The sequence below is a fragment of the Cibotium barometz genome, chromosome 13 (genome assembly GCF_041138505.1).
Source record: "Cibotium barometz isolate CiBa-2024 chromosome 13, ASM4113850v1, whole genome shotgun sequence".
In the NCBI taxonomy this organism is placed as follows: Eukaryota; Viridiplantae; Streptophyta; class Polypodiopsida; order Cyatheales; family Cibotiaceae; genus Cibotium; species Cibotium barometz.
The window spans coordinates 16250600-16390414 of NC_141058.1; the positions used below are offsets into that span (position 1 = coordinate 16250600).

At 41.5% G+C, this 139815-nt stretch overlaps 1 protein-coding gene across 9 annotated transcripts; it reads right to left on the reverse strand.

Moving 5' to 3' along the window:
• Positions 1-43671: 43671 nt before the first annotated feature.
• LOC147632417 (kinase family with ARM repeat domain-containing protein) lies at positions 43672-111225 on the reverse strand. Of its 9 annotated transcripts, XM_086807227.1 has the most exons (10): positions 110890-111225; positions 110705-110794; positions 105332-105384; positions 105002-105077; positions 70480-70541; positions 70311-70389; positions 70115-70174; positions 46130-47893; positions 45171-46046; positions 43672-45064 (listed from the first exon to the last, which is right to left on the reverse strand). In XM_086807227.1, the coding sequence occupies exons 1-10, from the start codon at positions 110935-110937 to the stop codon at positions 43940-43942; spliced, it is 4233 nt and encodes a 1410-aa protein (XP_086663353.1). In that variant the 5' UTR covers positions 110938-111225; the 3' UTR covers positions 43672-43939. The 9 variants fall into 9 exon arrangements, with proteins under 9 accessions (XP_086663353.1, XP_086663357.1, XP_086663354.1 ...); XM_086807231.1 differs by lacking the exons at positions 105332-105384; positions 110705-110794; positions 110890-111225 and having other exon boundaries at positions 70471-70541; positions 105002-105050; XM_086807228.1 differs by lacking the exons at positions 105002-105077; positions 105332-105384; positions 110705-110794; positions 110890-111225 and adding an exon at positions 104017-104885.
• Positions 111226-139815: the final 28590 nt, after the last annotated feature.

The following is a 139815-nucleotide window of genomic DNA, read 5'->3' on the forward strand; positions in this document are numbered from 1 at the left end:
ACTTACTAAAAAGATCCCTAGAATTATGGTTGGATTGGAACTTTCAAATAAAATCACCACAGCTCAAGCACAGCTTTATCCCCAACACGAGAACACAATCTTATGACCCTTGAGTTATGGCATTTGTTAGGTCAACCAACACTCACGGCCCATCTGAAAGAATTCCCTTTACACAAAACTTGAACAAGCCATGTTTGGGGTACTTTGAACATACAATGTATATTGAAACTAATCCCCTTACTTGCAAGCTTTTTGTGGTTGAGTATGTGTTGGAAGCATATTTGATCTTGGGGCATAAATGGACTATTACTGCCCAAGCACCACTGTGATGTGCTAGGGATAGAGTCATCATGATGGTCAATGATAAAAAGTTGACAATACCATACTGCAGGGATGAGGATCCAACTTTAATGGATTTCTATAATGCTGAATGTAAAAGGTTACAAGACTCTTCCATGAAAGCCTCTCTACACAATAACTTACCATCTGCAGGCAACGACCGACTCCGATAAAGCATCTACTCCTTCAAACTCATCCTCACCCCAACAAAGTTCAATGCCAAAACCTTACAATCAACAGCCATTCCTAAAGAAGTCCCCCCGTGCAACCATCTATCTCTAACAAGGAATTCAAAGAAAAATCCTCAAAGCCTATGCCTCTTCATCAACAAACCTCACCAAAGGAGACAACCGTATGCTCGAAAGCCTCATCATCGACAGCCACTCCACAAGAGACTCTAGCCTTATCATCGTCAACAATACCCATGAGTCTCAAACCTACAGCCTTAGCACCAACCAATGTGAAGGAGGTCCCAAAACCTTCCACTTCCACCAAAAAGAAATCTCCACACCAAGACAACCAAAATCAAGGTATTTTAATGGTATCAAAATGTGGGTGAAAAAGGAGCTACTTGTTGCTCAAGGCTACTCTAAAGGTGCCAATCAAATTTAGGTGCCTCGACAGTCAAAGCCTCTTCCTCAACACATCACTCAGAGGCCAAGGAAAAAGAAAAAGTACTCCACAACACTGTCCATAAAAAACCTATGCAAGTTCCTCAAAGAACTTCACCAAGTCAGCAAGTGTGGGTACCAAAAAGATTATTGCAAGCACAAGGGTACTACCAAAGTAATACCAAAACTTGGATTTTCAAGCGCATCAGAAACTCCCTAAGCTTCCACAAAGAAGGAAACCTCAGCACTAAGCGCATCAGCCAACCAATTTATAATGTTCATCAAAGATGGGTGCATGTCCATGTGCTTCAACAAGGATACTATGATGGTAATCCCATCATATGGTTGCCAAAATTGAACAACGTGAAGAACACCTCACCACCGACTTCAACCCCAATAGCTTCCCCTAAAGTTTGACAACAATGGGGGCCCAAGAAACACCAAGCAAGTCACTCAACCACTCTCGTGCATTCATCACCTACACAAAAGCTTGTGTGTTCAAGCAACCCCAATGGTAACCAACCAGCAGTCTTACCTACCGCATTTGAGCAACAAATTCAAGAATTAATACCCATGTCTGCAATGGAGACTTATGAGTGCATCAAAGACAAAATAACAATGCTCTTGTCACCCCTCTAGATGTGAAGCATAAGTGCACAAGAACCTGTTTCTCCCACGTCATGCCCTAGCTGATCCATACAATCATTTGAAATCAAAAACCATCGGGGTCAAACCCTACAATTTCACGGGGTCAAAACTTGCAATTTCACGGGGTCATAAACCTACAATTTCATGGGGTCAAAAACCTGCAATCTCATGGGTCAAAAACGTGCAATTTCATGGGGTCAAAACTTGCAATTTCATGGGGTCAAAACCTGCAATTTCACAGGGTCAAAAACCTGCAACTACATGGGGTCAAAACCTACAATCTGATGAGTTCAGGTTTCTCACTGGTTAAGAGGATCGCAACTTAAGACCCTGTACTTTCACAAGTTAAGCTTCTTACGGGTTAACCCCTCTCACGAATTTACAATCTCACAGCTTAAGAACCTGCACTTTCACGAGTTAAGCCATATCACAGATTAAGTCATCTCATGCATTAACACTTTCCCAGCAATCTTCAATAGACATTATATAATTGTTCAGCTTATAGCTTACTATTCTTTTTGCTAAATTAATGTAGCCAACCAACAATCTTACCTACCACCTCAACAACATTTGAGCAACAAATTCAAGAATCAACACCAACATCTACAATGGAGACTTATAAATGTATCAAAGACAAAATAACAATGCTCTTGTCACCCCTCTAGATGTGAAGCATAAGTGCACAAGAACCTGTTGCTCGCACGTCATGCCCTAGCTGACCCATAGAATCATTTCAAATCAAAAACCATCGGGATCAAACCCTGCAATTTCACCGGGTCAAAACCTACAATTTCACCAAGTCAAAACTTGCAATTTCACGAGATCAAAAACCTGCAACTACACTTGGCCAAAACCTGCAATCTTATAAGTTCAGGTTTCTCATTGCGGCGGGTTAAGAGTCTCACAGCTTAAGACCCTGCACTTTCACAAGTTAAGCTTCTCACAAGTTAAGCTTCTCACGGGTTAACCCCTCTCACAAATTTACAATCTCACGACTTAAGAACCTGCACTTTCACGAGTTAAGCCATATCACGGATTAAGCCATCTCACGCATTAACACTTTCCCAACAATCTTCAATAGCTATTATATAATTGTTAAGCTTATAGCTTACTATTTTTTTGGCTAAATTAATGTAGCAGCTGCTCCATGAGTACATATCCATACTCGGGTTGTTGCAAGATCAGGGTGTGCTTGGAGAGCAAATTTTGGGGGGTAAGGTACTTAAAATGAGATCTAGCAAATAAAAATTAATATAAATTAGTCTAATTAATCAAAATTAATAAAAAAATATGATAAAATGATAAAAAAATGATCTTTCCATACTTAGAGTGATCCAATTTATTTTTTCATAGATGCACCATTACAAGTACACTAGTCCCTATAGGTTTTAGATGATTCACATCAAAAATGTAATTTTACTAATTAGATTATTAATATTTACAGGCCTTCTGATAGTCTGGAAGAATTTTGAAAAAGAGATCATTAAAAATCCAACCATTGGATTTGCAATTTTTACTAACCACCACATTCTACTAATGTCTCAGTATCTACCCACTCTTTTGATCTACAAGATTGAGGATTTTAAGCGGTAGCTATTGTGGGTACAAAAAGTGGCGTATATTGTAACACTTTAAAGACCTTGAAATATTTAAAGAAAATAGACAAATATCTTAAAATTTTCTCAAAAAATCAAGTTAAGCTCCATATTTTGTGAAGATCTAAGGTACAAAGTGGGAATCTCATATGAGTCTACATGTAAAAGATATTAGCATTTTATGGAATCAGTTCAATTTTGGGACAGGGGTGTATATATTGACTTTGTACCTAAGAAAATGAGGACTTTTGACTATCTAATGCTTAATCAAATTATGCAACTATATTTCCAACTTTGAATATGATGTTTCAACAAAAGAACTTGAAACGAAATTCCTTCATTTACTAGGAGAGATTAGCCACTAAAGGTAAACAAATGCCTGTTTTTTTACTGTTTACAGGGTGCCTGAGTGGACAAAACTGGGCACCCTGATCTTGCAACCACCCACTCATGCACTGGAGGACATTTGCACCAAAGCCCATCGACAAATTTCTAGGTACATCTCTGGATGGGGGGAGCATGGTGGGTGAAATATTGGTCAATGGTACAACCCATCACCTGGAACTTCCTTTCAAATTATAAACCTCTCCAAACGACGCTAACATCTTCACAAATCAATGATCATCAATCCTTAGTGAAGATATCTATATTAGCCTCGCAAGTCAACATAATTCTTTCAATCCTCGCCAAAGTGGCTACTTCCACACAGAGTAGTTCAATAAGAGTCTATTTGACTCAATTCTTGTTCTTCATGTATATTTGCTTCATAAGAGCACTTAAATATACATAAAAACATAAAAATCACATGGCAAGAAGCATGTAGAAACAATTCCTACTCAACAACATTTGACAAGAATCCTACCACACAAAGGGACATCATCGAAGACCAATTTCTTCAAATGATGAATAATGCGTCAATGAATCAAATGAGGAACTAAGAATCACCATCTCGTTCTAATAATTATGTCTACGTTTCTCTCCGGATCCTTCCCTCCCTTCTCTCCCATTATTAACATCTCTTAGCATCCCCATGGAAGGCCAATTTCTTCAAATGATGAATAATGCGTCAATGAATCAAATGAGGGACTAAGAATCACCATCTCGTTCTAATGATTATATCTACGTTTCTCTTCGGATCCTTCCCTCCCTTCTCTCCCATTATTAACATCTCTTAGCATCCCCACTACCACAAATCACATGTAACCTTGCTTATGATTGCCAAAAAAGAACATTTTCACATAAATTTAAAAATGCAATCACACAAACCCCACACCCCGTTAGGAATTCCCAATAAACCACTAACCTTTTCATTCACTAACTAGCTTTTCTTATTCCTTCGGGAGGAACAAAGACCATTGAACATCACTCAACATCAACGCCATCGACAAAGCTTGTCCGTTCTCCACACACAACACGATCACGCAGAGGACGTGATCACCATCAAGAAGGGGGGGTGGGGGGGATGTTAACCCATTCCTAAGGGTTAAGAAGAGCTACCACCATTATCGTACATCAAGGAGTCAACATAGATACACCAAAGGATCATACATTCAAGATATGGAGCAATGGTGTCTAAAGCTACTACTTAGATGGGCCCTCGTAATGGTGTGATAGAGTAATTATGGCGATTCCCACTTCAAGAGTGTGTGGAGCAAGTTAGTATGAAGTCCTAAGTGATGTACTTCATAGATATATTATGAGAGTAGTCATTATAATAGCATTAGGCCTCATAAAGTGCCCAGTCGGTCACAGTTTAAGTGAGTGTGAACATTTATGGCCATGTATATAAGTGAATATCTCTCATAATACAGCATACTCTCCCATTGTGTAATTGAGTCTTGCTCTTGCTAACCCTCTTGCTAGTCTCTCTCCCTAATGCATTCTAGTAGTGAGTGTGTGTGAGTGAAGGGACGTGAGAGGAGGGACAAGTACCCGTAGTGTAACACAACAGTGTGATAACACTCACGAGAGGCGCGGTGGAATTGCTTCTCAAGGAGTTGTAGAGCTTGGAGACCTCAAGGGTGACAATCTCAGACATTGGAAAGATCCTCACGATAATTGCAATTCACCAGGTAATCTCTTATTGGATGTGTTTCAAGGAGGGTTAGGGTGAGCCATAACAATGAAAAACTATGTATTATTGCACGTCATGTAAAACTTAAGTTTAGAACCATATTTGGATTGTGGGAGTATAGTGCATACTTCTTGCACTAGGAAACATACTTATTTTGATTATGGGAGTATAGTGCATACTTCTTACACTAAAAAACACAATTTGTAAGGTTGAGTTTGTACCACGAAAAACTTAAGTTTTTCACGTCCGTGAAAAACTAGGTACTTTTTCACGGGTGTGAAAAACTCAAAGAGTTGATAAAGCATTAACATAGTGTGGTCAGTGGACTTTGGCCTGTCAAGTTATCTCATGGGCTTAAAATCTAGGAGTGATTATTTCACTCCCACGAGGGTGCACTACTAAGAAACCCTATGTATCACTTGCGTTCAACGGGTATTTAAAAAACCCTTACTTGTGAATTTTACATGAATAAAATGACCCCTTTTTCTTTATGGACTTACGGGTTTTTTTTTAAATCGATTAAAAACCCCTTCTATAAATGTATTTCTGTAAATTTACCTTAGAATTTTGAATTAAAAAACCCCTTCATTATTTGAACACACGTGCTATACTTACATATTTTTAGGTGAACCCCCAGAGTTCACTCCGGAGGCTCACTTCAAAAAATAGTGATTGGTGATGATCTCACCACAAAGGCTCACTCCAGAAGGTAGTGATTTGTGATGATCTCACTTCGAAATATAATGCATCAAATTACCCAAGATCCTCATGTTAGTTAACTCCTGGATCTGGTCACACTGCAAGCACCCAATTGAGTGTGTTTACTTGGAGAGGACTAGAAGCTGTTGAAACTAGTAGCAAGGAATCGATGGAGAATGCTCTAAGAAATGAGAAGCGAGTAGAGAAGCGGATTATATCTTCTTCACAAGATCCAATAGTTATTCTAGTTACAAGTTGAAGCTAAACAAGAGGCTCAATAATTTAACTATGATCAAGAAATGAGCCAAAGATTAATAGGGGTTGAGGGAATAATGGTTACACAAACCATTCCTCCCCTAGGAATATTGGTGCAAGAACAGACTCTTGCAAGTACCTTTGGATAAACACGTTTCACGCCTATAATAAGAAGGGATAATGCTAGTGCTCTTAGGACTAGAGAAGCATTCTTCCCTACCATGGAGGAAATGGAGTTAGAAGATGAAATCAGAGAGTCACATCTACAAATGCAAATGCTTGATTTGCATAAAGTAAGGCCTAAATGTTTGACGAGCCAATGCTGAATGGAGAAATAATGAAGATTATGATCTCTAGAGCCAATGGAGTTCTAGCTTAAACTTTGAAAAGGTGTGGCTACACAAGCCCAAAAACTTGATCAAGCCTTAGAAGAAGGAATTATGCCCTTAGAGCCAATTTTAGAAGGCTCTAGGGAGGGCTTGGCGTGGAGACAACTACACAGTTTGATGTTAAGGAGCCAAATCTTGACATAACAAGAGGACTAACCAAACATTTTTACACAAAAGAAGACATCAAAAACCTATTATTTGAATTAGAATTTCTCACATACATACATATATCATTGCCTCAAAATTAAGCGGCGAGAGCTCATGGTAAGGAAGTCTATGAACCTATAGACCACACTCCTATATGCCCACATCAGTGGCCCTACACCTCCATATGTTCCTGACCTAGGAAGGTGTAGAGGACAAGCAAGAGGAGTGATAAATCGTAAGTCCTGGTCAAAGACCCAACATATCTCTGACCCCACCAATAACCATAGCTATGCTACTTGATCCGTTAAGAATGGCTAATGAAATGGAAAAGGGGGTGGCTAGGGAATTGATCACAACTCTTACACCAAGGCCAACACAGATAAAGTCATATCACATTGAAAAGCTAATACAAAGATTGATGATGGATATCCAATTTATCTTATTAAAATCTTTGAGGCTACCAGTGAGACATACGAAGATATATTCATTTTTCCTATTGTTAGATAGGAAGGTTCACTAATGGTATAGAACCTTGAAGCCTGAGGATGAAGTTCACTTGGTTTTAAAATGTGTTTATGCTAAGTTTTGCATAAAGTGGTGATAAATGTAGTCTAGTGGCACAGATCCATAATATCAAGAAACACGATCATGAGCCAATGAAGGATTATATCTCTTGACTTAAATGTCTAAAATCTCAGTGTAAACTTTGGGAGAGGTTGACCGATGACCAATTATTGTTCTATTCTTGTAGCAATTTCTTTTAAAGAAACACCACTGCTTGTAAGAAATGATCAAGATTAAGAAAGATTTGATCAAGAATCACTCATTTGCTAAAATTAGGGCGATGTGATGAGCTATGGTGGATCAAATACTAGAATCAACATCATTAACAAGTGATTAGCAAATAATTAAGATGTGATTAGTGAATAATTAAGATGTGATTAGTGAATAATTAACAAATAGCTTAATGTAGGCATGGATAATCAATAACCAGCAAATTCTCATTAGGCCAATGCCTGCCTCAATTTATAGAGTTTACATCCAAGCATCTAATCCCACTGATTTCTCCTTGATTCACTCCACCTCTTCACTTTTCCTATCTAATCCCACTGATTTCTCCTTGATTTACATCCAAGCATCTAATCCCACTGATTTCTCCTTGATTCACTCCACCTCTTTTGCTTGATTCTCTCCACCTCTTCACTTTTCCTAGAATATCTCCACACTTCCTAAATCTTCTCATGCTACCCTTTATTCTCTCCCAGTAGATTCTTCTCACCTTTTCACAGGTTCTCTCACATTTACAGATTCTCTTTTATAGCCTCTAACCAAGGGCTTGTTCCCGCACACACCCTATTCACTTGTATATTTCAACACCTCCCCTCAAGTGAATACTCCTAGAACACCTAGACCCTATACCAAGTTTCCCTCCTTACTTGATAGTCCACGACCAGTGTCTACACCTCCTCTCAAGTTATCTTAGCACACATGGATCCTATACCAAGTTTCTCTCTTACTTAATAGCCTACGACCAGTGCCTCGAGTCCCTAAACTCATAGTCCTTGACACTCTCTCTCTCTCTCTATGTGTCCAAGGCTTACTATAGTTGCCCGCGCGACCTTGACTAAAGTTCTCACACATACATCTATCTACCACGTGGCCTACATCATCGGTGGCTCGGAGGTGGTTTTACTTTGCTGGGGTAGGTAACATTGGGTTGTGGGGTCTCTCTCTCTCTCTCTCTCTCTCTCTCTCTCTCTCTCTCTCTCTCTCTCTCTCTCTCTCTAAAAGATTTTCACACGGCTCCTCACTCTTTGGAGCCTCACATCTTCTCTTGTCTTCAGTCTTCTTGTCATGGCAGCTTCTCTTCACGCGTCCGTGTCTTTCTCTTCTTTCAGTCTTCTTGGGGCAGCTTCTCTTCTCGTGTCCATGTCTTCCTTCAATGCTTCCTTTAGATCTTCTTGGTGTGGATCTTCTTCTTGGAAAGAGATGTTCTTCTTCTCTCATGGCTGGGGCCATGAGCTTGTCCATCAGGTCTTCTTGCTCCATGTGAGCAGCATGTTTAAATGTTTTGCTAACAGTTCCTTTGGGTTTTTTATGTTTATCTTGTGTCATTATGCAATGCAAACCCAAATCTATGCGGGAGGTCTTACCTCTTGCCTTATTCTGGATAAGGACAGTGTCTGATCCCATTTTTACACTGATGCAATGTGCCCAATACATAATGCGTATAGCATTCATTCTTATGCACATTCCCAAATGCAACTCTAGCTATGAATAATCTTGATTTTGAGTGATATGTATAGGCATTAACCAAGGGTTAAATACAAAATGATGATTATCACAAATTTATCAGCACAATTTTACCAAAAATTACATTAAATCAAGGGTAACCAATTTGTACGGAATGGTTAGAGTATCAAACCGACTCTGAATTACAATATGAAGTTATAGGGATCTGTATTATCAGATACCTAATGGTTAATTTGAACCCTCAATTACACCAAAATATGTTGATTAGTACTAATTAATCATTGATTAGCAAATTAATCCACTGTTTTGTGTGCAAAAAACAGAGTATGTGGGGAGTCCAGATCTGATGCCTTAGACTTCAAATGAGCTCAAATGCTTTCAAGGCCATCAATAGCAATGAGTCTAGTAGAGGATTAAGCCAAGAAACATAAGATTTGACCAAATATTGAAAGCTTAATCTCTGTTTTACCAAAGTCACCTACAGATTTGATGAAGAGCTTGGATCTCACTGTGTAGACTTGATGAAATTGAATTCTGTCTTCACCAGCTTGTAGAGCATGCTTGAAAACACCTTGGGCTAAGAGGATTTAGAGCCATTGTAACTAAGCTGGAAGAAATCTCAAATCTCCTTTTGAAAAATGGCGCCTGCAAAACGTGCTGCCACCGGCATTGTACGCTGATTTGCTTCAATTCCTTTGAGATGCTTGTAGCCCCTTGAGTCTAGTTTAAGTACCTAAAAGGGCTTGGCCTAATTTTAAGTGTGCAAGGAGAATGAACTCCTCCATTGGCTGGGGGTACATAGGTGAGTTGAAAAAAAGAGAAACATTTATAATTAGCTCCTAATCCTAATTATAGTAAAATGATTAGCAAGATAATGGGCTCACAAAATGATGGATTCTAGGCATGGCTCTGATACCATGTTGAAATTAGGGCAATGTGATGGTGGATCAAATACTAGAATCAATATCATTAACAAGTGATTAGTAAATAATTAAGACATGATTAGTGAATAATTGACAAATAGCTTAATGTAGGCATGGATAATCAATAACCATCATTAGGCCAATGCCTCAATTTATAGAGTTTACATCCAAGCATCTAATCCCACTGATTTCTCCTTGCTTCACTCCACCTCTTTTGCTTGATTCTCTCCACCTCTTCACTTTTCCTAGAATATCTCCACGCTTCCTAAATCTTCACATGCTACCCTTTATTCTCTCCCAGTAGATTCTTCTCACCTTTTCACATGTTCTCTCATATTTACAGATTCTCTTTTACAGCCTCTAACCAAGGACTTGTTCCCGCACACACCCTATTCACTTGTATATTTCAACATCATTGATATTAAGTCTTCTCGAGATTTGATTTTTGCACTTAAATCTTTGCAAAATTTATAATTCTACACCAAGATTCCTCTAAATTATACTCTGCATAGCAAACTCTACGAAATCTACAACAGAACTATAAACTGCTCATAAATCTACTCAAATCTGTAATAAAATTGTAATCTTCACATAAATCTACTTAAATCTACCAATAGAAATATAATCTATACACTTTCTTGATAGACTATGCACCAAGATTTTACACAGCCAACCATTAGTACCTCCTAAATTGCCAAATTGCCAAGAATATAAAGAAACAGGCAAATGTTGAAGAAAACTAGGGTTTGTGAAAATATTTGATGAAAGAAGTCAATAATCAAGGAAACTGTGCTCTAAATTAAGAGACTAGGGTTTGTGAAAATATTTGATGAAAGAAGTCAATAATCAAGGAAACTGTGCTCTAAATTAAGAGAATAGGATTTTTCAATAGTAACTAACATATATCTAAAAGTGATTAACATTAATCTCATTTGTTAATCCACACATGATATGAACCTTAAGATGTGGAGAAAGAAGCAACTTATAAGCCTGATCCCCCAATCTTCCTTGAAATAACATATGGTTCACAGTATCTTGGCAATAACCTATTGTACTTCCCTAAGGATAAAGAACTCCTTTTAGGTCATACATGAAGCAACTTATAAGCCTGATCCCCCAATCTTCCTTGAAATAACATAAGGTTCACAGTATCTTGGCAATAACTTATTGTACTTCCCTAAGGATAAAGAACTCCTTTTAGGTCATACCATGAAGAAAAACAATGTCACCTTTTAGCGATACCTCCTTGTACTTCCCTAAGGATAAAGAACTCCATTTAGGTCATACATGAAGAAAAACCATTTGCCTTCTTCAAAATCACGGCTCAATCTTTTTGGATGTGCATAATGTTTCTATTTGTCTTTAGCAACTTTGATCTCTCTTCTTATGGACTACATCTGGTTATCTATTTCATCAAGCATTTGCCTCAAAATTTCTACCTGAATTAGAGGATCTGACCAAGTCAAGGGTGCAAGGTAGTCTTGACCATACAGAGCTTTGAAAGGACTCATACCAATTCTTTGATGATAAGAGGCATTATAGGCGAATTCTACCACATATAGGTAGTTCAACCATCTTTTTGGCTCATGTCCACAAAAAGCTCTAAGGGTGTCTTCGATAACTAGATTAACCCCAACAGTGAGGTCATATAAAGAGTTCTTGGTAAGGCTATTCGAAGTAATTTCTATAAACTCGAGATAATATGTAGCCATTCTTGTTTTATCGTTTATCATATACTGGAAAGCAATGCTAATGGCTTCATATTCACTGGGCCATTACTGCATCACACATCTATATGTTTAATATTTTGAATTCTTAAAGATAATTCTCAGTAAAAGAGAAATCTTTATTTATATATCCATTCTTATTTTTGTATAACATGTCTTTTTGTTTCCTTAGATATGTCTAGGGTGCAATGCTCTATTTCTCACGTGATAAGTCCTATGCTGTTGTTTGTGATTATTGAAATTAGGAGAGATAAGGATATACATTCCAAGAATGAAGTAACTAATAGCCCTAAAAACTTATCTATGAGTTACAATGTATTTAGGTAACGATGCGTATATCTGGAGCCTATTGATTATCCCAAATTTTTAGCGAATCATAGCTATAAATGTTTTCTCTGACCATGCATACATCATGAACCAGGTAAACCATTGTGCAAGCTCCAATGAGACACTCTTGGTCCTCCATCCAATCTCTAAACACATTTTTTTGATCCAATAACTTTCCATCCAAGCCTTTGAATAACATTTTTGAGTCTCTTCAGATCTATTTTCCTTTAAGTCCCAAGGTCTCTAAGGGCCACTTGTTCAAATTTGATCCTTTGTTGCTAAGAAGAGCCTTATTCTATCCTTTTACTAGACTAAGGACACAGTGTCTCTTGATTCCAATCTGCACACTTTTGCTTAAAGTCTCCAGTCATTTTTCTAACATTTTTGTTTCTCTTGTTTCTTGAGGGTTTCAAATAAGTTTTAGGTTATTTTTCTAATCTTTATACTAAGGTCTTAATTCCAAGATCCCTAGTATATCTTTGATAAATCAACACCTATCTTTTTAGACAAACTTGATGCTTTTGAGATAAATATTTAAGGTTCTTATTATTTCTTTAAGAACTTTCTCTTGCACTATTTATTTCTTAAATCTAGGAGAGAATCTATAAGATAAGCTCTCCTCATCCTTTCTCATATATGACTTTGTAAAAATACTCTAATATTCTCTCTAAGGCCTTAAACGAGCATTTGGGTTAGTTCGTATCATTCCTTCAAGGTCTTAAATCCTTTTATTTCTCCTAAGTTTGAACCTCTTCTACAAATGCTTAATTGTTACAATTTAACTTTCTATTTCTAGAGTTTTCACTACCTCTCTCTAGAATCTTGTAGAATTTTGGGTTTCTCCCCTACTCTTAAGCTTCTCTAAATTTATGTTCCTTCCCATATAATTCCATCTTTATCATTAAGCTCACCTTAATCCTAGTTTATATGGAGAAAATTTCCATCAGTAGAGGCACAATATCTCTAAACATGATTGGACCTTAGAATTAGATTTTACGATCTATGGCTTCTTTATTGTAATTTATTAGAGATACCTTATGGCTTCTAATCCCTTTTTCCAAAAATTCTAGAAGTTATGGCTTCTAATCCCACTTCTAGTTCTAGAGGAGGAAAATCATATTCTAAGGTCAATGGTAAGGTTATAATCCAATAATCTTATTCCTTTCTAAAGTGAGAATCTCATATGCTAAAGTCTATTTGGAAAAACAAACCCATCATACAAGTAAGCCAGTTTTCACCTTGTGTGCACAATTAGGGTTCGCGTCGGTATGACTTAGGGTGCACATAGCAATTTTATTCGTCGATAGGGTAAAATTATGTATTAATCCTAAACTTCCTAGATAATTTAATTTTAAATACTCTTGGCTTAATTTATTCATTCCAAGGTTAAAGTACACGTGGGATTCCTTACCTCTCTCACTAAACTTTTACTAAAATGATGTCACGGATCTAATTTTCTAGGAAGATAGAATTTAAAGAAATTTGCAAGAATTGATTTAATTCAAATAACTCATCAATTATCTCATGCTCAACACTTACAAATTGAATAAAGTAATTAAAAATTAAGTTTGCAAAACAAGAGTTAGAGATAGAAGATACCGCACAAGACAAGATTGGGTGCAACCTCCCCCCCCTCAAGTGTGTAGCTCTACTTCCACAACTTGAGTATTTAGAGAATTTTATTCATGAAAATAGCCCAAGGAGCTAATAATAGATGTGTGTACAATTTGGGCTTGCTTTTCCCACTTTTGGGTATTGCTTTACATATTATTAACCATATGAAAGTTTCTAAGATTTGTACATATAAAAGCCTTTGCCCAAATATAAATGCTATTGGGCCTTTACACATGAAACATTAACCAAGATTTTAATCACATGTTGTCACCCATCTGATTGTATTTTTTGGTTTTTGAGATTGAGGTGAAACTTGGCATGCCTATGGGACTTAATGAGAAACACTTGTGTACTAGATCATGTGAGCTTTTGAGATGTGGGAAAACTATCAGCTTCTTGTGCTAGTGTATGAGGCCCGATTTGATTGACTTGGAAGATGACGTGTTGATGTCAAAGTGTGATGAGATCCTACTGACATGCAATAGCGGTTATTTTTCATCTTCATACCAAGTATTGTTATTTACAGGACCTTTCCTCCAAGTAAAAGCTTTCAATAAAATTTACAATTGCTTTAAATAAATGAACTAGAAGTTAATACATCAACCTTAGAAGAAGAATTGAACGAAAAACTTAAATGGAAAAATATTTATTAACACAAGACAAAAGCATTGGGTCCAAGGTACCTCATGATTATGAATGCAAGAACACATGTCCATTATATTGCCTCAAAGGCTAAAAGTGGAATTTGATTAGTTTAGAATGCTTTAAACCATTTGGGATAATTTCTAAGTAACTTGAGAATCAGAGGAGAAAAGAGAAGATCATGGAAGAAAAGAGAGCTTCATCCAAGGAACCTGCAATTCTTATAAACCATGTTTAATATATATATATATATCTCTCTCTCACACACTCATGAAATAATTAAACTATATAAAGAAAACAATAAGAGAAACCGATACTCCCTGTAGACGTTTGCCTGTCTCAGCTTCTCCCTGTATGCCTGTAACTTGCAGTCGTGTAACTCTTTGGTTTTTGACTAGAATATAGTTAATTTGGTACTTAAAATTACGAGAATAGACATGTTCTACAACTTAACACAAGCCGTTTTGCTAAATTCAGCCGTATGCAAAAGCTGACCTACTTTTGGGGATCTCTATCATAAAGATGCTATTTTTATCATAAATTTATTTTCTTTATATTTATCTAATTGTTTAGAGATATTCATATACTCTCATCTCTAACTCTAATTTTATCAAGAAAGTTCACTCACAATAGTCCTCCTAGTTAAGAAGGTAGCTGTCCCCTCAGTTGTGTAGCTTGCAAACTTGGTCTTAAAATCTGACAAAAGAAAAGTCCAAAAAACCAGTAGGGTTGTGCACAAGGTACATTAGAAGATCATACATTACCAATAAAATGTGGTTGGCAAGTCCTACCAAAACCATCAACAAGATATGCATGTTGTTAAATTATGCCCGTTTGAGTGGAGGTTCGGTATGAAGCAAGCTCAAGGACTTTTAGGTGCACTATGTAAAGCTGCCGTAAAAACTGAGCAAGGGAGGACCCCCTTGTACCAAGCATGCAAACCGTAGGCTAGGTTTGTCTTTAACCACCGTGATGATGTTTCGACATCTTACATTTTTTCAGTTTTGGTCAAAACTTGATACAAAGGTGAACAATAACTGTCTTTACAAACACACATAGGAAAATGATCACCATAAGGCCTTTCTCGAAGAATAAGTGGTGAAATCTTTGGATTTTTTAAGCCAGGAGAACTGTAATCTGTATCGGGATGTCTTTATCAGGATGACACAGCTAGATCTCAATGAAGATGTAGGATTCATATATTGCTTGAGATTTTTAGGTTTAGGGAAATCGTAAGGAAGAGACTCTGGAGGATGTGCTTCCTTGGACTTATCAAAAAAGTTCTCAATCAATACATCATTTCCCACAAAGTCCCTAGTTTAAACTTCTTCCTTACCAATGAGTCCCATCTCAGAGTTTGGTACAATTAAGACTTTATTATTAGATTCTAGTACAATACAGAGAGAGGCCCCCTTGAGTGAATTTTCCTTCAATATTACAAGAAAAATGTGAGTTCCCCTTGTTTGATCTTACAATCACTATCATAAATATTTCAATACTCCCCCCTTGAGTGAATTTTCCTTGAGTTCCTCTTGTTTGATCTTGTGAAGGGGTTTTGTTAGGATATATGCTATTTGTTTATTAATTGGATAATATATAAGTTCTATATCATTCATCTCATGATTTTTATAGATGAAATGATGTTGTATCTCTATGTGCTTTGCTTATGTTCAAGCATGAAATTTTGTGTCTTTAGCTAGTTTGATTGAACTTCTCTTGTCTCTCCATAAGGGTGATAGATTGCCTCCAATGTCCCTGAAAGTTCTTCTAAGATACAAATAGCCTTATAGGCTACATCAGTATTTTGACTCAATGAATGATAAGGTTACTATGCTTTTCTTCTTGCTACTCAAGGAGATCATCCCAAATTTGAGTGAAGTAATATCTTGACATGGATCTTTTGCCATATTTTTTAATATGCCCAGTTACTATGCGTCTAGCCAACTTCCTTCAAATCTCTAAATTATGTATTTATCGATGACATGATTTAAAGTTTTATACAAATTATTCATCAATGACATGATTTAAAGTTTCTAAATTATGTGTATTTATCAATGGCATGATTTAAAGTTTCTATACTAAAGTATTTAGTATAGTAGATTACAAAATGGCACTTCCTAGGCTTGTCCAAGGACTGGGATACAAAAAAAGTAATTATTTTTTAAGTACAAAGACTTTTTGATGATTTCTCATTCCCTTGAAATTCCATAATATCCTTAAAAACTATACTTAATTTTTAGAAATAAAGAAAAATAATTTATTATTTTTTACAAACATTTATTCAATTCTCAGCTCATAAAAATACCCACAATAAAACAAATCCAAACATGATCAAAAATTCATGTAAGTAAAACATAACTAAATACTTCTTTGATAGTCACCACCATTAAGACAAATTATTTATTTAACTCCCTCATAATTAATTATACTATTTCTGTCTTGATTTTAAAAATTAATTAATGTATATACGCCCATTATCTTCTAGGGCTTGTTATCTTTCATTTTTGGCACTCATAATACACTACTATGTTGTGCTCAAGCTTCCTCATCTTCTTGAAGTTGTGTGTGCATTCCTGCAACCCTAATTCCAACAATTGGTATCAGAGCAGGCTTCCTCCTCCCGGGCAGCATCACCGGCACCTGCCGCTTCATCTCCTCCGATTGCGACGAGGTTTCACGAGCGTCTGCAGGTTAGTATATGCCGTGGGAAAGCCCATAGGGCTTGTTCGTTTCAGAATTTTGATCTGAAGTCATTTCGCCCTCCGTTTTTGCATTCCAAGTACTGCGCAGGCAAAATCGTCCTACTGTGCAGATTTTCTGTCAAGATTAAAATCTGCAGGACAGGTGCCCATTCGTCTGTTTTGGGCTGTGCTACATAGCACAGGTCGATTTTATACAGGTTTACCTCTTACAGACAGCATTTACATCTAGTAGTACAGTCATTGGCCATGGCTGACAACAATGATGTATTCCGCATGTTGGCTGCTGAGGATAAGTTGGATGGCACCAACTATCCATTGTGGGCATATATGATGCGACATGTATTGGTAGCAAAGGGGTTATGGAACATTGTGTAGGGTATTGATGCACGTCCTATTGTGGCTGGGAATGCTGCAAACACATCAGAAACAGGTACTGTTGATGATGGTGCAGGCACAAGTGCTGTAGCAGCTGTTCGAGAACCACCACTTTCAGCAGAGCAGATTCGTTGGGATGGTAGAGATGCGCAGGCTCATGCCTTGATTGCGCTGTCTGTCAAACGTACCATTATCCCACATATTCGCTCCTGCAGGACTTCTAAGGATGCTTGGGATGTACTTGCCACATTGTATCAGGCAAGAAATGAGGCTCGTGTTGCTTACCTCCGAAAACAGTTGGAGAGTGAGCATATGAACGAAGGTGATTCTATGGATAGCTTTTTGACAAAGATCAAGGATTTCAAAGAGCAGCTCATTTCTGCAGATGAAATCCTGTCAGACAGTTCACTTGTGCAGACTGTTTTGAATGGTCTACCAGATTCTTATCAGGGTTTTGCTTCCACTCTTCGCTTGATGATGAAAGGCAATCCCAATGCCTTATCATTTGAGGAGTTAGTTTCTGTTTTGCTGCAAGAAGACCAGTCAAGGCAAAACAGGAATATTATGCGTGTCGCAGATCAAGCTTTCGTTGCTAGTCAGAGAAGCGGGAAAGGTAAAGCTGGCTTTTCTTCTAGTAAGCAGAAATCTGCAAATGCTGCGCAACCAAAGAAGGAAGACAAAGATGAGAAGAAGGGTGACAAACAGAAGACATTTTGCAAGTACTGTAAGGGAAATGATCATGTCATCAAAGCGTGTCCTAAGCTGGCTGCGAAAGAGGCTAAGAAGAAAGAGGCTGGTATGGCTGTTGCAGATGCCTCTCCTTCTAACAATGAATCTGCTAATGTTGTTCAAGATACAGAATGGGCATTCAATGCGCAGTGCAGTTATGACCCATCTTTGCATGACACATGTATGTCTGCAGTAGATTCAGATGTATGGTACTTTGACAGTGGTGCCACTAAGCATATCACCTCGCAGTGCAGTTTATTCACTTTCCTTGAGTCTGCTCCCACAGGGAATACTGTCACTTGTGCCAATAACTCCTCTTATCCCGTTAAAGGAGTTGGACGGATTGTGCTGAATGTTGCAAATTGCAACACCTTTACACTTCTTGATGCATTGTATGTGCCAGGGATCAAAAAGAATCTGCTGTCAGTCTCCGCATTTGCCAAAACAGGTTTGGTTGTAAAATTTGTGGATGACAGATGTACTGTTCATGATCTCTCTTGTGGTGACATCATTGTAGCATCTGGTTCACTATGTCGAGGGCTGTATAAGCTCAATATGGATGGCAAATGTGTAGAGGATTCAGCATGTGCTATTATGGATACGCAGGCTATTTCAAATGCAAAACTGTGGCATGCACGTTTTGGTCATCTGAATTTTGCAAGTTTGCTGCGCCTGCAGAAATCTGAAATGGTGTCTTCTTTGCCTAAGCTTGAGGCACCTGTCAAGCATGTTTGTGAGGGCTGCATATTGGGTAAAATGCAGCGTGCTTCCTTTCCCAAAGATGGATCAGTGAGAGCTGAACGCAGATTGCAGCTTGTTCACAGTGATGTTTGTGGTCCCATGCAAACTCCATCATTTGGAAACTACCTTTACTTCGTGACTTTCATTGATGATTTTACCAGGCATGCATGGGTATATCCTTTGAAGGCAAAGTCCGAAGTGTTTTTGTGCTTCAAACAGTTTTTGGTTATGGCTGAAAATGTGTCAGAAAGTAAGATGGGCACCCTCCGTTCAGATCGAGGGGGGGAGTATATGTCTTCAGAATTTAATGCATTTCTGGCTGAGCGTGGGATAAAACACCAATGTACAGTGCCGTATACACCACAGCAAAATGGTGTGGCTGAGAGAAAAAACAGGTCTCTCATGGAAATGGCAAGATGTATGGTTAAGAGTCAAAGTCTACCACATGGTTTTTGGCTTGAGGCTGTCATGTGTGCCACTTATGTACTAAACAGGTGTCCCACCAAAGCATTACAGGTTGTCACTCCATATGAGGCTTGGCATAGCCGCAAGCCATCTGTTGGCCATTTACGTGTTTTTGGTTGCCTGGCATATGCATTAGTGCCTGTGCAACATCGCAGAAAATTGGATGACAAAGCTGTCAAATGTATTTTTGTTGGATATAGTGCTGAGAGCAAAGGCTATCGTTTGTATCATCCACAGACAAAGCGCATTTTGGTTAGCCGTGATGTTGTATTTGTGGAAGATGCAGTTCAGCCCTTGGTTTCATGTACTAAGGAGACAGATATCAGCTCACGTGATGTCTATGATACATTGTTGCCTCTTTTCAGTGGTGCACAGTCAAGTGCAATACCTCATGAGGCAGTTTTTCAGCCTATGCAGGTTTTAAATGATGGCACAGATCAGCCTATATCTGATGTAGATGTGCATGATGCACTTGAGGATGAGAGACAAGAGATTGAGGGCTCTAGGAACATGCCCAGATGGCTGGTGCAGACTTTGCGTGACAGCAAGTTGGATGCCCCTTTGTCTAGTCGCACTCGTTCTGGCTCTCATGGTGCCTCTTATGCGTCAGATTGTTATGCATTGGCTGTTTCTAGTATGTGCGATGAAAGTGAGCCTGTTTCATTTGATGAGGCACAAAGTTCAGAAAATTGGATGGCTGCTATGCAAGCAGAATACGATGCTATTATGAAGAATAGTACATGGTCTTTATGTGACTTGCCCCCTGGCAAGAAGGCCATTGGCACTAAGTGGGTATACAAATTGAAGCGTAAGCCTGATGGCACAGTGGATCGCCATAAGGCTAGGCTTGTTGCAAAAGGTTATGCTCAAGAGAAGGGCATTGATTTTGATGAGACTTTTGCTCCCACATGTCGTATGACCACTGTTCGTAGCATCTGTGCATTAGCAGCTCATAATGGTTGGAATGTACATCAGCTGGACATAAAGACTGCGTTCTTAAATGGAGATTTGCATGAGGAGGTGTATGTATCGCAGCCTCGTGGTTTTGTTCAAAGAGGGCAGGAAAACAAAGTGTGCAGGTTAAAAAAGGCTTTATATGGTTTAAAGCAAGCTCCACGAGCTTGGTATGAAAAAATACATGCATATTTGACTGCACATGGGTTTCAGAATAGTCCAACAGAAAGCACTTTGTATGTTAAACGTGTGGATGGTGTACATCTAATCATTGCTCTCTATGTCGATGACATGCTGCTCACAGGACCAAATGAGAGTCATATTGCTGATTTTAAGGCTGATTTGAATGCCTCTTTTGAGATGTCAGATTTGGGGCATTTGCATCATTATTTGGGGATACAATTTAAGCAGTGTGATGGAGGTATTGCTTTGTGTCAGACAAAGTATATTGAAACATTGTTGCGGAGATTTGGCCTTGAAGACTGCAAGCCTATTGCTACTCCAATGGAGACAGGTTTGAAGTTGAGTCTTCATGATGCTGGAGATCACTTTGATGTCACACTCTATCAGACAGCTGTTGGTTGCCTCATTTATGTATGCATTACGAGGCCAGACATTCAGTTTGCAGTCTCACAGGTGAGCAGATTTATGCATAGCCCAGGCATTAAGCATTGGCAGGCAGTGAAGCGTATCTTTCGCTATTTGAGTGGTACTCGGCATCTTGGGTTGTTTTATCCCAAGGGGGGATCATTGCCGCCAGATTTACATGTTTTTTCAGATTCTGACTGGGCTGGTTGTTATGACACACGCGTGTCCACGAGTGGTTTTTGCTTCATGCTTGGAAGCTCATGCATATCATGGTTGAGCAAGAAGCAGCCTACTGTGGCCACTTCTAGTTGTGAAGCTAAGTACAGGGCAGCTTTCACAGCTACGGTTGAGTGTGTGTGGCTCAGACGCCTTATGGCTGATTTGGGTGTTGGGCAGCCATCTGCCACCACCATCTTCACTGACAGTCAGAGCGCATTGGCAGTTGCGCGGAACCCAGTGTTCCATGCTCGTACGAAGCACATTGAGGTGCACTACCATTATGTCAGGGAGAGACTCTCTGCAGGAGAGATCAGTTTGGCTTATGTGCCAACACAGGATAACCTTGCAGACCTTTTCACAAAGGCTCTGCCTCGTGAGAAGTTCGAAGCTTTTCGCAAAGCTTTGGGCTTACTCCCTTTTGTGGATTCGTCCACATAGCTAGACACTTCCCTATACATGAGTGCTAGCTCTTGTTCACCGCATCACTCCAGGGGGGATTTGTTACCATATTATAGTAGTGATGTGTGTGAACACACTTAGGACCGCCGGGGCACTTTTTCCCTCACTAGGAGGTTTTTTCCCCCGTGCATTGTATATACGCCCATTATCTTCTAGGGCTTGTTATCTTTCATTTTTGGCACTCATAATACACTACTGTGTTGTGCTCAAGCTTACCTCGCGGTGCCTTATTAACATTTTCAATGACCGGTGAAAAATACATCAAAATAGCCCAAAAATGAGCTCAATGTCCTAAAAATAGAGATAAATAGCCAAAATGATAAAAATGAGAAATTTACTTAAAAATTATAATTTTCTTACTAAAAAAGGCTGATTTTGCTTTTTTTTACTCCAAAATTTTATTAACATTATCCAATTCTACTAAAAAAGGCAAATTAAGCCCCAAAATTAGGAGTTATCATTCTCCCCACACTTAATTGCAAAGCGTCCTCGTGAGTACTATATCATGTCTTCATTCTAGTTTTGCTACTCTCACTCTTCATAACATCTACATATAAAGAATGCCACCAATAAGACTCACACTCATACTAATACTAATACTAATACTAATTCGATTATATAATCAGTCTCTTGAAATCCTCCTCACTCATTACTCAACTCCTAATTAATCTTTATCGCCATATAGAAATACTATAAATATGGTTGCTAAAGTCTACCTCACTCAGGAAACTTGCTATGTCTATGGTTATAACCTTAGTCTCACTACACAATATCTCTTCATAAAACCTATCCAAACTACATATTCTAACTCTATAAATAAATATGCTAAGCAATTGGGCTTCTCTTCAGCATTAATTTAGCACTCTAGCACTTATTATTTATTAAGAAAAACTCCCCTCTTCCACCATTGCTTTTTAAAAAAACAAGCTCCCATCCCATAAAGACCAAGTCATCGACTCCAGGCCTCAACGTTTCCGCTAAGGGTGTTCCTAGAAACCTACCAAGAATCTCACATGGCGAGAGTTATCTTCTTGTGTTTTTGTTTCATTTTGTTTTTTGTTTTTAATTATTTTTTAAATGGTCTCCAACTCTTTATTATTTTTTCATCTGTTTCATTTAAAACTTTGTGAGCTCACCCTCTTAAGCACTTTTTACCTATAAAGCTAAAACGATAGTCTCAAATGGTGTACTAGAAACACGGCACGAGTATCTTGGCATATTTTATCAACACACCTCAAAGAATGCCTAAGCATAAAGGGACTAACACTAACCTCTAAGAAAAGGTTAAAACTTTAGGTCATCTCTAACTAGCAAGACTACATGGGTCATACCAATAATGCTCACTCTCACATTCTCACACACTCTTACTCCTTTACTCTTTAACACTTCAATTACACTCTTTCATTTTGATTAAATTGTAATAAATAAATTTAGTAATAAAAGAAATTATCATAAACAATAGAGGGTTTGAATACACTTGATAGTAAGTTGAAACTTTGGTTCCTCAAATCTGCATTGTTCTTTCGTACTTTTACTCACTTTAAATATCCTTTTGATAGACTCTTCTCACTCTTGCAAAATACCTATAACTCATAAACACAACAACAACACCTCTATCTGTAGTGTTGCCCTAATCTAAGTTTTTGATAGTCTCTTCTCACTCTTGCAAAATACCTATAACTCATAAACACAACAACACCTCTATCTGTAGTGTTGTCCTAATCTAAGTTTTTAGAGTTTTTTTTTTAAATTAAGTTTTTAAATAATACGTCAATGGTGTTGCAAAACTTTTAGATGGTCTGCCAAATTGTTGACATCTCACAGTTATGATAGTAAAAATGATAATCTTTATATAACATTAGTCACCAATAAACTAGCAAGGAGAACCTTGCGAGCCGTTAGCTCTTCGAAAAAATGTCCACCACGCGGTTCATCCTGTAAAGCTTTCAAAATAGGAGGAATTTCATCTTCATGCACACAAGGATGATAGATTCCTTCTCAAGAGAAATACTTGTAAAGATATCCACCAAACAAACTATAAAACCTTGATGCAACTAAATCTTTTTCTTCTCCCTCTTATCTGCATAGGCAGATATTGATATGTGCTAAAAAAATAGCAATATGAGCATACCATGACACTTGTGTTTTTATTAAAAATAGCTTAGCATCTAGCAGATCATCATCTACCCCAATTTCTTGATCATCCGTCATCAATAACCTAGATAAATGATTGGCCAATACATGTGACTTTCCTGCTTTAGTCACCACTTGAAAATCAAACTCTTGAAATAAAAGCATCCATCTAATAACACCCCCTCTAAATTTTGGCTTATTCAAGAGGTAATTTAAAGCCTCGTGATCGACATAGAATATGAAATTGTTTCCCAAAAGATAATGACAAAACTTCTCTCGACGGAAAATACCATCAACAGACATTCCTTTTTCGTTGTCGTATAGTTTCATTTAGCATCGCTTAAGTTCCTACTCGCATCATATATAAGATGATCCACTTTATTATTACATGCTTGCATAATACCAAACTGATTTGCCATCATCAAAGCATCTATGTGAATAGGAAATTCTTTAGTCCAATCCGGAGGTAACAAAATTGGAGCTTCCACTAATCTATGTTTAAGAAGCTCAAAAGCTCCTTGACATTCCTTCATCTCCAGATAAATGGATTATCTTTCCTTAGCAATACAACTAAAGGTAAAGCGATAATGATAAGTTTTATGATAAAACGTCGATAGTAGTTCACATGACCTAAAAACCCTCCTATTTGTTAAAGATTAGTAGGAGGATGTAACTCACTAATCTTTTATATATGTATGTATGTGTATGTAGATACATATAAATATTCATATAGATATGTATGTATGTATGTGTATGTATGTGTATGTATGTGTATGTAGATACATATATATGTATCTTATATATATGTATGTATGTATGTGTATGTAGATACATATAAATATTCATATAGATACATGCATACATACGAATAGTGCAAAGGAGAGGCATAGCATGGAGTCATACCTAGGCACACTTAGAATTCACCCATGCACTAGGTAGGCACGTTAGGCCTCCCAAAGTGGCGTCAAGGTTAAGTGGTGCTACATGCCTCTAGGGTAAGTCCTCCCCACCTTGACGGCAACAAGAGTGCCAATACGAAAACGGGACCGATGAAAGGAAAAATGGTGGAAAAGGCAGAGCCACAGCATGGTGATGAGCCATTCCGAGCCGACAAGCCAACGAGGTTAAGTCGACAGGATCATGGACCCGAGACAGAAGGAATGACCCTACTAGCCTACCAAGGCCATTGAGTTGGGCCGAGGAGACATGAGATGGGTGGTGACCCGACACGCGATGATGTGCTTGTTTGCAAACGGTGGGCCAATGTAGCTAGTAAGATGATACATGTTGAGATGGAAGGATGGGTCGCCTTTGGCCCAATATTTGGGACTCTAATTTTGGGGCCCGTGTGACTGTTATATACTTGTGTGTATGTGTGTGTGTGTGTGTGTGTGTGTGCATGTATCTATGAATATATGTATGTACATACATGCATACATACATACATGAATATATATATATATATATACACACACACACACACACACACACACACACATACATATACATATATACATACATACATACATACCTATATATATATATATATATATATATATATATATATATATATATATTACACACACAGACACACACACATATATATATGTATATGTGTACACAAATATATATGTACATGTATAAATATATATGTATATGTGTACACAAATATATATGTAGGTATGTATGTATGTGTATGTATATGTATATGTATATGTATATGTATATGTATATGTGTGTGTGTGTGTGTGTGTGTATGTATGTATGTATGTATATACATGTATATATATGTATATATATATATATATATACGTATATATTACACACACACATATATATGTGCACATATAAATATATGTGTATATGTGTACACAAATATATATATATATATATGTATGTATGTATGTATGTATGTATGTATGTATGTACACACACACGCACGCACACACACACACACACACATATGTGTGTATATATGTATGCATATATACACACACACATATGTATGTATACAAACACACACATATGTATGTACACACACACGCACACACACACACACACATGTATGTACACACACACGCACACACACACACGTGTGTGTGCGTGTGCGTGTGTGTGTGTGTATACATATATACATATATTTATACATATATATGTGTGTGTGTGTGTGTGTGTGTGTGTGTGTGTGTATGCATGTACATGTACATGTACACACACTATTGAAATGAGTGATGCTAGAGTGCCAAGTCACCTAACTAATTTATCCAACATGAGCTATCATAGCTTTGTTGTACTTTCCTCATATAAAAGGAGGACATTTGAAGCTTTGGAATACAAGCACAACATCTCAAGTCTTTCTATGAGTACAAGTTTCCATCTTGTAACCTAACTGAACTTGAGTCTAAACTTAATTAGCACACACTCATCACCATGAGTATTGTTCATTTTCATCCACCTTAGATTAGTGTTGTCATTAGTGTAGGACTGGATCAGGATTAGGATCTAATTAGATAGTTGATTGTCATTAAGGAGCTTGATCCATGAATTTCATCATGGTATCAGAACCTAGGTCTAGCTCTCCATTAGCTTAGTTTTAGCCTTCTCAGCTTGATTTCAATCTCATTAACCCTAATTATTCTCATTAAGCCACTAACAAATAGCTTATCTCTTCTTCACTATTTGTGGCCAAGCTTTGAGCTGATCATTATCCTCACTCAAGGCACCATTGGGAGAGATATTTTAGGCATACATTGGCCTCATATTGCACTCCAATCTCACCATTGCAATTAGGTAGAAATGCACGCTACTGCCCACAAATCGCAAATAGCTACTACTGATTGGTCTTTTCACGGTTTCTCCGCCTACACAAAACATTGGGCCAAGCCCTTCTAGCCCAAGATAGGCAATGGTATAAGCTTGAAACTGACCAAAGGAATTCTCCAATGGTGATGTGTACTGGCCGAGGCAAGCAGAAAACTAGGCGGTAAAAACAGGTGAAAATCAACCTTTTTGGGCATCTTTGAACTGACTTTTTTACATGAGCCTTTGACCCTCATCAAGGGCAAGAAGTGCATCAAGAAAGCACCATCCAAAAGCCTTCTCATTTTCTCAATTTTTCTTTGCTCCTCCAAAGTCTACTCTTGTTAATCAGTGTGATTAACACTTAATCACTAGTATTAGAGTAAGCAATTAGCAAAAATTGAGCTGAACCACAATCAAAATTAATAAATTAGAGTACTATTCCACAGTGGGAAACATCCTCTTGCATCAAACTTCACTGCATCCTCTTGCATTACTCAATTGAAGAGAATTTGTTTCATTATCATCATTGTACTGGGACTAGACACAGGTCGTGAATCATTATCATGGTGCAAAGACCTTCCCGACCTTCACATTACAAATTTGTATGAGATTAGACACTGCTAACAAAGCAAAATAAAAGCTTATTAGTAAAGCCTTCTCAGTATGGAGCGTGTTGAAGTTGTTTCAAGATTTAATGATGATGGTTTTTTAACATGGCAAAGCAAGACCATGTATACTTGCTTATGCGTAAGGGGCTTTCGCACCTTATTGAGGATGAAGAAGTGGAGATTGAGCCACTTCAAAACAACAAAGCATTGGGCCTCATCGCTCAAAATCTTGATGAGTGATGATGTGATTAGTCACATTGCTGGCATCAAGGATGCCAAGTTGGCATGGCAGGAACTCAACAAGATTTTCGGCACCGACTCAAAGAGCTCAAAGATCAATCTTCTCATGCAGTTTTATAAGCTCGACAAGAAGGAGACCAAGACCATGGCACAATTTGTCAGTAAATTCAAAGGTATCAAACAACAACTTAGTGCATTAAAAAAAGTCATTGAGGAAGATGAATCTATTGCTGTATTGCTAAAAAGTGTTGACAAAGAACCTTATAAATCAATTGTTGTTACACTTAAAAATGTGCCCAACACTAAACTTCAAGATGTAGAATCATCTCTACTTGAACAAGAATCTAAATTCAAAAATAAAGAATTATTCAAATCACATTCAAGTGAGAAAGCACTGTATACAAAGGGTGGGAGATTTCAAAGGACAAATCAATCAACATCTCAACTTCCAAGATGCTATCACTGTGGAAAACTTGGTCATACCAAGAATGAATGTCGCAATAAAGATAAATCAAAGCTTGTTTTTGTGACTATTGTGGAAAAATTGGTCACCTAGAAGAAGATTGCTATAAAAAAAGAAGCAGGCAAACTACATCGAGGCCAAAGTTATCCCAGCTGAAGACGTGCTCTTCTAGAGAAAGAACCATCATACTTTTCACCCCTCTTGTCTCTACAAAAAGTGTGATGTAATCAGCCTGTGAGGCCATATGATGCACTCAAGCTAAAATTTGTAGCCAAAGTAGCTATAATGCCAAAGTAGCATAAAGGCCAAAGCAGCCTAGCACAAGGGGAGAGAGAGGAAGAATGAACGCCTAAAAATTGTTCTCTATCTAGCATCAAGGGGGGGTGTTGAAATGGGTGATGCTAGAGTGCCAAGTCACCTAGCTAATTTATCCCACATGAGCTATCATAGCTTTGTTAAACTTTTCTCATAGAAAAGGAGGACATTTAAAGCATTGGAATACAAGCACAACATCTCAAGTCTTTCTATGAGTACAAGTTTCCATCTTATAACCTACCTGAACTTGATTCTAAACTTAATTAACACACACTCATCACCATGAGTATTATTAATTTTCATCCGCCTTAGATTAGTGTTGTCCATTAGTGTAGATTAGATCAAGATTAGGATCTAATTAGATAGTTAATTATCATTAGGGAGCTTGATCCATGAATTTCATCACACACACACACACACATGTACATATACAGAACCTAGATCCTAGATGAATTTAAAACATTAAGTTTATAAATTAAATGCAAAATGTGGAGTTTAGCCTAGTACCAAGATCTTGGGTGAAGGTGTTGGTGGCATCTTGAGAAAATAAATTAAATGGGCTTAGATTAAGTGTGTGTATACACTTGGGAATTTTTTTAAAAAAATAAATGGGCTTAGATTAATTGTGTGTGCACCCTTGGGATTTTTATTAAAAAAAAGATTAAGGTTCAAAGATTTGTGAGAAACCATGGTTTAAAATAAAACAAGGTGTGAAAGTAGAAAGTAGTTTAGGTGCTTAAGGTTTTGCCAAGATGGTTTGTGGAAAGTGGCAAAAGTTAATGGTTTTGACTTTAGCTAGTGGTTTGGTGGGGACATGCTCCATTAGCTTTAGTTAACTTCATAAACTTGAGTTCCCATATTAGATAGCCCATAATAATCTAAGGTGTGCATTGGTCTAGCCGCCATAAACTCAAGTATGTAGGAGTTAACAAGATCTCATGGAGGCTATGCCATGTACAAGAGAAAGGGGCTTCCACTATAAAAGGGGGCGCCAATTTCTTGAAAATCCCATGCTTGGAAGAAAGGAAAAAATACTATCTCTCAATATCTCTTTTTATAGAAGTAATTGGGTTATTCAAACTATATATCATAGAGTAGACTAAGTATTAATGTAGGAACAACATTACTTAAGGTACAAATTGGGCCCAAACCACAAGAAGGAAGTTTGTGGATTTCTTGAAGGAAATCAGGCTTCTTCATCCACTATAACACACCCATATCATTTATTTGCAACTTTATTAGTAGGTCTATTACATTTGCTTTTTAAATCTTTGAATTTGTTTAAGTACATGTGCCCTTTTTGGTTGTTTTCAAATTACTTTCAATTACTTTCAAATATCTTGAATTCTTGCCTCTATAAATAATTATAGAGGATAAAAAAATGTATTTGAGAGATTTCATAAAAGCCTTAGCTAAAAACCCAAAGCCAGTGTAAATTAGAGGATGTAGATTTGCTTGAACCTTTTATTTTTGAATTAGGTTAATCTATGTACTGTTCTAGAGACTTAAAGGTGATGTAGGACCAAGTATTAAAGTTTCATATTAAAATTACCTTATGACCATAGACTTTAGATTTTATACAGAATTGAATCTAAGGTCTAGAATCATTAAGTAAAATTGAATTAGCTTATGTTATAAGCATTTAACTATAGTCTAGGGAGTTGATTTTTAATTTACTACTTAGATTAAGGTTGGTTGCATTTTAAAATTTGAAGTCAACTGTAAATCCCCCCTATAGTGGAAGTGTGAACCTGTATAAGGTAGCAGATCACTCTTTGTATGAGAGTAAGCCCAAAGCTTTGCAGAAAGATTCAAACTTTTCTCAAAGGTAAAGCCTTTGTGAATAGATCTATCATGTGTATTATTGTGGCAAACTAGGGCACATGGCAAAGGACTGCTATAAAAACTAGAATGACATTAAAAGTGAAAAGTTACAGCAAGGCAACTATGCATCATCTAGTAAATAGGGTGGTGATTACAAAAGTGAGCAGTTGTTTGTGATGCAGCACTTGCATCTGTAGCTTGAGGCAAAGGCAAGACTCAACGACACTTGATTCATCAAGGCTAAGGTAAGCTCTTGACTTAATCAAATGTAGGCATAATGTTTCTTTTAGCCTACATATAAATTTTAACTATAGTCTAGGAAGTTGATTTTTAATTTATTTCTTAGACTAGGGTTGGTTGTATATTAAATTATGAAGTTAATCTAAGCTATAATGATGTTTCTTTTAGCCTACATATAAATTTTAACTATAGTCTAGGAAGTTGATTTTTAATTTATTTCTTAGACTAGGGTTGGTTGTATATTAAATTATGAAGTTAATCTAAGCTATAGTATTAGATTTAAATGAAATCCAAGCATAATTTTACTTTTAGCCTACAGAGGGTATAATAAATCAATAGTAGGATTTAATAAGTCCTTAATCATGTTTTAAAAAACCCATAAACTAAGATTAGGGTCTAAAATTATACAGTAAATAAATAAAATAATGGATGTATACATATGAGCATCTTACACATGCTCATTTGTTACAAGTATATATTTTATCATATTTTTTATCAATTAATAATCATAAAAAAATATGCTAGATTTAAATGTGTACAGGAATTGGCTTAATGGAATGTGTGGATGTGCACAAGGTTATTGTATATATGCGAATGTGCACAAAGGTATTTCATGTGTAAAGGCCCAATAGCATTTATATTTTGGCAAAGGCTTTTATATATACAAACCTTAGGAACTTTCATATGGTTAATGATATATAAAGCAATACCCAAAAGTGGGAAAAGCAAGCCCAAATTGTGTGCACATCTATTATTAGCTCCTTGGGCTATTTTTATGAATAAAATTCTCTAAATACTAAAGTCGTGGAAGTGGAGCTATATACTTGAGGGAGGGAGATTGCACCCAATCTTGTCTTGTGTGTGGTATTTTCTATCCCTAAATCTTGTTGCAAATTTATTTTTTGTTTACTTTATTCAATTGGTATTCAATTTTTAAAAGTGTTGAGCATGAGATAATTGATGAGTTATTTGAATTAAATCAATTCTTGCAAGTTCCTTTAAATTCTATCTTCCTAGAAAATTAGATCTATGACAGTAGTATCAAGTGGTATGAGAGCTAGATCTAGGAAGATGGGGACAAGAATTGAAAGCTTAAAAGCTTAATATTCAAAGGTTTTGTTTTGAAGGATTGACTCTATTATCCAAGGGGAAAAAGACCAAAGGATAAAAGAAGGGTGGCAGGCTAACCACTCTGCCCAGAAAACCACGAAACCACCTTCTCTATAAAAAGTGGTTTTCCCAAATTCTTAGCCTCTTCTTGATCCATCATCCATATGGACGAAGTCTACGATTGAAGGGGAATGAATCCGGCTTAGCTTTTGGATTGCTAAACCACTGAGCAAGACCGGTTTCTATAATGGATGAGAAGTGAATTACAAGAATGAAATTTAATCCTTTTTTTCTTCTCTCACAATAAGTAGAGAATATTCAATAAGGTGGATGAGAACGCTGCACACCCCAACAGGCCCCCGAGAGCTTACAACTGTTCTGTATACCCATGTGTGCATGCCCTTGTAATCATGTAACCCCTAGATCAGTATGGTTCTTTTTGAAAGGGCACAGCCCGTATCTGCTATGTAATCGTCAGTCCCTTTTCTTTTTCTAATTCAAAATCCCTGCTTTTTTTATTAAAAAAAGAATTAAATGAATTAAATTGGCTGTAATTTTCCCCTCCTTTTCCACCAAATCGGCAGAAATTCCTCTCATCTTCTTCTCCACCAAATTGGTGGTCTGCGCATATTGAAGCTTCTCTTACGTAGAACCGTGGGAGTTTGATAGCGCAATTATTATTATTATTATTATTATTATTATTTTAGCCGAATTGCTATGAAAGAGAAAAAAGGCATCGTTTTACTCTATTAAGCTTTTGGCTTTATAAGCTTTACTCAAGCTTAATAAAAATAAAGCCTTTTTTTTTAACTTCAGAAATTTATTTTATAAAAGCTTATCCTTAAAAACCCTTCAGGGACATGCAAAAAAGATTTGCACAAACAGAAAATTTTGAATTTTTTTTATGAGATAGTAGAATATATATATATATATATATATAATTTTGGGCTCCTCTTATTATACCCTTAAGCTTTAAAAGCTTTATATTAAAGCTTTGGGAATATGAAGCTTTACGTAAAACCTTAATCTCGCGCTTTAGGCCAAATCGGCCATCTCAACTGGTTGGATTTTACAAAGCTCTATTATAAGCTTTAATAAATATTTAGGTTATAAAACCTTTATGTGCGATGACTGTGTGAAGAGAAAAAAAATTTTTTTTTTTAAGAGAAGAGATAAGAAAAAGAAAAGAGAAAAAAAAAGCTTTGTTATGAAGCTTTAAACTTTAGAAAAGATTTAGCTATCCTTATTTAAAAAGCTAAAACCCTTTAATAAAACTTGTGTGAAAGCTTATATTATGCTTTATTACAAAGCCTTGACCACAAGTAGTTTAAAATTTTTGAGCAAAGGTCTAAACCCATGTTGTTGGGCAAATTATTACTGTGGTGAGACTCACTATACTTGCTACTATAAAAGCACTTTTGATATAAGCTTTAGCTAAAATTTCTCTCAAAAGCTTTAAATTTGGAAGTAAAGCTCTAACCCAAAGCTTTAGTAAGTCTTAGACAAGCTCTATAAAGCTTATAAATTATCCATTCTATAAGTTTTTTAAAAATCTTATATTTACACAATCTTCAAATCATTTTCACCCTCACAAAGAAAAGTTCTATCTAAAAATTCTAAAAGCCTTAATTTAAATTTCAATTAAACTTTAGTTTCTTTATCTTCAAGACCCCTCAAACACCTTGTCTATAGTTTAATTAAACCGACCACCTTCTTCTTTTATTCTTTCCTTATTTAATCAACTTTCAGTATTTAAAAAAAACCATGTTTAATATTGAAGCATAGCATAAACAAATTATAATTTATATTTATATTTCTTGTTCAATTGTTTTAAAAATTTTCTTGTTGTATGTTATGAAAACATTTAAGAGAACTTTACCTAGAATTATAGATAAGGTACTTTTATTCACAAGCTTATTCGTTAGGAATTTGAAGAAAGTTTTACTATCTTGGCTTGGAGTCAACCCCAACAAATGGCTCATCAACCTGACCACTCTTATTGGCCCTTAGAGAAACTTCTGGGCCTCATATCTGTCTTTTGGTCGAGAAACTCATCGACCACGAGCCTCCCCCTTGGCCCTTCCTTGAGGGATGGACATTTATTACCCTATGGGCATGTGGAATATCAAGGTGGAATCGTTTGGGATTCAAGTACGAAAGTTGTGGACTTTGACATCACGGCGATGACCAATAATGCCTTTCCTGACGCTTTATCTAAATTGCACATTCTATATTTTCTTAACATGGTATCCGAAATTTATATCCACGTACCCAGCTTTTTGGTAGCATTTCCAATAATAGCTATCACTAATCTTATGAACGCTTTTCCCCATCGTCTTTTTAGATTGTATGAGCAAGGCATTTGGCACCCTTGGCCCTAGAAAAAAGATGTACTTAAATTTATTTTGTTTTGAATTATAGACTCTAGAAATTATGTTTTTCTTTTCATTCTTTTACAATTAAGATTGTTAAAATTGTTATTAGTTTCTCATTGTATTTATGTCTATATTTAAATTTTAAAAGTACTCAACCCTCAAAACTCTCCAAAAGCGACCAAACTCAAGAAGTTCTTACGCCAATTTTTTTATTTTTGTAGCATTATGACTCCACCATCACCTCACGATCCTGTAAGAATATGGTAGAGCAAAAACAAATACAACAAGAGAAAGTACACTAGACAATGCAATAGAGAGAATGGAAAGAATTTTAGAATTCTGATTATACCAAACAAGAGATAGGTATAATATGATCGTGCTGTCCACCTGTGCACTCTAGTGAAGAGATTAGATGGCGATCTAAACAAACTTTGGATGGAGAGCGTACTGAGAGTATAGGGAATATATGCTCACAAGCATTGGATGCCTTAGCTTGTGCCAACTATGTCCATTTATAGTGCTGCTTGCAAGTAGTGCGGTTGGACACGTCCAAGACATGGGCGGCTACGTTGCATTGGCACGGCTCACTGCTCGTGTGTTCATAATGTTTTCCGACCACAGCCCACTAGTGATGAACTTAGTATCCAAGAGAATATTCCTCAGACCCTAGCTAACGCTTATACCCCTCATCATCTCCTTACCCCATCAACAGTCACAACTACGACCCCTTCCAGTATCTAAGCTAGGGTTTCTACTAAAGATATGTGCACCAATGGCTTCTCCTCATAATGGGGCCCGTACAAATGTGCACCACACATCAATGTGATATACATACTGAGAGGCGCGAGCATTGAACATATACAAACAGATCCTTACCCACCTTCGAAGCTCTTATGACTCATGGCACAATGTACCCACTTAGTGTATTTTTTAAAACAGAATCATGCTATATTTCAATATTTACTACGAATATTCAACAACCAACAACACAACGAATGGTCAAAGATTTGGACGTATGATCATGAAGAGTGTTTTGTTTTCATACCCATTGGCAACACTACAGTTTTTACTCCAAATATACGTTTTTTTTAACCTTCTAGAGTAGATCAACATCATTCATGGATATAGTATAGAAGATGATTTGTCGATATCTAATGAAGAGTTTACTATTCGACCTCATTACCTTGGAACCAAATTACCCCCTGAGAAAATAATTGTATCCGACCACACCCGCATCATTAGAGGAATGTAAGTATTGTTCAACTTCATGTATTCCTTTTCTTGTTATGTATGCCAAATTTCATTTTTGATGTCAAATAACTTTTCATCTCAGGGTTGGTATCCCTTTATCTTTATACCCATAGTCAATTTATCTTTTATTCTTATGTTGTAAAGTTTTTCATGAAATTATGTTTAATAACTTTATATTTCCTATCCATAGAAATAATATTGATTTACATCTCTTTGGAGTGTCAAATTTTTTTTACAGATAATTTCAATAACATCACGACGATGGAGGTATGCATATATTCACTTCCTTTAGTAAAAAATTTTCATAACTATCTCTATAATGTTTTTGCAACCTAAGAACCTAATTAATAAACCATATATTCAACATTAAGATTAATTCAACTTCAGTAACTTAAATAAAAATTTCAAGATAAAGAAAATTTGTGTCGGAATTTAAGTTTCAAAGGGAACTGGCCACTCCGTCTCAAACTTCCATTCTGAAGAAGGAAGCGATGTATGGAATTAATTTGGTGGTATGGGACATTAGATTAGTTTCATATACTTACTCCAAATACATTTATGTCTTTTATCTTTCACCATCCTATGTGTGTATGTGCAACATGCCTATGTGGTATAGGACACTTAGACTCATCTTACATACATTCATTTGATTAGTTAATTGCATATGCATCATGTGTAGATCTAGTCTTCCACACCAATCATGAAGCCATCCTCTCATGCATGTATGCAACTGTATATCGGGGATGCTCGTATATAGCATGCATGTGGGCCTCCACTGTTTGTTCTAGTTGGTTTGTGTGGAGGGGTGATGCCCAGGTTACTTATGCCTAGCAACCATGTGTGTGGCTATGATTTGAATACTTATGGGTTGTCTATATTTCAAGACGACGTTGGATTAATTGATGTGCTCAATTAATTATTTAACTAATGTGGACAGTGTCTATGAGTATAGGCAATGAGATGTGTGAGGGTATCGATTGAGGTATTACAGTGCATGAGATGTGCGAGGGTACCACTTGAGGTGTCGTATGGCTAGTAGATTGAGCGGTGGTGTGAAGATGGTGATCATTTTTGTTAATCATGTATTAGGATTTTATGTCATCTATAGCCTTTCATGTTGATAGTTTACTTTGTGCATATTACTTGTCATTTAATGATGAGTGCAAGGACCACCAGTTTAGGTCTTTTCATACGAGTTTTTATTATTCACTACTCCAAGTTCACCCAAGCCTCTGAGCCATGCCTTTCCGCCTCTAAGCCATGCTCGGTTAATGAACCTCTCTAAGTCTGTTTATGGTATTCCATAGGAACCTCTGAGTTTACCTTCTTGTAGGTTATGACATCGATAGCTACGAGCATCATATTATTGTTGTAGCATTTTCTTCTACACAACTGAGGACAGTTAGTTGCTTCCTCAAACTGGATGACTGTTATAGGTACATATTTTATCATATTTTTTATGAATTAATAATCATAGAAAAATATGCTAGCCAAGGAGCAAAAGTTTTGAAATTTTAGCTATCTAGTTCAACAGGACCCTATCAAAAGTAAACCAACTACGTGTTGAATACAATGGAGATATTTTGATGGAGTTTCCACTTACTTTTGGAAAGTGCAAGAATATGGATGGAATGGAGTAGAGATTAGATGGTCACATTTGGACACGACCTGAAACCACCAATATGGCTGTTAATTACATAGTAAGGCTTAGCTATTGTCTGGGGTCACTACAGTGTCCAAGGATAACATGCAGCTATTATCAAAATAATAAGAAGTTTAATGAATGTTTTTCCCATGGATACCTTGATAAGAAAGTATCAACATGACACATTTGTGACATGGACAACAAGAAGATAACACACCACTATTGCAAGAAGTCGGTTTTATTGTATGGACACATGCAATTGCCTTGTGTATTATGTCTTGCCGAAAGCTGAAACAATGACAATATTGATGGTTCATGTTGGTGTGCACCGGCATGATGTACAACCTTGCACATCTAAAGGAGGAATAGAAAAAATAAGATAGTTAGTGGGGAATATTATAAAAATGGGCAATTCTAGTGGCCCAAGGAAAATCCAAATGATTGTTGCACGTGATTGTCCTCTCTCATTCCTTCCCTCATTCCTTCCACTACGCTGCCCTCTCTACTTCGATGCAGACTTGTAGTTGAATGATGAGGGTTCTTTGCTCCCACTAGCACGATCATCATAGGATAGTCGAGCTGGTTTTGATGCTAGGAGGCATAGGAAGTAATATTACTCTCTTTCTCTTTCTATTTGTCAGTGCAAGGACTATGAGACTCTCTTGTTGTGAATCTCAACAAGGCAAAGAACATACCCTTAGGAATTTTTTTGAGGTCATTTTTGGGCCTTGTAAGGAAGTTTGACCGGAATATTCCGTCCAAAAAGGGGCACCGGATAAATTTTTGCAAACGAACTCCAAATTTGTCGGACCTCACATATTTAGATTCTACTCTTCAAAAGCTATCCATTGATATATAACACGATAGGGTTCGGAGAAGGGACAAGATAGATACCTAGAAGATTTCTTTTTGCCTGGGGAAGATTCTCTAGGCAAAAAGGAATCTTCTAGGTATCTATCTTGTCCCTTCTCCGAACCCTATCGTGTTATATATCAATGGATAGCTTTTGAAGAGTAGAATCGGTCCGAATCTTCCCCAGGCAAAAAGGAATCTTTCCCAGGCAAAAAGGAATCTTCTAGGTATCTATCTTGTCCCTTCTCCGAACCCTATCGTGTTGTATATCAATGGATAGCTTTTGAAGAGTAGAATCTAAATATGTGAGGTCCGATAAATTTGGAGTTTGTTTGCAAAAATTTATCCGGTGCCCCTTTTTGGAGGGAATATTCTGGTCAAACTTCCTTACAAGGCCCAAAAATGACCTCAAAAAAATTCCTAATGCTTGTTATTTTGGGGACATTAAACGTGGGGAGCTAATGCTAGACATGGGGGAGAGGAGTTGTGGGGAGGATGGACATAGGAGAAGCTTAGAGAGAGGAGGTTCACTGGGCCTAATAGCTATCGCCGCCTTCACCAAAAGCTGAGAGAGGAGGAGGAGGTTCACTGGGCCTAATAGCTATCGCCGCCTTCACCAAAAGCTTAGAGAGAAGAGGACGAAGGGTGGAGGAGGAGGAGGAGGAGAGGAGGCACAGTCGACGAACAAGGAGGAGAAGGGTAAGACGTGGAAGGGGGCAAGTGGTTGCTAAAATGAGACCTTGATTGTGTATTAATTAATACAATATACAACATCAATAAAATGTCTAAATATGCACCCAAAATGTTTTTATACGTTTGATTAAATAAAAACAACCCATAACTATGTTGCAGAGCCTTTGGTTCATATTTAGTAATTCGAAATTAGTTCACATTTCTTTGGGAAAAGATAAGCAACAGATGCCTTTCTAATTTTAGCGTGGGGACATTTTTCTTTAAGAAAGGAGAGCCTTGATTCTCAAGCTACGCTCAGTAGTCTCATGCTCACTGGACTGCACGGTACTCTCTCCTTCAAGTTGCACACCCGTCTCTGGTTGTTGTGACTAGAGAAGCGTCCTATCTGCCATAAAACTACCTCAAACCCCCCCCCCAAAAAAACCTTACGAAATTCTTTTCTTCATGTTTCGCAGATTTCTGGAGTAAGTTAGGTTTTCTGCCAAGAAAACCTTTGTTTCATTCTTGTCGGGGTCGTGAACGAGATCTTAGGCCTTGGAAATACTTTTATGTATCATGTTAATATTTTTTATTTTGGTTTTATGAAGTTTCTGAAATTTTCAGTTTGTTGTTATGTTCAGAAATATATTTTATTTTTTGTTTTGTGTATTTTTCGGATTCAAGTTTGTAATATGTATTTCAGGTTCTCAGTATATTCAATTTTAAAAAAAAACACAGTTTCCTATACGTTTATTTTCTTCTATGTCTTGATGTTGGTTTTTTCGAGCTGGAAGAATTAAAATTCAAAGCTGAAAAATAATAAATTTATTTAAAAATATTAAACGGACCTTACACGTTAGTGTTTTTAGAAAAATTAATCGATACACTAAGGTTACTTAAAGTTCACAGATCTTCGAAAACCTAAGGTCTGAAAAAATTTAATTAAAGCACACCCGAAAAAAAAAATTAATTAATTGTGTTAGAGTCCATAAGCACACACCCCAAAAAAAATTAATTAATTGTGTTAGAGTCAATAAGCACACACCCCAAAAAAAATTTAATTAATTGTGTTAGGGTGAATGTCTGAATATATACAACATCAATAACATGTCTGAATATGCGTTGCATGTTTTTTTTGTAATCTGTCCTTTGTAATCTGTTGTTTTTGTAATCTGTCCTTTGTAATCTGTTCGGCAGAGCAGATCTTTGGCTTTTTGCTTCTCTTTGATGATGGTAAAAACCAGGCGCTTTTTTTTTGGAAAATCCCTCTGCTTAGAATTTGCATCTGGGCACTCCGATTTCTACTTTGATTTTCATGCTTTTTCTCTGTGCTTTTCTCTGTTCTTTTTGAATTAATCACAGGTGAATCACAGGATTAAAGGCTCAAAAGTAATTTTCTCATCTAAATGCCTCTTTTTGGCATGCCTTGAGTTGTTGTTATCTATTTTTCATGCAATATTGCTTTTCATGATTTTCAAGCTAAAAATGGGATTTTTGGGAACCTTGTAATTATGTATTAATTAATTAATTAATTAATTAATTAATTAATTAATTCCTAACATTAACGGCCTGAACTTTCACGGCTCACGGCTTGAACTTTCATGGTTCACGACCTGAACTTTCATCAGATTTTTTTATTTTATTTTTTTGGGAGTCTAGTGGGAAATACGAATTTTCCTTTTGGGGGGAATATTTTTTGAATTTAAAATGAAAGGGATATGGGCATTTTTCCAAAAAGGTAAGTGAGAATCAAAAAAGTCAACCTTTTAATGACACCCCTTACACCCCTCATAAATGACCCCCCAAATGGACAATTTTGACAACTCATGAGCATCTACTCATTGAATGCTCATTAGCAAATAGATTCTTGTAGAAATATGTCACCCTATTTCCAACAAATTTGGTTGAGAATAGGGGGGGCTTTGTAATTAAGCATTAATTAATTAATTAATTAATTAATTAATTCTTAAAAATTAATTATCCTAAATAGATTCTTGTAGAAATATGTCTCACCCTATTTCCAACAAATTCCACACATAAATTTGACTGAGAATAGGTAAGGAGGGGGGACCTTGTAATTAAGCATTAATTAATTAATTAATTAATTCCTAAAAATTAATTATCCTAAATAGATTCTTATAGAAATATGTCTCACCCTATTTCTTATAGCCTGTTTTTTTAAAATTATGACCAAAAACTGGGCTAAACACAGGTCGGAATGCTACCTAAATTTGTCCACAAGTAAACCTAGACCTTCTCCACAGACCTACAAAACCTTGCAACTTCTCGCAAGGCCTAATTGCTCTTGTACAGAAACAATGGGATGGCCAGAACTCTTAACTAAATGAGTTTGGATGTGGCTAGATTTCTCACAGTTCCTTTGCATCACACTTATTCTTCCCTCTCATAGGTAGTGGAGAGCATCTAGTAAACCCAAAATAGGATTCACATCGACGAGAAGCAAACTAGTTTTTTCGGGCATCTTGGTTTACCCTTTTCTAGTTTATTGTCCCTAGAGTCATGCACTCCCTCCATAGTTTATTCCTCACAGTTACGTCGAACCCTAGTTTACTTCTCGCCGGCAACCCGAGTTTGCCCTGCTAGTTTACCTATTTACTAGGATCCAACAGCCTTGAAGCAAACGGCTAGCAGTGGGATCGCTCGTGAGCATAGATCCCATATTTAAGACCCCATGTTACTTAGTTTTGAGGTGCACCCTCTAGTGATAGGTCTGGACCCAACATCCCATTGAACAAACTTTTGATATATATATCAACAAGCCTTGTTTCTAGCTTGCTAATTGTGATCTTGGAGCCGAAAAGGTTGCAAAAGAAAATCGGATTTGCAAGACTTATTCACATCTATATATTTGAAAAGCTAAAAGTTTCATAATTATTGAATTTGCACGAGGTGTCAAGGTTCAAAGTCCTAACTCTTGAGTAGGGTGGTTGGGCCTTGTTGAGCTAGGGGGGTGAACCACACATGTTGTAGAAAGGAAACCTTCAAATTTATGAAATTTCTTTCATTTCTCAGTTCAACAAAGCCTGCCTGACCTTCAAATTTCTATCATTTCTAAATAATAAAGCCTTTCAACCTTTACTGGCATAACTTTTTTGAAAAAAACACTGCATGATGACACCTTGCCAAGCCATGATAGTTCAAAAAGAAGACATCAACTACTTAATGGAGGAAGACGACTACTTAGTGGATTAAGATACAAGGTTTGCCTTTGAACACATCAATGCCAAGGCACAACACTGGAGTCAAATCATGCAAGTTATCAAAATGCTAAAGCTGCAGGTCATGCTATAATTTGAAGAGCTTGAAGGGTCCTTTTGAGATAGCCAATAGAGATGTCATTCACACCAAGAAAGCAAACACTTGCGCTCGTGGTTTTTGAAGCTTGGTATTGCAGTGGACCAATGATCCAAGACATTTGTATCACTTCTTTGCCCTTATGCTTCTCCTCACCTTTGTGTGTATGCAAACATGTGAAGGGAATAAATCAAAATGCATAGAAAGAGCAACAAGAACTTACAATGAAGAGAAAAGAATATTTTCTTTGTACAGATGATGGACTCTTTTTTTTGGCAATAAAGAGACTTCTAAGTATGAACAAACCAATACTAATCCATGACCAAGGCTTGAAGAAAGAAAATTCATCCCAAAATGCAATGCATACATGAAGGTCCTTAGGGAGCATGTGAAAAGAAGATCTCGTGGTCCCATTACCTCATAAAGGCGTTAGCTTTTGCAGATATAGAGGTTCCTTGGATACAAGCCCAAGTGGCCATGAAAGTGTGTATAATATCTGCCCAAATGATGCATTCCACTCCGCTTCGAACATCACACGAAGGCTTAGGAGACCACCACAAACCACCTCAACTGTCCTAGTTTGTTGCTAGCCATGAGCTAGAATCCTCTTCTGTGAACATAATCTGCATTGGATGGTTGGTCTTTCTTCATGGTTCCTTGCCCCACTTTGAAGCTCATGTGGATATCCATGTCATTAGTAGTTTCAAGAGCGGCAGGGTTTAAACCACATGGGCATTTGTATATTGGTCAGCCTAGTCTAGTCCATATATTTTTTATGAGGCAAAGGATTGTGACCTTGCCTTCATGGCTTTTAGAGGGGTGGTTTTGGTAGATGCACTCTGGAACGTGTTCCTAGACTCCCACATCTAGGCAGATTTTAAGGGGTGGATGCATAGAGGTTATGAATGACATCCAAACCTTTTACACTATGACATGGCAAAGTTTTGAAATATTTGTGGTTCCACCTTGTTTTCAAATTGATACTTCGCAACCAAGTTGAGGAACAAAATTATAGCCCCTCAAGTTCATGTGCAAAATACAGCACCCTAATGGATTCATCAACACAAATTCCACATCATCATCATCATAATATTATCCCAAAAATCTTCACAAATTCAATAATATTCATGAGTCTGCAATCATCAAGTCCAATACATTTATGCTTGCTTGATAACTAAATTCAATAATATGTAATGAATAAGGTCTTATGGACACCTTGGCTTTGTAAAATTGGCATTTTGATAAATAATCAAGTAAATGGCTGATGGTGGTTGAAAGGTGTTGATTATGAAGAAGGACTCTTCTCAATTACCACCTTTCCTCCATTCATCCCTAAGCATTCTTCCCTTCAACCCACCATCTTTATCCCCCCTCGTAAAATTATTTTTTCAGCCACAATGTGAATGCCCCCCGTGAAGTTCCATCATGGGGCTGATGCATGAAAGTCATGGTGGAGACCTCTCCCTTTCTAGAGGGAGCTGAATGTCTAGCAGTTAGTGGAGTTCAAATTTGGACGGACCCACCTATAGAGAGACAAACCGCTTACCAACTGCTCTAAACAACTGGGACAAGGTTTATGGTTCTTGTATTTGTGTCAAAAATACTTGATATTACCACTGTGCGGCAAGAGACCATCTCAAAAAAAAAATCTCCAGCCTCCAAGGAAGAACTACAAGGCCCTAATTCACTTTAGTGCTTAATTTCTTGAAGTTCTTGATCTTCTTGATCGTGATTTATTGAAATGTTCTTGATTTTCAAAATTAGGGGTTATAGAAATTTGAGTAACCAATATTGAGTGATTTCTTGGTTAAGAAGCATACCTTTTCAAAGATTAATCCTTAGAGCCCTTATTTATTCAAGATTGAAACCCTAGATTGCCAAATCTTTAAGTTATTGAAGGAATATTGCAAGGAGAAGGTTGCTGTGCAGAATGTTGGTGTAGTTTCAAGGAGTGTGCATAAATTTCACATTGTTGTACAAGATTTGATGCAGAAATTTTAAATTACTATGCAGAGTTTTCCAAGCTGCTGTGTAGAGATTTTGGTTCATGTGCAGGGTTTTAGGAGCAATTCACAATTTTCAAAGATTGCCCTGTGCACAATTTTTCAAAGATTTTGTGTCCTCCCGTAGCTACAACTTTTCATTGCTTGTAGGCGACCGTCCATAAGCGATGCTACCAAGGACCTTGTGGAGTTGTGAACCCAAGACCTCCTGGTCCTAGGCAAACACCTTCACCACTTGGGCTATCACCTCATAGGCATACTTACAAGAACACCCACCCACAAACAGACTGATTACTTGTGTACAACAAAAAATGCTGAAGATACCAAAAACCGTAATATTATCATTGATTCAGACGCACCCAGAATGCAGGGCACCTTGAAATTACATTACGCAGATGGATTTGAATGTTATGGGGCCAAATTCGAGCAGAACTAACCCTCCTCGGGACACGATGAGCACATTATTTTACAGGCATCTTAAACATGTGTGATTCCTTTACGATTCCAGGAATCAGGAACACAAATTAAAGGAGTAATGCAGAAAGCTTGTATCATCTCTCTAAGCAACAAGACTCTACATTATGCAGTGCTTACATGTGTTAAAAACTTTCACATCTCAACTGTTTAGTCCACCTAGAAGTACCTGCAACTCTAGACCTGCATCTGCTGCAGCATCAGCCACCATCTGTACATTGGAGTTTTTCAACCTGGCAACAACCGACACTAGTGCTGAGATGTCTGAGCCAGATTTCACCGGAACTGGTGACTGTTGCAGATTTGAATGCGCCATACGTTGCTCTTTGCACACTGCACAAAGGGTCAAAAGCAATAATCTTTGCATCCTTGATGCTGCTCTTGAACCCTGAGAGCTACAAGAAGACTCCAATGCATTCCTCAAGAGTGGCAGCTTTGATGCCAGCACAAGAGCTGCGCTTTTCGGAATCACCTTCACCAGCAAAAGCAAGCATTCCGCAGCTACTTCGGCAATCAGAGGCTCATGCCTGCAACAAAGCTCTAAGAACACGCCTCCATATGTGACAAATTCTGCAACATCTTTTATTCCATCATCTTGCACATCATCTCTCTCTTTCACAGAGCAACGTATAAGAAGTGACCTACAAAGAGACAGTGAAGGTTCCAAGAAATCCTCCATATCCCTTCCATGCACAAACTCTAGCAAAGAACCTACTCTTCCACTTATCCGGAGTTCTGAAATTGAGTTTGTTTTGACCTCGGATGCTGATGCTAAGAAAAGGCATAACCTGACATTATGAAGATTGACAGTCGAAAAGTCCTCACGAAGGAAATCAAAGAATTGTGAGATGAGCTTTAAGCGGAGTATGTCTTCGATCCCAATACATTTTATGTCAACCAGCATTACTAAAAGCTTCTGAGCATACATAGGGATGGGATCGTCATCATCCATGAGACTTGAATAGTAAGGCAGAAACTGCTGCCTTGCAATATACCTCAAATCATCCCGACTGGCTGATCCAGAGGAGTGCTTGCCCATATCCTGCCTCTCGGAATTCGAAATGTCATCCAAATAAACCACAAGGACATCAAAGAAGATCTTTAGACACAGAAAACGAGTGTCTCCTGAGCTGTTCTTTCTGTATAAGATGGCCAGACTTGGCAGGACCTCACGACAAAACACATCTGGAAACCCAAGTGGAATGGAAGATTGCTGCCCAAGCACTTCAAAGATCCTTAGAAGAGTGGATTGAAACTCATCAAGCCCCTGCATGGCAATAATGACACATCATCAGACAAAATTCATAAAGAGACCAGTAATGGGACATTGATTGATTGAATGCTCAGAGTGAAAGTTGAGTACTTATTCTTACCTGGAAAGAGGCCGTCTGCAAACTGCTCAAAAAGCCTGCCAGCTGTTTAAGAATCTGCCCATTGATGATTTTCTCCCTGAAGACGGGGCTTTCAAACAAATGCAGAATGAGTGAAAAGAGAGAAAGACTACTTTTAGCTTGATTCCGACCACTTTGTGTGCTATGAGCTGTTCCAGTAGTGAGCCGCTTCCCACTTGCTAATTGCTGCACATCAGACCCTATACTTTCCAAGATGTTAGGCACTATCTCCACAATTGTTTGTATCAATGCATCAATACACTGCTTGACATAAGAGTCTTTCTCCTTGATTAATCGTTCAATAATGGCTAAAAGCTTGCCACTACCCAGAGAAGCCAACCACCTGCGACTGGCCTTGCACAACAGCGCCACACATATAAAAGACTTGCCTCGTAATACCTCTGTGCTCTGCTCCAGTATTGTTAGGAGAGTGGAAACAAGTGTCTTCTCCTCCAAGAGAAGAGCAAGTTGTTTACCAATACTTGCTGAACTGCTTCCAACCAAAGACATGTTCAACAAGTTGATATTCACTTGTTGTTCCCTGGGGTTACCTTTTGCTAGTCCCATGGCAAGGTCTTTGAGGCTCAGCTTATCTAGAACAAATGATACATTGGCAGAGCTAAATCTTAGAAGCCTTACCAAACAGGAGCCTGCAGTCAAGCGAAGGCTTTCCTGCTTTGCAGAAGCCTTGAAAATGTAGCAGAGGTTCTCAAGAACTCCATGGTTGGTAAAGCGAGCAGCCCACTCTCCCCCTTGGCTTGAAATGTTCTCAATGGTCTTGAGAGCATAATGCTGAGTAACATCATCCTCACCTTTTCGGAGGATAGAAGCAACCAAAGCAATCAGTGTGCTCGGGACCTGTCAAAAACCGCTACAACAAAGCTTTGTTAGTATCGGCAACATGATCATGGTTATCTAGCAAGAGTCTTGCATACGTTTACCTGCCAAGAAGATGTCGACTTGCCTTCCTTTGCTGGAGTATCACTTCCAGTCACAGATCTAGGAGAATTTTCATTCTGTGTTGCTATATAGAACAGTAACTCGCCTAGAGTTGCCATCGAGCACCGCCGTACTTTGTCCTGCTTATCACGCAACCCTTCACTTAACACTGCAATGATTCCCGAGCTTGCAAGATCCTCCTCAATCAGTGTTGCATGGCGGATCAGCAAACCCATAGTAAAAATCGTCTGAATGCGCAAAGTAGGAGGCTTTGAAGTACGCAGCATTTTCACAAGCATCTGCATCACTGGACCATTAACTAGGGCGTTTGCACCCTCGACATTTGTGCAGTGTGTCTCAAGGTACTTAAGGGTATTCAACTTCTCACCCAGTGCAGTATTGCCACTGACACTGGCCACGACTTTGTTCAGAAAGCTTTCCATTTCCTCAGCTGAAAGCTTCACAAAATCTGAGGTTGCAATGGGATCAAATGGCAGTGTACGAGACTCATAACCTGGCTCTGCAAGCCTCTCAGTCCTCTTATAGATCATAATGGGACGGACTGCTAGATCAGAGGGATGCCAGAGTGCCTGAGAGATTACAAGGGAGGTTTTAAGAGGCTCTGCAATGCCTTGGGCAGGCGAAATCAGAGTAAGCTTCTTTTGATCTCCATGTATTACTGCACGCTGGACCCTCCTTGGTAGGCCGACACCTGGAGGAGTAGCTGCAACATCCATTCTAGCCAAACCAACATGAGTCTTTTCGAGGTCCCCCTTTCCAAACTCAAGGTCATTCCCACTGTTTTTGTCAGATGCATCAGGCAGTGACACTTGGACCTTGCAAGACTGCAGCTCAGGCTCCTTTTCATTATTACATGCATCAGCTTTTTCACTGCCAGAAGAAACATCCGGACACGTAGGCATGTCCGGCACATCCTCATCATCATTCGAATCACCTTCCGTTCGCTCAGCAAAATCCAGCTCTAAATCATTGTTTTCAATCATAACATCTGCATCATTAGCATGGGCATTTGGAACTTGCTGGCGATAATTGCCACCTTCTGTTTCTCTCTGCAGATTGGTTTTTACTATCCTGGATAATCTCAAGAGATTCACTCCACAGTTCTTTTGCCCTGAATCCTCCTTCAAAGGTCCTGGATTTTTCACACTGGGTGGTTTAACAGGGTTTAAATGTTTTGATGCCGGTATGTTTTCACAAGACTCTATATCTTTAGAAGGGTTCATTGTCGGTTTCCTATGCCCTGGCTGTGCTTCTACTCTTCTGCTTGGCTTTTCTATACGAGAAGAATGCTGGTCCTGCTGATGTGCACTCCTTTGAGCAACAGCTGAACTTCCATGGGCAGTAGCATTATCTGCTCCACGGTTAGTTGTCTGCTGTAACAGACGAATGGAGCTTACAAAAGCAGGTTGCGGAGGGAGATGCAAAAGCTTCATTTTAACCCTCCAGAATGGATGCTGGCAAAGCTCGGACCACTGCAGCCGCCTGGCTGGATCTTTTGTCAGCAAACGTGCAACCAAATCCTGAAACTCTTTGCTAGGATTGCCATGAAGGCCAGGTGTTGGATCAGATAAAATTGAATTTACAAGCTGAGTGAAACTATTGGAAACAAAAGGAGGTCTTCCAGCATAGCACTCATACATCACACATCCAAGTGCCCAAAGATCCGATGCAAACGAATGCACACCTCCCTCTTGGAAGAGTTCCGGAGCCATGTAGCAAGGTGTACCCCTCTTTGCTTGTGGTAACTGTAACATACAATACAACAAATTTGAAGTCAGGGTCTTTTCCTGAAAATTTTGAGATACACATTTTTATCTTTCATGTTGCAACATAAACCTGAAAGTTGAAACTTACAATACGGTAGAACAATGTCACAAGCAAAGCTAGATGGTGAAACACAGTGAATGCTTTTACAAAGCACAAAACTAGCCTACGAAGACAGTTTCATGTATAATTAAACAAGCTTACAGAAATAACAGGCCATAATCACAAGAAAAACAACTTAGAAGCATGCCCTTAATTTGAGGGACCAAAGTTAAAAAGGAGGAATTGTAACACCCTGGCTCCTATCTTTCTCTCAGCCAGAACACTAGCAGGATGCTCACTAGTTTCCCTTCAAACCACCCTCCACTTTAAAGATATAGATTGACTTTGACTCTCTGGACTCTACATACACAGGGGCCTTCTTCAGGACCTTCGTGCATTGATAAAAGCTTCTTTTTTCCATACAGTCATGAATTTGATCCTCCCACAGCGGATAAAAAATGACCCTCCACTTTTTAGTCTTGTCACGTGCATCTGTCCTCAAATGTTCATGCCAAGACATTCTGAAGACAAATACCACCTAAAATAGGGCAATCAAAGTACATGGTGGGTGACACAATCATATGGTGCAAAAAAAAATGAGGCTGAAAATACCAATTTCCTAGAAGTAGAATGCACCAAGAATGATTTGCACACAGACGAAGCACAAAAATTTTCTGCCATGGGTAGGGGAGAAAGACACTCAGTTCAATGATCTGGTCTAGAATTTGGCACTCCAGCTTCAGAGGACAAAGCTAGCCAGCACTTTTACAACCCTATTGGGTGCCTAGCAAAATTCAAGGCCTAGTTAGGCTGGGTGTTCCATGGAGTCTGGTTGTTGGGGCATACTGATGCTGTTCACATATTTGAGATTAGAAGTTTGTACTGTATCTAAAGTAGCTGGTTTCAATACATCGGCATAACAGTTATGTCAGGGAAACAAATCAATCTACATCATAGATCTTCTTGAATTGTGCAGATAGTATAGCTTTTCAACTAAAGAAGTAATGTGAGACTGTAATTAGATCCAAGCCATTGGATGAACAACCATTGGAGGCAAGGTTGTTAGAGGCGTCAGAGGCGTTTGGTACGAGGCGGGTATGGTACACGCCTCGAAAGACTCGTATTTTTTAGAGACGTTAGAGGCGTCTGTTTATATATATATATATATATGTATATATATATATATGTATATATGTATATGTATATGTATATATGTATATGTATATATGTATAAAATATATATATGTGTGTGTATATATATGTATATGTATATATATGTATATGTATATGTATATATATGTATATGTATGTATGTATGTATGTATGTATGTATGTATATATATATATGTATATATATATATATATATATATATATATATATATATATATATATATATATATATAGTGAAAGTTGAGAGAGAGAGAGAGAGAGAGAGAGAGAGAGAGAGAGAGAGAGACAAATGAAAATGAAATGAAATGATATATTAACGTCCTCAAAAGGCCACAATGACCTATGAGACCAAAAAGGTTACAACAATTGGTGGATCTGATACAATGTCCGTGTAAGAAAAGCTAAAACAACTAACTAAAACTGAAACAACAACTATGAGGAAAAGTAAGGTACTAGGAGCTCCTAAAAACAACTATGAGGAAAAGTAAGGTACTAGGAGCTCCTAATGGATAGCATCTGGGAAGGAAAACTCCAACAACAAAGGTAAGCATCATATACATCACTATCCAAGGATGTCTCTCATCGGTCGATGGCGGATATCCTCAATGTCCTCCATGGTGAGTACTCTGACTGGACGTCTCCCATGCCATGCTAGTATGGTCCTAATCCTCTGTTGTAGTCTCCGCCGGTGTCGAGATGGGCCTCTCATCTTGGGGCCCCTGGACCGCCCCAGCTCTATAGCCCGATCAATCAGTGTACCTCTGGTGCGCGGCTATACTCTGGGGATAGCTGCAATGCCTGCTGGCCTGATCTCTGGTCGAAAGAAGTCTGTAATCTGCCTCTGTAGGTGTCTCTCCCTCTCTGATCCCCTCCCTCTCAAGAGACTCTCTCTATGTCTACGTAGCTCCAACAAGTATAATCCGAGGCATCTCTGATCCTGGTATCTCATGACTCTGGAAAGTGGTCCGAAACCCTCTCTGAACAGGCAGTGAAAACGGCCTCGTATCTCATAATATACTGGACAGTGACATATGTAATGTAACTCTCTCTCTGGCTCCATCTGGCACAACTGACAAATCCTGGCCTCAGCTGGTACTCCTCTGAATTTGCCAATCTCAATCTCTAGCTGGTGTGAGGATGTGCGCATCTGACCAATAGCACACCGTACCCCATGAGAAAGATGAGTATCCATGTAGCTGGGTCTAATCACAAACCCATCCTCCGTGAGCTGGAGAAGATGATCTCTATAGAAAGCCATCTTCGTACCAAGCTCATGTGTCGGTTGTATCCATGTCCTCCTAGTGTCCAGCTGAGTCAAGTCCTGCTTGAGAAGTCTGGTAATCTCTACCTGTGTGAGAGAGGGAGGGTGCATCCAGGGAGTACTAAAATGGAGGTAGCCTGTCCATACTAAAGCCATGCAGTTGGAACCAAGCTGTCATCTGTGCATACCAACATGATCCGTCTCCCTGTGATGCCAACTGTCGTGAAGACTCCAGGGCTAAGTGAGCATATCTGTCTCTAGGGAGAGCCCAAGTGCTATGTATAAAGGAGACTGATCGAGTGAGTGCCTCTACTACCAATGGGGGGGCAGCCATCTCTGCACGGATAATATCATGTGGTACGGAGGCCTTAGCCCTAATCATCCGGGAAATCATAGAAACCAAGGGCCTCTCCATACATCTCCATCTATCAGTGCTACCAACTCGGCTGTGGTGATCCACTGAGGGTCCCCATATCTCCACTCCATACAGCATGGCTGAAGTGTCAAAGAGCCAAAGCTTTGTTTGAGGTTCCTGAAACTGAACCTGCGAACACATCCTCTCTGGTCTCCCCAATGCTGCATAAGCTCTGGTCAATCTGGTCTCCGCTGCTCTCCTCAAGGAAAATAGTGGGCCACTAAAAACCACACCAAGGTAAGTATATGCATCTGTATACTCTGTTGGGTTAAAGCCCTAAACGACCCCTCAATGTGTATATTGTACATGTATTTTAAAGGCTTAGAACATTTAAAGCCTTGGCCATGTTCACATTGGACATGGCCACATTATTTTTAAAGTCACTTGAATAAAAGGAAAGGCCAACAATACAAATCGTATGGCCATTTCCCCCAACCTACGAATTGCTCTCCTCTCTCAATTTTCGATAGCTCACGCCCCTCCTTTTCTCTGCTCACGCCTGTGTTCTATTGCCCCAACCTTGCACGCCTAGTCTTGGTCTACCACCTGGTGCCTTCTTCTCTCCACAACATACTCCACTGTCTCCTGACCATATGTAAAGGTGGGTGCTGACCTCCTAACCCACTGTGCTGTGGTGTTAAACACCATCACCTTGGTTTTACCAAGGTTAACAGACAATCCATTGTCTTGTGCAAACGTGTGCAATGCATCCAAATGACGCTGCATCTCCTCTGGAGAATCTAAGATCAACACAATATCATCAGCATACAATAACAGCGGAATCCATGTCCCTGCTAGCTGTGCTCCTCTGTCACCCTCCCGCTCTACATAGTCCGAAACCTCATCCACATACATCCCAAATAAGGTGGGAGAAAGGGGGCAGCCTTGTTTCACCCCAATAGTGGAGTAAACCATCTCAGATATACCCTGAGTAGTACGTACCTACCCCACAACTGTCCTGTATAAAGCCATGATTCCCCAAATCAGCTCTGTGGGCACTCCCATCTTCTGTAGTCTGCGCATCAGTCTCGCTCTCGGTACTGTGTCAAAAGCTTTGCGGAAATCCACAAAGCAACAATAAATCCTCCTGCCATATGATCTGCCCTCCTCAATAATAGCTTTGAGTGTCAAGATATGGTCAAGAGTGGAGAAACCTCTCCTGAACCCTGCCTGCCCTGATGCACGTATGGCCTCTCTCTCTCTGCCCATCTACTCAACTCCTACTCAAGAAGAGATGCATATAATCTAGCCTATCTACTCAACTCCTGCTCAAGAGAGAGAGAGAGAGAGAGAGAGAGAGAGAGAGAGAGAGAGAGACTAGAGTGTGTATGTATGAGCCTTGAGGGAGGGAGAGAGAGGGTGTGTATGAGAGAGGGAGAGAGAGAGAGAGAGAGAGAGAGTGTGTTAAAGAAAGAAAGCTGTATTAAACGTCTGCAAAAGGCCAAAATGACCTATGAGACCAAAATAGTCCATCCTCATCATCTGGATACATCATCAAGATTCAAGGATACAAAGTAAAATGAAATGAACCGGTAGAGTATAGAGAGAGCTCCAAAAGTGGGTATAAAAAATATCATCATCCTAGTGTGTTTGAAGTTTGAACTTTGAACTTTGGGTCTTGAGAAAGGCTTAAGGGAGGGAGGGAGAGAAAGTGTGTGTGAGAGGGGCTGCCTTGGGCCCTTAAAGCCCCCGTATAAAGACTCAAACCCGCAAAAAAAAAAAAATGTGGATGCCTCGATCAAGCAGTCGTACACCTCGAACTGTTAGTGGCGCGCCTCATAACAACTATGATTGGAGGGATACTCTGGATGGATGAGTTCCTAATGCTACTACTTGCACTCATATTCACAAGAGCTCTAACTTGTATTGTTGTAGAAAGGTTGGTTGCTTGGCACATTAAAGTGGTGGTTCTTCTATGGACAATATAGTATGTCCAGGAGTCCTTGACACTCACGACACAATGTAACACTATAAACAGACTTGAATGTAAGCATAGAACAATAGATTATTGTGAACATCATTTGTAACACTTCCAAGAAGCTGTTACATGCCCATCACTACACCATGCACACCCAGCAGTGGTCACGGGTAAGATAGACAACATACAGGACAGAATGACACAATGACTACAGGACTCAATGAACAAGACAAGAAGACAACGATGGAGCGGACTAAGCTGAAAAGATGTGTGTGGAAAAGGATGCCCCAATGGTTCCATTGTTGTGTCTTTCAATGCTCTCGAGAGTCACACCATATCCAAGGATGCCGTCGGTGAGTATCTCCTATCTTTGGAAGATGCCAATCGGCATGACATTTCAGTGCATGCGCTCCCATGTATCTGTCAGTGCGCTTCTTGGAGATTCTTTCGAGATCTGTTGTTGCGGCCACTAGATAATCCAGCCAGTTGACCCAAGATGACCCAGCTAAGCCAGGATGGTTGAGCAGGGATGGTCCAGCTGGACCAGACTAGAACACTGCATGCCGTGGGCACCCTTGGTGGCTACAGGTCACCCACCACTAGGGTGCTCACCGTCCTCGGTGAACCAAGAAGAAGATGCAGTAACCGAAGTGGCATTGTAGAGAAATTGAATGCTCGTTTCTTGCAGCTGGTGAGATGCGCCTCATTCAAGCAGCCGAAGACTGGGCAGTGAGCATGCCAGAAGAGACCACCTCCTCAACAGACGAATTTGCCCCCACAGTAGGGTTGGGTCTACAGCGGAAGCACCATCAATTGAAACCTGAGGGACACAAGGGCGAAGAAATCGGGCAATGGAGTGGGAGAATGGAACGGGAGTGGGAGAAGATCATCTGCCATAGTGCGCAAGACAAGACCAACTGAATCTTGTACTTGGAGTGGAGATGTGGCAGCAAGAGGCATGCAGCCACAGAACCTGGACAGGTAAGATGTGGCAACTGGGATTTGGTGTGGCAGTGAAAGGATGGAGGAGATGGCAAAGCACAAGAAACACTGTCACAGCTCTAAAAGGAAAAAGTGTAGAAGGAGGGGGAAGTAGTAATAAAGCAGTGACAAGTGGATGTGAAAGGGCAAGGGACGCAGTAGCAGGTGTGCAGAGAGAGAGAGGTGTGGCAAGTATGGTGGCCAAGTGATTAGGGCAGCCACCTGCTCAAGGAAGGCGACAGGCAACAATGTGGAAGGAAATGTGGTAAAACAAGGTGAGTAGAGCAAGAAGAGGGTAGTAAAATGGGTGTGAAATTGGCGAGGATGAGTATGACAAGAAGAGAGTGAGTATGCAAAGGGGGATGGCGTGAGTAGTGTAGAAGTGGCGGTCAGGTGATTTACTTGGACGGATCTGGCCCATCCTCAAATAATCTGCGAGTTGTTTGGCCAACTCATCTTCCTCAGCTTCGCTCATCCTGTAAGGCGGAATGCTAATAGGTTGAGCACCAGGGACTAGATCAATACGATGATCCACTGCCCTTTCGGGTGGTAAGTCCGATGGCAGCTCCTTAGGAAATACATCTTGAAACGAATCAAGTAACTTCTGTAATTCTTTGCTTTCAAACACACTTAATTCATTGACATCCATAGTAGGTATGAGAAATGAAGAGAGTGCAATAAAGACACAGTGGAAAGCAATATACAAAGAAGAATCCATTATATTTTCAAAATTAACGTTATTTACAAGAGGTTCCTGAGAGAGATGTATACAATCACCTAAGATACAATACTAGGTGTTCCTATGTTCAAAAGAAAAAGTATGACTAGACCAATCTATCTGGACCTGAAGGGTCTTAAACTGCTCAATCCCTAATAGCAAGTCTACATGCTCTAAATGCATAACATAGCACTCCAAAATATCTTCGTAGTCCTAAATCCGGATCGGTAGCTTCTCCACCTTTCGATGGCCATTCACTTCTCCATAAACTCGGAGAATATCATGCAAGCCAAAAACTTTAGAGTTGAATGTACAATCAGAACATGAACTGGGGCGAGAAAGTACAATTACTGAAGTACCTGTCAAAGACAACTGGTTGGCTGTCTTCGTCTTAGGTCCTGCGTTGGTCTTAGCACCCTTCTTCGAGCACTCGTTATGCATATGTCCTTTTTCTTCGCAGATGAAGCAACGTCTCTCCTCCTTCAGCTTCGAAGCCTTAAAGAGACGGTTTTTCTTTGCTAGAGTCAAAGTAGAATTCTTCGAGGTTGGTCCGAAGACTTTCCTTCTGCCGTGCTAGCCATTGGCGTGGAGAACTTTCTTTTGTGCTTGTTCCCCTGCTTGGTTACAGGTTTAGTTTTGGAAGAGACCATCGTATCGTCATAAATACGAGCAGAATGAATGGCCTCGTCCAAAGTGTTGCATTTGTCAATAAAGAGATGGAATTTTGTAAAGCTTGCATCTGCAAGGCGACTTGTGCCTGACGCTCCAAGAAAGAAGCTTCGAAAGTAACTTTAAACTCTTGAAAATCAGATTTAGTTACAAAATCTTCAAAAAGATCGCCATCAACAACCTCGCTAGCATGCAGGTCTTCACATTCGAGAGAACAGGTTCCATCTCCAATTCTTGGGTCGACATCTCGAGGAGAGAAAGTGAAAGAAAATCTTGGCTAGAAACAAGGAATAGTGCTAGAGAGCTTGTACTCTAGGGGTATTTTATAAGCTCCCCTAAAAGTGCTTTGTTTTTGGTATGGCTTTTGTGTTTTTTTTTAATTAAAAAAAACCATGCTAGATGGCTTTGAGAAAAGCCACATAGAAGGCTTGTAAAAGCCACATTTAAAAAAACACATAGGCCACACATAAAAGCCACACGCTTTTTTTATTTAAAAAATAGCTCTTCGATTTGTTTTTTAAAACCCCACGCTGCAGGTTTTATTTTGAAAAAAAAAAAAACGAAAAAGCAACGTGTTCTTTTAACGAAGGCTATCCGCCACCTATTGGCTACAGGATGTACTTCGCCGTCCCCTACGAACAACCGCTACGCCTGATTTTTTAGCACAGCAGCGACGCCACCCTTTGAAAAAATCGCCAACCAGCCCGCCTCTCCACGCCGACAGTCTTTGCTCCCTTTCTCTCGTTGTTACATACAACCGGCAAGTTCTCCTCCTCTTCTCTCTTTCACTTGCTGATTCACAGTCGTCTGCACTCTTGCTTCTCTCCTTGCCAAAACAAAAGCTCTTGTGAAGCAATCTAATCGACCCTTTGCAAGACCAAAACCCAACCCGGGTTCCAACGATGCAAACATAATATTATATGCTGAATTCTGAAAAAAAAAGTAGTAATATGAAAAAACAGCAATCATCTCGAACTCATACCTCTTCCTTTGACCTTGTTCTTCTCTACCTACCGACTTGCACGCTCTTTGAGACATGCTCTGATACCATTGTCAAATCCCCACGAATCTCCTCGTAGAGTGCTCCTGAAACATGACTCAAAACCTGCAAAACAAAGCCAAATAACATGAAGGGGGTGCAGGCCTAACCACCCAACCATGACAACCGTGGGCAAAACCCATAAGTCTTGGTTGTCCCCACCGAGCCACAAGCTGAGCTAACTAGCAAGACGTACCGACCAATCTCTACCCCGTGACGTCCCATACCGCCACGGAGCTACCCTCGCAGGCCTCGAGACTGTTGCCAGCCTCAGCTGCATGAAGCAGGTGCACGTCTGCACTAGATCCAGGCTCTTGACCATAGAGCTCTCACAAAGGCTCGAGATACTCTATGACCAACTGACTAACCTTGGCCACCCTTTTATAAGCTCTTGGCCGGTCCACCGAGCGTCCACACTTGGGCACCCGCCCGTCCATACTTGGGTGCCCGTTTGTCAGTCTATCCCTAGCTCAGCCTGCCTACCTCCAAGCTTCCCCAAGCCTCAAAGCTAGTCTTGTGTGCGTGTTGCACACGGTAGATACACTCTGTGCACATGACAATGAGAAGAGAAGAACAAATCTCAATTAGGCACATGCTAGAAGAGGTAATGAGAAGACACAATGAGAGAACATAAACACAAGCATGAGTCACTTCACATATATATGTAAACAAGCTTACTAAATTTGAATATCAACATCAAGACCAAAGGAAATGTCATAGCACAAACGAGAAAACTCAAGATAATGATGATGAAAATAGCACGCAACTCCTCCTAGGAAGTGTGAATTGTGTATGGTGACAGACACAGCGCAACGCTGCTCTCTATGTAAAAGGTGATGCACTTCGGACGCACACTGATGCGACCGCATGTGACCAAGAACACAAAGAGCATCAGATCACCTACCTTACTGCTGAGCACGTGAACCTGAGCCAATCCTACATACACTGCAAACCAATACGAGGACAGATACAGGGCCAGCGAGCTGTCGTCCCAGTACAGGTATCCTAATGGTGACCTCACAACGGCAGGTATCCCAACGTCCACGAGTCGGGATTACCGAGCAAGCCAAAGGATGACAAAGACAACCTTCAGACATACTTTTAAGACATCAAGGCACTAGTTGGGACCCTAGCCAAGCTCATTCACAGCTCCAGTCTCTCACATCCTCACATCAACTCATGCAATGAGAACACTTGCCTCCCATCATCATCAGAACACTTCACAACATACTTTCGCACACTGCCCACAAGTGAGATTCAAGAAGCATATTACTGGACAACAGCTACAAATTTTTGGACCTATCTTAAAGACACCAAAGCTCTCAAGGGCTTTAGGCATTGGTGAGACATTTATTAAGTATGAAAAAAAAATACAAAAGGGAGATTTTAAACCACACAAGGGGGAAATCTCAACCAATCAGGTGCCTTGTGCTACTGCCAACAAGGTCCCATATGAGTGGCAGTGGAAAAGATGCCATGATCCCACTCTCTTATAAACTGGACGCGCTTTCTCTCTGCAGCCCTCAAAGATCCTTGGATTCTGGCCGGAGTGGCCATGAGAGTGTGGATAATATCACTCCAAATCCTGCAAATGCACTGTGTATCATAAACCAAAGTGCCCTCAATGGCCTAATCTAGCCTTCCAAATGTGCCAAGCTACAATTCTAGCAATAATCTCCCATGCACTCCAACCCCTATGCGGGTAGATCCATGATCCATCCAAGATGCAAAACTATATATTGATTTCCATTTGTTTTATTTACAGTATAATGTATGGGGGTGTATTAGACACCTTCAATTCCCCTCTGGGAGACACCTTCAATTCCCCTCCATGGGGTGTTTAAACTTTAGCATGATGTACTCAAATTTTGATGTCAGACACCCTTTTTAGGTTCTCTCTCTCTCTCTCTCTCTCTCTCTCTCTCTCTCTCTCTCTCTCTCTCTCTCTCACGTATATTGCCTCCACAACCTGCACAGCCATAGGTTACTGAGGCTTGCTTGGGAGTCTTCTTGACAGCTAGAAAAGCAAGGGCATGATCAGGTAGTATGGTCTGCTAGATTCACCTACTAGTTCCTCACCAACCATCTTTCCATTATAGCCTAGATGGCCCCTCCCTCCATCTGTCTCACTCATCAGGATACCAACCATCATTCTCTTCAGCCTACACACCCACGCCACATGCTTGCACCGTCAGCACTACCCACAAAGATGCAGTTCTACAAAGATCACTGCCTCAGGGTTACAGCAGATGGATTCATCGAAAGGCCTAGATACCTACACAGACCTATGTCACATGCCATGCAGATCGTGATTGGATGGATCCAGGTCTCATCTCATCACCTTTGAGTGGAGACGAGCACAGCAGAAGGCATTGCCAGAGAGGACAAGATCTGTAGACTCTGCTCTATAGAGATGGAGACGGAGAAGCACTACATCTACAGATGTCTAACATACTATGAGATCTGGAAGAGATTCCACTACCTTTTTTCCGAGAGGGATTTGTTCCATTGTCCAAGAATATTCATTTCCATGACTAGAGATGTCTAGGACTTTACCTCAAGACATTTCACAGTCGACCATTACTAAATATTTCCAGAGGTGGCACGGATCAAGAATCCGAAGAGGCCGTGTAGATCCTCCCAGGAGGACCAGATACCATACTGCCCATGGTGCACCTCAACCTCCAACATGGATCTAGGCATGGCTATGGTGAATCATAGTAAGTGGAAGTCTTTATGATGAACCTAATTACTAGATAGTTAAAACCAAAACTCACAATATGAATAATCAAAGCACACCAAATCATTCCTAAAATCTCACACAAAAGGAGAGGCTAAGTACAAAATAAATAGCCACAAAGGCTTCTCTCCACATCATCACTTACATCACCCATTTAACCTCATCCTTTACATCACTCAATCTTATCTATCCTCCTCATCAAATCACTTTTGCACACCTCGCACACTCTTAAAACATTCAAACTCACAAACTAATTAGCACACATGATGCTGACCTGCTCACACATGAAAACCAGCTCCTATTGGTTTTATTTTCAACATTGTAGTCACTCTAGACTGTGCCTATTAGCTAAAAAGCACCCAACATCCACGAGCCCCTGGTTTGCGAGAGCCCTTCACATAGCAGCTCCAGATCAGGAAGATCCTCCGATGCCATAGACACTTTCCCACTAGCAGTGGGCATGGCCAGCCCCTCGACAATCATGGACTCCCCTATGATGGATACTCTAGATGAACGAAGATATGAAACTGCACACAGATTAGCTTCCTTAAGTCCTGATATGGAGATATATTTCCACATGTATCCACAGATGCCTATTATCATCATCATTATACATGTAACTAGTTGTCCAAGTTTCTCTTTTCCATGATCGAGTTATCGTTAACCACTTCGTAGATTAACATGGTTTCACCCGCCCGACCTACTGTAAGGCGCTTTGCCATCTTACCCGCATGTAACAGGCAGCACTTGATTTATAAAGCAACCTTATCCTCACCTTAATGCCAAATGGGAAAGCAATAAACTTCATGTTGATAGTTACTTAGGACTTCGTTACTCTTGCTTGCTTGTGTTCTATTGGATTCTTGCATACCAGATGATTTGATTGCTTGAATAGGTTTGCTTGTCGGCTTCTCCTTACGGTGTGTGTGAACAGGGCAGCAAATGTGTGAAATTGGCAACCACAAGTCTGAAGGGCGAGGACAAGAGCGTGCCATTAGGACCGCCGGGTGTGAAGCAGTGGGTTAAGCAAAACCAGAGTGGCAAACATTGGGAGGCTGCCGACCAATACGCGGGTGGGATGATGTTGACCTCAGGCATGATAGTCGACGACCAGAGTGGGCGAGGATCAGCAGAAGTGGTGGCCAGCCTCAGCATGGCAGGGAGCACAACGAGCAGGTGGGGATGAGTTGGGCGTGGAGCAGCACCACGATGCGGAGAAGAAGCACGACTGAAGTTATGGGAAGCACCCTTGGCTCCTAGTCTAATGCACCAAGAGAGGGTTGAACCCTCTGCCCACTTGGCTCCTAAACTTCTCAATACACAAATGTTTGGCTCTAGCATTATGCCCAACCATACAATCGACAAAACCATAAACACATCATTGAGAAAGTTACAAGTCTGCATGAAAATACACCCAAGATGTGATTTAAAGCATCATGCTTATGTCCAGAAGAGGGCGTCAATGATGTCCACAACAGGAGTGCTGATGATGCAGTCGTCGTGCCTAGTGAACATATGAATAGCCACATATGGGGCCTGTCATCCTTTTAAATCATCCAGTCAGAGGCCAAGCCCACCATCAGCCCATCCGCCAGCACTTGAGATGCCACAAAGGAACATTCACACCGCGTTGTCCAAGGACCATTACTGAAGTAGCTACTTAACCTCTGGAGATAGAAGGTGCTGGTGGCAGACTCAAGTCTTGCAATAGCAGAGTTGCAAAAAGGAAGCTGGGGCTCGGTTGTTGTAACTTGTGATGACGAAGTTGTCTTGCACAATGAGAGCGTGGTGAAAGGGGATAAGAGCAGCGATAGTGTTGGGGGGGATAGGAATAGTGTTGGGGGGCGATAAGAAGGCAATAAGTTATAGGAATAGGCAGTTGGAGGAGACCATAGGGGATGTAGAGAGGGGCGATAGACCACGAAGCATTTGGGCCAGGGGGAAGGGCTAGGTAACGGGTGTAGGTGAACAGTCGGGGCGAAGAAGGTGGAGATGCACACGGCACACGGTGGCAGAGGGATGAGCGATGAGGGATGAGATGGCGTGAGAAGCGCACGAGGCAATACGCAATAGGCGATTAGGCGATAAGATGCAAGGATAAGTGCCGCCAGGTATGTGGGGTGATAAGCAGTGGAATGGTGAGGTGAGAGGAGCCCGATCCGTGGGCACAGGGAGAAGGTGTGAAGCACTGGTGCCCCACTTGCAGCCAACTCGAGGTGCTGCGTCAGCAGGCTGCGCCAAACGGTGTGCGTGAATGCCGGGCAGCAAATGTGTGAAATTGGCAACCACAAGTCTGAAGGGTGAGGACAAGAGCGTGCCATTAGCGCCGAGTGTGAAGCGGTGGGTTAAGGGAAACCAGAGCGGCAAACACTGGGAGGCTGCCAACCAATACGCGGGTGGGATACTGTTGACCTCAGGAATGATAGTCGACAACCAGAGTGGGCGAGGATCAGCAGAAGTGGGCGGCGTCACAACAAGTAGGTGGGGATGAGTTGGGCGTGGAGCAGCAAGCAGCACAATGCGGAGAAGCAGCACGACTGTAGTTATGGGAAGCACCTACTACGAGAGGCTGCAAGCACGCATCGAATCATGCTAAATCAGGCAGCAGGCAAAGCTAATTTGCATAAACAGGAGCCTGGGGCAGGGGAGTGATGGAAACTCGACCCCTCACCAGCGGGATCGCCAGGATTTAGCTAACCTATAGCTAAACTAAATGCCCATGAACAAGATGAAGAAAGGAGACGGAATTCTATCGATTTCCTTCAATGTTGGGAAAATCTTCTTTTATACAAAAACCCCATAGGCATTACAATCCCTTCATGTGGGATTACTCACACACCTTGTGATTTCACATGTGCATACCACGGGCAACCTACCCCTCTACAGGTACATGTGCCCACAGATCAACCCCGAAGGTTAGCTACCCCCATTGTCACGTACACAAGGCAGTACCATGGTTAATCCCAAATCTAATCCCTGCATTTAGGCCTTATCCAGGCAACAGTATTAGCTGCATGCATGCATCATTGTCAAGTCAGCATTCTGTTGGCAACAGATTTCAGCATATATCTATCAGTCAGCAGCAGTAGATGCCAGTCAGCAGCATCAGCCAAGATCGGCAACATTTATAAGTATTTATGGTGAAGAGGTTGGCATTTTATGTCACACATTTCATGTCAGAGGACACAGAAGCTGGCCGACAGCCCTTGGAACTGGCCAACCAGCATCCATGCATCATGTATAAGGAAGTAGTGCATTAGCTCATAAATCATCTCACTCCCTTATGGAGTTTGGTCATAGAATAGTAATAGCCAATCAGTAGAAGTAGTCAGAAGAAGTTCCTTTTGGAAATCATACATGTAACCTTTTTCATGTACATAATACAATATAGTGGAAACCTGTCTATCTCTCATGCGTTTTGCATTAAGGTTCCTACAGCGTGCTTAAGGGCTGTGATTAAGGCATGAAGACTTCCACTATGTGACACCCATGTCCCACCTCAACCCACTGTAATCACCTTGGACCATGCCACCCAACTACAACGCACTCCACATCCACAGGCCCAAAGTCCACACACCTCTCCCCAGAGCACCTCCAGATTAGGAAGATTCTTCAGCGATACAGAGATACTAGAAGAAATGGGATATCTGGCTCCTTCCTGTAAGAGTGCCGAAGGCGATGCCAAAACCTCTTCTGAATCAATGGATTAATCCCAAAGCTTTCCTAATGTGGCCCGAGGGTAGGAATCCTCTAAATCTATCTGATTCCTCACAGTGTAACTCAAGAAAGGCAAACTCTTCAAGCATTTGGCTGTGGTGATTTCGCTACATGTAAAATCAGCACTCTTCTGCTCATTTTGATATTAAATGCAATAAGAAAAACAACCAATATACCGTATGGTGCTCGCTGAAGCTCCGGCCCCCCTCCCTGCTCGCGTTGCCTGCACATCTGCGCCCTTCGCCTCCCTGCCTGCTCGCCCCCTCGCCTCCCCTCGCTCCTCCCCTTGCCCCCCCGCCTGCCTTCGCTGCTGCGCCCCCTCCCTCGCTGCATTGCCCGCCGCCCCTCCATTTGCCCCCCCCGCCTGCCTTCGCTGCTGCGCCCCTGCCCTAGCTGCTCTGCCCGCCGCCCTTCCTCACCTTCGCGCCCCCCCCCCCTCCTTCGCGCCCTCCTCCCCTCTGCAGCGGCCCGTCCCCCTCCTCCGCCAGCTCGCTCTCCACCCCTCCCCTCTTGCGCGCCGCTCCCCCCCCCAAGGGTTTCTCCTTCGCCTTCCCTCCCCCCCTCCTTTTTCTTGCTTCCGCCCCCAGGAGGTTCTGTTTTTCTGTTTTTTCTCCGTCTTCCGCCTCTCTGTGTGCAGCTCGATTCTTGCAGGATCTCCGCTTTCGCCTCGCCTTCGCCGTAGCTTCAGACTCTGATGGAGGCTCCTCCCGCCCTCAGAGGGACTCATCCACAGCCCCCTCGCCCGCCCTTGAGGACACCCCCATCAGGCTTTCTCTTTCGCCAGAAGAGGAAGCGAGCCTCACCGCAGAGGTGGAACGCCTCCAGGCTCATTCCACCATTTGCCGTATAGTCGGCACTCGCCCCAGCAGAGGGGAGATCCGGGATCTTCTTCAGGCCCGCCTTCTTGCAGATGTGGGCAAGATCCTGGACGTACAGCTACTGGGCCGTGGACATTACCAGATCGAGTTCGAGGCCGCCCAGAGCGTTGCCAAGGTCCTTGCCATGAGTCCCCTTGACATCAAGGGTGCTCGGGCTTTCTTCAGACCTTGGCAGCATGGATTTGACCTAGCAGCGGCGGAGCAGGGAGAGCGCCTTTTCCATGTTACAGTTTGCTTCCCTGGACTCCGCCGGGAGTATCTTCCGCTCCTCTCTAGGCTAGGAGCATTGGTGGGCTCGGTACTAGAGACTGGCCCCTCAGCAGCTTCAGTGGTTGGCCAGAGAGCTGGGCTACCTTCGGTCAGAGTGTTGGTGTCTGACATCTCCTCCCTTCCTAAGGTCATTCAGCTACCTAGGATAGGGGGGGGATGGATAGAGTGGAGTTCTCGGGGCTCCCGAATCAGTGCTTCATTTGCAGGCAGGTCGGCCATCTGGCCAAGGCGTGCCCTCGCAGGAGACCCCGACCCTCACCACAGCAACAGGCCACTGATGGCCCGCCCACAGATGCGGCTCGGCAGGCTGCCTCCGAGAAGCCTGCTCAGGCCACAGAGACCTCGGAGTGGCAGCCTTGACAGGGGCGCCGCCGAGGGAGACAGTCACAGCAGCACGCCCAGAGACCGCTGCAGCAGCAACCACAGTCTCAGCCTCACTGGGTTTCCGTGAGGAACAGCTTTTCTCCCCTCCAAGAGGAGACCCCCGCGGCGACGACTGAGGACCAGGAGATGCCAGCACCCCCTCCTTCACCCCCCCCCACCCCCGTCCCCTCCCACCGCCTCGCTTCCACCATCGCCTCCTCCCGTCCCCGCTCCGGTTTCGGCAGCGGCTCCCGCTCCACCCCCCTCGCCCCCCCCCTCCTCCCCCTCCGCCCGCCTCACCTTCCCGGGAGGCCCTGGCAGTCCCCTGGCGTTCACCTGCAGTCCGGAGGGCGCTGAGCACCGACCTCGCTCGAGCATCACAGAGGAGACCTACCATGCCGATTCGGGCTTCACGGATTTCATCTATCCGCAGTCGACTGAGTCGCCTCGGCATTAGACAGCGCTTGGAGGCTTTTGATTACGCATTCACACGGCTTTTTGGAGCAAAGGGCCCCCATGAGCCAGCACCCATCCGAGTTCATGTAGTGATACCTCCGGCCCGCGGGGAGGAGGCACTAGATTCAACGGTGGCCTTCTCGTTCCCTCTATGTGGCCCTTGCGATCGGGAGTGGACTCTAGAGCTCGCTCTCAGCACTTTGAAGACTCAGGCAATTGAGTTTTCTCATCATATGAGCGATTTGGAGGTGACAGATGTGATAGGCCGACTATGGGAGTTGGCTCATTTTTTCTTGGATCCTGGGAGTGTGGATACCTCAGGGATTCGTCATTTGGTCGTTCGCATAGTGGCAGACTTAGCACGCGACCCTGGATATGTGTGTATACACGAGGTTGCTCTGTCAGAGCGGGAGGCAGTCGCCATGGGCCACAGCCACTGGCGCCTAATCCGTGATTCTTGCAGTACACCGGGTGGACTGATTCGCAGCCGCTCGGATGGGAACTACTCTCCATCCAAGCCGCTTGCGAAGGCCCGCCGTATGGCTGAGACAGCATCCACCTCAGAAGGGCATCCATGAGGATCATCTCATGGAATGTACAGGGCCTTGGCGGAGCACATTTTATACGCTATCGTGGTTGCTTGAGGCAGGAGCTTCAGAGGTGCCTGGTTGGTGGCAGCATTGATATTTTGATGATGCAAGAGCACCACTTGGGTGAGAGCAGGATCTGGAGATATGTTTCGGTGATGCCTGGTAGATGGGACACTTTTTGGTCTGCAGGGTTTGGTCCTTTGGGTGGACAGGGAGTAGTATGCATGGTCATTGCAGATGTATGGCGGCAGGCCATTGTGGATCGAGGGATCATTGTGCCTGGTAGAGCACAGTATGTCATTCTGAGGATGCATGATGAGCTCTTGGGCGTGCTCAACGTCTAAGCGCCCAATCATGCTAGTGCCAGAGCAGAGTTCTGGACCCAGGTTACGGATGCATTGCCAGAGGCCGCACATTGGTGTGTCGGGGGAGACTTCAACATGCTTGAGGACCCGGCCGATAGGGTGGGAGGCAGTCATGTTACAGTGCACGGCACGGAGCTTGCAGCTTGGGACCGGTTTTGCATGTCACTGAGGATCACTGATGCATGGCAACATGGGGCTTTCTCCCGTTCTCAAGACAGTCTTAGTTTCTCTCGGTCGGATCGCCGGCAGGGAGGGACTAATCTATCACGGATTGATCGCTTTTATGTGGGCGACTGGTTAGGGGAGCGAGGGGGCTCCGTCGGCATTCTCGCTAGCACCTCATTTTCAGATCATGCGCCAGTTATCTTGACATTGGAGGAGAGGACACGGGAGCCCAGCTTGCAGTTGAGGATCCCAGAGAGGGTACTTACAGATCCCAGTCTCGCTGAGGACATTGAGAGGATCTGGCATGATAGTCAGTGCTCTGACCAGGATGCAGCGGGCCAGTGCGCCCAGGGACTCATCGAGCTTAGCTCTTTTCTGCACGCTGCAGCTTTGACACGGCTGGGAGAGATTCGCGAGCGGGAGCATCGGCTGAGACGCAGCCTTGCTTCGCTACAGCGCCTTCAAGAGCAGCAGCCTGCATGTGAGTGGGTGGCGTCCCAGCTGAGCCAGGCACGCCAGGAGGTTAGAGAGGCAGAGGAGCAGAGACATGAGTTTTACTATCGTCGTCAGGCCTCTCAGTGGACGCAGCTAGGTGATAGAGTGACTGGAGAGTTTTTTGAGATCACTGGACCCCGCCATGCGCGAGCAGGAGTCCGTCAGCTTGGTAGACCGGATGGATCGGTAGCTACTGAGCTCGGGGAGATCAGAGCCATTGCCACTGCATTCTATAGAGACCTGCTTTCAGCGGAGCCAGCCACTGAGAATCGAGATGCTTGCAGACAGACTGTGTGGGCCCATGTGCAGAGAAGGGTCACAGACCGTATGCGTACAGTTCTAGGTGCGCCTCTGTCAGAGATTGAGCTTGCCGAGGCCTTGAGGGTCCTGCCGCGACATAGTTGCCCAGGGGAGGACAGACTGACGCCGGCCTTTTTTATGCGCTATTGGGACCTTTTGGGACCAGGCCTCCGCAGGGGCTTTCAGTATGTTTTGGACACTGGGGTGATGCCACAGAGCTTTTCAGAGGGCTTGATCTATCTTATCCCCAAGGGGGAGGGAGTATCAGATGATATTCGGCATTGGAGGCCTATTACGATCCTCAATACTGTCTACAAGGTCTTAGCAAAGGCCTTGAGTTTGAGGATCCAACCCTTCCTTGGGAAGTTGATTCATGCTACTCAAACAGGATTCGTCAAGGAGCGCAGTATCCTTGACAACATCTTTACTTTTTGGGAGGCGACGGCCCGAGCTAGATTTCTTGGCGAGGACTTGGTCGTGATGCTTCTCGATTTTGAGAAGGCATACGATAGAGTTGATTGGGGTTTCTTAGAGGGCACTATGCTTCGCCTGGGCTTTGAGCCAGGATGGATCAGAGGGGTGGCGGCTCTGTATTCCACAGCTCGCAGCCAGGTGTTGATTGCAGGAGGACGGGGGCCGAGTTTTGAGCTGACCAGATCAGTCCGTCAGGGGTGTCCCCTCGCCTCTTTTCTTTTTCTCTTCTTTGCGGAGGCTATGAGCATGTATTTGACGACAGAGGAGGTTGGTTTGAGAGGACTCCAGCTCCCAGTCCGGGGGGAGGACCTGCTCGATGCTGAGTTTGCAGACGACATGGGCTTATTTTTGCATGGCCAAGAGGCCAATCTTCTTCGGACAGAGCAGTCGCTCTAGGTTTTTAGTGCAGCTTCGGGAGCATTGATCAATTGGCGCAAGACAGTGGCCTTTTGGATCAGTAGTGCACCCACTCCGGCATGGAGCCCGGACCCCGGTTTTAGATGGATTCCTCCAGGCACAGCAGTGCGGTATTTGGGATGCCAGATTGGACTAGATTTGTCACCTGAGCAGCAGATTGCCCCGCTTCTTCTGAGCATTCGAAAGAAGCTTTTGTATTGGAGTACAGCTCGACTATCCTTGGCTGGGAGGGTGGTGATCAGGTGCTGTTAGCGACCATGTGGTACATTACGTCTTGCTGGATCTTCTCGAGCTCTTGCATCAGCCAGGTAGTACAGAGGCTGATCAGGAACTTTCTGTGGTCTGGGCGGGACGGTCAACCAGCCCGGGCAAAGGTTGCATGGGCAGTTATTACACTTCCGCTGGCTCAGGGAGGTTTGGGCATTATAGATCCAGTCGATCAGAGTAGAGCCTTATTGGGGAAGCTTATTGTTCGGGGGCTGCTTCCAAGCGCTGAGCCTTGGACAGAGCTCCTCTTGCAGCGGCTGCAGGCTTGGGCGCCCCTAGCAGGGGACACTTGGGCACCAGAGATTCGCTGGATCTTCATAGAGATGAGGAGGACAGGCCTCAATAGAGGATGGGAGGACAGATTTGCTTTGAGTATCCTGAGAGCTTGGGAGCTGCTGAGACCGGGGCTCTCTCAGCGACCTCCTCCTTGTGTTGAGGAGCGGGCCAGACAGCCGCTCATCTGGAGCCCAACGGTTCGCTTAGAGCAGGGTCATATGCTGGGTTCTCGGCCTCGTCTAGCCTGGGGGCCTTTAGCGGCAGGCCCAGCACGTAGTTTTGGAGACTGGCAGGCCTTTTGCAGTCTCCCAGAGGAGATCCAGGTGGAGAGGCTCAGTCACTTCAGAGGGGGGTTGATTATGAGGGATGATATTCAGGAGGCACTCACAGAGGAGTGGTTCACGCCTCTCGAGCCAGTGGCCCCACGGTGGATGGGAGCCTTTACACAGTTGGAGATCCTGATTGCTGTCAGAGCTTGCACTAAGGATGGCAGATGCCTCTACTATGAGATTCAGGATGAGGGCAGACTTCAGAGAGTGGAGGTGGAGTCGCCTTTGGTTGCAGAGTGCACCTTTCAGAGGATACGGGTAGTGGCCGCCGCTTCTCGGAAGTGGCATATTGACCCCGACCCTGCTGATGTGCTCCCGGATTGGCGCATATGGGCATATGCAACGCGCCCCTTGGCCCGGCTACAGTGGGACCCCGGGGAGTACGAGTGGCATGATCCTTATGCATCCCTTGAGGCCACAGAGATCACCTTTTTCCAGTATACTGTTCGGCTGGGGCGGCATATTTTGACGGCGAGGAGGACGGTCTCTCCAGCTGCAGCGGGGCATTGGCGGCTACAGGGACTCTCACAGGAGTTCCTGGAGGATTTTTGGGCTCGACTCTGGGCTAGTCGACAGGCCCGCAGGATCTCGACTTTCCAGTGGCTGGTCGCCCACAGGGGCTCAGCAGTTGGCACTTGGCTTGTTTACAGCGGTCTTCCAGCGGCCTGCGTCCGATGCGGCCACCCTATGGAGACACAGAGACATTGCCTTTGGGATTGCCCTCAGGCGCAGCAGATTTGGCTGCGGATGCTGCGTATTCTGGCTCCCCTCTCTCCAGAGGGTATGTTTACGTGGGGTGCCGCTGCTTGGTCGACTTCGTCAGGGCCTGCTATGGGCTATGAGATGGAGCAGGGCAGTCAGGCCATCAGATTCATTAGGGGCCAGCCTCGCCTGGTTCCGGCACCGGATTTCTCGTCCGCCAGCTGGACACAGGAGAGGGATTTACGATGGGAGCTCCTCAGCAGCCTCACCATCTGGTTCACTTGGAGGGCCCGGTGCTTTACGGCCTTTGAGGGGAGATTGGAGCCACCAGCAGAGACTGTACGGGGGATTTGGCAGGAGTTGATCCACACCCTGCGAGGACAGTATGACCGCATCCGGGGAGACTCGGATGAGGCGATCTTGCGGCGCCAGGTCTTTCACACCACTTGGCGCTGTGGCCCCTTCTACACCTTACACACGGGATCCCCCCGTTGGCACTACAGGCCACCTGTTTGGCTTTTCCCCCCCCCTATTGTATGATTTAGCCTCTCAATCCTTTGTACTGATGCTTGTATTTTGCAACACCTAGGGAGAGTCTCCCGGGCTGCCTTGCTGTATTCACTGCTCTGTTTCTCTTATGAGCAGGAGAGATCTTTTGTAGCCCTACGGGCGTTTTTTATATAACTAATGAAAGGATCTTTTCTCGGAAAAAAAAAAAAGAAAAACAACCAATGTGAGAACTAAGAATACCGGAAACCACAAAGCTCTATTGCACGAAAAGCAGAGTTCCAACACACTCATAGAAACAGTCGGGTATTTTTGGCCTAGGAAACCGGAGAGAAGTTTAACTCTACAGACCAACTAGGAACAACCTTTCAAGCACTTTTGTAGCCAAATGGCAGACACCCCTTGGACACTAAAGATAGATATTCTCAACCTTTAAAAAAACATCCAAAATGTCATAATTCAAAATGTAAATACTTTGTCCTAAAAAGGAGTGATTTTGCATTCAGATTATCCATTTACAAAAGATACTGCTCAATAGGCTTCATAACACTTCGGAAAAGGTCACAAAAGTTTTTGCCAGGCAGAATGGTATGATAGTCACTGGGCAAGGGGCTGTCAACATGTGTATCATTCAATTAAACCTAAACAGATCAGAAATCGCTCAAACACACTGGTACCTGTTGAACGGAACTTTTGGAAATATCATTAAGTCGCCGAGCCAGTCCAAAATCACATAACTGTATCCAAACCACACCCCACATCAACAAGCAAAAATTGGGCATCTTTCAGTGTGATAATAACACCATAGTTACCATTCTTTATATTTCTAGCCATTTGAGATGTCATTTTAAATATAAAAAAACTTCACTTCACCTTTAAACGCCCATTCTCATCTAGCAAAATATTGGATGGCTTGAGGTCACAATATATAACCCCCTTCGAGTGCAAAAACCTGGCAAGTCACATCAATGCCACCTTAGCCACTAGAAACATCAAATTATGCCAATAAAGAACAGCTATAGTTAATGTGAACATGTGTTACTGCAGTGCGTGAACAAGGTCACGAGCAAAGTCGTGGATAGACTCCTCCGGCAGCCTCGTATCCTGTATCAACACAAAGGCTTAGCATAAGCAATCTTCCTTCCCGTCTAGATTCACAGACAAGCACACTCATGTTGAAGAAATTAGCAGCAGCATACTCTCTTCCGTCCCTTCATGCATATCAACCTCCACTGTGAAAAAGGGGAAGGGCCCATGAGATGCTGCTCTATGCAGTGACGTTTTAGATAAGGCTGCTGAAGAGAAGTACAAAAAAAACTACCAAGCACACGTGGACTGCACACACTTCATAGCTTCACCATTTGGCCAAGCCACCAAACAGACAACACGAAATTGCAGTACCTTAGAAGATAATCTTTGTTTAAAAAGAAAAGTGATTCTTTCTAAATCATATATCTCGCCTACATCGTATCCTTGAAAAACATCTACAACTCACATAGACTACATGATGTATCGCTAAATGAAGTGGAGCTGGTTTTCTTGGAGAACAACGCTTTTTCCAAATGCTCCATGTGCTATTCAGGAAGATCAAGACATGATTGCGGAACGCAAAGCATGCTTCCGGGTCAGAACTTAAATACCCCCATTATCATTTTGTTGAAAGATGCTGGGGCATTGATGAGACCACATGACATAGCCAGGAATTTTTAGTGGCCTTTCTCTATTGAACGCAGCCATACGCGCATCCTTTTCTGCAATTCTGATCTTATGGTTAGCACTCCTAAAAGCTATCTTAAAGAATACTTTAGCACCATCTAGTAACTCATCCACAGCATCAAAAACTTGCTATTGACAGTGACCTTGTTCAAAGCCCTATAATCAATACACAATCGAGATGATCCATTTCTCTTTCTTTTTTTCCAAGAAAAGATCCTCCTGTTGGTCATAGATTAGGTATTTATTATCTTTTTGGAAAGGCCAAAGGCCACAAAAGATGTACCTTTTTGTATTATTGAATATACTGAATACACAGCCACCTCCGAAGGGGTCGCGGTTTTGCCACCACCGAGGAGCCGGGTGGAGGAGAGGCTAGTGAGTCTCCATACTCTGTCTTATCTGAGGAGATGCACGGACTCAGAGCAGACAGTGCGAGATCTATGACTTTGAGGATCCCTTGAGACTAGAGCCGCTAGCTACAGAGGATACAGGGACCACTCGGATCTCCGCTGATGGAGGAGCTGACAGCACTGGATATGGGCAACATTTGCTGGAGCTTGGGGACCGACACCATCTCGTTATCTATAACGGGATGACTCAGTGGCCAGATTCAGGTGGGTTGACTTGCTTTCCAGTGGGAGGCAGCAGTAGTACAGTGGATTATGTGATGGGATCCCGGGAGGCAGCAGATATGGTGTCTCACTTCACCGTACTACCATGCCCCATTGGGGCGGATCATACATACCTATCCCTCACTTTCAGGAGCTTACTGGAGACCCACCCACCATCATATAGCCACCACGCACTATTTTTTACTCCAATAAGGACCTAGCCGAGGTGTACGACTATCATGTTCATGATCAGCTATTTGCCTTAGATCCATCGGCACCCATGGCCATGCTCGCCTCCCAGCTCTCACATGTACTGCACTCCGCAGCCCGCGAGGAGTTTCCCATACCACATACAAACAGGACGGCCACCTACATCTGGGAGCATGCCCTAGAACCGATGGTATGATGATGAGTGCAGAAACCTTTACCGCAGTCTCCGAGTGTGCAGAGGGCTCGCTAGGGGATCACCCAAAGGCAAGCAGGCAGGCAGGAGGATGCATACTCTCACCCGCCGTAAGCGGCGAGCTTATGAGGAGGCTCAGTACTGGGACACATATCACATGCTCATGAGCAGAGATGCTGCTGCTGCTTGGAGGAGACTCAGAGAGCCCCGTCCTCCCACACCTATTGCCGATCCTCAGACCTGGCAGACATATGCAGAGAGACTTTATGATGTGCCTGCACAGCCCCCTATACCACAGCCCACAGAGCCATGCTCCACAGTCTCCACCTTCTTCACCCCACCTATGGTTAGGAGGGCCATATGCCAACTCCAACATGGGCGGGCGACAGATCATACAGGATTACAAGGAGAGCATCTCATCTATGCTATTGATACATTGGCACCATTTCTTGCTCATCTCTTCAACAGAGCTCTGTCAGAGGGGTTTCCGGCTGAGTGGACGATGCACACTATTGTGCCGATCCATAAAGCGGGAGATGTACTAGACCCCGGGAACTACAGGACCATCATGATTGGCCATATATTGGCCAAACTATACGGGGCAGTTTTGGAGGCAAAGCTAAGCACTCATGCAGAGGTTGGGGGATTGAGAGCAACAGGCCACGCAGGCTTCCGTCGAGCCTTCTCGACCATCGACCACATTTTTACATTGAGGTGCCTGATTGATCAGGCCAAGGCACGGAGGCAACGGCTCTATTGTTGCTTTGTGGATTTCCGCACGGATTTGATACTGTGCCCAGAGAGCGCCTCTTTCGGCGACTACAGACACTAGGCATACCTTCAGACATGATGTGGGGCATACATAGGCTATATGAGCAGGTCTTTGGGAGAGTCCGATGCCCAGGAGGCTTGTCCGACACAGTTGATAGCACCATTGGTGTGAAGCAGGGGTGCCCGCTCTAAACAGTGGTCGATTACATCACACAGGGAGGAGGCTCTGGGGTTGAGCTATCAGGTATTACTGTCCATGTTATGCTTTATGCTGATGACATCGTCTTGGTATCCGACACGCAGGTTGGGCTTCAAAGACACCTTGTGGCTCTTGATGACTTCTGCGCACAGCAGGGGCTCACAGTGAACCTTGGGAAAACCAAGGTTATGACCTTCCACACTTCACCCGCAGTCAGGAGCCACACTACTTTCACATTAGCAGGAGGGCGGGTCGAGGTGGTGAGCTCTTATGTTTACCTTGGCATCACATTTACTAGCTCAGCTGGACGCTTCTCCATGGCTCAGGCAGTTTGAGAGACAGAGTGACCCGAGGGTATGCAGCTCTTGCTGGCCTTGAGCGTCAGTGTCATCAGGCACATTTTCAGGAACCCCGCACGAAGGGGTGGCTCTTTGATACATTAGTGACACCAGCCTTGATGTCTGCAGCAGCGGTTTGGGCACCAGGGCTTGCAGCCTCCACATGGGTACAGCTAAAGAGACCATAGATCTTGATGCTCTCGAGGATGATACGCAGCAAACCATCCATCCCGCACGACATTGTTCGAGCTGAGTTTGCTGCACCACCTATGGCAGTGGAGGCATTGTTCCAGACGATCTCCTTTATATACAAGATAAGGGAGATGCCCACGGAGAGATTATCCCGCCGAGCTTTTGAGGCATCCAGACAGCTGGCCGAAGCTGGACACACTGGATCTTGGTATGCACAGATGCTACAGTGGTTCTCACATCATGGGATAGACATTGAGCGGTTGCCACCTTTTCAGTATGATCAGTCTGCTCTCTCTCAATGAGAGGAACAGAGTGATGAGACAGGACATATGGCAGCACTACATACAGGAGACATGGACAGCACCAGAGAGCCCACTACCACCGAAGATGTTGTATTACAAAGACCACTTTATGAGCATCTCAGGGGATGGGTTTATACATCGACCGCGGTACATGGATGTATACATGCCACACAGCTCTCGCGTTGCTATTGGACAGCTACGAGTCTCATCACATCAGCTAGAGATAGAGGCTGGGAGAGCGGCACAGGTTCCCAGAGCTGAGCGGATATGCAGATTGTGCCGCGAGGAGGTGGAGACTAAAGATCACTTTGTATGTACATGTAGAGCCCACCAGGGGGTCAGAGATAGATATGCAGGATTGTTTGAGGAGCACTCTTCACTACATCAGTTGATGGAGGCCTTGGACCAGCGACAGCTTGGCAAACTACTACTAGAGCTTCATAGTTCTCGAGAGAGACTCCTCCAGACACCCGCTCCCACTAGGGGTGGGAGACAGTCCCAGCTCACAGATTCTTCCAGAGAGCTATGCCAGTGCCAGCTGATGTACCACGTGGGGTGACCGCACAGAGAGCAGAGGAATTGAGAGCCAGGAGGAGACCTAGACAGACTGGACATAGAGCACCCCGACTCCGTCACCGAGAGATAGCAGCTATCCGAATGAGACACCAGATGGAGACACAGGAGAGGCTAGCTCGCTTTCATTCAGACTCAGGGTACATGTTCACGCCATTCACAGCCTCAGCATCGGCGATGTATGATATCTTATATCCCTCTTATGGCACTCGATGGAGTTAGACTTAGATCTGCATAGCATGCTTGTACTACCCCTTCAGCATATAGAGATGCATCTTGCCTTAGCACTCCATCCACATCCCCACCCCCCCTTATATTGTTTGTATATGGGCTCCACCGATCCATGATGATTCACAATTGTATCCAGACACATGCAACTTTTTCTTTTCTTTCTCTTCTTCCGATGACCGGAAGAACACAGTTGTATTATTTTTTGTCTCATAGGCCGACTTTGGCCTCTCGTAGACGTTAATATCTCTCTCTCTCTCTCTCTCTCTCTCTCTCTCTCTCTCTCTCTCTCTCTCTCTCTTTTGATTGAACATTTTCATGGATAGTTTCATCCAGTACAACCGAATAGCCATCCACCCGGACGACCGCTCCAAGATAGTATTCATCACCCAATGGGGTACCTACATCTACAACAAGATGCCCTTTGGGCTGTGCAACGTTCCAGCCACCTTCCAACAGATTGTCACCAACATCTTCAGGGTGTACCTCCTGAGTTTCCTCTTAGATGATTTTTTTTTATAGGCACTCATCTCGTACCCTGTATAGAAGCCTTCTCAGAGCACCTTGCCCAATTAGCTTTAGTTTTCACCAAGTGTTTCCCCTCTCCTTGACGTCTCAATCCCTTACAGTGTCATTTCTTGAAGGTTGAAGGCGCACTCCTAGGCCGCATCATCTCTTTTAAAGCATGGTACCCAATCCCGACAACATCATCACCAGCCTTAGATTGCCCCCTCCCATCCGTCAAAAAGGAACCCAAGTCTTTGTTGGGCACATCAATTACCACCGTCACTTCATAGATACGTACGCAGACATGGCTCTGCCATTGATCCACCTAGTCAAACCATCCATCCTCTTGCAGTGATCCAGCCCTACATCTACCGCCTTCACCTACCTTAAAAAGTACCTAAAAGAAGCTCAAAGAAGCTCCCATCATCATCCCACCAGACTGGACGATCATCTTCCACGTCCACACAAATGCAAGTCTCACCGTTGTGAATGTGGTCCTCACCCAGCCAAGTCAGGAGTACAAAATGGACCGCCCCATCTACTACACCAGGCACCTCCTCACACCAGCTGAACAAAACAACACCACAAAGTGGGAAGGCATGGCCCTCGTCTACGCTTGGTAATCGGCTCTGCAAAGATGGTCATGATCGTGTTCTATGACAATGTGTCATCCCTCACGAGGTGCCACACTTGGACGAAGATGCCCACGAGGAACGTGATTGTGGTCACTGCCCAAGACACATCTCGGGCGCCCTCTTGTTCCAGCACCGGCTGTGGTGGCCAACCATGTTCAAATCCGATTCGCTAAGTCTTGTGACACATGCCAATCCGGGAAATTCCCACAACTCCCTTGACTTGTCTTTTGTTTCCACCCATCACACCGAGGCCTTTACCACCTCTGCAACTACTGCCCCTTTCCCTTCCACCATCTCATCTATATCCATCCGTCTCCGTCGTCACCGCTTTCGGGCTCAACTCAACAAACCTGAAATCTCCTCCTTCACTTGGCCTTTTGCTCGTTTCTTCCTTCTACAGCAACACACCACTTCACTTCCTTCCACAGATCCACCCCACCAAACTGTCCATGCTTCCCCTCGAACATCCAACCTCAAGTGCAACAAGATTTCCCCGCCTCCTCCCACCGTCACGAGACCACCTCTTCCAACCCACAAATCATTTCATTCCCTTTACCACCCCACCTATCACTCCCTGTAGCACCCCTCCCATTATTCCTTTCCCCACCCCTCCTATCCCCTCCCCTTCCATTTCCACTACAAGGGTCTCTCACGGCATTGTGTCAACGGGCGGCCCACTTCCCTTGTCCGCACTTACTTCCCTAGCCAGCACCTCGCCAAACACGATCACCACCCTCACCAGCTTGTCCCTCGCCTCACCAAAAGCATTTTCTGCTCCCTTCCCAACCTCACCATTCGCCCTCAACAAGCTCGCCACTCCCCCGCCACTGTACATAGGCAGTGGGATGTCATCTAGATTCCTCACAGAGGCCCTCCCTACCTCCATGGTGGTTACGACTCTTCCTGCCACTCCCTTTTCGATAGCTATCAATAGCTATTGGGGAGCCTTCTATCACTACATCTTCTTCGGATTCTCCACATGGAGTTGCCACTCCCTTGTTGGTAGCTATCAATCGCTATTGGGGAGCCTTCTGTCACTACAAAACCAGCCTCTCCAGAACCTTCTCAATGGATCCCAACCCTCAACATCTACTGTCATGTGCATGCACATGGACATGCTAATCCCAGTGATAATCCCTAATTTGTAGCAGAAAAAAACTATATCATGGAGCTACAACAGCTGTCATAGGGAGGGAAAGCATGGATGTCAACTAGGGCGCCCTTAATGACCAGATGGAGCACTTTCATGATCGTGTCAACAACAAGGGATTTGTCCAAGGAACTAGCCGACAGCAGGTCAGTCAGTTCATGCACTCTTCAAGGGCCTATATAAGGCGACGATTGGTTCATTGTTGATTATCTGACATCTAAACAATGTTAGGTCACAGTAGATTAGGTAGGATAAGTTCTCCACCTTTTTATGCGCATGCTAGGGCTGCCAAGACTTGTACCTTTTTGTACATTATACTGAAAATACAACTACCTCTCTTCTCTCCATTGCATCAGGTTGTTCCTAGAAAGGTGTTTAGAGCTGAAAGAAGACACAAAGCTTCCGTGCATGTGATATTGGCATCAGAGCTTTAGGTTTAACAATGCTAAACATTGATGGTGTCCCAGATGAAGGTGCACAATCCAAGGAGAGTAACACAAGATATAGGAGAAGTTCCCAAGAGGTTGGTAGGTGGTGTTCCAAAAGACCCAAGGGGAACGGCAACCTTGTGAGTCGGATGCCACTTGGGACATACCAAGAAAGGCGTTCAAGAAAACAGTTCCAAGGGATGATGATCATCCAAGGGGTGGAGTGAAGATGCCAGACTCAATACTCAAGAAAAGAAGACCAAAGAAAGTGTTCAAAGTGGAACAGATGCACAGATCTTCATATGATTAGGAGTGGAATTGGAGACAGGGCAAGGTTTTCAGTGAAAAGGTTGCCAGAAAGGGAAGGATGACAGGTATGGGAGACCATATGTGGAGACACGGGATGATGACAGTCATCCAGGGTCAGGAGTTGAAATCCCATCATCAAGTTCAGCAGAAGGGGATGTCATGTGCATGAACACGGACATGCTAATCCTTGATTTGCAGATGAAAAAGACTAAATCATGAAGCCACAACAGCTGTCATAGGCAAGGAAGGCATGGATGTGGACCTAAGCGCTCTCCGTCCAACAGATGGAGCACTTTCATGATGGTGTCTAAAAGAGTGCACAGAGCGGAAGCAAGATGAGCACTAGACTGTGTTGATATGAGAAGTGAGAGAGAGAGAGAGAGAGAGAGAGAGAGAGAGAGAGAGAGAGATGAAGCTAATAAGCTGAATATACTCCAATGAAAGAAATCCCGAGCAAGAGACATAATAGTCTCATAAGTGAAGGATACAAAAGGTGAAAGTGTGTCAACACATGAACCATACATCCATCAATCAATGAATGAAAGGGAAGAGGCCAGCCCACCTATTTATAGGTAAGAAGGGACTGGCCGATTGGAGCATGAGGAGCTGGCCGATTGGACATGATCATAAGAATATGACACAGCGGAAAGAGATAGCAAGACAAAGCACAATAGACATTGCAATAGATACACAATAGAGAGAATTTAAAATTCTGATTATACCAAAGAGGTACAAGTGATGGTGCTGTCCACCCGTGCGCTCTCAAGTAGAGCTTAGATGGCGATCTAGACAGACTCTGGATGGAGTATGTACGAAGTGCAGAAGGGGGTGGATACTCACAAGCATTGGATACCTTAGCTCATGGAAACCATGTCCTCATGACGTCGCCTCGAGGGCTCCCGCCCCCGAACCCTTGCCAGCTAACGTTCATACCCCTGACCATCTCCTAACCATCATCAATGGTCACAATAATGACCCCATCAGCATCTAGCTGCAAAGGTAGCTTTATAATCCGCTTCGATAAGAGAAAGCAACATTGCAAGCTGCTTCTTGCCACTCCAGGTAATGGTTCCAAAACCAAGTGTAAACACACGCCCACTATCAAAAAAATCCCTAGAAGCTTGTGGCTCTGAGAAGAAAATACCCTCAGAAGAAATAGAGTCTCTCTCCTCCAACTCTGTACCCAGAGTAGCCCAATGTTGTACAATAGTACCCTCCTCGAAGGTCAGCATCGCCACATGTAAGAACTCCACTTCCCCCTCTGAAAACTGATGTCGGGACTCCACAAGCCCAACCAAATCCAAACCCCAATCCTTCAATCCCTAGAAGCACCACTCTGCCCTAGGCACGGTCACGGATACACGTGACCACAACCCAAAATCCCACCAAGTCTGTAAGCACCACCTCCAAACCAATCCAGCATCCCGCAACATTGAAGAAGCAGATCTATGGAGCTGAGTGGTCTCATCAATAGCATCATGCAAAGCTAAAGTAGACTCCTCACGTAGAGAAAGAAAACATGTACATTCACTGTAGTTGTAGCCTCCTCAATAGCATCACACAACGTAGAAGCAAGCTCCTCCATAGAAGGCAAAGGGACCAACAACTCATCCTGGTCACTGGTTGTCAAAGAAAGAGTCAGAGGCGAAGTAACAAGATACAAAACCCCCTCAAAAGCTATGGACAAAACTAGCCCACTCTCCTCCACTGTAGGAACATCTCCAAAAGAATTGTCCACAAGATCACTGGCTGCATAGCACCCAAAAGTATATACCATCTGCTGATCATCACTGACATCACCATACACGTCACAAAGCAACTGCCACACATAGAAAGTAGAAGCATCATCAGAAGCATAGATGAAGTGTCGAAGAACCAAATCCTGACAATTCAAGAGGCGAAAGCCATAAATCTGTCCGTCAGTCTTTCTCCACCAACACACATCCTTCACGGAGCCAAGGTCCGGTAAGCACCGATTCTTGTACCAAAGAAACTCCATCAAACCATACTCCCTGAGAAAAGAAGTAACTTGCAACTTCCATGATTGAAAGTTACCACCATCCAACTTGTTTGCGTAACCCTAAAAATAACAAGAAGGTGGTATGGGAGCCAAATTTGCAAATGCCATTGGTGATCCAATCATTAGGACCAAACCTCATAAGCTCAAAACTGCCCAAATCAGAAAACGCTCATGTAGGTCCCTTCCTCCCACCAAAACGCAGCCCTAACAAGCTGGATAGCACCCGAAAATCCTCCTGTAGCAACCAAAAAAAAAAAACGCAGAAACTTCATTCTCCTGTACTTGCAACCTTGAGGCCACCAGAAGAGGGAAGCAAAATGCTGATTTGATATAGAGAGAAAAACAGCCACACAAGGCTTGGGAATATGCTGTAAGAAGGTGTAAGAGGGAAAGGTAGCAACTAGGACAGTCCTCACAATAACTCGGGCTCTCAAGAAGAAAAAAAAAACACAATCTCAGAAAACGTAAGTGTCCACCACAGGTACCAGATGCCACCAGCCACCATAGACCCCCTCTGCAAAAGATCTCAGCTCAGAAGAAGAAAACGCAGCCTATAGAAGGAAAACACAACCAAGAAAGGGGGCTGCCCTTCAGAAAAACAGGCAGACCAGCTTCTCCTCCTCCTCATATGAAAAAATGTTGAGCAAAAAAACACCTCCATGCTGAAAACGATGAGGTACAGTGGAAGGTAGATTGTCCAGCAGCTTCCGTCCAAAAAAACTCAGCAAAAGAGAGCTGCAAATCTGAAAACGCAGAAGTGAAAGGGGCTGAATATGGGGCAGCAAGGAAACGCTAGACCTAAAGCGATGATACCATGAAAGAGTGCACAGAACGGAAGCAAGATGAGCACTAGAGTGTGCTGATCTGAGAAGTGCAAGAGAGAGAAATGAAATGAAATGAAATGTTATATTAACGTCTTCAAAAGACCAAAGTGACCTATGAGAACAAAGTTACAACCATGTGACATCTGATACACTGTCTGGAAAAGAAAAGAAAGAACTGAAGGTAAGTATCTAGCCCCACAATACATCAGTAGGGGGCATCCGGAAGCAGCAACTAGGGAGAGTGGGAAGCTAATGCTACTAGTCAAAATGGGGTACATGAGTACATGGATACATGAATACATGAATATGGGGGAGTACAAAAGTGACAATGAGTACAACAGTATATGGCTGGAGTCGTAATCATCCTAGGAGCTCTAGCATGGGTCTCTGCCGGATGGCCTGGATATCTGCCATAGTGAGATGCCTTGTCGGACGAGCCCGATGCCTCGCAATGATGCTATGAATCCTCCGGTGTAGGCACCGTCTCCGATGTGAGGATCCGCGAACCCTCGGGCGTCTAAATCTGCCCAACTGGATAGCTCTCTCAACTAGAGTCCCACGGGGTGCCCACTGCTGGGCTGTCGGCTGTGTGTCCTCCCAGGTAGTCCCTCTAAAGAGAGAGAGAGAGAGAGAGAGAGAGAGAGAGAGAGATGAAGCTAATAAGCTGAATATACTCCAATGAAAGAAATCCCGAGCAAGAGACATAATAGTCTCATAAGTGAAGGATACAAAAGGTGAGAGTGTGTCAACACATGAACCACACATCCATCAATCAATGAATGAAAAGGGGAGAGGCCAACCCACCTACTTATAGGTTAGAAGGGGCTGGCCGACTGGAGCATAAGGAGCTGGCCAATTGGACATGATCACCCAACCTGGGAAAAATACCAAGAAAAATAGGAAAAATAGGTGGCCAGCCCACAACCAAGGCCCATAAAGGGATCAAATATGGGCAAAATACATGGGCAGAATATGGGGATGAATATGCTAACAGTGTCGACAGCAAGGGATTTGTTCAAGTCCAAGGAACTGGTCTACCAATTCATGCACTCTTCAAGGGCCTATATAAGGCAGCGCTTGGCTCATTGTTGATTATCTGACATCTAAACAATGTTAGGTCACAATAGATTAGGTAGAATAGGTTGCTGTCCACCTTTTTATGGGCATGCCTAGGGCTGCCAAGACTTGTACCTTTTTGTACATTATGAATATACTGAAAATACAGCTATCTCTCTCTCTTCTCTCCATCTCTTCTGTGTGTTTTGCATCAGTTTGTTCCTATGAAAGGTGTTGAGGGCTGAAAGAAGCCACAGAGCTTTTGCGCATGTGACATCTACTGTGGTCCAAAGTTCTTCAATCAACACTCAGGGTTTCCCTCCACCTGGATAGGGGATTAGTTTTTTATTTCACTTTTTAAATATTACATTTAATGATGTACTGGCAATATAGTGCATTCATTTCATTCAATTTTTACCACGTAGTGGTTTCTTTTTCAATCTCGATTCTCTATTTCTTTTGTTCGCGTCATTACATCTAGAATTAAGCAGATACAAGGAGTTGGCAAAGTGCCTATGACAGAATGGCTACCAGTTGGGATATTTTTAGAGATAAAGTTTATGGAAGGACCCATCTCTTAGATTGGGACATGTGGCAAGAAAGTGGACCAAAGTGAGACAAGTGGCCTGACACTTGTTAGAAAGTGGATCAAAGTGAGACAAGTGGCCTCACACTTGTCACTTCAGCTATTGTGTGGCTCTCCACTTGTCATTGTAGCCTTCTCTTGCCATTTTAGCTCACAAATCTATAAATTGGAGCCCTCTCTCTTCATTAAGAGAGGCTCTCTTGCTGCACACTAGCCTCTACCACCGTTACAGGCTACCCTAATGATGGCTACTCTCTTTCTCTCTCTCTTGAAGGCTGCCCATGAAGAATACCGACTGTTGGGGATTGTTTTGGACGCTTCCATCGCGAAGAAATACTGAAGGCAAGGGTATTTAATCATTTATTATGATTTCTAGCCATTGTACTTGTACCAGCCTTTGTATCTGCTGTACCAGCCATTGTACTGGCTGCACAAGTCCTTGTACTTGTTGTACCACCCATTGTACCGGCTATACCAACTTCTGTACTTGTTGTACCAACCACTGTACCTATTGTACTAGTCACTGTACATGCCGTACCAACATTTGTACTTGGTGTACCTGCTGTACCTACCACCGTATCGGTTGTACTTGCTGTACCAGCCACTGTACCGCAGCTGTACCAACCATTGTACCTACTATACCGGCTGAATGGAGAGTTGTACTTGCTGTACCAGCTCTATTGCATGAAGACTCGTGGTTTTTGGGGAAGAATCAATACCCACACGGAGGTATATGGATTATATTGTTGGCTCGGCATTTCTACAACCTATGTTCCGGCTTGGTTGCCTCGTGTTGGGCTGTGTTATGGCATTTGTATATGGATAATCCGGCATCTCCCGTAGGGAGAGTAAGGCCCTCAAAGCTTGTACATGATATTATTCTCCTTGGGTAATAAAATACTCCGGGGGGGGGGGGGGGGGGGTCGGCCCATTCCAGCCTCTATGCGGTGTCACACGTGCAAGCTCCATTTTCAACATTTGTGGATGTTTTGTCCAGCTTTTATGTTTTATACAAAGTGATAATGAATATGTGTTAAGCTTGTGACCATATTTAAATGTTTAAATGTTTTAATATGCATTGATGGTATCAACAAGTGTGTCAAAGGCCCTAGTCCCCCGGGCGCTGCGAGTTTCAATTGAGGGAATTCAAATACACGACACTCAATGCATTTGTACTATATGGGAGATATTATTCACACTCTTATGGCCACGTGGGCTCGTATACAAGGACCATCCAGATCTACACAAGCAAAGCGCACTGTTTTCATGAGGGAGTGGGATCAAGGGATCTTTTTCTCGTCGACTCACAGGACTGTTGGAACCTTTGTGCCCTAGATTGGTTGGGATCACCCCACATTTTGGGATGCGGATTCTTTGTTCCGTCCTCTAGCCGTGATTTTGTATGGTCTATTCATACTTATAGAAGTCTCCTTTCTGTCGAAAAAAAAAAAGTAGAGAAGAAGACGAGACAGCCAGTTGGGTCCCAACTACCCACTTAAAGGCCCCCATCTGCAAGCAATGAATTTTCTTGTACAACGAGATTATAAGAAATGCAATGCAACTTGTGTGAACACACCTCTATGGACTAAACGTTGGCTGAGTTTGAAGCTGGTTCACGGCATGGACTATGCTCACCCCAACTTTGATTGTGTTAGGGAGAGCTGCATGTTCATTTTGGAAGACTTGGACGCTTGCTCTAACTAGTTTTGGACACTTGCTTGCTAATCTTTCCTACTAGAGAGAACTCCTAATTGCAAATCTCTAACATGCAAAATGAAGAAGGCCCTAGTCCCACACGTCTCTCATGGCACCATGATGCTCATCAATGGTTGAAATCACCTTACATATTGAGGTGATTCTATTATATTCCAGCTTAAAGCCGTGATTGTTGTATGCCTTTTTCATACTTAATGGAAGTCTATTTCTTGAAAAAAAAAAATGAAGAAGGCCAAGGGTCCTTTTTAAAAATCATTGAGGGACCTTTTCATGTAGTCAACCAACCCTACATTTTTTAAACCCAAAAAGGGCAAAAAACCTTTGGAAACATTCCCCTATTGCTAGCCGGACCCTAGATCCTCCATTGTGGGCCCCTAATGACTACCCTCATGCTCCTTGGGAACCGTACTCATCTAGTGGAGTTTTGAGAGCTTGAAACATGAGAATTCAGCCTGGCTTTTGCCCTTTGGGTCCTAGACTTGGGCATGCTTGTGTCCAACACCCAGCTCTTGGCCTAATAAGCTTCCACGTACAAAAGATAATCCCAATGAATTGTATTTGTGAGTGGGACAATGCGCTGACTCGGTCCTAATAACTGATGACAACTAGCAACTTGTCCCTGATTTTTATTTTATTTTTCAGAAAGAGACTTCTATTAAGTATGAAAAAAACATACAACAATCACAACTACAAGCTGGAAAAGAATAGAATCACCCCAATCTGTAAGGTGATTTCAACCACTGAGGAGCATCATGATGCCATGTAAGACCTGTGGTACTAGAGGAAAAGAAGATGCCATGGTCCCACTCCCGCATAAATATCATGCGCTTTGCCTGTGCAGAACGAGAGGGCCCCTGAATTGTAGAGAAACATGAAAGCTAGAGCAGACTAGAAATGGAACAATAACAAAAACAAAAAAATGAAAGACAAAGAGTTACCTTGAGATGAGTGTAGACAAGACACAAGATTGATACTTTCATTGATGTGACACCTACAATATATAGGTGAGAAGTACAAGATTGAGTAGACTGACTTATGGGATAAATGTAGAGGTGCCACATGGCACTAAACTCAAGACACAAAGACTTAAGTGAAACTAGACTAGAAATAGTACACCTAGTGTGCACTTATTTCCAACACCCTCCTTAAGTGGACACTAGGAGGAAGACAAAAAAGACAAGACTAGAAGATAGACATAAAGACTGATAGACTGAGAGACAAGACATGAGAGACAAAAAGATCCTGAGACACCCCTCCTCAAGTGATATCCTCATATGGGTCCACAAGGGTAGGGACAAGATGGTTCTAAAACAAGACACAGTCAGATTGATAGACAGATAGACAGACAACAGATAGATAGACAGACAAGACTAGATAGACAGAAGACTGACTGTAGACAAACAGATGGACCTTGAAGACATCCCCTCCTCAAGGGCAATCTCTGCCTCTTGGGTAGGAACAAGAGAGAGGTCAAAAAGCATAATGAGTAAGACACTAGAACCCCTTGACCTACATCATCGGTGGTCAAAGTGGTAGACAAGAAAGGTGAAGTAATCAGAAGGCCCATTCCTCATCATGTGAGGAATGAACAGCAAGATCTGCTGATGTAGATGCTGCAGCAACATGGGCTGAGGTAGATGCAGGGGCTGATGTAGAGGTTTTAGAGTAGCAGTCCTTCTCCCGGTGATTATCACGGCCACAAATGGTGCATGGATGAGCCTTGAAACAGTCCTTCTCCATATGATTAGTTTTTCCACAATGGGTGCAAGGCTTTCTTACCTTAGAACCTCCTTTCTTTGCTAAAAATGCAGTGTCAGTTACCTTTTGTTGTTTTATTCTTTCCTCTTCTTGGAGAGCATTGATGATACCTTCAAGAGTAGGATTATTGTGATACTTGAAGGTAGTGACAAGAGTAGCATAGGTGTCAGGTAAGCTTTTGAGAAGCACAGCAATAGCAATATCTTCGGAGATTGGGGACTTCACTGATGAAAGCTGAACCATAAGACTGCGAAAATAATTGACATGAGAGGCTATAGTAGCTCCCTCTTGCATATATAGATCAAAGAATGAGATCATAAGTGCAATCTTAGAGTTTTTAGAACGGGGTCCAAAAAGGGTATCCAAAGTGATCCATGCTCGAGAAGCAGACTGTATGTCGGAGATGTGATGAATGTAATCATCTCCAAGACCGAGCAGGATGATAGCATAGGCTTTGTCATTCTTAGCAGTGGGAGCATAAGTGATAACTTGCTCAATGTCGGAATCCTCGGGAGCAGCATGGTGAACAATGTCCCAAAGACCTTCTTTCATAAGATGGCACTTGATTTTGATTTGCCAAGTATGAAAGTTGGAGCCATTGAATTTGTCGATAGACATGAGAGAATGAGTAGAAGAGGCCATGTGGGAAGGTCTTACCTCTTGCTAAAATGCAAGGGCAGTGTCTATTCCCTTACAAGATTGCAGAAATGAATGAAAGAGGAGATCCAAACTGTTTTTAGAAGCCGGCTCTCTCACCACTTGTCAGGGCCATAGCATGTGACAGCCCATCGAAGCATGAGGAACTAGCAGTTTGCAGATATGAGGATAGGAAAAGGACTGACCAGCAAACTGAAGGAGACAATGCACAGTACCTTGTAGATTCGTCAAGAGGATTGTACTGCCTTTAGATGATGCGTAGACTGTAGATGAAGAAACACCGCCTCCAGCAGATAGACGTAGACTGCTGCAGGGGTGTAATACAGCTCCTGTGAGTAAGTAGTACAAGTGCTGCACATCCAGAGAGGGAAGCCGACAGTAGCTGCAGGTATGGAGTGATGCGCAACCTGTAGAGGATGAAGCGCCAGCAGCAGCAACTGGAAAACAGGCCGGCGGACAGCAAAAGCTGGCGGACATAAGGTTCAGAATGTGCTGGGCAGCACGTGCAGCTTGAGAGGCGACGTTGGACAACAAATGCAAGTCAAGTTACACAACATGTGCAGATCTACGCAGGGCAACAGATGGGCTGCGCTGAGTTGAGTGGGAGAACTTGGAAAGAATGGCGAAAAGCTCATAAGGAAAACAGGGAAACCCTAAAAACTTGCTCTGATACCATGTAGAGAAACATGAAAGCTAGAGCAGACTAGAAATGGAACAATAACAAAAACAAAAAAATGAAAGACAAAGAGTTACCTTGAGATGAGTGTAGACAAGACACAAGATTGATACTTTCATTGATGTGACACCTACAATATATAGGTGAGAAGTACAAGATTGAGTAGACTGACTTATGGGATAAATGTAGAGGTGCCACATGGCACTAAACTCAAGACACAAAGACTTAAGTGAAACTAGACTAGAAATAGTACACCTAGTGTGCACTTATTTCCAACATGAATGCGAGCCCAAGTAGCCATAAGAGTATGGATGATATCACCCCATATAGTACTAATGCAGTGAGAGCCAAAAATCTGGACACCCTCAATAGCCTCCGTGTATCTAGCTCTCCAGATCTGCCATGCTCTAATACCGGCAACAATCTCCCAACTGGTGTCAATCCTCTGTCTAGGGGGTGTATAATCAGAGTGAGGAACATCCTGCAATAAACCATGCTGAGCAATACCTCTACGAATGAAAATAGCAGAATCTCTACCACTGCCCTCATAAAAAAGCTCCGGACCGGCAGACTGGGAGAGCCAAGCAACTGCCCCCCAAGTCACATGCATGGCTCGGCCACTCAATTTGCCCATAAGTTGGGCTACAGAACCCCAAATCTGTTGTGCAGTGCTGCATCCCCATAAACAATGTTGTACAGTCTCAGAATCTGCCGCACACCTAGGACAAGAAGGTGCTACACCGAAAACCGATCTCCACTGATTGATGGGGAGACCACCATGTAAGAATAACCAAAAGAAATGAGAGATCTGGCTCCTTCTGTATGAGTATCAAAGTCTATACCAATATCTGCGTTGTATCACTGGAGAAATATCATAGCTCTCCCAATGAGGCCTGAGAGGAGGAATCCTATGCATCTGTTGAGTGAGGAGAAGCCTAGCATTCCGAACAGTGAAACTGAAAAAAGGAAGGCTTTTCAAAGGATCGAAGGCATCAATCCACTCCCACTCTCCTGGATCCCACTGAAGATATATGATAGGACTGCCACCATATAACCACAAACACCAAGAGCCATGAGTCACTATCTGAGGAGAAGGGTCAATGAACCAATGCTTCCCCGAACGACCAACAATCTTCACTGGACTAAGCCTAGTATCTAGGATGATCTCCTCCATACATCTCCTCAATCTCTCTCCAAGCATGATAGAGTAAATGATGCAATCTGTAGCCTCCTGGCCCGAGAGAGCAATGACCTGCAGAGATATGCCTATCCTTGAAAAAAACTCCCAGCCAACTCGGATGATAGTCTCCATGAAAGGTCCCAAAAAGCCACTCATGCGGAATAGCTACATCAATCTGATCAATCCGAATGCGAGAGCCCCTAAGATGCTAAATGGATGCAGCTCTCCGATCCTCCGGAAGACCCTTAAAGGTCTTCCAAGCAAGAACTGTGTATTCACATCTCTCCCATCCTGACCACTGCATATAACGAGATGCACCAAGTGGTCAACCAACCTCATCCCTGATGAGCTCGTTCCACATAATAGGTTGTCGGTCAGCCTCATCCAAAGACCTAGGAAGCCTTTGTCGCAAAAAAGATCTCATGCTTCTCCATGCTTTGACAATGGCTGCAATAAGAGAGGAAGATGGTGTCCTAATATCAACCTCTGTGAACAAAAATCGTGTACTGGGCATCCACTCTCCCGACCCTAGGTGTACATCCAGAAATCTAAGACAAGAAAAAATTCTTCCAAGGCTCAGTGGTGGCTGGTAGAAAACGTCTGACCACAAATTTGCAGAGCAACACCTTGCATTGAATATCCGGATCGATAATATTCAAGCCCCCCTCTCGTTTGGGGTAAATAACTATGAGTCAAGCTACCCTAGCATGGGTGTCTGAGGTGCCATCCAAACCTGACCAAAGAAAATTGCGGATCAATCTCCGCAATTGGCCAATGCATGCACGAGAGAAGCACCAACAAGAGGCAATAAACCAAGCTGAGGCAAGCAATACTTGATTAGCCACCAAAGCTCTAGAAGCTAAATCTAATCTCTTGGAGCTCCAATGGAGAAGCTTCTTCCGGATACTCATAAGTACCGGAGCAAACAGCTGTGCAGGAGAAATATCAATCCCAACATGGCATCCCAAATATCTAGCAGTGCATCCTCTGCTGATCCAAGTAAAACCAAGCTCTGCACCCCAAGCAACTCTCGATGAATCACTAACCCAAAAACCAACAAATTTGTGCCAATTAATGAGTGCCCCTGCTACCAAACAGAACTCCTGTAGTGCTATCCGGAAGGAACATAAGCATATATGTGAAGCCTCCAAGAACATGGCTGTGTCATCAGCTAACTCAGAGTCAACCAAAGGCAACCTCAATCCAGAAATACCAGCAGTGGAGCTGAGAAAGATACTCATGGCCTCTGCAACTATGATATATAATAATGGGGCTAAAGAGCAACCCTGTCGTACTGAGCGAGAAATCTAAAACCGCTCTCCTCTATCACCGCAAGTGAGCACTCTATTATGGGCATCACAATACATGCATGAAACTCCCTTGATCCATCTTTGAGAGAAGCCCATATGGCTAAGAGTACCCTCAAGGAAGTCCCAATCCACTCTATCATAGGCCTTCTCAAAATCCAAGAGCAAAATGGCTAAGGGCTGATTGCTCGCTTTAGCCCATTTGACGGCCTCCCAAAACAAGAAAATGCTATCAAAGATGCTCCTACTGTGTAAGAATCCATTTTAAGTATCATGAATGACATCCTACAAAATTGGCTGCAATCTGATGCTCACTGCCTTAGCAAGAATCTTATATACAGTCCCAAGTAAGGTGATAGGTCTCCACTGGCCTATCAATGTCTTATCCCCACTCTTAGGAATAAGATAAATAAGCCCCTCAATGAGAGAAGAAGGTATAGAACCTATGTCCCACATCTCTTGCAGAGCCGATGTGATCTTAGCCCCAATCTCATCCCAAAAAGTAATGAAAAAAACAGGGGAGAGGCCATCCTCCCCTGGACACTTACCGTGAGGTAAGGCATGAAGAGCATGACTGAACTCTTGCATAGAAAAAGGGGCATCCAGAGCAACACACCTCTCCTCAGTGATCAAATGTGGCAATGCATTCCAAACCTTCCTCTGTGCCCTGTGTCTCAAATCAGAGTGCGGCTCAGCACTAAGAAGCTAGCGATAAAAATCAATGGCAATCTTTCTAACCATAAGAGGATATGAGTGAAGAGTGCCATGTGAATCATGCAACTGCCTGACACTATCTCTGGCATGAGATGGGCCGTGAGTAGCAAAGAAAGGTTTGTTACATCTACCATCCATGTTGAGATATCGAGCTCAACTGGTGCTACGAGGGACATTGATGACCCACCTGGATGATAGTTTCCGCATCTACACCACTGGCATGGTTGGTGAGATTATGGATCATATGCGGCCAGTGGGATGACAGGCTGTGTGACAACCATTTTGGATTACTAGAGACTGGCATAGTTATAGTACCAGCTCATTTAGTCAGGTTCACATTATGGACCGACCCTTGTATGTTGTAGTAGTTGAGTACTAACTCTTGTAGATGTAGTAGTTGTGTACTCTTATCTTTATGTTATATATACATATACCTAGATGAATCCAAGAACATGCCCAAATTCACCTTTTAGGAACGTGCATGTTATATACTCACGGTAGTCAACCCACAAGACTATATAACTATCAACTCCATTATGCATAGTATGGACTAGATACTACGACATCCCCACTAACGTCATCAATGTCCAATAGTGGGTATAGAACTCTGTATCAAGATATGCTCTCACACATGCACTCCACACACACACATAAGAGCATATATTCACACAAAGCCCTTCGGACTAAGTTTCTGTCAAACCTCTGGAGATGCAAGGCAAACTCACCCATGATGAAACCTAGCACTAAGGGAAGTAGCAAATAGAAAGAATTAGTATAGCAAATAAGTAGTTGATAGGAAAAATACACCGCTAAAGATAGCAAGAATAAGCACAAGCCGCGACTCGGACGATAGAAGAAGAAGAAGAAGAAGATAGAAGAAAATTCAGCTATCCATCTCTCTCGTGTCTTGCTCTCTCTTGTGTGTGTGTGTGTGTTTGCTTGCTAGGATTTGAAGCTCTCCCTCCCTCCCACATTCTCTTTATGGTATCAAAGCCTGGTTCATGTGAGAGCTAAGGAGGCAAGCAAGAGGCAAGAACAAGCAAGGAAGTGGTACTACACTGGTAAGAGCACCATCATCTCTTTCCTCTTCTTGGTTTAGGTACAACACCCCCTCAATAGCTCTGAGAGCTACACATCTCCGATTGAAGAGCTATCTTCGCAGGAGTAGAGCTACATGGCAAGTATAAAGTTCAATTGGACAAAGTTTTTTCAGCCAGATTTGCGTTTCAGGCGCGTTACGGGCCCCGTTTCATCACTACAAGATATTTTGGATGTTTTGGTAGAGAACTGTTTCTGCTCGAAATCTGGCTATTGCAGTGCAGCAGTGCATTTTGGAAGTGCAGACAGGGTTTGCACATGTATTGTTGATACTGGGTGTATGTACATGTACTCTGGTCACATTTGGTGACACACAGGCTGTACTGAAGTACCACTATTGCAGCAGTTACAAGAGATACTGTTATATTACAGGTTGCATATAGAAGTTGCCTGTTTGCAGGTTATTTGATTGCTGCAGGAAAACATGTCTGACGGAATTAATCAGATTGTTAGTGAGAAGCCGGATAAGAATAACTTCCATGCTTGGAAGTTCAGAATGACCAATTTCCTAATGGGTAAAGGATTTTGGGATTATGTAGAAGGAGACAATGTGGAGCCTCCAGAGTTATCTGAGGAGAATGCCACTCGTGCAGATATAAAGGCATTCAAGGATTGGAATCAAGGTGCAAGAAAAGTCATGTACTAGGTTTCAATTAGTGTCACAGACACTATGATAGGACAGATACAAGATACAAACACTCCAGCAGTTGCATGGCAGAATCTGGTTCAGATGTTCCAAACTAACACAAAGGCAAGAAAGTTGTAGTTAAAGCAAGAGTCGCATACTGTGAAAAAGAAAAGCATGTCCATCAATGAATATGCCTTAAAGATCAAGAGCATTGTTGAATCCCTTGGGTCTATCAATGTATCAATGGAGGATGATAATTTGGTGACTGTCTGTCTGAATGAGCTTGGCAAAGAGTACAAGCCATTCAAGACCTCCATTGCAGTTAGGGAGAATATTCCCAACTTTCAGGACTTGATATTTATGCTGATCATAGAAGAAAAGGCTTTAGGTGAGAATTCTTCTTCACAAAGCAAAAACACATCGAAACAGACCTTCTATTCTAATTCAGGTAGAGGTAGAGGTAGAGGTAGAGATAGAGGCCGTGGTCGAGGCCAAGGTGGTGGCCAACAAGGAAATCAAAATTCTGGACAACAACAGTTCAATGATTCATAGCACCAATCATACACAGGTGGAAGAGATCAGTCCAGAGGCAGGGGGAGCCAAAGAGGCCGAGGTGGTTGGCAAATAAATCAAAATGCAAATAGCATAGTGTGCTATTACTGTGGCAAACTAGGACACATAGCAAAGGACTACTACAAAAAGCATAATGACATTAAAAGTGGGAAGTTGCACCAAGGCAACTATGCATCATCTAGCAAACATGGAGGTGATGACAGAAGTGAGTAGTTGTTTGTAATGCAGCACATGTTTAGTTCCATAACAGGGGATGTGTCAGGATCTCAAGATATATGGTATGTAGATTCTGGTGTCTCTAACCACATGACCAGTCATGCTGAGTAGTTTAAAGATATGCAGAAAATGAAAAAACCAAGTTATGTAGAAACACGTGATGATAATGCGCATCCCATTGTGCATGTTGGTAAAGTGTCTTTGTCTTTGCAGGATGACAAAATGAAGTACTTGGCTGATGTACTTCATGTTCTGAATATTACAAAGAACCTGATTTCTGTTGGACAGATGGTTGAGCAAGGTTTGCAAGCGAGGTTTAATCCTCAAGGATGTTTTGTGGAAGGCTTCAAAAATAAGTGTCACTTGGTTGCAAAGGGTAATAGAAATGGCAGGATGTTTACTTTGAATGTGAACATGCCTGAGATAAAGGCAGCCATGTTTGCGCATGGAACAGGTGTCATTGCAGATATTGACATATGGCACAAGCGCATTGGTTATGTGAATGTACAGCGACTGAAGTCTATGCAAGCCCAAAATATTATTGCAGGTTTGCTAAAGTTTAAGGTTAACGGTATGCATAAGGTATGTGAAGCATGCCAACTTGGTAAGCAGGCCAAACATGCTTTCCCACATGAAAAGTATGTCAGTGCAAGGCCATTGGATGTTATACATTCAGATGTATGGGGACCGACCAAGACTGTAACAATTGCAAGTTGAAGGTACTATGTTACATTCATTGATGACCACACTAAGAAAGTGTGGGTTTATTTCATGAAGGAGAAAAGTGAGGTGTTTGCTCACTTTCAGAGATTTAAAGCCTTGGTCGAGAAAGAAAAAGACATGCAAATAAAATGCCTAAGATCACATGGTGGGAGAGAGTATTTCTCCAATGAGTTCAGCGATTTCCTGAGAAAGCAGGGAATCAAGAGGCAGTTTACATGCAGGTACACTCCGCAACAGAATGGTGTTGCAGAAAGGAAAAACAAGCACATTGCAAAAATGGCACGTGCCTTGATGGCTGAAAACAATATACCACATTACTTTTGGGCAGAAGCAGTAGCAACTGCTGTGTACATTATGAACAAGACACTCACTGCAACTGTTCATGGTATGACTCCTGAACAGAAGTTTACAGGCATAAGACTGGATGTGTCTCACTTGAAAGTGTTTGGGTGTATTGCATATGTACATGTTCCTGATGAAGTGAGAACAAAGTTGGATCCAAAGGCAAAGAAATGCATCTTCATTGGTTATGCTATGGAGCAAAAAGGTTATAGATACTATAACCCTACCACTCATGAGATGCGAGTAAGCAGAGATGTTGTCTTCGATGAGATGAGTAGCTGGTATGCACCAGTAATGAAAGCAACAAAAGATGCAGATATAAGAAGTGCTGATGTTGTACCACATGTAGAGCAGCAATCACGAGTGCTGAGTGGACTTGGGGAGTCCTCGAGCAATGGATCCAATGTTGGTAGTACTGCAGACAAGAGATCTACCAGTAGTTTTATGTTCTCATTTGGGAGTGCTACTGTGAGTTGGCGCAGAAAGAAGCAGCCAACAATTGCCTTGTCGAGTACAAAGACGGAGTACAAGGGTGCTGCTATGGTAGCTTGTGAGGTAGCTTGGTTTCAGAAGCTACTTGGTGACATGGAAGAGCTCGTGGATAGGGCAGTTGTCATATATTGTGACAACATGAGCAGCATATAGTTGGCCAGTAACCCAGTATATCATGCTAGAACGAAGCACATTGAGGTGCATTATCACTTTGTGAGAGAGAAGGTTCTAGCAAGAGATGTAGATCTAGTACATGTCACCACAGAGGATCAGGTGGCTGACATCTTCACGAAGGCATTGGGCATAGAGAAGCTCCATAGGTTTAAGAGCTTACTTGGAGTGCAGTGTGTGGAGTTGAGCTCGAGGGGGAGTGTTGAGATATCGAGCTCAACTAGTGCTACGACGGACATTGATGACCCACCTGGGTGATAGTTTCCGCATCTACACCACTGGCATGGTTGGTGAGATTATGGGTGATATGTGGCCAGTGGAATGATAGACTGTGTGACAGCCATTTTGGATTACTAGAGACTGGCATAGATATAACGCCAGCTCATTTAGTCGGGTTCACATTATGGACCGACCCTTGTATGTTGTAGTAGTTGAGTACTAACCTATATAGTGTGTACTCTTATCTTTATGTTATGCTGGTTGAGTAGAGAAGAAAAAGATAGAAGAAAATTCAGCTATCCATCTCTCTCTTGTGTCTTGCTCTCTCTTGTGTGTGTGTGTTTGCTTGCTAGGGTTTTAAGCTCTCCCTCTCCCCCACATTCTCTTTAACCCATCTGTGTCCAAAAGGATTCCTGGGCATGGAAACAGTACTCCGCGCGGCGCTGCTCAAGAGAGTGATGAAGTTTTGCCCTAACAATGTGAGGGCAAAAGGACGGTAGGACCAGATATACGAGAGATCAGAGTAAAACCACACAGCATGAAATATGTGAGTGAATATATATAAAAAGGTGAGTGCAGATATGTACAAGAGCCCTCATGTGAGAGGTGACTCTGAGCAAAAAGAAGACCAGTGCTGAAGTAGAGAAGGACGTCGGAGCTGAAGCATGGTCGATGAGACGAAGGCTCGCGTCAATGTGAGGCAAAGCACTCCGAGGTGATAGTGGCAGCGGAAAAAGGTAACGTCGATGACGATGATGGTGGTGGAGTCTCTGATGACACGGGTGTTGCGTACCTGAAGCAGAGAGGGCTGTCGTCCCAAGTGGTGCAAGCCCTGGTGACACGGGTGCTGCGTACCTAGCAGAGAGGGCTGTCGTCCCGATGTAGCAGAGAGGGCTGCCGTCTCGATGTGTAGCAGAGAGGGCTGCCGTCCCAAAGTGTAGCAAAGAGAGCTACCATCCCAATGTAGCAGAGAGGGCTGTCGTCCCGATGTAGCAGAGAGGGCTACTGTCCCGAGGACTGTGCCAAAACGCACAAGATATGCTGGATGTGAGCCCCGATGTATGCACTGAAGAAGGCCTCTAGAGATAAACGCTGATATAAACCCTAACGTAAGCCTGATGTAAGCGCAGATGTGGGCTGATGCGATGCGCTGATGTGAGCTGCAACAAAATGCAGATGTTTGCTGAAGCAAAATGCTGATGTATAAACGTTGATGTGTGCTCTGATGTAGGCGCTGACAAGTGCTGAAGTAAAACACAAATGTCAGCAGAAGAAGGCCTGATGTAAGTGCCAAGAAAACAGCCTGATGTTGGCTGATGTGAGCCCTGAAGTAGGCGGCCTCGACCAGCAGAGGAAAACGCAGATGAGAGCCTCTACTTGTAGGCGGCCATATGGTACCTAATATGGCGATGAAGTGGTACATCAATAATGAGGCAATGCTATTTATGGTAAAGGGGGGTTGCTGGTCGGTCACCATAAAGGTGTAGGCCAACAGCCAAGACGAAAACCCCGAAAATATAAAATATAAAATAACCATAAAGTTCCTTTTTAAGGCTGGAAAAGTGTTGTTTCTTCACACCCCCTCTCAGGCCAAAAAAGGGACCATGAGAGAAGATGAAAGAAGATGAAGTATTCCAAGGTCCCACACAAACACAATGGCAGAAGGAATGTATCCCCCTCTGGAAACAAGATCTGATAAAGTTGGAGAGGGCGATCGTGATGGCAAAGGTGGTGTGGATGAGGTGATGTGCATGGGTTGATCATCTCCCAGAGTATGATCTTGAACAGGATTCTCCACTGAGTAAGAAATCCCATTCCCTATGTGGTCCAGATCAGAGTTTGGAGAAGCATCTTCTGGTGAGAAGAATCGGTCCTCCGGGAGTGCGGGTAGACGATCCATGCTGTGTGCTCTGGAGGTCTTCAATCCCTTTGCTCACGATAGCTCTGATACCATGTGAAGGCAAAAGGACGAAAGAACCAGATATACGAGAGATCAGAGTAAAACCACACAACATGAAATATGTGAGTGAATATATATAAAAAGGTGAGTGCAGATATGTACAAGAGCCCTCATATGAGAGGTGACTCTGAGCAAAAAGAAGACAAGTGCTGAAGCAAAGAAGGACATCGGAGCTGAAGCACGGTCGATGACGAAGGCTCGGGTCGATGTGAGGCAAAGCACTCCGAGGTGATAGTGGCAGCGGAAAAAGGTAACGTCGATGACGATGATGGTGGTGCAGTCTCTGATGACACAGGTGCTGCGTACCTGAAGCAGAGAGGGATGTCGTCCCGAGTGGTGCAAGCTCTGGTGACACGGGTGCTGCGTACCTGAAGCAGAGAGGGCTGCCGTCCCGATGTGTAGCAGAGAGGGCTGCCGTCCCGATGTAGCAGAGAGGGCTGCTGTCCCGAGGGCTGTGCCAAAACGCACAAGATATGCTGGATGTGAGCCCCGATGTATGCGTTGAAGAAGGCAGAGATAAACGCTGATATAAACCCTGATGTAAGCGTAGATGTGTGCTGATGTGAAGCGCTGATGTGAGCTGCAAAACGCAGATGTCTGCTGAAGCAAAACGCTGATGTAAGCTGATGTATAAATGCTGATGTATGCTTTGATGTAGGCACTGACAAGTGCTGAAGTAAAACGCAGATGTGAGCAGAAGAAGGCCTGATGTAAGCGCCAAGAAAACAGCTTGATGTTGGCTGATGTGAGCCCTGAAGTAGGCGGCCTGGAGCAGCAGAGGAAAACACAAATGAGAGCCTCTGCTTGTAGGCGGCCATATGGTACCTGATATGGTGATGAAGTGGTACATCGATAATGAGGTATGGGCAATGCTATTTATAGTAAAGGGGGGTTTCTAGTCGGTCACCATAAAGGTGTAGGCCAGCAGCCAAGACAAAAACCCCAAAAATATAAAATATAAAATAACCATAAAGTCCCTTTCAGGGCTAAAAAAGTGTTGTTTCTTCACAACCAATGCTGAAGCAGAGAAGGACGTCAGAGCTAAAGCACGGTCGATGACGAAGGCTCGTGTCGATGTGAGGCAAAGCATTCCGAGGTGATAGTGGCAGCGGAAAAAGGTAACGTCGATGACGATGATGGTGGTGCAGTCTCTGGTGACACGGGTGCTGTGTACCTGAAGTAGAGAGGGCTGCCATCCCGATGTAGCAGAGAGGGATGCTGTCCCGATGTGTAGCAAAAAGGGCTGCTGTCCCGAAGCGGCAGAGAGGGCTGCCGTCCCGAAGTAGCAAAGAGGGCTGCCGTCCCAAAGTAGCAGAGAGGGCTGCCGGTATGAGGATGTTTCTCGTGCTCTTTCTGTAAGGCAGCCAATCTACGTTTAATAGCTCTTTCTAAATCCAAGGCCTCTTGCCTCTTAGACAGGGCACATGTGTGATAAAAGTCACTAATATCACAGAGAGCAGAGGCTAGGCTTTGAGAGGCCTGTGATCTCCAAATATCAAGCATACGACACGATAGCTCTGCATCTGAAAACAAGTGCTCAAGAATGCATACATGGGGTGCTGATCCATGGCAATTCGGATCTCTAATACATAAAACCACTGGGCAATGATCCGATTTAGAGGTGCCTGTAGCAATGAAAGAATGCCCACCTCTGTCAAGCACCCAATTATCCACATAAAATCTGTTTAACCGTGCATGAATACATCATGCATCTCTTCTCCTGTTAGACCATGAATAAAGAAGAGTGGATGGTCTCCTCGAAATGTCATCCTCATGCCAACAATCTCTGCCACTTGTCCCTGATTTAGGGTCTACAACATGGTCATTGGCAATTGCTCATCCAAAAATGTGACTAAACTGTGCATTAATCAACAGCATGGAAAATTGACACCATACTTCAACAAGTGTACAAGAGGTACTCCAATCGTAGAAAGAACGCCCATCCAGCAAGGGCAAGCATTAAAGTGAAAGATGCCAATGAAATTATTTATGTCCACCATCTTTGAGATATTCTGGAGGTCGAAGCAGGGGAAAAAGAGTGTACGTTTGCTTTCGGCAAATCGTTTGTGCACCCCTAAAATACATGGAGGCTTAAATATCCTTAATTTACATGTGCATATTCTTGCCCACAGAGGTAAACTGATGCTTCAATTTCTGGAAGGCACTCAGCCTTGTACAGCAATGATCCGTCATTTGTTACTTCATCTGACGACTTCGGCTTTTGGCCATTGGCAACCTACTCATTGGGATTTTATTCTTGGTTACATTACTGGCAAAATTAAGGGCTGTCCTCTCATTTCTGGCTTACTTGCTGATTGGAAGCTTGTCCTTTCAAATTTAAAATGGAATGGTCGCGGCTCGTTACAAGGCAACTCTCTCCGCGCTGAGAGCATCCACTGGTCCAAAGCATTTTCAGTTCCCCTGGCGGTGCAAGAACCCCGGCGTTCATATTTTCTCCACTCAAAGGGTGTTACCTCTGTGGGAGATGTCATCCATCCTGATGGCTCCCCTCTTTCTTTTCCACAGGCTACTGCACATTATGGCTTGGGACCTCATTATCGTCGTCTTTGGCGTGATATAATTCAGATGCTTCAGCCTTTTTTGCCGATTCCACTGTTGGAAATTCGAGATCGCCTGCAGGATTGGACTATCTCCTCTTTTGATTCTTCATGCCATCCCTTGAGGCTATCTGATATTACAGTTGCTGGTCTGTATAAACATTTGTTGCCATTGCCTTGCGTTTCTGAACGGGCAAATCTCTTCTGGCATATGCATTGGTCATCTTGGTGGTGGAAAAGACGATTGCGTTCTATTTGGCAGTCGAAGCTTCCTCGTCGACAACAGCTCTTTTTATGGCGCGTTCTTTTGGCCGTTATTCCCTCAGGACAGTTTCTGGCACGCAGACATATATCCTCATCCACTTGCCATAGATGCTCTGCTTCCAGGGAGACAGTCATTCATATTTTTTGGAGCTGTCCTTCTTCTCGTCAGTTTTTTCTTCCTCTCATCCAGCTTTTGCGGGCTAGATTTCCAAATATGATATTTGGAAAGTTTTTCTGGCTATTTGGTCTTCATTTGCCTAGACCAGAGTTCTCTCTTTTCTTCTCATGGGTGCGCTACTGGGCTTTATGGACACTATGGAAAGTTCGCAACCATGCAGTTTTCGGTGATGCGGTTTTTTCTGCTTTTTCTTTTTTTCGGTACTCCCTGCATCAATCTTTCTTCGATTGCATGCAGGTTGACCAAATAGATCATGATGTATATATGTCTTATATTGACATCTTTAGTTGATGTACTTTGGGACTATCTACTTCGGATAGTCATCTTGTAAATCTAATATACTTATGATTCCACTTAAAAAAAAAAAGAAAGATGCCAATGATCCAGTCAAGATGAATGGTTGTATATCAATCTTCTCAATATGTCAATGGTTTCCACAAAGAGTTGTGCTAATCATTTTCTCAAGAATGGTTTCACTCTATGCCATGTTCCAATAATACCTGATAGTAAAGCAGAAGAGAGAAATCTGTAACCTGACTCTGATAATAGCTGATAGAAAAGGAGAAGAGAGCAATCTGTAACCTGACTGAGAAATTCCAGTGTGTGCTATGCATCCAATCCCTCACTATAAGATATGCACCTGGCCATATGGTGTTTGAAAAAGTTCTTCCAACGCTATGTCCTTGGAAGAAACCCTTTGAATACTAACTTGCCTTGCACTCGATGTTTAGATCAATGATGTTCAGCCTCTCTTCATGCCTGGGGCAAATGAATGTATCCCATGCAACTCTAGCCCGTGTATCTGATCACAATATTTTTGACTGAACTCCCCAACTCAATGTAGGCACATGAAGAGCACCAACATGATGCAATGAACCAGGCTGTTGCAAGCAAGACTTAATTTGCAACAATAACTCTGGAAGCTAGGTCGGGTCTCGTATAGCTCTAGTAAAGAAGCTTTTTGCATACACTTGGGAGGCTGGTGCAAATCGTTGCCTAGAAGATATGGCAAGTTCAACCTAATAGCCAAGTATCTACTCTCAATCCATGTAAAACCAAGATCCACGCCCCCAATTAGGTCTGTCTAAGTCATTACCCCAAAACCCAACTGATTTATGCCAATTAATATGTGTAGCAACAGGCTAACAGCCAGACAAAACTCCTCAAACGACGCCACTTAAAAACTGCATATGCAAGCATAGGATGCCACAAGAAACATGGCAATGTCATCACCAAGCTCAAAGCTCCTGCTCTCGTCTCAAGGGTAGCTAACAATCCCAAAAACCCTACCCTAGAATGAAGATAGATGTTCAAAGCCTTGGCAACCAAAACCTAAAGAAGTGAGGCAGGAGGGCACCATTGTCGCAAAAACCTTGAGATTTGAAATCAGTCACCTCTAGCACCGTTGGCGAACACCTGACTATGAGCATCCCTATAAAGGTATGAAGCACATCTGATCCAACTCTTAGAGGATTCAACCTGTGAAATGTTCCTTCAAGAAAGCCCCTGACTAGCAAGCTTTCATGTAAAAAAATGCACCCGAGGACTGGAACCATGCTGTATTGGATCCCTAATACTAAGTACTTTACGAAAATGGTCACAAGTGGTAGTGCTAGTAGCCTAGATGCGTGCGAGTGAATCCTCCCTTATTGAGTACCCAAATATCAACATAGAACCAGTCAATCCTTGCATATGTACTACCAACCTATACCAGGAGAAGAGAAGGCTAGAGGGCTTCTTTTTTGCCTAGGGTCTGCTCAACCATATCAAATCTCCTCCTACAATCCATGAATCTAATCTGTTACATTATCTGCCATCAAGCTTATGTTCCTGGATAAAAATGTCAATGGGGCCTCCAAAGATTGAAGCATGAAGCTAGTTTCTAGTAACCTGCTTTAACAGCAACTATTTCCTAGTCCCTGAATGTTTTAGCTGACAATCCTCGTGGGCTGAAGCATGGAAATGGCAGCCACACCTTGTAGACGTATGTACCTTCTTAGAGGGAACTGCCTGTCAAACATAATGTGTCAGCTCTAGAAGCTCTACTAATCTACTGGTGAAAGAATCTATGTGGAGTGATTATGGGCAATTGAAATCCAAGCAAAAGTGAGCAAAGTTTCCTCTCCACATGTGTGGGTCTTCTCAATAACATCAATACCTTCCTACTCTCCAGAGAAGCCCATAACATCAAAGAGATAGTGGGTAGAGTTGGCGATATGCTCAGCAGGATCATCACCTGTTAACTCAAAAAAAGAATCTTTTCATTTTTTTCACCACACGTAATGTGTAAGAAAACACAATAGCGGAAACAGAATTTTCACAATACAAAGCACTGAGTTGCAGAAAGAAGTGGAGAGTACACAATATTATGCTTGCAAACTTTGATTACAAACTGATGGTTTTCTGCCCACCCATGTGCACCCAGTAAGGAGCTTTGATGGCGATCTAATAGACTCTGGGCTTAGGATGCCTTGCTTAACACGAGCACTTGAACACAAAACTCAACGATGAACAAAGGATACCAAACAAGTCTTTATATAGCGCGAAGGGTCAAGCCATTTTTTGACATGGATTTGATTACATGTGGGCATGATTTGTGGGCAGCTTCATATGGACTTGCATGGATAGTGCAAAGGGCATTGTAGAGATCATGACAATAAAAGACTTGAAGAGTGTGGTTAAAGAGGAAGCCTGTGTATACAATGGTAGGTGATGGAATTGGGCTGTTTGACGACTCTGCAAAGAAGGTGCATTTTAGGTATGTGTGATCACCTCCTAGTGGCGGGCAGCGTGCAATGAGATCAATTATATCAACGATAAAAAGCTAGGGATCCTAAGACATAATCAAGTGTGCTTGACCCTCCTCCATGTGCAAAACAACTGAGACCACCAGAGTTGAGCCAGCTCTGAACAGATGACCAACCTGACAGCCTGGCCTGTGTCATGTAGGTGCTGTTTACACGAGATGATTTTCACTTTATCATCTGAGATTCACATGTCAATATCCTCAGGGTAGTGCATCCTGCTCATAATCTAGCAATCCAACCTGGTAGATGACTGTCTGAGCACTAAAGTTTCCGAGCAAAATGACTTCTTCCTATTTGAAAACTCCATACCATCCTCAAATAGTACCTCAAAAAAAAGGCCAAGTTCCGTCCTTGGCCTCTTTACTAGAATGTAAGATCCTATGGGTAGGAGCAAAGCATGCTGCCAAAAAAAAACACCAGTTGGGTATCTTCTCTTGATTTTTACCCAGCTCATAGTTGTCAGAACTCCAAATTGGTAAGGTTCCAACCTCATTCTCAACCTTTTGCCCAAAAGGATCCATTTTCAGCCACGTTGAGACATTTGTCTGTACCAAAGTTGTCAAGATGTCCTAACTAAATGAAAATGGCAATCCCCCAAAGTCGTCACATTTGTTTGCGTTGTCAAGAGAAAATCAAGAGTAGTTCAGCAACACTTTATGCATGGCCACCCAACCTTTACTGTGCAGGCAAGCAGTTGACTTGGCAGGGTAAGATGGGGTGGCAGTAGGAATGGGTGGGCTAGGTGCACAAGAGCAAGAATGATAGGGAGGTAGAAGGGCGGGGTTGGTTCATTGGAGGAAGGGTGTCAGGAAAATACCATGGCTTCTCTTTTTATTGATGAGATGAGGTAGCTCTATGCACATATTGAAGTCATATGTACATTGGAACACGACCCATTACATATTTAAAAGCACCCCACACTCCGGACATAATAACTGACCACAACACAGCTCAAAAAGACTCAAATAAAAATTTCATGGAACAGGTCTGTATCACAGTTGTCAAAACATCCTGACTAAATAAGAACAGCAATCCTCTGAACAATTTGAGAACTGCAAAAAATGAGAATGAAAATGGATCACAATGCCATGTCACAAGGTTAATTACATTCCAAAACTTCAAGTATTCAAGGGCATAGGCATGAGTGGTATTTAGTCCATGAATGAGCAGCCCCATACTGAGCAGGTTGAAGGTGCACCACAATGCAATGGCATAGCTACACCTCAAAAATGGACAAACGGCCTTTTCATGTGACAACCATGAAAATATGATCATCTTACCAGCATGCTTAATGTGATGTCACAATTGTAACTAATGCGATGTGTCAACCAACACTGTTCTCAACAGCATATTTTTTTCCCAGAAAAGAGACTTCTATTGAGTAATATAAAATCATGCAAAGGGAGATCTCAAACCAAAAAGTAGGGAGATCTCAACCAATCAGGGGTGCTAAACTGTCATAAAATCCCCATAGGAGTGAGGAGAAGAAAATACCATGGTTCCACTCTCTCATAAATCTGCTGTGTTCTGTTTGCGCAGCTCTAGAAGATCCCTGTATGCAGGCCCAGGTGGCCAAAAGAGTATGAACGATGTCACTCCATATACAGCAGATACACTGGTTGTCATGAACATGAATACCCTCTAAGGCCTCTGAGCATCTGGTCTTCCAGATATGCCACACCGTGATACTAGCAATAATCTCCAAGGTGGTGTCAATACTCAGCAGAGGTGGTGTGTATCATAACTAAGGGATATCAAGAAGCAACATGCCCCTACGGACAAGAATAACAGGATCTGCATCACTGCCCTCAAAAAAAAGCTGTGGGCCAGACTGAGTCACTTCTCAACAGCATTGGAAAGCCTTCAGGGCAAGTTGGGATGAGCATGAAATGGCATGTTTCAGTTGCTACTAGTCCTGAACAAGTAACGTAGAAATTTACCCTGAGCTATGAGCAGAAAACAGGGCTGAAGCAATGAGGCTCCTGATGCAGGTTTCAGACAAGGGTCCCACAGATTCAACAAGCACAAGCTCAATCATCCATCAAAATGCTAGATCCTTTGCAAAGAGTGCAGCTTCATTGAGAGACCATTGATACGCAGCAGAGGGTAACATACTGCACCCATTTAATCAAGGCGAGTACGAGTTTCTGTATGCAACTGCCTTCAAAAGGAGAGTATCACGTTCTTAGTTTGAGTATGGGTGTCGGCAAAGCATCGGAGACGGTGGGAACCACTAGCAGAGACACAAAGTGATGGCGGCACAACCCTTCAGGGTTTGTGTTCCACTACCCCACCACGTAACGGTGTCTCTCTAGTAGCATAGCTTAATACTTCCTCCAAACCCTTGCCCTCTCCATGTTGGTTTTATTATATGCATCAATAAAAAGACTAGCATAAGTAAATGTAAGGCTTTTGACAAAATCCAAGGCACTTCCAACATGCAATATAAATTTAAGTAAGCAGCTCGGAGGAGACAAACCTGCCGCAACAATGTTAGGAGATCACCTCCAACACAGTACTCCAAAACCAGCCATAAGTGAGCAGATGTCTCATACCTGTAGAAAAAGATTTTCAGAAATGAACTTATGAGAAAATAATCTAACCTGTGATGGTTTTACAACGAAGGCCTTCAAATTGAAAACCTATGCATTAATGCACAATTCAAAAACTATAATTATTTGCCACACTAATTGGCTCAAAACGCTTGATTTCTCACATCTACTAAACAAAACAGCTAAACAATTGGATTTATCAGTCAATCTAAAAGTTAAGATGGAAGATCATAAGAATGCAGCAATGTTTTACCAACCAGGCATAAAACTTGAGAACGTTCGTATGATCGAGAGAATGCAATGTTCGAACCTGTGAAATAATGCAATATTTTAGGTCACTATTTGAACTCTCTCTCTCTCTCTCTCTCTCTCTCTCTCTCTCTCTCTCTCTCTCTCTCTCTCTCTCTCTCTCTCTCTCTCTCTCTCTCTCTCTCTCTCGTAGGCCCATTGGGTCTTTAGTAGACGCTTAATATATCTTTCTTTCTTTCTCTCTCGGATTCGCGCCGTGGGGCAAAAGGAAAAGGGCAGTCCTCTATAGCAGCATCCACCCACTCATGCCAGAACACACTCGAAAAACAAAAAAGGGGCACCACCAGCTTTTACTAAAGCTGGAAAAGAGAAACTCACACACTAAATCTCAAGATCCTCACAATCCACAGTTCAACAACTCTCTACCCTCGACCAACCACCCAGACACACAGAACACAAACCAAATTACACATTTACACCAAGAGAAGAGAGGGAAAAGGGTACATCAACTTCTCTACCTCACAACTCCATTGGTAAATAATATATATGGATGGAAATCCTTGATTACATAGGTTCAACAGCCATAAGCAATAGATCAATTCAAGAGAGAAGAGAGGAGAGAGAAGGAGAGATTAGCATGTGAACGGCATTCTTGTGCACACGAAGGGGTCTGGGCACATCAACAGACACACACACACACACACCCACATAGTATATGAGGTTCCAGTGGTTTCAAGTTAATGAAATAAGTAGGATGTGTCGCTAGCTTATGTGCAAAATTTCTTTTGTTCACTTACTTCACACGGATAACACACACATAGCAGAATATCTGAAAAAAACAACACATCCATGCCCCCAAGAAACACCAACAATTGCCAAAACCCTCACACTCTCGAAACTGGTCTTGGCTTTGCTAACCCACATTGATCCCGGTACAATGATTAGAAGTGATTACACAAGGAGAGCACACTGCCACAACACCACGCAACATATCCCACAATCAACTAGATTCAAGCTTAGGAGTCAAGCTTCTTCCACAAACACCGGCTATGAAATGAACAAACCAAACAAGCACCTAAAACTCTTGTTGATGGTGACCCTTGTACTAGTGAGAATGAGAAGAATTATACTCACTACATTGTCATGTGCACAGTGTGTATCTACCGTGTGCTACACGCACACAAGACTAGCTTCGAGGTTGGGGAAGCTTGGAGCTAGGCAGGCTCATTGGCGAGCTAAGTTAGGGATAGACTAACGGGCGGGCACCCAAGTATGGACGGGCGAGCGCCCAAGTGTGGGCGCCCGATGAGCGGCCAAGAGCCTATAAAAGGGTGGCCAAGGTTAGTCATTAGTCATATAGAGTCTCGCATGTTTTTGTGAGAGCTCTATGGTCAGGAGCCTGGATCTAGTGCAGACGTACACCTGCTTCATGCAGCCGAGGCCGGCAGCAGTCTCGAGGCTCGCGAGGGTAGCTTCGTGGCGGTATGGGACGTCACGAGGTAGAGATTGGTCGGTACGTCCATCTAGTTAGCTCAGCTCGTGGCTCGGTGGGGATAGCCAAGTCTTGTGAGCTTGCCCACGGCTGTCGAGGTTGGGAGGTGAGTCACGCCTGCACCCCCTTCACGTTTGTTCGTTTGTTTGCAGGTTTCGAGTCTTGTACCAGGAGCGTTCTACGAGGAGATCCTATGGGGATTTGACAGTGGTATTAGAGCAAGCCTCGTGAACGAGCAAGTCGGAGGACACTTTTTGTTTTGGGATCAGATCTAACATTTCAGCTCTTATTACTTTCTTTGATTTTTATTTTTAGTACCCACCATGATGATGTATTTCATGGACATGATGTAACCTTTTGGTCTCATAGGCCATTTTGGCCTTTTGTAGACGTTAATACAACTTTCTTTCTTTCTCATCACAATACATCTCACATCTATTTTGCAAGAATCCGCCCAAGCCATCATCCTACATGCTTTTTGCTCCACTGTGCCAAACCCGTGGGAGCCTCACAACCCCAAAACGGGTGGTATGATGATGAGTGCACAGACACATGGTTTCACCTCCTCAAAGAAACAGATCTCTACACATGAAATGCAAAGAGATTCCTATCGCCTAACCCAACGGAAGAAGTGTGCGTTCTTGGGAAAACCCAAGTTAGAATTGTACCAACTCTTTTTGAGAGCGGACACCTCAAATGCATGGAACCTTTTTGAGGAAAGGAGAACACCCACACCCATCACAGACCCTCTCATATGGGAGACTTATACATGCCACCTATATGACATCCCAAATCAGCCCCCCAACCCCCCCTCCTGACTTGACTTATCTTGCATCCGTCGCCCCAACTCCGCCAACCTTTTCACCATAGCCAATGTCACCAAAGCACTATTGAAACTACAAAACAGTAGAGCCAAGGATCACAAGGACCTCCACACGTAGCACTTCGCACATGGATTCAGCATCTTGATTCCTATCCTTGCTCAGATCTTCAATAGGACTTTGTGTGAAGGCCTTCCCCCCTCTTGGACCACAAACACCACCATAAAGTAGGAGACCCTACAGAGTCCGAACCTCAATACCTACCCTACATTGGCCAAGATCTCCAAGGCAATATTCGAGGCAGAGATTGGTACTCTAACAAAGAGGCAGAGATAGAGAGAACCATGACAAGTAGATCTTGGGAGGAAAAATTCCACATTGGATCGTATCTTTACTCTCAAGGCTATGATTGAGGAAGCTAGGGCACATCGACAGTGGATTTATTGTTGCTCTGCAGATTTGTTAGGGCTTTGTGTGAAGGCCTTCCCCCCTCTTGGACCACAAACACCACCATAAAGCAGGAGACCCTACGGAGTCCGAACCTCAATAACTACCCTACATTGGCCAAAATCTCCAAGGCAATATTCGAGGCAGAGATTGGTACTCTAGCAAAGAGGCAGAGATAGAGAGAACCATGACAAGTATATCTTAGGAGGAACAATTCCACATCGGATCGTATCTTTACTCTCAGGGCTATGATTGAGGAAGCTAGGGCACATCGACAGTGGATTTATTGTTGCTCTGTGGATTTGTGCAAGGCTTTTGGTTCAATCCCTAGATCAATACTTCTTGGGCGATTGTAGGAGCTCCACTTCCCACCTGAGATTATTTGGATGTCAAGGCACCAGGGGTCTTTCCAAAGAGATCAATAGCACTATTGGGGTCAAAAAGGGTTGTCCACACTCTCTGTGATACACCAACAGGTATGCAAGGCCGACCTAGACATCACATAGCAGCTGACAAACAAGGTCGAACACTGCAAGTGACCCATGGCACTGCCACATGGCAGTGATGATGTGGCACTGATGACATGGCAATCGGATACAACTGGCCAACTAGGAGCATTGGTGCGTATATATGTATGTATGTATGTGGGTCGTCAAATTATCATAATCATGTGCTTTCCTCAACTTGTACTTCACATAGCGTTTCTCTATAGGCGAAGTGCTTAGCTAGGAGTGAACAATAGGTCACGAGGCTATGATTTGACGTCTTCATTCTCAGCCACATCTTGTACTTGAATTTCTGTTGTATTACTTCTTCTTGCACATAATACAAAGCAGTAGTTCAAGACTCGTGTGTGACATGTGTGTTGTATGTGCTTCTACTGCACTCTTCTTTCTATCTCTAGAAAACCCTAGCACATAGACACGAGTATTCTACACTCTCACTTTTAGGGCTATACATTGATGAGATCTTCAAACTTGGACGAGGGATTGCAACACCAACTCTCGATGCAGTGCAGGCCTTTTGTGATGAAAGGGACCTCACGATAAATCTTTGGAAGACCAAGATTATGCTTTTCAACACCTCCTACCCGGTTGCAACCAAACATTCCTTTACATATAGAGGAGATGAGGTTGAGTTGGTCAAATCATATGTATATTTGGGGATCACTTTTATTGGCCCACTCTTTACTATGCAACCAACTACCCAAGCACGATTGGCACAAGGATATGCCACTCTAGCTCGTTTAGAGAGAGACATATTTTGAGGCTCACTTTCAAGACCCTACTACCAAATGTTGGCTACTTGATATTTTGGTTTGCCTGGCAATGATGTACAAAGCATCTTTCTAGGGACCAAACTTGGAAGCAAAGGACTAGCGGAGAGTGGAGAGACTGCATGTTATGATGTTGCCACGAATGATCAGGAATAAACCATCAATGTCGCATGCCATAGTACTCCCCAAGTTTCAATCAGCCCCTCCTGTCATAGATGCAATGTTCCAGGCCATCACAAACATACACAATTGCTTCGAGTCACATGGCTTTCAAATGGCCCGCTTCATCTCTAGCCCACCTAGAGAGGAAGTGTTTCCAAGCCCATTTCCAAGAACCCCGCACCAAAATACTCGCTATGTGATACCTTAGTCCCCTCGGCAACATTGTATGGGGCCCCCTTCTGGGGACCGGATCTCAATGAGGCAACCAAGAAGAGCATAGGGGGACTCAATATGATGATGCTCTCATGTATTTCACGTGATCATGCTCTCATGTATGATCAAGATTAAGCCAATCTATGCCATATGAGATCATGCTAGTAGAGTTTGGAGCCGCACCTTTGGTCATAGATGCCCTCTTTCATACCATATTCATCATGTATACACTTATACACACTTGAAAATGAGCACCTCTCTAGATTGGCCCTTGGGCCCGGTGATGCAATTACATCACGATAGACATTGCAGATCATGGTACTCTTAGGTGGTTGATTGGTTTAATGGGTGTGGCCTTCAAATGGATTGGCTTCCTCCCTTCCATTGCAACCTGGACTAATTGCTTTTGGATCTCTCCCAACAAGAGATCAATCGCCTTATATGGCTTGACCTGTTAGGGCACTACACAAGTAGGACATGGGTGTTAGAGCATTTTTTGAGACTTTCTAAGGATGGGCTCATTGAGGGCCCAAGGTAGTTACAAATGCATGTGTCTCATGCCATGAGGATAGTGATTGGCCAGCTGAGGGTATCTTCACATTGTCTAAGTGTTGAGTCTGGCAGAGCCAAGGGCATCCACGAGATGCACATGTATGCAGAGTATGCAGCACTGGTGAGGTGGAGGACGAGGAGCACTATTTATTTTGGTGCCCACCCTACTATGGTATCCAAGGGAGATCCAGGTACATGAGCAGCCATGCGAAGTCTACATCAGGGGTGTTCAAATTTGTCCGGCGCTGGGAGCTACTTATGGGCTTAGTGATTGTACAAGGGTTGATGAGCCTTTACATAAGCCCAATTTGAAATGGAGTCATGTGGGATGGAGGCAGCTAAAGTGAGGCTGTGAGAGAAGGCAGCTAAAGTGAGCATGTGAAAGGAGACAGCTAAAGTGAGGCTGTGAGAAACTTACTTCTTGCAGCACTCGGCTTTTCTGGGTCTTGTCCACACTCTTGATTGCATAGTACTCGATCGTCTTTTTCTTCCTGCCTTTGTAGACGGTCTGCATATAACCGAAGGAAAGCCAACTAGTGTAAGGTACATTGATCTGTGTAGCAGAAACCCTACCTCTGAGATGGTAGAATGGGCTGTACGTACCGAATGCTTGCCGCGCCCAATTGCCTCATAGATGTGATACTGATTCATAGGTGAGAGCTTAAAGATCTGGAGCGGGCCAGATGCTTCTGCAATTGAAAGTGAACTTGACGGTTCTGTCACAAGAATGGAGTATGATGAAGACGGGGCTTTGCAAAAGCTAGGGTTTGAAGACAGAAGGGGGGGTGAAGAAGGGGGAGAGGGAGGGAGAGCGAGAGTGAGGTAGAGGAGGGACTGCTAGAGGAGTCAGGGCGGGAGGCAACAACGTTCATTTCCACACGGTCCCCCCCTTCTCAAACTTTTCAAAAAAAAGATATCCCTACAAACCAAAAATGAACAATTCTTTTCTATCGATACTTCTTTAAATACAAATTGAGTGAGATGCACCCCTTGAGCTGCTCCTTCTGTATTCCAAAGGGCAGAGTAGCATACAGCTCCATGCATTTGCTGCCTCCCCTTGAGGACTGCCCACTCCTCTTTTCCATATTAAAGGAACACTTCAAAGCTACTGAAGACTTCATCGAGGCTTTAGAGAACAAGTCGAACCATATGCTTGGGATTGATCATGCATATCAAATTATTGCTAAGTAAAGGTCAAGATGAAAGTAAAGAAGACTTCCACGGAAAGATGGCAAGAGATATCACCATTGGTGATATCAAGGTAGTGATGAACACTGAGATTGAGGAAAACAAAGGAGGGAGTCATTGATGTGCACATGGGAGGGTTACCAAAAGGATCAAAGGAATGCATGCTTGACATGTGGAATGGATTAGTTTCATCATGCATGTTGGTGGTCAATCCGACGGACAAGACAGTCGCTTACTGATTGAAAATGGATCTGTCAATGCCAAAGCCCACTGGGTTCGAAACTCAGACTCACAAATTAATCAGATAACACAGAGAAAACACAGATGCTCGCTCACTCAGACAGTACACAAGGAATGATATTCAGACACTCTATATTACTGTGCTCTTCAAGCTCGTACGATTCTACTCTGGCTAACTCTATTATGTCTCTCTATTCTCTCTATGTCTATCTTCTATCTGTTTCCTAGTTTATCATCTCAAAAGGACTGTCTGTCTTGTCTCGCTGCAATTGGCCTTTCTAATACAAGAACATTCTGTTAGAAGACTGTTACAAGAAAATACATATAATTACAATGTGCGTGCATGTGTGCTGCCCTTGTCCTGCATCCAATACCCAATTCTTTAGGTCCCAGGAAAAATCACGTCCTAAGCCTTCCTTATTATCATGTCAAAAACTCTATCTGCATGAGCATGTGCAACTTGATAATTCAAAGAATGAAAGAATAATTTGATAGATATCTATATCTTCATGTTGCATTCCAGCTACTGCAATGCATCCTTGTCTTCATCTTGGATGTCTAGTTTAACTTCGAACTAATCTTGCCATGCAGCTGTGCGCACTATCGTTTTGGATCCGCTGTGCTGAATGAAGATCCGAGGGTTTGGAAGTGGATTTTTCCTCTGGTTTATATTTACTAAGGAAGTAGGCAGCATACTCTAGATTTTGTGATCTTGCCTTCAATTGTTTTGTTGCATGTATCTGTTGTCTCTACTCACCCTCTTGTAGATTCACCAGCTCTGCTGATGGAGGATGTTGACTTGATTGTTTGTAGCAATTGGCATAGTTGATGATCTCATATGCTGCTTGACTATCAATAACTCCTCGTACAGCTTCCGTTGTTTGCTTTGTTCTTGCATGAGCTATGTTTTTACATGTTGCAACTCCAATTTTGCTTGACTTATTTTGGCCAGCCTGGCATCTCTTAGCTAAATTTCTCTATGTAGTTCCACCAATTTCTTCTTGACTAACTCCGTCAACAATAGCTTTGGTTTTTCTTGTTGTTTGTTGGCTTCTTCCTTGATGGATGTCAACTCTTGTTAGGTTTTGTGCAACTAGGAGGTCAGCTTAGATTTTCTTCTTTTAAACTGCACAAGTGCTGCAACTTCTTTGCGCTGATGGTCTCCTGCAACACTGCTTGTCCAGCTTGCGTTGGGACCTTGTCTTTGGGGAGGTTTTCTTCTCCGCAACTTGCTCTTCTAACTAAATTAGCTTTGCTTTTTGTTTGTCTAGTTTTGCATAAGCATGCGTGAGTGCCTTGTCTGTGTTTTTGAACACGTCCTTGAGCTCCTACATGGTTGTTTGTTTGGCTTTGTTTTCATCTTCTTGCATACACATTTGTTGCTCTAAAATAATGATTTGTTCTTTCAGTTGGACTGGTGACATACATCTGATCTATGGCGTGTATAGTCCCAACTATTGTTTTCTTTATGGACTCATGCTACTATACTGGTTCTTTCCCTTTGGCCAATGCCAACCTTGTTCGTTTGCTACTCATTTTCCAGCTGCCCTTTAAGTGCGACGATCTATTTTTGCTGGTCCAACAAATGTTGGTCCACTAAGCCTTCTCGTGCAGTGCCTTTGGCTAGCAGCTGTTTCTATTCTCATTCATCTGCTCTGTCAACTTTTCTAATTTGTTCTACAGCTCCCTCACGTGTTGACCTATCTGTGCATTTCCTCTAGTGCTCATGACTATTGAGGTGGTGGTGGTTACTGTAGCTAAGCTTTGTTGCGGTTGTGCGGATGCTGACCCTCTAGCTCCATCTCTATCATGTGGGAGAAGTAGATGGCATGTGGGAGTTATCAATACCATGTATTCTTTCAGCACATCTATAAATTGTCCTCCCAACATGCTTTCTAAGTGGATGTCAATTTCTCTTCCCACTGCTCCATCACTCCCATTGGCATTTAGACTACAGGGAGTTCTTCATTAGTCTCTATGGCCTCCTGTATATCTACACCTTGCCCTTTGCGAGGAGTAATTCCTTGCGGTCTTTTTACGCTACCAAATCCACATTGCGGATCATCTGGGTTACATGGTCCATGATGCAGGTAGCTTTATCAACTATAGACTAAGCCGCTTGTTCTGCATGCTGTAGCTTGCTCTAGATCTCATTGTTTGTTGCTCTGAGCTCGGAGACCACCGTTTCCAATTCTTCCCCTTTTCTCTCTAGTCTTGGTGCTTCTCCCTATATTCTGCCAATGGTCTCTTGTTGTTGTTGCTGCCTTAGCAAGTCCTGTGCAGTAGCTTGTTGATTATGCTCTTGGACCTGAGCTGACAGCCTGTAAGACTTGTTCTTCTATTTGATTACCCTAGCCATTTTGTCTTCATTCTCCAGCTTGTGCATCACACAATTTGCTATATTTTCCAAGGCTGTGAGAATATTTTGAGTGGTTGGGTCAGTTCTCTGCATCATTCTGTTCAACCTTTCACTCAGTTTTGATGGTGGTGGTGATTATTGGATTTCCTTCTGTGTTGTCTCCTCTATTGGTTCTTCTCTGGTAGGGGATAATCCTATTATGATTAGCTTTTTGCCTATGTCTTCAAGTTACTGCTCCTGCTGTTCTTTATTCATTTGGGCCTCCTTCTACTTTTTTACTTTGAGTGTGGTGATATGCTAAGACCAATCAAACTTTCTCTTGTGAGGATCTTTGCTCGAAGCTGCTTCATGAGCCTTCTTTTCAACTCCACTCGAGGTAACTTCCGCTTTACGCTTGTTTGCCTCTTCTAGTTCCTTCTCCTTTGTCTCCTTTATGATACGAGTGTCTTCATGTTTGGTAGATTTGGCATCAAGGCATTTTCTCTCTGCCTCCTCTACCAGCTTTTGTTCCTTTTGCCTCTTGGACTCCTCCTCTTGTCTCTTCCTAGCTGCTTTCTCTTCTTACTGCTTTTTCAATCTGTCCTGTTCCGTATAGCTGAGTCATTATTCTCTAAATCACCTAGCTATGTCAAAGCTCTTAAGTGACCTGCCATCTTTGTGAGACCTCCGGAGAGTGTAAGCTTATGAGCTTGCTGCTACATGTTCTTGGTCACCACCGCCGCTGCTACATGTTCTTGGTCACCACCGCCGCTACGCCCAATTCACCTTCTGTCTATTTTTTGCTACTCACAAAACAACGTGTAGTTGGTTTTGACGATGTTGGTGTTCTTGGCAAGCAAATAGATCATGTCCAGATAAAATCTAAATTGCCTTTGTCTAGTTACATCATATCAGGTGGAGACATAGTATTCCTTTACTGACTTTGGAGAGCTCCTCTTCGATGTTAGCTTCATAAGAGTTGTCATTGGTGATGCCTTTAATAGGAAGGTTGAAATGCTTTGGCAATATTTTTTCAATGTTATTGGCACTGCCTTGCACCCTTCCATCTTCACTGTGTTGTTTTGTGCTAGGTGCACCTCTACTTCTAGGTTTTCCTACAAACTTGTCCAGTTCATACACTCCAACCTTCTACAGCCACTAGTGAAAAAAAAAAGGATCCAACATGGTGTTACAGGGGGTCAAACTCCACTTGCTTGCTTTACTCTGCTAGCCATGACTGAGTTTGATTGTTGTGGTTTGCAAGAAGGAGGAAGGACAAGCGATAGCCGCCGCGAATAATTCCATGAGAGGGAGGGTAGCCTGTGTGGGGTTTGACTGTTGTAGGGTTTCTTGATTAGGGTTGTAATTTTGAGACTCTTGCTCCTTTCCATGATTATTTCCCCAAAAGCAAGGTAACCACCTAAAAATGTCATGATTCCCACATGTGTTTGCATTGTTTTGCATGTTGCATTTACACCCCTTTGCTCCACGTTTACATCCCTTTGCACATCAAGCACTCTATTAAGTGTGGTTCATAATTAAGGAGAGTGAAGGCTGAGAGGTGTGGTTGGATGCACTACAACTAGGTAGACTGCTTGTCACTAAATAATTTTCCCGAACCAAAGTCATCAAATTTTTTCCTAAAGAAGAATGGTTCTTTTTTGTCTCTCTTCTTGATATCCAACTTAGGGTAGAACACATGGGTTGAAGCCTAGAATCACACTGATCAGTTTTGCAAAAATAAGTTTTCTCACAACATGAGCAAAAGGTTTTCTCACGGGTGATGTGAAACTTGCTCGTACACATATTTAGTCATTTGAATTGTTCCAAGTTCAAGAGTTCAAACTTTGAATCCACCATTAGGTTCCTGTCATACATAGTGTGAAAATGAATGGTAGTACAAAGGGTTCAAACAGGTGGGAATGTCAATGGGTTCTAAGTGGCACACGTGAAATATTGCATAGCACCACACCGTATTCACACGAATTGAGTGGAAAATTGTCCTAATTTATTAACTTTTTATTAGAATGACACGATTTGGTATGTAAAAATGTGACTAAGGTAGAAATTCAGCATGAAAATAATATCCAGGAAAAGTTTAATGGATAGATGTGAATGGTATACCAAAGTTTGGTGAGTCTGTACACATGAGCTCATTTTCTCATGTTGGTTTTTTGTCTTATAGTTAAGAATTTTAAATACTTGTCATCAATACAAGTGATGAAATTGTTCAAAAGAAAGTATGGATGCATGTTAGGACTATCATGTGGGTATTGAAAGGTGGCACCTTAAATCTAGACTATGGATGCATGTCAGGACTATCATGTGGGTATTGAAAGGTGGCACCTTAAATCTAGACTATATTTTTCATCCCATCAAGCGATTTGTGGATGACATGCTTACAAACACTGAGTCCTCCTTAAGCTAGATGCCCAATCACCTTGATTTGCACTTAGTTGCACCATCTTTGGAAAACCATGGTGCACAGGACCAAACTATGTATCCTTTGTGACACAGAGGAGATGAGATTAAGGGACACTAAGTTTTTTCCATCATGTTTATGCATTATATAGACATTCCCACAGGGTTTCTCAAATTTTAAAATAGTCATGGCCCACAACCAATAATATCTCATAGCCCTAGCCAAAATCATGACATAATGCTAACCATTTGGTTTTATTTTAGGAAGAGTAGACACATATCACTTCTTTATGTACTTCACATTCACCACCATTTACAATCTTTCTATATAATTTACACCATTTACACTTTTCACATTCACACCATACACTTTCTCCACCATTTACCTTTCTATACAATTTTTGCATCTTATACTTTTCCTTATGCACACATTTTTGTACATATTTTTGGTCTAGATTCATATACATATACATATATATATATATATATATGTATACATATATGTATATATATGTATACATATGTATATATATGTATACATATGTATATATATATATATATATATATATATATATATATATATATAATGAATGTCACATCCACACGAATAAAAAAATGAGTCCCACTTTTAAAATATTATTTTCTATGCGCTTTATTGCACCATCACCCACCACACACACACACACACACACACCAAGGGCACTTATTTGTGTACTCCTTTCTGGAAACCATACCATACCATCCACTTTCTTTACCAATTACCTTCTCTTATGCACACTTTTTTTGTACATCTTTATTCTTCCAAGAGTTAGTATAGATTTATATTTGAACAAAACAGAAAAAAACCCTATTAAACATTACATTCACACAAAGTAAAGTAATGATTCCCTTCTTAAAATGCTTTTTTCTATACCTTCTTTACAATTGTTTTTTTTACCGCACCACCTTTCTTCATTATTGCACCATCATCCTTCTTTATTCCACCTTCCATTTCAATCTTGGGAAGTAGCCTGACAAAAGGAAATAACTAAACACTAATACCCAAGGAATTAACTACATATTAACACCTACTCCTTTATAGCACCTAAGGAATTAACTACACACTAACTGCTACTCTTTTATAGCACATATACTAAATGATGATTTCTATACTCCAAGCAACGACCATAATCAAGCAATGATGGCATTGAGTGAGCTTGCTAAGGACTTCAATACTTTGGCTTTTCATTGGCTCAAATCAACTAATAAAAAGTATAGTCTCAAATCCTATATATTTTGTATCTCAAAATTTAATACTTTAAACTAAAATATGCATAGTAAAATATTTATATTCATTATAAGTATTTATGAAATCTTTATAGCATTATATATTTTTATACATCACATATAATAATGTAAATACTTGTAATAGACATGATATTACTACTACTAATAATATTTTTACTAAAAATTTCATACTTCCATCAATATTAAATATAATATTTATTATACATTACATTATAAATATTTATATTCATTATAAGTATCTTTATAGCATTATATATTTTTATACATCACATATAATAATGTAAATACTTGTAATAGACGTGATATTACTATTACCTCTAATAATAATATTTTTAATAAAAATTTCATACTTCCATCAATATTGAATATAATATTTCTTATACATTACATCATAAATATTTATATTCATTATAAGTATTTATGAAATCTTTATAGCATTATATATTTTTATACATCATATATAATAATGTAAATACTTATAATAGATGTGATATTATTACAAATAATAATAATATTTTTAATAAAAACTTCATACTTACATCAATATTAAGTATAATATTTATTATAAATTACATCATAAATATAATTCTAAAAGTTATTATTATATAATTTATTGTATATTACATGATAAGTGTAGTTCTAAAAGTGTTTGTTTTAATAACAAAGAATATTGACATATCAAGAAGCTTCATCTATATTCATTGATTTTGAAAATTTAGCACTTATACAAAGGCACTAATTATAGTAAGAAAAATAACTAATATTGTTGTAATCCCCCTATAATTCTTTAGTAAGAATCTATTCAAGTTTTCTAAATTCTAAAGTTCTAAGTGCACCAATAGAAGCAAAAGCCATTCAATTTTACTACAAATTTGACCCAATGAATTCAAAAGAAAAACTTATCGTTGCTTCAATGCACCCTTCCTTTTGATGTGCCCCTCCTTTTTTTCATAGGAGAAATTCAAAATCACCCCATAACTCTTACATCCATACTCGGGATTAGGTCAAATTTGTAGTCAAGTCAAATGGCCTGTGCATTTTGCATCTATTGATCAACTTAAAACCTCAAAATTAAATTGTTTGGACAACCTTTTTATCCTATTACAATTTGTGGCTTTTTTAAGTCTTGAAACACTAAAAATAGATTTTAAGATTTAGGCTTGTTAAAATACATAAGAAATATATCTCCATGTCAATAAATATTTGAATTGATAAATGGTATATACATCTCTACATGCATGCATGCATAGATATATAACTATTAGGTTATACTTCTAGAGGTATTTAATTTTTTTGATTTTTAAAAAAGTAATATAAGAACATGATTAGTTCTCGATCCACCACGGCTCTGTGTTTTGACTAACCTCGTACTAAATCCACTTACACTCATGGTTACGCTTAGCTATACCACCCACGAAATTACTTAATTATTACACACTGATGACAACTTAAGAATTTTAAATTTTAATGAGGCATTTAGGAATATTTAGTCTATTACTTAGTTTTGTTTTAATAAACACCATGACTCAAAGTAGAATGTTTTTAAGTATATTACATGATCGTCTATTTAAACACTTGAAGTCTCACTTTTCCTACATTAGTTTTATCTTTGAGTTTTTAAGACCACCTCCAATTGTTTAAATCTATTAAGCTCCCCTTGCCTTGTCTTTAACTTTATGATTCAAGTTATAAATTGGTTTCACTTGGGCTCATCCTTATAACACTTGTAAGGTCCTAAGCTACCTTGTAAATAATGGCTATTGGCATGTTGCATCTTGCACCCTTACAATATCATTGATGCTCTTTTAAGCTTTATATTGTTCTTAGATATATGTGAAACATCTTGCACCCTTATGATATCACCATATGTTGTTTTAAGATTTATGTGGTTCTTTAGATATATCCAAATCTCTTTCAAGCATTCACTTCCTTGTCTTACAATCATTACAATCTTGATTTTTTATTAAAAACTAAATCATACTCTTAAGCTAGTGTAATGCATTTTCTATGTAATTATAAGTTATAAGCATGTTGAGAAATTGGTGATCAATTCCACAAACTTATTACTTGTTTTGTTGATCAATAGGGATTTCACAAACTCGTTACTTGATCAATAGGGATTTAAATTTCAAGTCTAGCTAGTCAAATACACTTTCTAGAATATTGATTAACTAAAATTATTCATGAAAATGACAACTTATTTTCTTAAGTTTGGTCAACCTTGAACTTTTAGATTTTATCTTTTAACCAAAACTATTCACAGTCATGACTAAACTTGTTTTCATGAGCTTGGACAACTTTATTAAACTTTTAGATATATATTTTAATTTCCTTAAATTAGCACTATACATACATGCAAGCTCAATGGCCTAGGTTAACTAGCTGATTTACACACTAACCACGATAACGTTTGATATGCTTGACTTTTCCTGTGAGGAAGATGTATGTAACTATTATTAAGTGCTACTTTAATCTTTGTAACGACATGATGACAAGCATGGATAATTAATGGAGACCACCTATATTTATGATATGCAGGAACAGTTCTTGGTTTACACACTATATAGTGATAGCCAATAGTTGATGCTATCTCAATAAACCTCCATAACCATAGCTTCAAGCTTTGCAAATAAACAAGAAGGAGATAAATATAGCAACTATGCATGACAAAGAGAGTGGGTTCAATCTCCCCCCATGCATGAGTGAGCACGCTTCCTCATGCATGACAAAGAGAGTGGGTTCAATCTCCCCCCATGCATGAGTGAGCACGCTTCCTCATGCATGTATTTATGTATTAGCAAAAAGCAAGTGCTCACAAATATAGCATGATACATTCCACTTTGGAGTAACTTGGTCCCCAAGCTTGTCTATTTACATTAAAATTGTAGCAATTTAATTAAATGAAACTATGGGCAGGCGACCATCGTCGCACATCAAAATACGACAGTCGCACACCGGCCAAAATCCATCGCACCCCCATGCTACTCCGTGCACTGATCTACTTACCAAAAACACAAGACACATTAAATCTCGCTTATCCACCCAACACGATGCGACCACTTCTCCACGCTCTCCCGCGTAGCTGGTCTTCACGAGACCATGTAGCAAATGAGCGTACCATAAATATCACATAAAATATCAAATAATTTCATAATTCTCATTTCCATAATAGTTGATGATCATGAACCAAACCTATAAAGATACTTGAAAGTGCGAGCTTAATCTTACACACATTTTTAAGTGTAGCCCACAGGTGATTCATATGGTTCTTTATTATCAACACTTTTTAATAGTATCGCAATAGACTCATCTTCTTTAATAACTTTCTTCAAGACGCTTAGTTGTTGCTTGATACCTTTGAACTTGTTGATGTGATGTGCCATGCTCTCTATGTTCTTCTTCTTAATCTTTGTAGAATTGCATGAGGAGGTTAATCTTTGAGCTCTTTGAGTCAATGGCGGTGAAAATCTTGTTAAGCTCCTGCCATGCCAATTTGGCATTCTTGATGCCGGCAATGTGACTAATCACATCACTGAGGTTTTGAGTAATAAGGCCCGATGTTTTGTAATTTTCAAGTGGCTCAACCTCCACTTGTTCATCCTCGATTAGGTGCCAAAGCCTCGTACGCATAAGTAAGTACATGGTCTTACTTTGCCATGTATAAAAACATCACCATTGAACCTTGAGATAATTTCTACATGCTATGTCTAATGCAAGAGAGGATTAGATAGGCAATGAAAATGATGAGATGATAGAAATTAAAAAAGCATTGAAGACAAGGTAACCACTCTCCTAGCTCAAAAATAACCCAAGTTTTTTAAATTTTAGCTTGAAAAACTCTAATTTTTGCTAATCTTCCACTAATGAGACAATGATTAAGTCATAAAAAGAGTGATTAGCATGAACAAAAATTGGAGGATCCAATTGAGCTTGCCAATGTAAAATTTGATGGGGATGAAAGCCTTTGATGAAGAGAAGTGTCCCAAGCCAAAAGTTCAGCTCAAACCCCCCAAAAACGAGCGTAATTAGGGTAAAAATTGGTGACTATTGATACGCGTAGTTCTCCGCGTTTTGCTGCTCTAGAGCTCACACCCTTTTGTGAGAGTGTTACTAAGGGTATACATTAGCTTTGACTAAGAGGAATTGACCCAATGTGTAGTGTGCAGGGAATGCCACGCTCTGTAGCACCTATTGAGAGTAACACAAATTCGGGCTGTAAACGACAAAATGATTGAAACCATTTGGTGATAATCTACACCTACAGTTGAGAAGTCTTCTCCTAAAAGGATTTGCTCAATGGTGAAGTGCGTGAGGAGAACAAGATCATGCAAATTTTAACCACAAGGTGGAGTGTAGATAAGGCTTGTGATAAGAGCGATTAATGAGATCTATTAGTGTGGAGTATAGATCAGACTTTTTATAAGAGTGATTAATAAGCTCTATTAGTGTTAATGAGCTAAGATAAGTGTAGTTGGAGTGAAGGAGATGAGTGCTAAGCTATAGGGAGCAAGAGATAGGCTCTGATATCATGTTAAAACTTGAGGATCCAAGCTCCTATGGTGATAGTGAGGGAAAGTTAATCCTACATTGGTTATAAGGTGATTATTGCTAAGCTAAGCTAAGGTGGAGGATGCCTACACTAGTTACAATGTGATTAGTGCTAACCTAAGCTAAGGTGATTAGTGCTAAGCTAAGCTAAGGTGGAGGATGCCTAAGTGTAATCATGATGAAAAAACTAAACTGGTTAAGCTTTAGACTCAAGCAGAATTAGGTTACAAGACTGAGACTTGTACGCATAAAGAGGCTTGAGAGCTTGCTACCTTTGATTTCTTGAAAGTGACCCCTTTCATACGAGGTAGGTACAACAAGGCTTGCTTTAAGCTTATGGATTTCTTTGGCTAGGTGACCTAGCACTCAAGCATCACTTATTTCAACACTGGTATCATATGTGATCATTATGTGATTGTTGCCAACTCTTTCAAGTTTTATTATTATGGGGGATAACTAGTACTCTCTACCTAAGATCTTGTACTGCGCCTTTAATAGACAAGCAACGATTGAGCAATGATCACACACGTAAAAAAATACAATATAAGCATATTCCAATGAAATCTAGTATTTTTAGTGACTTCCCAAAGATGCTACACATATGAAATTTAATGCGGATCTAACTTATAAATGATTACAAAGTCTTCTATCCATGAACTTAGTGCAAGATTATGCCTATGGTTATGACCGCAGTCTCAAAACACAATGATGTACATGAATCATCTAAACCAAGATGTTAACTCTAGAAGCAAAATTGCCTATGATTAGACAGTTATTTACATAGCAAAAGTCATTTTTGTTTTGAGATAACTTTATTGATTGATTGATTGATTTATTTATTTATTTGGTGCTTTTTCCCTACAATGAATAGAGACAAGCCTTTACGCTGTGGAGACCAAAGCAATGCATAAAGTGCTGAAGTGATTCAAGGGTCAGGACAGCGAAGGGAATCCTAAGTAAACGGTGAACTTTCTACAATTTCTAGTTTTCTATATTTTTACATTTTTAAAATGGAAATACAATTAAATGAGCATATAATGGAAAGAGTCTGGTTAAATAGACCTTAGAATTGGCTTCGTAGCATAGTTTTTACCTTAGTTTTGACTCCTCACATGACCAAAATATGATAAAAACTGAAATAGGCCAAGAGTATCTAAGAACTGCTAAGAACTTCATATGGCAACGATGGTTTTCTAAGGGAGCAAAAAAGCAAGGTTCCACCCATGAAAATCAAGGCATTGGTCTAAAGTACCATTGTTGGTTTCCAAAAGACTTACCAGGATCCTACATGGAGATGGTTCTCTTCTTGGTCTTCTCTTTTCTTTTCTTTTTCTTAATTATTTTATTTATTTATATATTTATTGTTACTCACAAATTGCCTAGAGAGTTAGAATATGGCTAAAGAGGGCTTGATAAAGATAGAGTTAAGTACTTGGCATACTCCTTTGGCATACCTTATTTTAAATATAGAATAGGAAGACTAGGACTCTTTTTAAGAAAAAAATGCTAGCATTAATATTTATCTAGATAGAAACTAAGAGAAAATCGGACCAGCCTAAGTGCAATGCAAACATTCTCCAAGTGAACAATGAAAGTAAAAAACTGCACAAAAGATCTACATATGAAGAGCAAGTTTTAAATACACTTGTTCAAATAGAAGAAACTTGTCGTTTGGTTTCTTGTAAGATGGTTGAATGTGGAATGCTACACTGATGGACATACCCCAGCAAACCTGTAAACTTGACTGCACAATTCGATGACACACATAAGAAAATAACAAAAAATGAAGAGTAAAGCTTATCGTAAAAGGTCATGGTCGGAAAGATGTAATGTGAATGCAAACTCAAACTCATCACCATCAGGTCCCTCATCCTCACGGGGTGCTGCTTGTGGTGTACTTAGTAGAGGTCTTTAGGCATCCTCACTATAGAATTGCATTTGGATGGCATGCAGGTGAGCCAAACATTTATCCCCATGGAGACTATCAATGAAGTCACCTGCAATGGCCCAAAATGAACAAGTACGTGGCAATAAAGTCTCATAGAGTGATGGGGCTAAAGCATCATAACATTTCATCCTCCATTGCTCTACCTTTTGCTCTTAGACAGTCCTCATTTCATGGGGTACACCAATTGAATAGAGAACACTTTAATCATCATGCTGTTGTGGGGTCACTTTTACAAGGATTGAAGAAGTCTGGTCCCATACTTTCTAAAGTAGGTTCTACACTACCAACAACAAAGGTAGGATGCAATTGCGAGAATGTGATACTCACAATCACGACATGGTTCAAGGGGTGGAATTGTAAACAAAATAGGTTAAAAAATGCACTGTCACAACAAACCTCACCCAAGGATGCATAAAAATATCACGAGTGGGTTTGGAAGAAAGGAATACTTCACTCCCCTTGAAAGTACAATTATGGTGTCGCCACCAAGAGAAATCCATTTCTCAAGACTTGAAAAGGCAACATTCAAACATCCTAGAAAAATTCGATTCTCCAGAGGTTAAATATTATCTTTGTAATTGTTAAATTTTATGCTCCTTTCTCATCTCTCTTTGTGTGTGGGTTAGTTTATGTTTATTTCCTACTATAAGGATGTATAGAGATACAACTCCACATTTTATGGTATCAGCATTTTTTAACAAGCTCCCTCTACATATGAGCATGAAGAATAGAAGTTCATAGAAACTGTCTCATGTCATTCCTGGACTTCACAGGAGACTTGTGTACACCTTTTATAGCCATCCTTTTGAGTTTCTGTCCATGTATGATTCTTACTTAGGAGTACATCTTGTCGCTCTGCTGATGGCAGTTAGCAGTTGAGGATTAAAGGTGGCAATGGACTTTCATAGGCATGGATTAGACTATTAAGTTCTTGGGAAGGTGGTGACATTGATGTAAGAACTTGTTGTGATCAGTAGTCCTTTCCTCAGGGGTGGTGGGCTTTCTAGAGATATTTGTGTAGATGGAGCCTAGCTTGATGTTGAGGCACTTATAGATGTTTCCTTAGAGATGAAGGTTCGGTCTGACTCCCCCCTTTCTAAGGTGAATTTCATCATGTTGTGAAAGTCCTTGGAATCCAAATCTTTTGAGAGCCTGGTGAGGAAGGTTTGATTTTGTTTTGGTTTTGCCCTTTGTCAATTTTGGCACTGTGAGTGGACAAAATTGAGGGTTAGCCCATAGATGTTGCTTTCTTTGATGAGGTTATGGGATTTTGCTTCCCTTTTGGCACCCAAATCCACGTGTTACCCTTATAGTAGCCTTTAGTTTGAAGAAGATGAGTTGTGATCTATTGAGAGGTAACTTGTGGTTTGGATTGATTTTTGTTACGGTGCCTCTTGATTTCTTGATAGTGGGTTGGAGAGTGAGAACTAGTGAAGAAGCTTTAGGGACCCACTTAACAGTAGGTTGTGGCTTTTCTTTTTGATGCCCTACTGGTAACTAGTTCTTTATAGAGGTAGATGTGGATGTGGAGCTTAAAGATGAAGAACCTTGTGATGGTGAAGTGGATGTCGATGTGGAGGGAACGACATTGGATTGTGTTGATGTTGAGGCTTTTTCCTTGCGGCATTCAAATTCTTGCTATTGGTCCAACATATTTGATGTGGAGGCAGTGTTTGTGGAGTGTAAAAGTGTAGGGTTAGGATTTTTTGCCAACTCTGAGATAATCCTTGTGGCCTAGTCGATTCTGCATTGAGCTGCTATTATCTAGGTCCATCCAAGAGCTACATGTTTTTTTAACGTTCCTACATGAGTTATCTAAGAGGTGGAATGGGATCATCCATGTTGTCATTACCTCTCCAACATAAGCTCTCCAACATAAGCTTGTGTAGTAGGGGTGTAGTAGGTCTAAGGTTTTCTTATCATGAGAAGCACGTTACTACCATTAAGGTTAGTCTCAACTCCATCAAATGTCTCAACACGTATAGTACCTTGTGGTGTAACTTCACAAACCCTAAATGGTCCCTTTCTAGTGTATTTAAGATTTTTCTTCTTACTACAAACCCCAGACATAAGTACAAGTTCGAGATCCTTCCTTTATCTCCTTATCACTCAGATTTTGGTCAAACCACTTCTTTCTACAATCCTACTTTCTCAACATGTTTTGCATTGTAATTTGTCTTTCCTCTTAAGTTATAATAACACAAACAATCGGCTAATTCATTACCATCAACCTTTTCACTTACATAGTAACTACCCTTAATCTGGGTATCATGAATTCCCAAGTCATTACTATCTCAAGTCCATACACCATCTTAAAGGGCGTGCAGCCGATTGCAACTTTGTATGATGTGCGATATGTGTGATAGGCCCATAAAGCTGATGTGAGCTTAGATTCTCAGTCAGTGTGTTGAGCCTCGATATTCTTTGTCAATATTGAAATAAAAGCCTTGTTGGTGCTCCCTAGTTTGCCATTTTCTTATGGGTAATACGGTGTTGACTTGCGGTGTGTAATCATGAATGAGCTAGTGAGATTTTTGATAACATCATTGATGAAATGCTTAGCTTGATCACTCACTATCTCAAATGGACATCCAAAGTGAGTAATGATGTTCTCATAGAGAAACTTAGCAGTTGCCATGGCATCCACTTCTCAGTCAGTGTGTTGAGCCTCAATATTCTTTGTCAATATTGAAATAAAAGCCTTGTTGGTGCTCCCTAGTTTGCCATTTTCTTATGGGTAATACGGTGTTGACTTGCGGTATGTAATCATGAATGAGCTAGTGAGATTTTTGATAACATCATTGATGAAATGCTTAGCTTGATCACTCACTATCTCAAATGGACATCCAAAGTGAGTAATGATGTTCTCATAGAGAAACTTAGCAGTTGCCATGGCATCCACTTTTTGTGAAGCTCTTGCTTCAGCCCATTTGGCTATATAATATGTGGCAATAATGATGAAGCAAGACTAATAGGGCCATGAAATCTAAGCCCCATTTAAAAAAAAAGGCTGGTCAACTCTAACAGGATGCAGTGGCATATATAATATGTGGCAATAATGATGAAGCAAGACTAATAGGGCCATGAAATCTAAGCCCCATTTAAAAAAAAGGCTGGTCAACTCTAACAGGATGCAGTGGCATCATGTATTTCTTCTATGGCTTGGCATAATGTTGGCACTCATCATCACAACCTTTTACAAATAGTGCACAGTCCTTAAAAAGTGTAGGCCACCAGTACCCTGATTGGAATATTTTTGTGGCTTTGATTTCTATCGCTTGCAAAATGTCTACCTGATACCCCCTGGTGTGCCTGTTCTAGGATCATGAGATATTCATCCTCCCGAGGGTAGCATACATTCTTCTAAAGATTTCAAAATCCATGCTTGGGAGGACAGGGTGAGAGGATGACACTAGGTATATCCAATGGTTTGTGGTTGTGTGACATGCTTTAGGTTGTTTTGATGAATAATGTCAAAGATGTTTACTTATTTTGGTCTTAGTTCTAACTCCTCTCCTGAGTATGTGTAACCATATCCTTGAGCTTATGAAGTTGTTTCGATTCTCTTACACGGTCAAGGTATGAACTAAGTTTCTCTTTGTTTGGTTTCTTGATGGCTTGCATCCTTTCCTTTTTGATCTCCTTGGTTTTTGTTTGAGTGCCTCTGGTTTGCTCAGAACCAATATGTGTGTCCACCGACTCGAAATCCTCATCAATATCATTCATGTATGTGAGACCCCCGTCCCACTCGGGGCCTCACCCACGGATGTCCGAGAACAAGACAATATTTCCTCGGAAAAAACTTCCCTTGCCTAGAAGGCATAGGCAATTCCTCCAGGAGAATTTTATTCTAACGTGGTCAAGAGTCTTAATTTACCCTTAGCATAAAGTTACTCCATAAATACAAAGGAATGGGGGTCTATTTATAGGTGAGGGAGGCCACTAACCAAGTCCAACTGGGTTCTAGAGGCTTCTAGCTTCAGTTTGATCGAATTTGGACAAGTTTTGGATCAGTTTGGCTCCCTTTTTTATCTAGTTTGCACCAGGAGAGAGGAGAGATGAAATATCTTGATTTTTTTGAATTAAAAAGGCCATTCACATCCATTCACATCATTTCACATCCATTCACATCCATTCACATCATTTCACATCTATTCAGATCCATTCAAATCCATTCACATCTATTCACGTCCATTCACATCCATTCACATCTATTCACATCCATTCACATCATTTCACATCTGTTCACATCATTTCACATCTATTCACATCCATTCACATCTATTCACATCCATTCACATCATTTCATATCCATTCACATCCATTCACATCATTTCACATCTATTCACATCCATTCACATTATTTCACATCCATTCACATCATTTCACATCTATTCACATCCATTCACATCATTTCACATCTATTCACATCTATTCACATCATTTCACATCATTTCACATCCATTCACATCATTTCACATCTATTCACATCCATTAAATGATTCTATAAATTTGTGCATAACCTTCTTTATTTTTTTGACTATTGAATAATGCCCAGAACTCCACTTTTAACATAAAATTTATTTTACATAAATTCATTCTCTAATGATATAAATTAACCATAACTTCCCTGCATTTTCTATGAAATGATAATGATTAAAATTCCACTTTTAGCATAAAATTTATTATGCATAAATTCATTTTCTAAGGCTATAAATTTTGCCATAGCTTCTCCACATTTTCTATGAAATGATAATACTCAAAGTTCCTCTTTTAGAATAAAATTATTTATGTATAAAACTTCATTTTCTAATAAGAAAATTTTGCCATAACTTTCTCGCAATTTTTATTAATTGAGAATGGTTAAAATCACACTTTTAACCTAAGAATTAGTTTATGTATAAATCTAAGCTTAAACATAAGGAAAACCTCAAAATAAAATGCTTCCCAAGCATGAGGGAGGTTGGGAAAAAGAATAACATTAAAAGGGAGCATAAACAACATTGTTTAGGCTTACCCTTGGTTTGCTTGATTATTTACCTTGCAAAAATTGTGTAGCCCTCATGGAAGAGGTTTGGTCACCAAGGGCAAAGGGTAATCTTCAAGAAAGAAGAGGTTTAGTGAAGCCCCAAGCTTCACAATGGAGAGGCAAAATGGAGAGACAAGGTAGAAAGATAATAGAAATATACTAAACTGAAAATTACACTAGCATAAAGTTAGTCCATATGAAAATACAAAGGAATGGGGGTCTATTTATAGGTGAGGGAGGCCAGTAACCAAGTCCAACTGGGTTACAGTTTGGCATTAGTTTGCACCAGGAGAGAGGAGCGATGAAATATCTTGATTTTTTTGAATTAAGAAATCCAAGTAATGATGATAAAAAAGGCGCCTACCTCAAGTGGCTTTCCCTCCTTATTGAGGTGTCAAAAATGCATCATTTTACCAAAATATCCCATTTTTTAACTAATATACCTTAATTTTTAACTAATAAACCCTGTACTCAGTCAACTCTTCATCTTATGTGAGCATTTACTCATTTTTGGGATATTTTCTTTTATTCTTTGCATTTTTGTCATCCCAACACTTGGATTAATCCTATTGGCCCTTTGGAACCTTATTTGGACCTTAATCCAATTTTTTTTTGAAAATGTGGACCCTTAGGCTAAGGTCTCTTATACACATATTCAATTAATTCCTAATGCACATTGGAAAGTTCATTTTGAACTTCTATTTCAGGAGAATTTATTTTAGATATCAGGAGAATTTTTGTATCAAAAAATGTCTCAATTTTGAATTACCTCTCCAAAAGTTGGGGGAGAGGAATTAAAATTCCACTTTTAGCATAAAATTTATTATGCATAAATTCATTTTCTAAGGCTATAAATTTTGCCATAGCTTCCCCACATTCTCTCTATGAAATGATAATACTTAAAGTTCTTTTTTTAGAATAAAATTATTTATGTATAAACCTTCATTTTCTAATAAGAAAATTTGGCCATAACTTTCCCATAATTTCTATTAATTGAGAATTGTTAAAATCACACTTTTAACCTAAGAATTAGTTTATGTATAAATCTAAGCTTAAACATAAGAAAAACCTCAAAATAAAATAAACAACATTGTTTAGGCTTACCCTTGTTTTCATATCCATTCACATCCATTCACATTATTTCACATCCATTCACATCCATTCACATCATTTCATATCTATTCACATCCATTCACATCCATTCACATCATTTTACATCCATTCACATCCATTCACATCTATTCACATCCATTCACATCATTTCACATCCATTCACATCCATTCACATCCATTCACATCATTTCACATCAACTCACATCCATTCACATCATTTCACATATATTCACATCATTTCACATCTATTCACATCCATTCACATCATCTCACATCTATTCACATCTATTCACATCATTTCACATCCATTCACATCCATTCACATCATTTCACATCCATTCACATCCATTCACATTATTTCACATCCATTCACATCATTTCACATCTATTCACATCCATTCACATTATTTCACATCCATTCACATCATTTCACATCTATTCACATCCATTCACATCATTTCACATCTATTCACATCATTTCACATCTATTCACATCCATTCACATCATTTCACATCCATTCACATCATTTCACATCTATTCACATCCATTAAATGATTCTATAAAATTTGTGCATAACCTTCTTTATTTTTCTGACTATTGAATAATGCCCAGAACTCCACTTTTAGCATAAAATTTATTTTACATAAATTCATTCTCTAATGATATAAATTTTACCATAACTTTCTCGCATTTTCTATGAAATGATAATGATTAAAATTCCACTTTTAGCATAAAATTTATTATGCATAAATTTATTTTCTAAGGCTATAAATTTTGCCATAGCTTCCCCACATTTTCTATGAAATGATAATACTCAAAGTTCCTATGGTTAAAATCACACTTTTAACCTAAGAATTAGTTTATGTATAAATCTAAGCTTAAACATAAGAAAAACCTCAAAATAAAATGCTTCCCAAAAGCATGAGGGAGGTTGAGAAGAAGAATAACATTAAAAGGGAGCATAAACAACATTGTTTAGGCTTACCCTTGGTTTGCTTGATTATTTACCTTGCAAAAATGGTGTAGCCCTCATGGAAGAGGCTTGGCCACCAAGGGGAAAGGGTAATCTTCAAGAAAGAAGAGGTTTAGTGAAGCCCCAAGCTTCACAATGGAGAGGCAAGATAGAGAGATAATAGAAATATACTAAACTGAAAATTACACTAGCATAAAGTTAGTCCATATGAAAATACAAAGGAATGGGGGTCTATTTATAGGTGAGGGAGGCCAATAACCAAGTCCAACTGGGTTCTAGAGGCTTCTAGCTTCAGTTTGACCCAATTTAGATTTTTGTTATGGGTGCATTTTAGCCAAATTGTATCAAGTTTCTCTTCTACCATCACTCATAACAAAAGGCAATCCAAATGCCTTGAAGTTTGAGGTGTTGGTTTTTGTGCTCTTGCAAGAAGAGTAATACAGGTAAAACAGATCTATCATGCATAGTACAAGAAACCTAGTCACTACATTAATGAGTGTAGAAAGTGGCTGGAGAAAGAGAAAAAAAAGACTCAGGTATGGCAGTAGCTAATACATCAGTATCTAATGTAGAAAACAAAGAACTTTCAAACTATGCACAAGATAAATCCAATTTATAAAAGAAAAACCCCCAAAAATGAGTAAATGCTCACATAAGATGAAGAGTTGACTAAGGACAAGGTTTATTAGTAAAAAACTATAAGTATTACTAAAAAAATGAGATATTTTGGGTATAATGATTCAATTTTGATACCTTGGTAAGGAGAAGGGAGCTCTTCAAGGAGGCGTCTATTTCACTTGTGTGGTGGAGTTTTAAACTCAAAAATATTGTGATATTTTTTTCTCTCCTCTCTCCTAGATCAAACCAAATTAAAAGGGAGCCAAACAAACCAAATTAATATTCTGAAAACCATGTGCAGTCAAATATGCATGTATCTTTTCATACCAAGCTCGTGGAGCTTGCTTTAAACTATGTAGCTCTTGCCTCACAGGATGTTGATCTTTTTTTGGAGGATGAGGCCTTGCACGCACATGATCTGGATCCCTCACAGGAGGATGCTGCATTACAGTTATAGGATGATTGCACCCTTGAGGATGATGTTGCACATTCGCATTGTAATGGTACCTCTCCAGTTCTGAGGATTAGCCCTGGCTTTTCCCCAGAGTGGGAGAGAGAGGTAAGGTTTACATCGTCAGATTTTTCACTAGGTCCAAATCTTGTCCAAATTCAGCCAAACTGAACCTGGAAAATTCTAGAAACTAGTTGGACTTGGTTAGAGGTCTCCCTCACCTATAAATAGATCCTTAGCCTTTTCTAAAAAAATATGAGAACTATACCATGCTAGTATTATACTGAAATAATGATATTTTCTATTATCCTCTAAAAATCCTCTACAAATTGAAGAGATTGGAGCTTCTCTCTCTCTTGAATCTTCCTTGGTGACTCCAACAACATACCAAACCAATTGATTGGTTGGGGGCCTCTACTGTGATCAAAGAATCTAGTAATTTAGGAGGTAAAGTGTGGATTATTGTCTTCTTTTTCTTAAATCTCCAAATGTTTCTCTTCTCAACCCCTCTCAAGCTTGAGAAGCATTAATTTGAATGGATTTTGAATAATATTGAAGTTCTTTAATGTATTGTAATGAAGAAATATATAAATTTCTATTTATGCTTAATTTATAATGGTTTTTAAGCATTTCTCTCTCTCCCCCAAAGAATGGTCATTCCTATGACCTATTCTCAATTCAAATGAAGCTTCTCATGAAGCCTTTCTCTAATCTAAAAGTAATTTCTATGCTTGTCTAATTGGAGGCCAAAATAATGGCTTTTAATACTTTTATGCTATTTAATTTATGGTTAAATTAAGAATAAATCCATAATTGGATAATGATCCAATTAGTGGTTATTCTAGTCACATGAATAATACTAAACTTTATTCTTTCAAATTTATTGAGAATCAGCGGAGCTATGGTAAAATTTTTAAAAAATAAACACATAAATCATTTTCATTTATATTATGAAAAGAGGACTTCCTACCATATTCTAGGATTAATCATCCTAGATTAATTGAATGATTCTCATTATAATCATGGAAAATTTGATTTTTATGTTTATCCATAAATAGTAATTAGCAAAAGAGAAATTTCTAGTAATTCATTTTTAATGTTAAAAGATGAATTCCTATGACATTTGGAATTCCATCATTGAGATGGGAAAAGAGAAATTCCTAGCATATTGGAATTAATGTGTATTTTAATTAAATTCAAAGATGAAATTTAGATAAATTTATTTTATCTATAAGAAATATTTAAATGTTAAAAGAGGAATTCCGATGACATTTGGAAATTCCATCATTGAGATGGGAAAAGAGAAATTCCTAGCATATTGGAATTAATGAGTATTTTAATTAAATTCAAAGATAAAATTTAGATAAATTTATTTTATCTATAAGAAATATATAAATGTTAAAAGAGAAATTCCTATGGCATTTGGAATTTGATCATTGAGATGGGAAAAGAGAAATTCCTAGCATATTGGAATTAATGAGTATTTTAATTAAATTCAAAGATAAAATTTAGATAAATTTATTTTATCTATAAGAAATATTTAAATGTTAAAAAAGAAATTTCTATAACATTTGGAATTCCATCATTGATGGGAAAAGAGAAATTCCTAGCATATTGGAATTAATGAGTATTTTAATTAAATTCAAAGATGAAATTTAGATAAATTTATTTTATCTATGAGAAATATTTAAATGTTAAAAGAGAAATTCCTATGACATTTGGAATTCCATCATTTAGATGGAAAAAGAGAAATTCCTAGAATATTGAATTTATGGGTATTTTATTTTAGATGAAATTACTTTATGAATAAAAGAGGAATACCCATGACATTGGAATGCAATTAATTAAATGAAAAAAGAGGAATCTCCATGGTATTTGAGATCCAAGAAATTAAATGGGAAGAAGAGGAAATTTTAGTATAATTCAATTTATGATTATTTACCAAAAGTGAAAATATGGGTAGAATTGATTTCTACAAGTTCCATGAATTCTTTTATTCAAAAGAGGAATATTGAATATAATTCAATTGAGGAATTGAGAAGGAATATGGAAATAGTCGTCGAGAAAAAGAACCTTTGATTAGGCCAAACAATTGGTAGAAATTTAGAAAAAGTCCCATTATCGGTATCAAACTAGAAAAAGCTATTAAATGGGAATAGCATGTGAATGGATGTGATAAGATGTGTATGGGATGCGATAGGATGTGAATGAATGTGATAAGATGTGTATGGTATGCGATAGGATGTGAATGAATGTAATAAGATGAAAATAGGATGTGATAAGATGTGATGTAATGAAATGGATGTGGATGTGAATAATGAGATGAGAGGATATGTGAAAGGGTGAGATGGGAAGTACATGGATGTGGAAGTGGATGTGTATGTGGATGTATGGATGTGGATGTATGGATGTGGATGTGTATGTTAAAGAATGGATGTGGATGTGTATGTGGAAGAATGGATGTGGATGTATGGATGTGGATGTGTATGTGAAAGAATGGATGTGGATGTGCATGTGAGAGGATGTGATGTCGATGTGAGTAAATGGATGAGATGTAATGTGATGTGAATCGAATGTTGGGGAAGCATTTTGACTGTCTTGTGATTAGGGTCGTGGAGACCTAACTGATAAAGTTGCAACAGCTGATGGAGAGTCAACGGAGGACGTCTCGCGTAGCAAGGTTGTTGGCCGAGGTCTTGACCTCGATTTAAATGGTGAACTTCCGGTACGGTGGATGAGGGACCAAGGAAGCGGCCTATGAGTGAAGCGCTAGGTGACCTGCGAAGGATCCTAGAAGGGTGCTGACCATACGGTGCTCAAGCTCTGGGTTGCCAAAGATACCCACACGTGCGACGGGGAAGATATTGGAACAAGGAGTAAGAGTTGTTTTCTGAAACCGGTCATGGATCTAGTTGATTGACCTTGCTGGTCCTCAACGGATGAGTCCATGGCTCTTTTATATGGATCTGTTGGTTGATCTTGCTGATCTTCAATGGAGATTCCATCTTGATTTTTATAAGTGAATATATTGCCGGTTACTATGAGCTAGGAACTATCGAAAAGGCCCCTGAGTGGACAGGTGGTGAGCGTTCTGGTTGCCAATGATGCCATAGATACACCGATGAAGGAATGATTGGAAATAAGGATTCAACCGGAGATTTTGAGGATTATGATCAGTGACACTATGGTTTCATTAAATGATTGTTTTAAAGATAGCTGAATCTGGAAAAAAGGCAATTTCATATTGGGTGTGTAAGTGGTGTGACTGGCATTAAATTTGCATGAGTATCTGGCTAGGGGGCCTGGGAACTCTTTTCCCTGGTACCCGGGACAAAACCTAACCAAATTCCTAATTGGATCCCATCACTACAGTGCTTGGGCGGTTGGCTAACCCATGGGACTGCGTTAGGCTGGACTGATGGATCCATAAAATGAGACTCAATTCTGTTATAGTACGATAGATGAAGTAAATCTCGGATAGTAATTGTTCTATGGAAAAAGAATCAACGGTTGTGCCTCTCGATGGGGAAAAAAGTGTTGGTTTCTATGATCCAAGTGCAAGTTTCTTCCTTGATCTAACCAAGTGACTCACAAGTTTGGTCGGATCAGTTTGGTCAGTAATAATGACCCTAACTACGTTAGAGTACAAATATCCATGGAGGAATCGCCTGTGCCTCTCGATGGGGAAAAAAGTATTGGTTTCTATGATCCAAGTGCAAGTTTCTTCCTTGATCTAACCAAGTGACTCACAAGTTTGGTCGGATCAGTTTGGTCAGTAATGACCCTAACTATGTTAGAGTACAAATATCCATGGAGGAATCGCCCGTGCTTTCTGGGCGAGGGAAGTTTTTTCGGGTTCGGTTTTTGAAGAACCAAGGGATTAGTCTCTTGTCTAGATATCCGTGGGTGGCGGGCGAGGCCCCGAGTGAGGGATCCTGCCCTGTGCAAGGAGTGATACTTCCGCTGCTAGCACCCCCGAATCCGTTGCGTGAAGGAGGCAGGGATCTTTCAACAAGAGTTGGTAGCACACTCACTCTAAGAAATGGATGTGCCATGGGTGCGCTAGAATGAGATGTGACGAATGGTGGATGTGAAGTTGATGATTCTCTCGGAATGGTCATAGTAGTTCTTTCCTTGAGGTAGATGCAATGTTATTGTGTGTCTAGGCTGTCGGGCACTACTTGTGTGGTCATGGCTTGGGACTGGCTTTGGGTATATAGAGTTGTTTGGGCTGCTAATCATTGTTGTGTCAATTACAAAGTCTCTTCTTCTTTGGCTCTAGCAGCCTTGATTAGTGCCTCTACTTCCTACACTTATTCTAATGTTCTGTCATCAGGCATAAGCACTTGTGCAATGGGGTGGGTCAATGCTAGAGTAACAGTAGGTGTAGTAGGAGCTACTCGGCTGCGGATATCAATGTGATGAGTGCTCCCTACTTGTAACGATGAGATTACACCAAGTGTCTCTCTCGAGTTTACCTCAACTCCTCTATCATGTGGTCGATATGTACTAAAGTTTGGTTTAGAGGTAGCAGTGGGGCTAAGGCCGAACCTCTGAGGTAGCTAGTTATGTGGTCAAAAAGATTGGTAGTTTGGCCGGATCAGTGAAAGACTTGGTTAGGGTTCTCATCTCTTGGGACTGGGGATCCTTCCATTGACTCGAAGTGAGATGAAGTAATCACTGACCCCTATTGATTGTAGGTCCTTGTATAATGCTAAACTGGGTTTTGATTGAAGGTCGAGAGTCTAGTGTAAGTTGGTACATGCACCTAACTCAATAGACACACTATCGTCAAAATAGGCCTCTAATACACGTCCAGATTATAACGTATGTGACTTAAGGCTAGTCTAGGGGCAAAGGAATTGAATGGCCAAAATTTTGTTATAATTTTGTATTTTTAAAATTTACAAGCACGGAACGGAGTTAGCGTTGAAGCCAGAAAAAAAACTTGCACTCTTTAAATATAATGCTAGAGAAACTTGTCTAAAGTGGGTTTCAAATAGTTCTAAACACTTTGGGAAGGGTTGTGAATGCACTTTTTCCGCGCCGACTAGAGCATTTCCTTTTAGTTGTGGATCCCTGAACTATGGGAAATTGTAAAAATTTTGGGTCTTGTATAGGTTGCACCAAAATGATTGCTAGCCTAAAACCTACAAAATAGGCAAGTTTGTGTGTTTACTTTTTAAAAAATTTCTATACTCTCCTCACCCCTCCTAGCCTTCTACCTTTTTCAAAAATTTCTATACTCTTCCCCCCCCTAGCCTTCTACCTTTTTAAAAATTTCTCTACTCTTTCCCTCCTTCCCAAGCCTTCCACCTTTTCCCTTTCGCTTTTACCTGTATTTTTTTTAAAAAAGCTCTTCCTCCCCAATAAGAGAGAGAGAGAGAGAGAGAGAGAGAGAGAGAGAGAGAGAGAGAGAGAGAGAGAGAGAGAGAGAGAGAGAGAGAGAGAGCATGCATGTCTCCTACATTTGCATGAACAAGAGGAACGAATGAGAGGAAAGCTTTGGAAGAGAGAGAGAGAGAGAGAGAGAGAGAGAGAGAGAGAGAGAGAGAGAGAGAGAGAGAGAGAGAAGGCATGCATGCCCTACATTGCACTATCTTCAAACATATGCATAACGGGTTGCTAACGGAATATTCTTGAGGTCAGTGTGGTGGTGAAGCTTTTGCAAGGTCATAAGAGGGCGGCTTCCCTATCCTCTTCCTCAATAAAAACCTCGGTCTCTCTACCAACCACACCACGTAAACCACCAACTCATTCAAACCATTGTCCATAACCAGGCAAAGCACCAAGGCCACACTGTTGTGGACATGAAGCTATTAGCATGAAAATGTTTTCATTTAGCTATGAATTGACGTTCTGACAAGTAATGAGTAATGCAACACCAACCTTTACATCTTCCTGATGACAACCCTACAAATATAGGTATAACCACTTCACTTTCCTTTTACTGCTTATGTTGGCTCCCCACCATTGACTTGGTAGATCGTTCCCCAACCATGAAGGGTAGAGCTGGTATAGCTTGGATTGTTTGCAGAGGTACAACATGTGTAGCCAATTGCTACACCACAAATCCTGCTACCACCAAACCCAAATCAGGTTCCACTTACAACTAAACCCTATCAAGTTTTTGGTGTGCAGTCAACCCTCTTCAATCACATTTGTTCATCACCAAACTCAAATTAGCTTCCACTTACAACCAAAACTTGGCAAGTTTTTGGTGTGTAGTCAACCCTCTTCATCACTTACATCTATTTGCCACCACTAGCGCTTAGAACTTTAACCTGTGCAGTCCTTCCTACCTTGTGGTCCATCTAAAACCCACATCCATGCACTCATGCCTTTTGCCAATCACATCCATGGTACCACCGCACCTTATCAAGGCCCTCTGACATTGGATCCCATTCTTTCACATAGGAACATGCCCCCCATGCCAACACTTTACATGGATGCCTTTGATCATGTTATCTTGAATTCCTCATTGAGTCTCATTCTTGCTCAGTCCAACACTCTTCCCATCCATGACTTAGCGTCCACACACTTACAAGGGCTACTTGTCTTCTCTCCATGCACGGCATGTTGGGTAGAATCCTAGTGTATAATCCTCCATCTTACCCAGTTAAATGGGAAACCCAATTGTGGTCTATCATGCCATCCCAATCCATGAACCCAAATGGCAATCTTCACACTTAGTAGAGCAGTGATTCCATCAAGCATGCTCTGCATCTCCCTCTAAGGCACAACATTTACCTCCATCCATCATGTTTATCCAAAAGGTTAGTTAACCAAAAAAAGGTTAAAGCAAGGATGCATACCCAAGGCTGGCAATTCTCAACAATCCATAATTTCATCCCCAAGCCTCAGTGGAAGCTTTGTATTATTTTTGTTCTTCCCGCCCGACATTACCATTCTTCTAGCAAGCGGGCCGAATGCTTTCAAAGGAGGCTCAAAAAGTGTTCGGGTCCATTTGGCCATGTCCAACTTCATGGTTTATCAATGTTCCTGCTAGATTAGGTGTCCTAAATTCTTTTATTTGTATGGACAACCCAATCTGATTCCCACCTACCTTATCAGAATTAGCCTCATTACATGTTAATTATTAATTTCCTATCTCAAAAGAGTCAAAGAACGTAGAATGAAAAACAATGTGTTGGAGTCAAAGAAAACAATGTGTTGAAGTTTTTATCGGGAGAAGCTTCTACATGGGCCCACTTATTGCCCATTGCCCAAGCACGTTACATGCATATTTCATGATGCACAGCATAATTTTTTTTCACTTCTCACATCACACACATAAACACATGCACTTGCAACTAACCTCATTAACACCAAACCTCTAACTACATCTCTGGATGGGGGAGCCATGGCGGGTGC

What these genes read in the sequence shown, in the direction of transcription:
- LOC147632417 (XM_086807227.1), bottom strand. Translation starts at nt 110,937, where the DNA reads ATGAATCAGTATCACATCTATGAGGCAATTGGGCGCGGCAAGCATTCG. An exon ending in CCAAAAGTTCCGTTCAACAG is followed by an intron (nt 47,894 to 70,114) that starts GTACCAGTGTGT and finishes TGTATGTTACAG; the next exon opens with TTACCACAAGCAAAGAGGGG. An exon ending in TGCAGACGGCCTCTTTCCAG is followed by an intron (nt 45,065 to 45,170) that starts GTAAGAATAAGT and finishes ATTGCCATGCAG; the next exon opens with GGGCTTGATGAGTTTCAATC.